The 122,857-nt window shown below is 33.3% G+C and overlaps 6 protein-coding genes and 1 pseudogene across 7 annotated transcripts; 5 read left to right on the top strand and 2 right to left on the bottom strand.

Annotated features, from left to right (window-relative positions):
- Window positions 1–4,356: 4,356 nt before the first annotated feature.
- Window positions 4,357–39,563, bottom strand: Tmlh (Trimethyllysine hydroxylase). The gene is made up of 8 exons (XM_085958781.1): window positions 39,407–39,563; window positions 37,221–37,320; window positions 36,468–36,583; window positions 35,446–35,666; window positions 25,981–26,156; window positions 17,191–17,415; window positions 15,414–15,547; window positions 4,357–4,628 (listed from the first exon to the last, which is right to left on the bottom strand). Exons 1-8 carry the CDS (start codon window positions 39,438–39,440, stop codon window positions 4,492–4,494), a joined length of 1,143 nt encoding a protein of 380 aa, XP_085814907.1. The 5' UTR covers window positions 39,441–39,563; the 3' UTR covers window positions 4,357–4,491.
- Window positions 39,564–49,046: 9,483 nt separating this feature from the next.
- Window positions 49,047–57,602, top strand: LOC147064123 (carboxypeptidase Q-like). The gene is made up of 3 exons (XM_085958651.1): window positions 49,047–49,383; window positions 53,551–53,677; window positions 56,346–57,602. The coding sequence occupies exons 1-3, from the start codon at window positions 49,151–49,153 to the stop codon at window positions 57,441–57,443; spliced, it is 1,458 nt and encodes a 485-aa protein (XP_085814777.1). The 5' UTR covers window positions 49,047–49,150; the 3' UTR covers window positions 57,444–57,602.
- Window positions 57,603–60,501: 2,899 nt separating this feature from the next.
- Window positions 60,502–121,221, top strand: LOC147064124 (carboxypeptidase Q-like). 2 transcript variants are annotated; one of them, XM_085959041.1, is made up of 5 exons: window positions 60,502–60,584; window positions 111,281–111,604; window positions 114,312–114,438; window positions 117,956–119,040; window positions 121,116–121,221. In XM_085959041.1, the coding sequence occupies exons 2-5, from the start codon at window positions 111,384–111,386 to the stop codon at window positions 121,159–121,161; spliced, it is 1,479 nt and encodes a 492-aa protein (XP_085815167.1). In that variant the 5' UTR covers window positions 60,502–60,584; window positions 111,281–111,383; the 3' UTR covers window positions 121,162–121,221. The 2 variants fall into 2 exon arrangements, with proteins under 2 accessions (XP_085815167.1, XP_085815168.1); XM_085959042.1 differs by lacking the exons at window positions 60,502–60,584; window positions 121,116–121,221 and adding an exon at window positions 111,058–111,177 and having other exon boundaries at window positions 117,956–119,395.
- On the top strand, window positions 66,033–70,676 carry LOC147064125 (carboxypeptidase Q pseudogene; annotated as a pseudogene).
- LOC147064126 (uncharacterized) lies at window positions 75,524–75,838 on the bottom strand. Its single transcript, XM_085958660.1, has one exon. It carries the CDS (start codon window positions 75,836–75,838, stop codon window positions 75,524–75,526), a length of 315 nt encoding a protein of 104 aa, XP_085814786.1.
- Window positions 88,493–89,296, top strand: LOC147064127 (protein CFDP2-like). The gene has a single exon (XM_085958661.1). It carries the CDS (start codon window positions 88,493–88,495, stop codon window positions 89,294–89,296), a length of 804 nt encoding a protein of 267 aa, XP_085814787.1.
- Window positions 100,009–107,641, top strand: LOC147064128 (carboxypeptidase Q-like). Its single transcript, XM_085958662.1, is given in 4 exon segments — window positions 100,009–100,017; window positions 103,154–103,272; window positions 105,851–105,977; window positions 106,553–107,641. Coding segments are annotated over 4 exon segments (1,344 nt in total).
- Window positions 121,222–122,857: the final 1,636 nt, after the last annotated feature.

The following is a 122,857-nucleotide window of genomic DNA, read 5'->3' on the forward strand; positions in this document are numbered from 1 at the left end:
TAAAAGGGTCAATTTTTAAGCTTTATGAGCCAATTTATAAGTATTTATTTTGTGTTCATTTTAATTTTAATATAAACCAATTGAATAAATCATGAAAATATAGATATTATACTTCGGTAAATTGGGCATTTTATATTTTTGTCTATAACAACTTCTGATAGAAAACTTTTAAATAATGAATTGTGAATGAATAATGTATGTTCTTATTAGTCTGCAACTTAAACACGCGTTTTGAAAATCGTATTATTGATTTTGAAAAGCTATAGGTAGTATCCCACTATTAGCATGTCTATTTTATTAATAAAATCACTCGATCTGTCAGATATATTCACAGGATTATTCTACTCACTGTGATATATATAAAAAAAATCACTATGAACTGATTTGAACTACATACTGATTCCGAAGTTGTTCATGGACCACGGCCGGGTCAGTTTGATTTATATAAATACCGTGTGACCGTCGTCCAAGCGATACTTCTGAATACCGGGCAAGCCCTGATACCAACTCTCATAATTCATACAAACCTTCGTCATCATTCCATAAACACAAATGAAACCGTGAGAGTGACAATCCAAAACTTCCGTTTACCAGTGCGTGAGTGCGTGAACACCGAACCGGCTCCAGCGCATGCCAGCCCTCTCAACATTACAGGACAGTGTCTGGCATCCTGTGTAACCCCCCCCCCTACATCCGTAATCCACCAGTATCTTCAAATTAGAGTCCACTGCAAAAGCGCCACCAAACAATAATTGTGTACTGATTAATAATATTACATTATTTTACTTTTTTTATCTATCCCTGATATCGCAGTGACAAAAATAGTAGTGCAAAAATAATAGTAGGTACCTATGCAGAATAAAAATATGTTTAACAATCCCGACTTTTTGGATTATTGGATAATCAGGATACAAAGATTAACATTGGTTTACGGAAAATAGGACATGGAGTAGAGATGAAAAATAAATAAATTTTAATTCTAGGATTTCAATCATTATTTATTCTCTCATAGACTCAAATAATTTATTTCATATGTCGATATATTACAATAATTACGTTCGAGATAGTTAAAATTCTTAGAATAATATACTTTCAAGTTAATCGGTTGGCTGCTCACTATATTATTTCTAATTTATATTATCGAAGGTCCTGAGTCGGAGTCCTGAGAGGAATGGAGACATTTTAGGTTAAATGAGGTTAGTTTGCTTATAATACAATCTCCAAAACTACATTAGCAAGGTTATTTGGTGACGAAATTTAAACTAGGTATTTTTTTTAGGGTTTTTAATGAAAAATATACGATGAAACCAATTTAATTTGTTTTTCTTACAGCTCTCATGTAATGTTGCAATTTTTCAATTTATTCTTTAACTTAGCAATTTTATTATGATTAGACTTTTTTTATTGGTTATAATACTCGTATATTTTCTCAGAAGTGTTTTCAAAATTATGTATGTTTAATATTATTATATGTTATAAACACCTACATTATTGGCTTAGTTTGTAGAGCGAGTCGTGGGTCGCGGATTCGAACCCGCGGCTGTTCAAAAAATACACGTTATTTTTTTTATATGTATTTGGTCTATTCACTAGTGTAATGATCCAATTGGTTGGGAAAATGGAGAACAGCAACAATAATTACTCCAATTAGCCCATAATATTATGCACTACCTCGAACCGAACATAGTAAAAAAAATATTGTAAATGTCTCGAATCAAAAATCCGTAATGTCTGAAATACGTGATAAATAATACGTTCCTTTGTTATAATAATATTATTATATGGCAAAAACTTTCTAAATTTTTATTTGATTCACGATTTACTAATATGAATAATATGTAACCACCTATTGAGTAGTGGCTATTCATGTATTAGATTAAACCAAAATGGCGATCGTCATTTATCATCCTAACTCTGAAGATATTTCGTCTCCTGATAATATAAAAATTCTTATCTCCCAAAATAAGTAATAACAGAGTGGAGCGCTGCTGCCGGTGACAGCTCTTCGAATGATTTTAAAAGATAGATAGATTGGAAAATGGGAGATTCCGCGCAAACTCATTTTTGGAAACTTTTTCAAACAAAAAATACCCTTTCGATAATATTGCTTCATTTTTATCGCGGTGATTCAGTTTTTTTTTCAATGAATTTATCATGAATATTACAATTTTAATTCAATTATGACTTGACATTTATAAAAAAAACTTTGTAGTATATAGATATTCGTTATTCAATAACCTTATTGAATATATTATTGCCTATCATTACTTTGCCATATTTATAAATACGAAGATTGTGACACGTTCGTCGTTCTAATATGTAGAGCGTAGATCGCTCTTGTAACACCATTGAGATTGAATGAAGATGAAAGATAGGTCAGTAAATAAATAATTTATTGACTAGATATATGTTTATGTTGAGACGAGCAAAATTTAATTAGTTTATGTTGCAAACCGATTGGAAAATAGGTGTTTTATTTTTATGAAGTAATATTTTGTCAATTAGTCATAAAACGTGATCTATTTTGATATGTACTTATTTAGTTGGTTTAAATTGTGTGAAAGTCATAAATGAGGAATTTACTATGTATATCAGGTTTAGTCTAAATATACTGTATATTTTATAGAAACGGAAAATTATTAAATAGTATTATTGTAAACGGCATCGGGTTAAAATTGAGAATAAAGCCTCGTATTCACTAGGGGACAAAATGTCTTTTAACACGACGCGCAACATTGAATGAGTCTACGTAACTTTGCAACGTTGCACTGTTTCCCAATGTTGAACGCAACATAGTGCAGCATTTCTACGTGACGCAGGACAATATGTTGCATGCCTTTGTTTCGCGAGTGAGCGCACAGGGGCCTTATGTTGTAACTTGCAAATTGAAGTCGCCCGGTCGACATGACGTCATATGACATCACTGTGACGTACTACCAGAGTGAGTCAAAAGCATTCGAGAAATTAACGCTACTCTAATACTGGCGTTATTCATTGTCCCCATACACAAATAGGTGTTTCAGCATAATAATATATATGGTGAGCCGTGTGCTTGGGCGTTTCGCTTCGATGCGTGTATTGAGGTTACGTCACAATTACGTCATGTCGTCGGCTGACTTCATGTCACAAGTTATAACAAAGCATCGCTGTAGGATTGGTTTCCCGAATAGACCAAATGTTCAGGAGACGAAAAACAAATTTTATAATCCTATATTTAAATACATGGAGATATTTAAATTATTATTTTTACAGCATATGAATGATGTATTCATTACCATTAAAAAGTAATTTAAAGAAAAGGATAGTTCTCGTCGAATTAGATACAAAAAAACATTCTGCATTAAGGGGTGGATTTCGACAAAAACGGATATTTGGGAAACCAATCCTATAGTGACGATAGGGCACCAGGCCGCGTGTCACTCCGTGTTAGTCCCGCGTCAGATATTGGCGAGAGTAGACGGATGTGAAACGCGTCGCTCAACATAGCAGCAGTGTGGGAATAATATGTACGCAGCACTGACCAACACAACCTTCTCGGGCGACATTTATGGTGTGTACAAGCAAAATGTTCCGCGACATTATGTACGTACGCGACATAGATGTTGGGCGTCATGTCCCACGACATGTTGCTCCATTTGACCATTAGTGAATACGAGACTTTGGTAGCAGATATCCATCGGTATAGTATTATTCCAAAATAGTGTTTTATCAATACGTGCATTATGTATTCTTATTCTATCGAAAAATATTCGTTTGTCTATTTACCCCATTATTTTAGCATTTTATTAAAAACAAAGAATAGACCTTGTGATAAAATTTGTATCAATCATAAAAAGTATAATATACCATGACAGAACCTGTTGCAATTTCTTAAAGTTGCGATTCAATTACAAACTCTATATTTTAACAGAATTTTTTTCCGGATATATTAAATTTGACTATAATAATATTATAGTATTACTTTAATAACAATAATAAATTGAATAATGATATAACTTGCGTGGTGATACAATAAAATTTTGAAAAATGACCGACATCTGATGCACCAAATATGGCTATATTTTCAATTTTGCATAACAACGTTTGCAATAATAAATACTCTTTAACGATATTAACATTTTCCATGAGATCACGTAATTTTATATTCTATGATGAAGAAAATTAGGAGTTACAAGTCATATACGTCTTTTAAGAGCTCGCAAAGATTCCCAACAAATTTTTACCTTCATACAGCACCTGGGCCCATAAATAGGCATTAATTTTATTCCTTTTATGATTATATATACAGGAATATTATGTAGGTATACCTACGTATCTATAAGTTAAATAATATACTCATGTATTTTTATGGTAATACGTAAAAGCAAATACGGACTTTTTAGTTCACTTGATGTAGTTATTTATTATAATATAGTACGAACATAAAATTTAGTTATTATATACAATAGTATGAACGTTATTGTGTTATTTTGAAATTTGATAAATTCTTGACTATGGTATTATGCCATGCACTCGAGCCGCACTTAGCCAATCTCCGCGGCTAACGTATGCTCCACCAAGGACACGTTTTCCGGAGAATCCTGCTCTTCCATGAAGCACTCTCCAGTTGTCAAAGAATAGAACTCTCCCTGAAAATTATATAAAAATAAATAAAAACAAGTTTTCAAATCACTTTCATTATAAAGATACGAAAACGACAAACCACAAAAAGTTTATAAGCTAATAGCCAAATGCAGAGACATTGACGTTAATAATTTACCACTATTTTTTAAGATCATCTTAATTCAGACTAACTTAATGTTGGTTATCTCTTCATTAAGCCATAAATTGGTGACATTAAGCGTTGCTTAAAGCCACTTTAGCATCTATGTAAGTTTGACTATACATGTGGTACAGAGATACTAGAAAACAAATCTAACCAACAACAAAACTGGACATCTTCATCAGAGCGCGGTTTCCTGAATAGATTCCTGGCTTCCTTTTATAATTCCACTTTTCTATTCAAAGTGGTTGCTTTCTAATTCAATCATATAAGCATACGTCATCAGTAACTTTACTGTATAAATAGTAATTGTGGTTTTGACCTTTCTCTTCTCTTGTGTCCTATTGGATTACTCTCTACGATAGTTCGTTGCAATTTTAATATGATTCACATGACTTTTTCCATTCTTTATTGATTAAACAGTGCTTTAGTCTTCATACATACCCTAAAGCTTAGCCTTTTTTCTTTCCAATAAGTGACATCGATCTTAATTGGCTCTCTTTGAGCCAATCACGGATGTAACAATTGTCTTTAGAAAATATTTAGCGCGTTAAGTTTGCTCGGTTGATATCCAGATTTCCGAAGGGTAGTTAAATGATCACACGCTTTACAAAAGTCTTGAAAGTTTGCTTTAAGTTTGTCGAGATAATACGCGGGAGATATTTTAGTAGACCAAACTAGCACGTGACTTTCTATTTTATTTCCACTATTATATTATTAGGTATCATGGTATCCAAAAAAATATGGATACCGGAATTTGTATTATTTTATTTAAACAATAATAACGTAAGTGCTAAAAACAACGTTGTTAAATAAAGTTAAGTAAAAAAACATATTATTCTTTAAATTAAAATTCCAAAATACTTAAATAAAGAGAGATTTGTGTACATTTTAAATTTAATCTACTAATTTCGAGAATAACACATTTTTTACGAATTTCATCACCGTCGATTTATCATGACTACATTTAAAAAACCTCAATTATTGAAGGTTAGTAAAATAGATAGCATTATGTACATGATAATATCTAATTTTAATTAAATAAATCATCCTAAGTAAATATTGAAATCACGGTATTAAATTTATCATATGGGATGGCCAAACGGTTGAATGCGCGGTGCGACATCTTTTTTGGGAAAACCCCTAAAATGTTTTCAAAGTAACCAAGTATAAGCAATAAATTTGAAGGACTGTAAATATAAAAAGGACGCATCGTTTTATTCAAAAGAACCTTTTCCGTAATCAGATCTTTCCAATACGCAAATAAAATATATGTAATGTACTACCCTTATTCTAACAAAACCATACTTCTCCGTGATAAAACTGCACCCGAGAGGAAAGCTATAACTTTTTCAGTCGACATTGTTTTCGATCGTTGTTTATTTATTTATTTAATGAATTGATTACTACTTAATTTATTTATTTTAAGATGAATATTGATTGCATCGTATCATCACAAATGAAATAAAAAATAATCTTAATATTTGTTATCCATACTTTTGTACTGTTTGAATCTCGTAGACCCATAAAAATAGAGAGCTCAAGTTAATAAATGCCTTTTAAATGTAGTATTGGCGCCGTATGCTACTAATTTCTTGGAATTATATTATACGAATACATAATTCTAACATTTTGTAATCATAAATCTGAAAATGTAAAGAAGCTTATAGTTTTTGGAGGTCTTCAAGAAAGGCGAATATGAATAAGAGCTTCGACAAGCTGGAGTGATCAAGAGAAGGAGATTACTAAGTTCCGACTTCACTTTTCCAACTTAAAAAAGCAGAGGTACGTAAGGTATGCCATGTCTTCATCGCCTAATAGTTGATAGCTTATCAAAATTAATTGTCATCATAATATTATATTTTATGGTATACTCAAGATATAAAATACCCTATAGTACTATTTTTTTAATCGTACTATAGGGGTCGTGGGTTCCAGGTTCAAATCATGGGTCTGGCAAGTACACATATTGTTTTTCAATTCGTGTATGAGTCAGAGTATGGACCTAATATGTTAAGCAAGTGGCTGACATCCATTTCTCGTAAATACCCAATCTGTAAATACAAACCTCCACTCTGTGGAGGCCCATATGATCTTATTAGGATCGGACATGGTCGAAAAAAAAGTAATATGAAACACATAAAATAAACGACATTAATTATACAGAAAGTATCTGGAAGGTGTTGCAAAGATATTTATTTTGAAATTATAAAGAAATACTTTAATATGTCTCTTATTCCTTATCTTATTTTGAATACAAAATAATGATGATAATTTAATTAGTGCTTTGTCTCGTACTTCTAATTTTCAACAATGAATCATTGTTCGCTCAAACAAAATAACTTGATTAAACCATTAAAAGGCGTTAAATTTAAGCTGTAAGCTCTTTTAGGGCGTATATAATTTAAGTTCCGTAGAACTTAGCAGCTGCAGAAGGCATTTTACACTTTACCAAAGCTTTCGGTTTGACACAGTGCGCGAGTTAAGTGGGAGCTTTCAAGAAAAAAATATCCTTTGGACTTTTCGAGAAAACTTATTCGCCTTTTTTAGCGTCTAAGTGAAAAAGTGCAGACGCGGTTTACGTACCAAAGTAGATTATCTGGTATTTCCCAACGAATACTTTTCACATTATGGGCTATAATTGCGTTTTAAAAAAGATACATTTTGGGGTTATTTTTAAGCTTCATTGTTTGAGTTCCTTTACTTTTTACTGAGTAGTATAAGCTATATATATTTTTAAATGCATATTATAGTATACATTTGACCGTAGAAAGGAAAAAGGACGTAATCCACACAAACAAAATTTTACAGGAGGCACAAAAACGTGTTATGGTTTTCGGTCAAAGTTAAAATACAAAATAAACATAACCCTGAAGTCCATGATAATTAATAATTTGTTTTTTATATTTATAATCTGATATTAATTATTGGGTTAATTAAAGAAAAATTCACAAAAATGATGGTTAAGTCGTTTTTTTCCACTTCGTGTCCTTATCAAAAATACAGGTAAATTTAGATAATAAATCAATTTTTGCAGGTTACATTCTTTGAACACAAGGTGTATTTAGTCGTGTACAACATTATTATCAAATAATACATATTTTGAAAAATATGAGGGTTACATCCTTTTTTCCTTTCTGCAGTTCATATGAAATATTGGAGTATACGACAGAGTATAATTCTACCTAAGGCCGAGACATATTGATAAAACATGGCAAAGCTTACTAAAGACACATAAACTACCCACATTAATAATTGGTGAGACAAATAAGAAAGTAGCGTTTGTCTTGTAATAATTTGAAAACAATATTACAATGAATACTTTTACGAATATTTTATCGAAATAATACCCATATTTAATAATAATCAATAATACATAAGTTACAAATTCATAAAATAGGTTTATCGACTAGTAGTACTTTTAAAAAGAATATCTCCGTCTCTCCTATACTCTATGGAAAGGAAAAAATAAAACATAATACGTTTTCCACTTCTGCGTCATACAATAGAGGCAAACACACGTCATATTATCTTGATCATATAAACCAGTGTTTTCCGAAGTAGGTGTTATCACCCCCTAGAGGGCTGCAGTTGCCTTGGAAGCAATTGGGAGGCGTTGAATGGAAATTAGGGGGCGGTTGAAGTAAAAGGAAAACAGAAAAAGAACAAAAAAAACTGTTCGTACATGTTTCCCGTATTGTGTAACATACAGTTAAATTCATAATGTCACTCAAAATGCATACAATTTAAAATGAAAATAACTGCATTATGAGCAGTACAAAAGATTTTTAATTGAATCTCCTTCATCATATTTAGTGAAACGTTACTTCATGTGGTTATAAATCTATTTACTAAACGGATTCCAAATAATTAATTGCAGTGACTTCAGAATGCTCCTGACATAAATAGACTGAACATTGATATAGTAGTAGCGCACTAAGTTCATCCGTCTCATTAGAATTTATTTTAATGTTATTCTTAATTTCATTTAATCTTAATTTCCTGTTCTTAATGTGAATGCTATCGTTGCTTTTAATAAATATTTTTATAATTTAAGAATCCAGGCATGTTTTTTATAACATATTTCTACACATAACGTAAGACTGCATCTTTTTAGTTGGTTGTTTAAACTTTAATATTCTTTCTTCTTCTTCTTTTGACCATAACCGATCCTGATAGGATCGTATGCGCCTCCATAGAGTAGAGGTTGTATCATCTGATTTATTTTCACGAGAAATGGATGTTAGCCACTTACTCAACCTATTAGGTCCATACTCTGACTCCAAAGACAAATTGAAAAACAATGTGTGTATTTTCCAGACCCAGGATTCGAACCTGAGAGCCGCTCGGCCATCGTAGCTTTTCATATTACAGGCAATAAATACATAATATTTATGTAAATCTATCATTTCAATATAATGTATTTTGTTTTCACCAGGAAATCCATTGCATGAAATACATTTTATAAACAATGACATTGAGTAATTTAACTCGATATAAAGGGCGATAGATGAAAGCATATAGATATCTAGTGTGCATTGAGAAGTTCTTTTTCTGTACCCTGCAAAGTTATAAATCGAAATCGTAGGATTTAAAAATCTAAAATTCTTGATTTCGGGATCAAAATTTATATAATTTCTGTAAAGAGACGTGTTTTATTAAAGTTCAAAACGACAACTTAAAACAACAAATTCAGTAAACTTCCACATGAAAAAACACGAAAAGTATTTAATATTCCTATGCAAATTATTTAAAAATAACATTAACTTTGTCAAAATTGAAAATTTTAGTCGACAGCTTCTTCTGTATAAAACGCGAATATTTTTCTTCAAGACTAATTTACATTAAGTAGGTGTGTGCAAAAATTGAAAAAAAAATATTGTCAAATTCCATAAGTATATATCTTTCTCCAGTAATAATAATAATTCTACGATATATGACCTACACGCTGCATATCTCACATGGAGGGTAGCGCGGTACATGGCGATTAGGGATTCCAACCCCGGAATCCCGAGCTATTTTTGATACCTATGAATCCCGGGATTGATAAAAATAATCCCAAAACTTTCGGGATTGATTATTTTATCAATTTTTATGGAAAATAAAATAAAACCGAAAATACAACAGAAAAAATACTTTTAATAACAAATAACTACATTAGAAATAAACTGAGTTTGAATGAAGTTTGATTTATACCCATGTGTAGGTAAGTTGCCGGTTCATTTTATTTTTTCACATAAACTAATAAAAATGAGAAAGATTGGAAAAAACAATGCTTCGCACTATTAACAAAGTAATTCCACCATCATCCCATACGTTTTACGTCAGTTTCATATTTGGCTGACTAATTAGATTTATGAAGCGGAAAGGCCATAAGTACACCATGATTTGCTTTACTATTTTAAATCTCGCTAGCCCATTCATGAAGTCTTTACTAACAGAAACAGCAATCTCATATTAAATTCACATTATTATTTAAATTACAATATTATGTACTCCATTATACTTATGTATTTCCAAGATTGGACGTATACAATATTATCAATAAATGTCTTAAATAGTATAAATTATACTAGATTTATTTTTTACCGATTTTATCATTGTTATTTGTAAATATAAAATTTTTATATTAACAATGGAAAAAAATGCCAATCCCGGGACCAGTACCGGGATCCTGGGATCAGAATTTTGGCTCGGGATTGGATTCCCTAGTGGCGATGGAGCGAGGGACTAAGTGCGACCTTGTTTTTAGCCTGCACTGCTATGCAAAATGTTGATAGAGGAATTGCATGAATTTGTATTTTTTTTACTAGCATTCACTGTATATGTATAATATTGTCATCGCGTTCCGTATATTTTGACTCGTCAAATATGTTTCTGATAAGATAAGCCAGATTCTATTACGAATATATTATATATATCACTGTGCATAATCTAAACATGCCGACAAATGAAAAATGTTGATTTTCATTATTTTTACCAAGTTTTTCTTAGCTCGTATTCTTGTTTTTCCGGTGGTTGTTTATCCAGTACAAATCTTGCAATCGATTTTTAACTAACTTCCCGACTAGTTAGACATTTTAAACTTTTAGAATATATGAGAACACGATGCCAATGCATTTTTAATACTTTTAGCCATCTTTAAGTAGAATTGAATTAATTTTCAGTTAATTCTGTTTTGTATGAAAAGTTATTTCGGAAGAAATCCGTAAAAAGTAAAACACTATCATTGGTTGCTAAGGGAGTGGTCCTATCAACTAAATTATTAATATATACGTGCGTTACTATGGAAATCAATATGAAATGTCAAAATGACATTTCAGTATTCTATACTATTTATTCAGTACCTATTTCTATCAAGTACAAAAAAAGTATTTATTAATACATAGAATTGTCAAGTTTATATGATTCAACAGAAAATTTAAAAACGTGATATATAAAAAGTTCTTTTTATCTTGTAATTATTTACCACTAATTATCATTTCTTGAGTATTTACCACTTTTATGAGTAATAATAATTGCTTAATAAGGAGTCTGTCACTGACAAATAATATAATACATTTTAAGATAACGGAATTAGCATAATTATGATGACTATAAGAGAATATGTTTGTATTCCTAACAATTCACCAAGGACTATTATTAATTGTTCATAGAAGTTGTAGTACAAATATAAATGCTCCCATTCCTTATTCCGGGTTAATTAAACAAACTTTCCAGAAGCTCCAATTAAACATCTGTACAACTATTCCAGGTGATCTCACTTAACTTATCTAATACCTTCTTCGATTGCATTTCAAGTCCTGGAAACTCATTCTCGTTTTGGTACGCCGTCATATAAATTTATTTCCCGCTGAAGTATGCTTTCAAACCAAACTACGTTGGTACTGGGTACAGTAGGATTATAGGGTTATACTAAAAGTAAATTAAGATGCGTAATTTATAATATGAACGATGATGGAGTAGTGGTATAAATAAACACCACCTATAAAATTCATGAGTCACGTATTCGATTCTTGCATCTCGCAAAAATTACACCTTGTTTTTTCATTGGATTCAATTTGTACATGGTTGAGGTCAACAATAATGTTTCATGAAAAACATAGTTAAGAAACCTTTTCGGAAGACGGCTATATATGGGATTACAGAACAACTTAAAAATATTATATACCTGATAGAACCTGTTTGAGTTACGTTTTATTAGGTATGTTCAATTTGCTACCTATTGAATGAAAATTAATATTCTCTGCGTAGGTATAATTGACCATATAAAAATTATTAGTCTTGCGGTTGACGATTTATTTTTATTTACAACGTTTTTATTAGCTCGTATTCTTGTTTGTCCGGTGGTTGTTTGTCCAGTACAAATCTTGCAATCTATTTTTAACTAACTTCCCGACTAGCTAGACATTGACACATGAAACTTTTAGAATATATCAGAACACGATGCCAATGCATTATTTTTTGATGCTTTCAGGCATCTTTAAGCAGAATTGAATTCATTTTTCAGTTAATTCTGTTTTGTATGGAAAGTTATTTCAGAAAAATCCGTAAAAATTAAAAGACTATTATTGGTTGCTAAGGTGGTGGTCCTAGCAACTAAATTATTAATATATACGTGCGTTACTATGGAAATCAAAATGAAATGTCAAAATGACATTTCAGTATTCTATATTTGTTTGTTTGTTTATTATTTACTTCATATCAAGTACAAGTTTGATCATATTGAGCGTAATAATTTAACAGAAAATTTAAAAACGTTGTATTTAAAAAGTTCTTTTTATCTTGTAATTATTATTACTTACATAAAAAATATTATTTGCAGTTTTATCTGATAGGTCATCTAAATACTGATTTATTTTATGTGATCCTGTCGATCAATTTTCAAAGGACACGTAAATATAATCATTATCACATTCACAATAATATTATTTAAACTTCGTCTCCAAAGAATAGAAATGTTACTACAATGTCTTTTCATCACGCATTTTAGATTCACTTTCATATTTTATTTATATATTATTTTAATAATATACAAAAAGTTTTCTTCACAATATTTGGTACTCACATATCGATAGGTTATATTCTTTTTAACACTACAACAGGTCATGAGGCCCAATGACAGTAGTGTAGTAATATAAGTGTACCAGTAATAAACACCCAGGATTTTATAAACTCACATATCATCATCAGGATCAAACCCGGAGCCCCCGGATGAGAAGCCAATCGCTCACAAGAAAACAATACCTCATATGCCACATGATACTATTTGTACATGAGATGAAAAAAATCCAAATATATAATATCTTTATCGTAATGTTACGTAAATCCATCTTATCCATGGGAAATACTGCTTTTTTTATGACGTCTTTAGTGAGTAATTGTAACACGGGAGCATTGTATCTAGACTATCGATTAAAATTCATGATGTGTTTTTTAAACGGCACAATTACTGTTTAAAGTTCGCAAATGCTCTACCGAATCTACAAAATTGATGGGTTCTCAATTATAATTATATGTATTACATATATTATAGTGATACCTCCACGCTTCTACGTGTATGGAGGACCCCTTTAGGGTAAAGTACGAGTGAAGATATGGATGCCACATTCATGTTTCATATAGTCCGCTAAGCCAAATATCCGGCTATCGCCGCTCGATAAATAAAATGCTCTGTATTTATTAACTAAAAAAATGTAAAAAAATACTAGATGATTGAGATAAAGGTTGGTCACGCAGGATTAATATTTATAGTCGTAATTCGAATATTTCAAAAACCATACTTAATATTGTTCCTTTTGAGCCCAATTCCACGAATTCATATAACACGGCTACCTAGCTGAACTTATAGCCAAAAAAACCCATGGCGGGTAAAAGACGAAGGTGCCCGCCGCGGGCGAGAGTGATAGAGAGGGGTTAGCGTTTAGGGGTAGATTGAGAGGGACAGCGATTAGGCTGAAAAGGGGACATAGCCGGTGGTGCGAGGGGCCAGGTCAGTAAGCCGAAGCCTTTCGATCCGTGATGGACACGGTGTCCCCGCGCACCACTCCTAGTGATATAATTTTCGCTGAATTGTAAAATAACTTCAGAGTTCGCGTGCTACGTACGTTGTAGGTAGAATTCGCTAGTGTTACAAACCAAGTGATTCATAGATCCTTAAATTTTAATTGCCGCAGCCCACGGCGCCCATCATTAACAAATTTAGGGCTGCTGCAAAATTATTCATGTGTATTGATATTGTGTATCTGTGTGTATAGCGAGTAACCTTTTTTGTGAACCTAAACTGTTAAAAATAAAACTTTCTGCTAAGATTTGTGCTACGAACAACGTGTGTTTCATTTTAAATGTCCACCATCATCAACTGTCAATCCTGCATCTTTACCCAACTGTCAAGACCTAACCTTACACTGAGCGTGCTCTACCACTACCAAACCCAGCTTCGATTGACCGCCCTGAACAATTTACATCACTGAGCTAGTCAAAGGGGAAGCTGGTTGTGTGACTCACACGTATCGACCGACGGCGCGGTCGATACCGAACACGATACCGAAGGGCGTCTTTAACGTCAGGTCGACCAGAGAGTTGAGCGCGGAGGTCGGATCGGGCTGTGCGGCCCCGACTCTCCTCCCTACCCGGACTTCCGGGGTGTCAATAGTATAATGACGATCCTGACCAACAAAAAAACTTGTAATGAATTCATTACAATCATCGGTTTATGATTCCATCAAATTTATCACGTATTTTTCGTATTCAACTATTAATCTTAATAGTGAAATACAAAAAATGAAGAATTTTTATATTATTAATAGTGACTATAGAGAGTTTTTTTCATCTCGTGTTTTGTGGCATACGAGGTATTGTTTTCTCATGAGCGCAATCCTTTACGTTATTAGATAAATGTTTAACATTTTACGTCCAGTTTTCTATGTTTTTATTTATATTTATAAAAACGAAAATTGAACGAAATAATACCTTCTCACACACCTACCCTATATTATTTTACAGCAGAAGAGTATAGTGGACATAGTTTTTTTGTGTATATTAACACAAATTTGGTAAACAAATTAACATAATATAATAAGGCTTGTGATTTCTCGACAATTAAGAAATATTTCAATCACAAGCATTTAAAATATGTCATTTCATTTTAATTGGATTTTTTAAATTATGTTTATTAAGTATCAATTTTTCATGGAAAGACATTGTATTAATTAAAATTAAAATATAAAATCTGCAGATTTTCGGTAACGGGTTCCATCTACTTCAATGAGATAATGTTGATGATGTCCCATATAAGTCGTCAAAAACGGTCTTCATGATTTTTAAATTATATTAAACATGCACTACATAATTATTATTATTTAACTCAAATTCGAATAAATCTGTAGTATTTTATTTGTTTTCATTAACTTGCGATTGTGCAGTTGTGGTGGACATTTCTCGATTACCATTTCTCAAAAAATGTAAATTTAAAAATTTCCCCAAAAAATAAATCTCGAGAAAAGAAAATCAAATTCTCTCATGATATTTCTAGAAAACATGATAATCACAATCTCTACAAACGACATCACTCACTTATCATTATTCGCATAAATATTGATATTTATTCACGCAGTCTTACAATCTAAGCAGTAATCGAATTACGAATTACCTGGTGCTAATTTGAACCACCATTGTCGCTTTTGTTGTGCGTATTGTCTTGATAGACCTCTCAGAGCGGAGTACATCGCCTGTGCTTCGTCTGCTGATGACGAACTATGAGGACTTCTGTCGTACACATTGTACCTAGAAAACCAACACTATTTAGAATGATATAATAATTACAATAGTCCGGTTACAATACTATTAAACGTAGTCACGTTAAGGTTTGTATTCCTAGGATACCTGTGGGTCTATTCTGTACTCATCGATCGCTAAAGTGATAAATATTATCAAACTTTGGGTAGATTTGTATCAAAGTATTAGCACTTATTGTAACAATTACAATACGTTTGTTGTAATAAGTGCTATATTCTTACAGCAGCAAGAGAGGAGAGAACCAACGTATTGTTATTGTTACAATAAGTGCTAATACTTTGATACAAACCTACCCTGAGTTTGATAATATCTATCACTTTATCACTTTAGCGATCGATAAGTATAGAATAGACCCACCGGTCCGGTATTTTTATCATAAAATCAATATAAAATATAAGATAAAGATAAAGAAAGGTGGTACCCTGGTATTTTCAAGCGTTCATTATATTATTATAGTTTGAAGGGGGTCGGAAATGATTTAGGATTCCGTAGAAGGTGTTCTATAGACGCTTTGTGTTTCATCACGATTTTCAGTAAAGTTATGATTGGTTACAAAAATGAAGATTATTATATAGATATCTACTTAATTTGTTAGAAATACAGTATTTGCAATAATATTTACTAATGTTATGAAGATATTGTGTAATAAATTTAATAATCTATAATTCCATAATTAGTTATCTATCGATTACAACATTATTTAGAAAATAAAATAATTTAATTATGTGCATAATATCCCGTTTTATCGTGCATAGATTTATCGCGTCCATAACAAGAAATCATGCGAGTTGCAAGATTGCATGCATGAAACAAAAAAGTTCGGAAGCTTCTGAATTTATATGTTGTTCAATGTCTACGCCTGCACAGTAGAACGATAGTGGCGAACCTGCCGGTAAAAAAATTAAATATACGTACCTCACACTCATTTTGAGGTTGATCGATTTTCACAACCTGTCAAATAGTACTATAAAATGACAACATCGCGTCTCGGTTACTCTTAAAAAATCAGATTGTCGAGATAGTCAGCACTATTATGTGTAAACAGTTATATCGCGATAGTTTAAAATACACACTGTTGCAGTACACACAGTAAATCCATGCACGTGTACAGGCGCTATATGTAAATCAAATTACTAATTAAGACAAGTGATAATGGTAGACAATAAAAGTAGTACATAATTAATTAAACTTTTTTTACTGGTTTTTTTTGAGTAATTTGAAACTAATGATTGTAAAGTTTAAAAAAAGGTAAACCTACCTAATTGTATATGTAAAGTGCCGGTCACTGAATGGTATATAAAGTGATTGATATTACAACATATCCGTTATTTATTTCAATATATTTTATACCATCAAGAATGCTTTAGTCGTTACTGAATATTCTACTAAACGTACAAGATGATCCTTATATTTATTAAATAATAATAATGGAATTTGTATTATATAATATAATATGTCGTGTTTTATATCACCTAGCTAAAAAACTAACTCTTGTCAACTGTGAACAACTGCTTTTGTCTACTATGAAAATTTAACGGTAATGAAATAAAAGCTTGACAGAAAAAAACAAAATTGAAAATACATAACAAGCAATTAATTAATTTATATATTATATATTATAGTTACGATACCTTATCTGTTGAATCTCTTTAGTAATCGGATCAATGTTAATAACTGGAGCAGAGTATGTGTGATGCCAACCATTCTCAAGGTACTCAGCCGCTTGATGGACAGTCGTCAGGGTTTTAAAGCCTTTGGGGTCGCTCTTCTCGAACTCCAGGGCGCCGTAGAAGCCATCCAGCAGAACTGTTTCACCGCCAGATCCACTGTGTTCCAGACAGTGGAACACCTGTAAGCTAATATAAAACACAGTATTGAATTAAGTTAATAGGCCACGATGCCTAACTCATCGAGTATTAATAGAGCCCGAGACTACAGGTATGAGAAGCCGATGCATTAAGCTTCTGACTACGAGGGTAATCGTATATAGACTGTATTATAGTATACATATATGTAACATATTATCAGTGGCTGAGGTAAATAATGAATAATCGAAGAGAATTGAGCACACTTTAGAGACTAAAAATAATAATAATAGGTAGGTACTATGATAAAATCATAAAAGCAATAGCCACACTAAAGAAATGGCTAGAGGAGGTAGTGATTATGATTGTTCACCTACTCCTACTGAGTAATACAAAAGGAGTCTTCATAATATACAATATAGCCGATATAGTATCACATCACCCGCAGATTCATGGCACAATAAGTACTTAGGATGTATATACGATATATAAGATATTTAGGATATTTCTTATTCCGAGAAACGTCACAAATTGTGTGCGGGATTTTATTGATGAATAAAATGATGTACTTACACGATAATGACATCGAATCTAAGGAAATTGACTAAGTTTCATATAAAATTGAATGATTTATTTAGATTATTTATTTTTAAAATACGAGTACCTAATTTATTAAATAATAATTTTATATTTTACGAAGAAAAAAACAAAACAATTACACAATTTATAATTATCTATTTCTTTCATTCAACGAATAATTCACAAGATTTAAGAATGTACCATTCTAATTATTGAACATACATAATTTTGAAAAACACTTTCTGAGAAAACATGTTATAACCAATAGAAAAAAATTTTTTTTTGAAAAAAGTAAGCCATCTCGGCAGGGAATCGAACCCTGCATCTCCCGGGTTTACGCCCCATCCGCGCATTACCTCTATGCTACGCGGTGACATGTATATAAATTACGGTGTATTACATATACGGTGACATAATGCGCGGATGGGGCGTGAACCCGGGAGATGCAGGGTTAGATTCCCTGCCGGTGTGGCTTACTTTTTTCAAAAAAAGACTTTTTCTATTGGTTATAACATATTTTCCCAGAAAGTGTTTTTCAAAATTATGTATGTTCAATTACACAATCGTTTATATCGGCTAACTAGGCAATAGTGAACTGTGTTGATCCGTTATAAATAGTGCATCAATATCCATACCACACCTTCATATTTGTCAATAATCAGTATGCATAATTCAAAAACACATAAAAGCATGGTAATTTGTATAAAAACATTTCAGATATATTTATATATACGATAATAAACAGTTTATATACAACTTTTAGATAGTCGTTATTCACTGTTTATTTGTTTACGGATATTATATAATATATTGGTTTGGACTAGGCACTGTGGTCACTAATAGCTATTAATGAGTCTACTCTGCTTTAATGATGGCAATAATTTATAGGCAATACGTAATATGTACCTACGCAGCAGGCGTTAGCAGTGAGGCGTTTTGATTTGTGATTTTGTTGACAACTCGACGCTAGATTGAGCTTTACAATATAATACGTTTATTTTCTTATGTGTAACACATGACGCTCTGGGGCGATGTTGTTAATGAAATTCACAATGTTATATAATATTACACAAGCAAGGTTAATTCACCAAATTCCGATATCATTTGCAATGAATTAAAACCAGATACACGCAGGTCTGAAGTTTATTAAGATAATTCTATCTCAAACTATAAAATAAATACATCAGAAGGAATGGATCAAATAACAGAAGCAATATTAAAACTTTTAGGGAACAATGCGTAGTTATTATTACAAAATATCTGCAATATTATGGGGAAGCGGTAAAAAAATTTAAATAAATCAGAGTGTTCATCTTATTGTACAAAACAGGATCTAAAAATAAATGCAACAGTCAGGGAACTCAGAAATAATGGGAACTAAAATATCTAACGCGTAAGGCGACAGCAGGTAACCGACTCGAGTAAGGAAGAAATCGGGTTAAACTTACACACGTGTCAAGAATCCGCTGTACGTCGAATACTGAAAACTGCTCTCGCTTTATGCATTTACGCTTATTTAATGTTGGTGTATTACACACACTTATTGCACGTGCATAATGCGTGCTTCATTTTCGTAGGACACTGACACATTCAAAAACCCTGCATCAATATGCGGCGTATTGAATATTGCGTATCGGTATTCTATTTATTATCTGTTCTGTGGCGACAGTATATATTGAACCTTAACTCATTTAGTGCTAACACCGTGACTGGCGCGTTTGAAGTACTTGGCCATTAGATATAATAAACGTGTTATTTAAATGTGGTAATTAATTAAAAGGTCAGCAGTGATTGTATTAAGTTAAACTAAGGAACGAGTGGACAAAACATCGAGAGCGTCGACAGCTTCAAGTACCTGGGGGTACACATCACGGGAGATGGCATTTTGCAGAAAGAGCTCGCTATCCGGATTGGAATGGCTGGAGCAACATTCAACTCGATGCAAAATAATGTCTGGGACTCACGATTGTACTCGGTCAAAACCAAATGCCGCCTATTCGACGCTTGCATTCTGGCAGTGCTTTTTTACGGTAGCGAATCATGGCACCTTACGAAGGCTCAAAGCAACCGTATACTGATGTTTGCGACGAATACTGGGTGTGCGGTGGTATGACATTAGGAGCAACGAGGAGATAAGAGAACGCACCAAGCAGCCTCTCATCACGCTGAAAGTGAAGAGGCGACGTTGGACCTGGCTCGGCCACGTGCTGCGGATGCCAGAAGAGAACTTTAACCTGGCTTGCCTGTTCTTCAAGCCGACCGGATTCCGGCGACCTGGAAGGCCGCTAAATACAATATGCAGAGTGTATACGGCGGAACTACGGGATGCTGGTTTGACCTGGAACGAAGCAAGAAGACTGGCGAGCGACATCTAAACAAACATCTAAAAATGTCTGGTTTGTCGTGGAAAATTACAATGCAACAATGGCGCCGTGAACTGAAAAAGTTTGGTAAAAAGTCCCATGTCCAACTTAATAGCTATTTTTACTTTCATGGTATAATGTATAAAAAATGACAAACGATCTTGATTGATTGAACTGCGATTGAGTTACCGCAGCATTGTCTTTTCTTTCATTTTTTTCCTTTCTCGATTAGCCCATAAAATTCTTTTTGTGCTCATCTAAACAATAAAATAATAATATATACCTACCCGTGACAGACTCTCCGTCTAAAGACCGATAAACTACTACTGCTTGACATGACACATTCCATGTACGTATATATTTTTCATATAAATCGCTCATTTAAACAAATAATTAATTTTACATTTCAAATAATTTTCTTAATATTATATGAAAAATAAAAACAAACATTTTCCCTAAATCAACGAATATAAGCAAACGTTACTAACTTGCATTAAATTTGAACTTATAAAACATTTAAATATATTCTCGTTCTGTAATTAATTACTTATCCCATGTCCTACTCGGAGGTATAATATGTAATTCAGTTGAAAGGGGTTAGCACTGTAGCGCCGCAGCCTTCGGTAAGAAGTGTGCGTTGTTCAGAAGCGGCCTCCAACGTCTTTTTATTAATCTTATAATATATAAATAATACACATTGAGAAATTAACATTCTTACATAAATTTGAAAAACTTCTGAAACATTTACATAGTACCTATTAGGAAAAAAAATAGAAAAAGGGAGATTGATTCAGACTCGAATTTATATCTGTAATTTTCCGAGCGAGTGCGCTAACCTTTAAATTAAACTATCAATCCATCTAAGATCCAACTGAAGTATTTAAATAACTACATTTTATCTGAGGTAGGTACTTTGAATTCTGCAAATCGAAGGTTATCGGCTTTTGACATCCGGCGCCAGCCATGTTTATTATCGACGTTTTTGAACTTGCGAATAACGAACTTATTATTTTTTATTCTATACCAGTGCTCCGCAACCTTTTCTCACCCACGGCACACTAAAGGTCTTCCCAGAATTCCGCGGCACACCACACGTAAAACAATTTATACACCAAAACATGAACTCCGGGCCATAATCTTCGGCAACCCCCCCCTAGCTATCGCTAAAGTTAACGACAGTGTGATACTTTAAAATAGCGTTTTTCAAATGGTGTTCGAGGTAAAATTAATCGTATTGATTCTATGTTTAGCGATTTTTGTATTTATTTATACATCCACTTGAATTATGGTTAGTTGTCGGGTTAACAATATTATCTGTCGAGTATTGAAACAATAATAATAAATTGTATCCCACAATCGTATGTGTTAAAATATTAATGCCAGCGAAGTAAAACAGCTCCGCAGGCGACTTTTTTGCTGTTAGAGCAAATTTGTAATCTGTGTTTATCTCACATATCTGCTTGACCTGCCACGCCGCCCCCCCTGTGCTTGGGCCCTCAGGCTAGAACCCCCCACCTTGTAGGGTATATGCACCAAAATAACATTTAATATACATAATGCACAACGAAGAACCAAATGTATGTATTTGTATCATCAATAAAATAAGTAATTAATATGATACCCGAGCTTGTTTCAATGAACATAAAAGTTTTTAGCCTTACTTACTTTGTCTGGTAGCCTTGTCGGAAATACGAGGATATTCTTTATTAATATGCTAATTATATCTAATGGCCATCTAATTGGTAACGCATCAGTTGCGTTGGACTCACTGAATTTAAGTATGTATTGTATATTATACAAAATTATTTGTGTTTTTTTTTTGGAAGCAATGCTCAGCGGCACACCTAGCATCGTCTCGCGGCACACCCGTTGCGGAGCACTGTTCTATACGAACGTATACAAAATTTAATTGATTACACACACATCTATATTTTTTTCCGAACCGAAAAAAACGTTCCTATTATATCGACAAATGGAAGTATTATTTGTCATCATACATTTAAGGAAAATAAAACTGTGCTGTTTATTTAACTAATCGAGCAGTAAACTATGTCGAAACGAATATAATATTTTCTTCAATAATGAGAAAATGAATGAATGTATAAAAGATTGAATAATAACTAATAACGTTTGTTTATTATTATTACCATGTTTTTATAAGCTCGTATTCTTGTTTGTCCAATACAAATTTTTCCTTATTTGTCTAAGATTTGTATTGGACGATTGAAGATTTTTAACTAACTTCCCGACTAGCGAGACATTTTAAACTTTTAGAATATATCAGAACACGACGACAATGCATTCTGTTAATATTTTTAGCCATCTTTATGCAGAATCGAATTGATTTTCAGTTGATTCTGTTTTGCATGGAAAGTTATTTTGGAAAAATTCGTAAAAAGTAAAACACTATTATTGGTTCCTAAGGGGTCCTAGTAACTAAATTATTAATATATACGTGCGTTACTATGGAAATCAATATGAAATGTCAAAATGACATTTCAGTATTCTATTTTTATTCAGTATTTCTATCAAGTACAAAAAAAAAGTATTTATTAATACATAGAATTGTAAAGTTTATAGGATTCAACAGAAAATTTTAAAACGTGGTATATAAAAAAGTCTTTTTATCTTAAAAAAAATGTTAATTCATAAAATATCATTTATTAAAACTAATCACATAAATTCGGGATTCCAGTGGTTTTAATACCGGTATCAATGTACACACAAATCAAACTGCATCATAGGATTGCGGCATTGTAACCCTTAGTTACGAAATAATAATCAAAATAACTAGGTTAGTCGATTACCTGATAATGAGTGTAATTTTCTCTTAAATCGGTAACCTAACAATCGGGTTACTACTATAGGTAGTAGCTATCTGAGTAATTCTAGCTGCGGCTCTGGGTTAGTATATACTTTACTGAGTTTACTTCGGAGTCCTTATTGTACGCTTTACTGGGGCAAAGTTACCTCTTTACTTTACACTGACTCAATATTACTTCAGATGTGTGTTTACCGTTGCACAGGGCACTGGGGTAAAGGTTTCAGTATGGACCACAGCTTGTGGCACACTTTGCTTAAATTTGCGACCCTACCTGAGCTAACTTCATTTACATTCATACATTATTATGCCGACGTATAAATAAAATGGCTAAGCCCTCCGCCCTCCGGCATACGACCGACTTATGGTAGGTGACGGCGACCGACACTTTTGTTGGTTTGAATGGATATTAGGTGTACATTAGACCAGGGGTTAATAAACTGCAGCTCACCGGCCACGTGCACTTATTCCGCAAACAAATGCAGATAGTTACTAATATAAAACTATCATCATTGAAAAACTTGTCAAAGTATAGCCAGAAACACTGAATGCTTCCATTAGCATTTATTATAAAAAAAAAATATTTTAAATAAATGCATTCGCCGAATGACTAAAAATCATCTACTAAAATCATCTACTAAAACTAGTATATATTGGACCTTGTCGAACACCCTTGCTAATAGGAAACCTTCAATACAGCGTAAGAAGATTTGCACTGGCTGTTGTATTACTGTATATTATGCTATTCAGAATGTTTATATAACGCCTAGAGATTCCTTAGTTGTAGGCAAGGCGTCGATAATTGAGGTTTTTGATAGAATCGAATGCTTTTTCATAATCAATTTTTATAACCAGGTAGAGTGGTAATCTATATTGATGCCGTTCTATAACTTCCCTTAAAGCCTGTATATGATCCATTGTGCTGTAGCATCTTCTGAATCCGGCTTGCTCCCTCAATTGGCTCTCTTCTAGCACAATTTCTAGGTGATTGGAGAGTATTTTTGTGAAAGCTTTGTACAGAATTGTCCGATAATTTTTCAGATCCTCTGGGTCTCCCTTTTTATTGAGAATGATGAACGAGGCATTTTTACATGCTTCTTTGATATTCTATTCTTACAAACAGGCTGTGGTTTTACCGGCTCTCTTGACTGTGTCAATAATTGTTAATCCAAATTTTAATGGAGCTTTTGCACTTGTCATACCTGTTATCGCATGCTCTACCTAGTAGTAGTAATCTCAGGGAGGCAGGCTTTGTCGTCTTCCTTCATTTGGGGATCTGAACTCGTCGAATTTCTGTCAGTTTTATCATTATAGAGGGCGTTGTAGAATTTTATCACTCTATTATTTTATAGTCTACATAATATTATATGATAATATATATTAATAAAAAATAAAAATATATTAGTTATAAAAAACTTGTATGGCGATAGACGCGTAGTGATGAAATGGTAAGCAAAAAATTTCACTATCATGAAATGTAATTTATTTGGTTTGCACGTGTCTACTGTCATACATAAGATTAGCTTTGTAAAATGGATTCTGTTTTGAAATATATTAAATGTGTTTCAATCCATTGTATATTTATTTTGATAGGCCGAAATTCCCGTAAATATTACGAAAAGCTCATAAACCGTATTCTAACGAAACGTTATGATCATATAAGTGGAAGTGAATTATGGGATAAACCTCAGAACTCGCAAAAGATATTATTTCCTTAAAAAAAAGTCATGCGTAAGCCTTCTTTTATATTACATAGCATAGGAGGAACGACTAGCGAAAAATGACAGAGCTAAATCCCCTACACTTTGATTAAATTTTATACAAGTCTTTTGAATTGTTTGGTAACACATAAATAGGGAAACGCTCATGAAAATTCGGTTTTATTAACTTAAATTAACTTAACTAAAGAGGAAGATGAGTAGGTTTTTTTTAATCATGTCATTCTAATTGCTGCTTTGTAATTCAAGTGTATGTGAACGAACACGATAGTAAATATCCCATAACGTAATTATTATATGCAATATCTCTTCTTCTTCTTTCACGGCGCTAGATCCTGTGGTGGGATTTGGCCTCCTCTACAACCGCTCTCCACTCACTCTAGTCTCTCGCAACACTTCTCCAGTTACCTGGTCTTCTTATATGAAGCCAGTCCACTTCTACGGCGTCAGCCCATCTCCTTCTTGTACGGCCTCCGGGTCTCTTCCGTTGGGGTAGCCACTTCGTCATGATCCTTGGCGCTCTAACTTCAGGCATTCTCTGCACATGTCCCGCCTATCGTAGTCTTTGGGACTTACAATATCTTATGATTGTTTGCTGTTCAATTAGCTCTTTCCACTCGTGGTTCATTTTTATTCTGTAGTTCCCATTTTCCAACGAGGGTCCAAAGATTTTTCGGAGGATTTTGCGCTCAAAGACAGCTAATTTATTTTCCTCGTTTTGAGTTAAGCACCAAGTCAGCCATAAGTGACCACTGGCCTTATAATTGTTTTATATATGCAATATATTGTTTAATAATAGATTCAATATTTTTATGTCTAAAAAAATATTATCACGTTACAAAATTAATAAAGAAATTATTTATAAGATATAGTAAATCGCGACCATTACCTTGCACTAAATTGCCATGTCGGCATCGGTAGTTTTTATTGATAAAAAAATTATTCAATTTGAATGCTTATCAGCATTTTTGCGAACCGACGTAATGTTTTCAGTAAATTTTCCTTTCTACGGTTTGTGTTTTGGCATAACTTTTTCGTCAATACTAATAATTATTAAGTCAATAAAGTAATCTTTTGTTGATATATTTCCTTGACCTAGGTTAAGTCGACTGATTGCCATTCAATAAACACTTACCCTGCTGCCTCCGTGAAGTAAGTATTATCAGTATGAGGTGCAAGTGGAATCGTCGTGTATGCTGTGTCAGCTCTCGCTTGATTGGCAGTGAAAGACCAGAAGTCTCCAAAAAGAGTGCGCTGGATTGGAGCTAGTCTTTTTATAACCAATTCCGTATCTTCGACATTTGCTCCAACCTGAAAAATGTTAAAAATAAATTTTCAAGTCCATAGACGCATAACGATAGTAATTAGTTGTATATTACAATAAAACTATACAAAGGGTAGTGTGTAAATCACCATGAAAGCATTATCGTACTATTTGATATAATAATATTTAATTTTGTTAAGTAATTTTAATGTTTCGCTGATATCTATAAATATAGCCTTCCTAGAAAACATGAGGCCTGCGGCAATCGGTATTTTCGGTTTGCATAGTAAAGAATAATGTTTTCGCGTGAAGAAATAGTTTTTTTTGTATGCTTATATAGTATTTATACCACTCAGCATTACGAGTGTGACAGATTTCGATATTCATCAGGAAACTTCCTCAATCATGACCATGATCAACAGTGTCTTCCACGAAACTACGACTATTTTCTATACACACCTCATAATTCATTCACTTACTATAACTGATTATGTTTATATTAACTCGTACAATATAAGTAATATCTTGTCAGTATTATTATTTTTAAATCGACAGTTATTGTAATTTGAATATATTATATAAGTTTTAAATAGGTATTAAGATAACAATATAATTTAAATTCAATTCCCATTAAGCTTAGTAGGTACCACTTATATTAATAAACTAATCTAAGAATATTATATATTACTAGCTGACCCGGCAAACGTTGTTCTGCCATATAAATTATTTCTAGTGAATATTTTGGTTGTTAAATATAAAATAACGAATGTATCGTAAGTGTGTGGGGATGGGATATATGGCAGAAAGAGGAATAGAGCGCTGTAGACGATGACCGCCGATAAAAACAAAAAAACATCAACCATTAATTTTCTCAATTCAAAATGAGTAATGATGTTCATAATGAATGAATTACCTGTGACAGGATCTCGTTGTTTAATGTTTATGTAATATCCGTCTTGTCCCTTCCAGAAAATTAGCGGATATTGGAGAGCGTCGTATGAACGGTGTGTGTCAGCGATGAACTCCAGATTATTGTTTCTTCTTCGAATCACGATTTCTTGCGTCGATGTGCGGTCGCCAACCATGATTCCAGCAATGTCGTCAACAACAGGCGCATTGAATTGAAGCACGTGCTCTCCAGCTGGTGTTTTATCAGGATTGATGACAATAGCGTGATTGTCACTTTGCAATTCGTGCATGTGTGCTTTGAAGAATTTCAATAATTCATTGTACTCATTCAACAGGGCGTCCAGTTCGCCGACGATGCGCCTGGCATTGGGCGAATTGAGGCTATTGTAGCCGCAACATGCATCCACATGATTGATGTCCTCACCGCCCATAAAGTAGATTTGTAAAAATTTATGTGGTTCGTTTGGCATTGGCAGCAATGAGCCTACTTTGTGGTATACTTGGCCTTTGATTTTGAACGTAGAATGGAATTGTTGACCATTTGTCGCAGTATTGTGAACTATTTCTGTTGCTCCGAACGAAGTCTTTTGGAAGCATGAATTGAATGTGCGAATGGACTTCAGGAACAGGTTTGAATCTGGAACCGTGCCGATGAGCAAGCCGTTCAATGGTTCTGGTGGTATCTCAATTTCTGGTAGTTGCACTTTTCCTGATGCGCAACACATTTCGGCTGACTCATGTTTGAATTTGAGCGCATGACAATGGGGACATTCTTTGTCCATTGCACCAATCAGTACTTTTGGATGAGCGGAATATTCAATATCTGGCTCGTACTCGAATGCGAGACGAAGGAACAAAGCGGATGTAAATGTTTTATGTACTTGTTGGCGTTGTCGGTCATTTGCTCTGCGTGTGTTAACTACGAACCGGCGCGCTTGGCTCCGTTCCAATTGTCGTTGTTGATTTCGTTCAGCTCGTGCCTCTTGTGATTGGGATGCACGCAATTGCGACATGCTTACACGCACGTTTTTGTTATCTTGTTGGATTTGTTCGTCTGTTCTTTCTGCTCTACTATTTCGCATGTTTGTTGCTTTATTCGTTAGACGGCCCAAATGGCCCCCCTTGCGTCTTGATGGCATTGTGCACTGTAATACACGCACGTAAAAATAGATAAATTAAAATAAATCGTACAAAATTTTGCACGCACTGCGTTGTGACATGCCGAATGAAATGTCAAAATGACGCGACGCTTCTCTTGAATTCTTCTCGGACGTAGCGCTATCTGTCATTCAACAACATAAATAATTTCGTTCTGTTTGAAATACGAACGACGGTTAAATTTGTTCATACAAAAATAATAAAATCGCGATTAAAAAATGGGAGGGTGGGGGTAGGAGGATGAAAATTTGGGGTTATAGGTATTTTTTAATGCAAAATAATAAAACAAATACAAAAAGAAATTTTCAAAAAAATAAAAGAAAAAAAAATCTGGATAGAGATACCCTAATCACCTAGCGGTATGAAATATACTTGTTGACCTATTCTCATACTTAACAAATATACATAAAAAAATCATAAAAATCGATTGAGCCATTTCGGAGGAGTTCGACCACAAACATCGTGACACGAGATTTTTATATATATAGAGATATTGGAATGATAAGACTCCATAAGTAATTTTAAACGGCGTAACTATAAAAAGATTGATATTAATAATACATACATTGAATTTAAGGTAACATAAATTAATTATACTCGAATTATATCATAATATGTATATTATGACACCAAAGTTTTCCCATAGCACTTTCGAGGTGTAGAAATTTAAAGCCAATCAGCCTTGTGAAAATTCCATTTGTAGGGAAAGTTCGTTTTTCCCGCTGCCAAAGTATCCCCAGCGTTTATTAACAAAGGGCTGTTTGTTCTAGAATTTAACATTCACGTACTGGCTATCTGATATTTCATACAAACTCGGTACGGTTTGGGGGTTAACATGTTATTTGGGTGTTAAACACTTCATTCCTGATTCTCTTTTGGTAAACAAACAATTCAACCCTTTTATAACGAAAAGCACAATGGTATTATTAATACGTGAAATTAATTTACGTCCATGATTTAAAAATAACCATTTCTTGTTGACAGATGTGATTACGTAGAGACGGTTAACGTGACTCGAACATCTACTACGAACCGAATCAGAGAGTCCATAACCCCGTAAACTTATGGCACAGCCGCTCTGATGCCAGCGACTCTGAATCACCATGCAGATTTGCATACTGCAGGTAAAGATCGGAACAAGAGACGTGAGCAGTGACATCCCAAGGGGGTAGGCAGCTCGAAGGAAGAACACGAACGAATACGAATATTATAACTTTTGAGAGCAGTGACAGATTTCCGTGAAGCAAACGATGCAGTCGAATCATTGAAAACTGCCGATATCTTTTTTTTATTATTATGCTACGAACACCGCTAAAATACATATTATTACAATTACTCAAACAGTTATTACAATACAAATTTACAGGAGAGAAGAAAAAAACAAAAACAATTTACACATGTAGGCCACACTCAATCAGAAACACTTGGACACACTGCAACGCCTTGATATTCGGCCGAGCTAAAAATATCGCAAGATCCATTGGCAATTGGTAGACCCTGAATAAGCCGCTGTCTCTGGGTATCATACAGAGGACATTGCCAAATAACGTGATTAACATCTTCAATCTCACTTCCGCACTAGCACCTAGGGTCATTTATTGTACCCAAGCGAGCCAGGGATGAGGCAAGATTATAATGGTCCGCAATACAGCGATTAATTATGATAAAAGTTTTTTCCTTATTTAGCATTTTATTGGTATACTTACCATGGTTTGGTATCAGAACTGTAATATCTTTGAAAGTACTTTTTTTCCTTTTGTAAGACCAACTATTCCTATTTTTGTATTTTACTACCCAGTCACGATTTAATTATAAGGTTATCTTTGATTTTTATTTAAAAAAAAATTTTCTCTTTAATATTTTTAGATAATATATAAATTAAAATACTTTAAAATGTAAAGTATCAAAAAAATGTCTCTAATTTTAATGCAAGCTCCCATTTTTCCGCTATGTGCCTCTAGTAGGTGGAGTATTCACCTTAAACATTAATTGATAACAGATAGAATACAGCGAAACGTAAAAGATAATGGATCTCGCGAGGCCATGATATCATGGACATAATCAATTAATAAAACGTCTGAACGTCCGCTTCTAAGCTGGATATTATAATAAATGATCGTACACAGAGTGAAAGTTGGTAAGGAAATATTTATTTACTAAATTCATAAAAAAAGAAAGACGTAAAATTTTCAACCTAAAAATAAGTCAGAAACTCTTTTCCATATTTTTTTAAGAACCCAAACCTTTTTACAAAAAAAATTAACCACCTACCATAGACTACCATAAGAATCCATTTTTAAATCCAATGAAATAGTATTGAAAGGTCATATATTATTTAATGTCATTAATATATTATATTTTAAGTTATTTAAATAGCGCATTATTCTCGTGATAGAGATTTTATTTTGTTCACTAAGGGGTTAAAACCGTGGAGACAAAATGACTAGAGTCTCTCTCGAGTTATATCAAATACCGCTAAGTACGGACGAAATCCCTATTTATTGTATTAAGCCCGGCCTTACGCTATTATTTGAAAATAAACAGCATTACTTGAGAAAAAAATAAATACAATCACATAATTACAACTAAGTTTATTATACACATGCTGTGCGAAATAAATAATTTGCTCGTATTTCGCCACTATTAATCTTCATAAAAAAGAAACTTGCTATTTTAACAGATAATCGACATAAATGTCTAAAAATATAATATGGCTGTTTGAACAGAGTGGAGTCTACATTAATGATTATATTGGATATTATTACTGATGAATAGTTGGCTATTTTATATTCCATTACCTTCGTTCTCCGTATCAAACAACATCTGGTTTATACCAGATACGATAGATTCGAGCCCAGGCATTCAACTCAACCATAAAATAGGTAGGTACTAACTGTATTTGCTATACGATTATATTTTGAACCTAAAAATCACGCAAAAAGAAGAAAATAATAATTTAATTTAGGTACTTGTCTTACCTAGTAAAATTTTCAAGTGTACAAAATATTTTTTCTGTAAAATACTACATTGGCAGATAATGTTACAATATTTTTAATAATAAATATTTTTAGTTTTTCTGGACTGGCGACAGAACATTGAAGTTTTACTTTATTGTTAACTATATGGTATGTTCACTAGATGCCGACACTGTATGTGTTCGAAATCGTAAAATTTATTAAAATAATATTTTATCAGGAGTTTTTGTCATTATTTAGTTAAGTTTTAAGAATTGTAATTTATCTGTTTAATATTCAGTATCAAACATACATTCAGTAAAAGGAAACCTCTGCCTTGCTAACCTTTTGGTTTTGTTTACTCAGTTTTTTTCTATTGCAATATACATTTTTATACGAATAGATTGGTGGAAGACTGGTGAAAAAAGTATCAAATTTTAAAAATGCTGGTTACACATAATTGGATTTCTAAAATTTGCGTAACATCAATACTCTTTCGCTAGCATGTGACGCCAATAATGTAATAATAATGGTATCATTTCAAAATTGGTCCCCAATGGAAGAGGATTTTGGGAATCGTTAGAAGTTAATAACGCCGTTCGAGATTTGGTCCACAAATGATAATTTTATTATTGACTGATACATAAGATTGTTGTTTTAATATAATAAAACCCCATTTTTTGTAGTACTTGTTCCAATTTTAATCAATAAATTAGGACCGGTTTCGTCCGCCTCAGAGGGACATTTTCAACAAAATGTCCCTTGAAAATGTCCCTCTGAGGCGGACGAAACCGGCCCTAGTTTATTGATTAAAAGTAGAATAAGTTCTACAAAAAAAAATTGTGTTTTATTATATTAAAACAACAATACAATGCAGTTCGTGCAATGCGGCCCGAAACACATTTATTATCAGGAATTTCGTATATCTTGAGATTAGTTTCGACTTTGACGCACAGATAGTGACACCCGAAGAGGATTCTCATTATGGTCTACATCAGATCTGGTATAAGAGTGTTGCTATTGCACACGATTAATTTAAAAAAAAACACGCATGATTTTTAAAATCTCAAAAATCTTTTGTAAAAAAGGGGGGGTTTCATGATTTTTTTCGTCACACCAGTAGTGATGCGGCCCGCGTTACTTTACAAATATATGTATTTGGCTCGAAGAAAAAAAAGGTTTAGTATCATTGTGTTATATTATATGACCTAGTATATAACCTTGCTGTATTTTGAATTTGGGAACCATAATAATTTTGTTTCTGATAAAATTGTAAATTAAAGTGACATAAAACGGTGAAAACTATAAATAGATTTTTTTCTGCAGAAAAACATATTTTTAATAGTTAGGTATGTAAACCAATCTTTCGGGAGAATAAAAAAAAATGTTTTTATGGCTTTATTTTGAGAGCCGTGCTGCCAAATGAGTGAGTGAATGAAAAAATATGTAATCTTATTTATTTATATAATTATTTAAGAAAACAAAACATTGTGGACATAAAAAATCAAAAGTCGGGACCTTCACAATATGAGATTTACATTATAACAAATATTACCCTCACAAGAGAGTAGGAAAATTTTTTTTAAAAAAACATAAACAATTTTATACAGTAAAATAAAATTTCAAAAACAAAATACACAGCATATCACTAAAATGTCTATGTATTTGGGGAGCGCATTAACTAGTCTTGCACCCCTCGCTAATGGTACCTGATAGGCTTGCCTCAATAAAACAATTGAGAACAGTGACCTAGAATAGGTCATGGCTGCGCTATGTAAGTCGTAGGTAATTAACAGGCGCATATAAATTTAAATTATTTAGGACGCCAGGATTGGAAAAATCATCCTGCGTGATAGCAGGCAAAAATATTTCCTACCAGATTCAAGAGAGTGAAAAGTGAGCATGCCTTGTAGAAAGGCAGCCAGAAAGTAATCGTTTGATGAATTATTGAAAGGAAAATAATTATATATCTTAAAATGAAGACGCTCCAAAATAATCTTGTAAGAAACTTTATAAGGACTCCAGATAATAGACTAATTCAAGAATACTACCCACTAACGCAGGGGGGGGCAAACTGCGGCCTGCGGGCCGCATGTGGCCCGCCGGGTATTTTTTTGCGGCCCGCCATCATTAATTGTACTTATGATTACGAATAACTTTTTTATAATCTTTTAAAAAATATTGACAATAGATTACAATTTGAAGAATTTTTTCTGTTTCGTAAAAATGTATTATCTCAGTACGTCTTTCTTGCGTCTCGTCTCACACTATGTAACCACTATTTTCTACGTTGAATATCGTGACACATTTAAATACTGTTACTCTGCGTTGCAAGGAAAAAAATATAATGCCTAAGATAAGGTAAAAAGTTTGAATGGATTTCAATTACAACTCAAGTTATTCCTTCGACAAATATGAAATAACAACGCGGACCACTTTCCAACTTTGAAGTTGCTGAATATACCAGAATATAAATTTGAAGAATATGGTAAAATTATTAAAGCCCTGAATGACGATTTTTCACAAAGATTTGGTGACTTCCGAAAAATTGAGACAAGTTTAGCAATAGTACGCGATCCATTTTCAATAGATATTGATAGTGTACCGATAGAGCTACAACTTGAGATTATTGATCTGCAGTGTGACACTGATTTAAGAGAATTGCATTGTCGTGAAGAAATCTCCAAATTTTACAATGCCCTTAATTCAGACAAATTCGACCAACTTGAAGATTATGCAAGAAAAATGTTCGTTATTTTTGGATCAACCTATATATATGAACAAACATTTTCGATCATGAACCTCAATAAAAATTCTTTACGGTGAAATATCCCCGATGTCCATTTACAAGCAGTTTTGTGAAAATCAACTACAAAATTAACACCTGAATTTAAAAAATGTACACCACTTCATTCTTCTCAATATTTTTTTTGTAATGTTTATAATTCGTGATAATAAATAGTGTATATCTAAAAATGGTATTTTGCTTGCGGCCCGCAGCTCATTTCGAATTCTTGAATTTGGCCCTCCATCCAAAAAGTTTGCCCCCCCCTGCACTAACGAAACATAGAGTATAAGTAATGACATTTGGACTTGAATGGTTTGGCGTGTTGCATGTTGAATCCTAGAAACTTACAATATGACTATAAAACTGGTACACTAATAGTATTTTAAACTACTAGAAAAAGACTAAGGATTAACTCCATTAAAAATACTATGTATCTTGCTAGTTTATTTTTAATACCTCTATGGTTGCTAGGTACAAAACTAAAGGTTCACTCGGAGTCAGGACTTAATAAAACTTTGTAATATTTTCTTCTTATGAAAAGTATGATATATTAATAATATTTAACAATAAATATTAATAATATCAATACGTACTATCGACCGAAGGTACTTGATGGAATTTGAATTTGAATTCCAATGGATTGAGTTTTATAATATTCCATTTGAGTCGTTTTTTGCGACCCGGGTTTCGACTTTCGGCATCTTTAGGCACTGTGTACACTCACCAAAAGGCAAATACACACTGACAACGAATACTAATTTTTTTTAAATAGAATTATTAATAACCATATCTTTGTTTTTTCGTACAAGGTGGTTGTTAGTAATTTTGAACAATCACAAATACCCAGACTTGAAAAAAACACATAAATATTGTGTGTCCTGACCGGGAATCGAACCCAGGAACTCTCATGTGTAAGGCAAGCGCCTTAGCACTGCTCCACGAGAGCCGCCTACAACGAATACTATTAACTCTAACTTATATAACAAATTAATACAATCAAGTAAGTAAAAACTTTATCACCAGTGTATTATTATTGATAAGGTAGGAGGTTTTTTAGAAACACTTCAACTATTCAGAATTTGTTTGTTATATTTTTTATTGTGATCCTTGACTTAATAAGTAGATGATAAAGTTTTTACAAACACATATTTTTTCTTACTCAAACTAGGTCGACGATTTCGACATCGCAAGATAGACATCTATCTTTTTCTTCTGCATTATGGTTTTATCATTAAGCGTCGTACCTTAATCCCGATCTAGCTACGTATCTAAATTAATCTGATATTTTGTATTCCAAACTGTGGTCTGTCTTTAGGTACGCAATGTGATAAAATTATTTTAATTGGATACGTAGACGAGAGCTTTTATAAAAGCTGGATTGTCAATATTATGTGTAAAAAATATGTTTAATATACATTTATATTGCATGTGGTTACATGGTAACAATATTTTTTTGTCGATAGTAAACAACATTCCGATAAACATAATAATATTATACAGCATGCAAAAATTAAACAATTTACTTACATCGTCTACAAAAGCGACGCCATATGTAACGAGTGATTTAAGAAATTCTTTCAGAGTTTTATCGCACTTAAGAAAATCGTCTCGATTTACGGCAGTGACATTTTTTTCTACTTCTTTCCCACCCCACAGAATTATATTTGATACATTTCGATTCTTCTGCACATCAGGGCAATAGTCACATAGAAATTTTCCGGAATATTGTGATATATGGTTGTCGTTCCCTAAAAAAATAACACACATCAATATGTAGGTATAATAATATAAAGATGACCTGAGATATTTTAATCAAAGCTGTTCAATAAAAACATACCTTCAGTGAAGATGAAGCTTTGAAATTAATATATGAATTACTATTTCGTATATAGTATGTAAGGTGACAGAATTTTAAAACTACAATTTACTGTTTTCTTTTATTTTGTTAACTGTCAATTCATGGTGGAACTGCATTGTATTGTTGTTTTTATTTAATAAAACGCAATTTTTTTTTTTTCATGTATTATTGGACGGATAATTATTATGTATCTATTGTTATATTATTTCTATCGCTTTGAATTTTGTTTAATAAATATTGTTTAAAAAATGTATTCAGTTGAAAATGTCCCACTGAGGCGGACGAAACCGGTCCTAATATATTAATTAAAGTGGAATAAGTACTATAAAAAAAAATTGCGTTTTATTCAATAAAAACAACAATACAATTTACTGTATTTTACTAAAAAATATATTCATTTTAAATAACCCAAAGAAAAATATTCTTTTTGTTAAGTATATCGAATCGATATTCCGACTATAGTGAAAGTCGATTTGATATAAATAAAAAAATCTAATTAATTATAGTACACATTAAAGTACAATATAGTACACAATAATATAAAATATGTATAAGTACATTAAAAGCATTTGTAATTGAAATTAGATTTCTAACTAACGCAGATTTTAAATCGGATTTTTTGAAACTATAATGTAAACTTTGATTTTAAATAAAACTATTTAGCTAATATAACAAAGTAATATACCCTTACATTTAATTTCTAGTTTTCCATTTGTTATATGTACGTCTTTCGGGTAAGAGTCTTCAGGGATGTCCAGCAAATGTATATTCCTCTGATATGTAACCGTATTATAACACGTATTGCATCTGGAGAAGGCGTCGAATATTATACATATACTACCTACATAACGATTTTTCATCATAATAATATAAGTTAGTTAGCTTTTTTGAAACATACTTTCGGATTTTCGTCTAATTGCACCAATGACATTATTAATGGACGACGCACTCAGTACAGTAGCTAGCAAGTAAATTCGCCCATGGTGACATTCGCACGTGCATAGGTAGACGTCACGCAATATCCATTATGCGATATCATGCATCGGGAATTTATAGCAATATCACCTTTATTGTAACGGCGTTAGAACAGTGTTTCTAGTATCAATCTTCGTTTGAGCGAACCTGTACGAACCGAACCATTCGGCAGACCCGACAAAAAGTTTCGGGAATTTATAGCAATATCACCTTTATTGTAATGGCATTAGAACAGATTATGCCATTCGGTAGACCCGACAAAAAAAGTGAGTGTCATTTTTTTTTCCAGATGCTTCGTTCATATTAATGTCATTGAATTGCACTATGTCAATTGAGTTAATTATTTTAGACAATTTACAATTTGAATCTTCAATATTAATTACAAACCTAATATTTATATTATTAATTTTAATATTATATTAAAATAACAATACATCATTATTAATAATCATGGATTTTATACCCTTACCTACAATTGTCCCGTAACCAAAAAAAGCAATAATTCACCCTGCCATACCCAAAGATCTCTATAGAAACATTGTTCCCAATGACTGCAAATTTGACAGCTTCTAAAAAAAGAAAAAACAGGTGAACTCACATGATACAGTCATTTGGGGTAACATTGCAATTCAATGTAACATTGGACAAAACCTAAGCAACTGGATTTTATTTTTTTTTCCGGTGGCCGGCATTAAGAGACATTAAATACAATTGATTGAAAAAGCACACCCAATCTACTTTCTTTCTATGGATTTCACAACAAACCAAACTATCCTGTCAAATTATTTTAAAACAACCGTTATTGTAGGAAGAGCAGTATTCCGTATTTTTTCTTAGAATTATTAATAACCATGCCCTTGCTTTTTCGTGCAAGGTGTTGTTAGTAATTTTGAACAATTATAAACACCCAGTCTTTGAGAAAAACACATAAATGTTTTCATCATGACCGGGAATCGAACCCAGAACTCTCGGGTGGAAGGGCCAGTGCCTTACCCACTGCACCACGTACACCACCTAGTATTCTGTATTAGAAAGGTCATTTTAAATTCATCATCACTCTTGTTATTGGTACATTCGCATAAACCAATCAGTAAGTATGGGTAATAGATACTAAGTTGTGACATTTTGATGTTTTCTATTAGATTAGAGTTTTTACATCAAAAAAGTACATTCCAATGTTACCCAGATCGCGTATTCAGCTAAAAATCAGGGAATTTGGTCATCGAAAATACTAAAGTCCAAAGTTACCCGATTATTCATTTAACATTGGATCACCCATAAAACAGCGTTTTAGTTATGTTTTTCTATATTTTGAAAGATTTTGATATCAAAATTAAATTAATTTAGCGAACTTATAAGAACACCTAATATAATAATAGAAGTAGCTGACTATTTCCAAAAATCAATCAATCGCTAAAAACACCTAAAAGTTGTCTAATGTTACCCGAATTGACTAATTGAATAGAAATAATCTTTAAATTCAACGATTTAAAAGAGTACATGGGTACAGGGGTTGAATATAATATATATATTTTTTTGAAGTTATACTTCTTTAGGCACGTTTTGGGAAACAGTACAGAGTGTATTTTTGGCGTGGGACGAAGTTGCGCGCGCAAATGTAACGCATTAATTTGGCGTAGGACGGAAATTTTGCCCACCTATGCAACATAATTTATTATGCGCGGCGACGTTCGGGTGTTCTAAGTGCTGGAGGGTTGTAATTTTCAGCTGTGATATTGAGGGCTGTGGCTATGCTGTAAATTTACAATATTTAGATACTTCATACACAAAAATACATGTTTTTACAGTTTAGGATAATATTTGTCGTATATCTCATGTCAATTTATTTATTAGCGGTTTATAATAACTGAAGACAATAATAATTATTATGTTTCATCACAAAAGACAATATCACGTTTCAGTTAAACCATTAAATAGAGCATAAGCTATGTTTTACTTTTAATTTGTAATAAATTATTATTGTTAACGAAAATAGTTGTACAGTCATCTGTTTAAGCAAAGATGGTCGAAATAGCGGTTTGCTAAATTTTTCAAACACAGGTTTTGAGATTTTTTTCTTCCAAAGTAGGTAAGTACCTACATTCTGCAATAATATTTTGTTTTGTTACGCTAAAGAAGTATAACTTCTAACGCGCGTACATAAGTACACACACCGATTTTTTTTAATTACATCTAATATCTACTTACTATATTATGCGTTAAGAATGTGCTATGATAGTTTCCAATCTGTAGAATTCATTGCCTTTTTTTACATTTTGCCGGTAAAAACAATATCATAAAAGGTATGTATAGTAAGAAAGATAAACACTGAATAAACTTGTGGTTTTATTCTATTTTAAAAAAAATTGTGGCATTATACCTTGTTATCAATTAATAATATTGTCTTAAATTACAAAGCAAAAACTATCAGCAATATGGCACATAAATTATTTAACAATTCCACAAATTTAATAAGTAATAAATATTTTGTGAAAATACGCAATGTGAATATGCGCTGCGATGGCGTGAGTCTTGGACTCATAATTCGTGTCTGACAAATTGACGTGTTGTTTTTTCAATGTGCGAATAGACCCAAAGATTTCTCGTAAAGAAACATTAAGGAGCTAATTTAAAGTAATATATATTATCACTTACGGGAACTGCAGTCAATTGTACTAAGTCCGTTCATGTTGACTGAAGCACTTTCAGTATATTGTATTATAAATTTCACACAACATATGTTTTATAGTATTTTAAAGATAAGGTGTTAGACCATAGGTCATTCCTCGCCATCATATCTTTAACTAATGACAATTATATTTATTGTTTATGTATCAAGTATTATAATTATAAATTATAAAATATTATTTCACTGTACCAGCTATACTACACATTTTCAAGTTTTCCATCATACCAAACCAAAGTTATAAAATAAAAATATATTACATATTAATCGAGTTAGCATTTACTTGGTAGAATTCCATTTCACAAAATAATAATAAAAATGATAAAGATTACGGTATAACGGTTTCCAAGTAAGTATGTATTATCCTTGAATAGTCACAGGGTGAGGGAGAAAGATCAGTTTTATACGTAAGCTTAGACAAGTCTAAGTCTAAAATAAACTATTTAGTATCTTTAGAATGATCTTCAAATGTATTAATCTTGCCCATTTTTTGAATAATAAAATGCCTAATTACTGTCAAATTTGGGATCACAGAGATTATCAATATAATTTTTATCGTAAATATTTCACTATAATAATGTCAACATAAATTATACTGATGGTTTTATAAATGCGTTTAAAAATTAATAAATGTAAAAAATCTTAACACCACTGCACATTTATGTACTGAAATATGACTATATTCTAAAACATTAGAGCGAGAGGCTTAAAAGAATACTATTTTATGTAATAAAAATACTTAATGCAGTCATCAAATGTTTAAAATAAATATAAAGGATAATAAGGCTTCAAAATTATATAAATAGATTATCTACAACGTTTAAGAAAAGTCCAAGATCATACTTTGAAAATAGAATAAAAGCTCCATTTTGACCCACGCTGAGCACGACTGCCCTTAAAAGACTTCCCAAATGTGTCAATCAAAGATCATACTTTGTTTTGTAGTCAAAACAAAGTAACGGAAGTGATGGTCAGCATTTCCTCAATCATAACCTAGATCATTAGTGTATTATTATGATTTGTTTAATTGCGTCTCTTGTAATGTATGGACTGCATTTGTATAAATAGAAAGAAACTCGTTACTTATCTCGAGACAATCATTCGGCTCACTACTCATCACGAGTCCGGTCACTCGATACAGTCAATCGTCATTCCACTAGAGTCCAGTCTCTCGCTTATATTAACATCTCGGTACATAGCTAGTCAATTCATTAATATAATCAATCTCATCAGTACATCCGTACCCGCGATTATAATACTACTATGTCATCTTTATCATTGTATTTATGTATCGATAAAATAATCTCTATCCTCGAAACTCCAAAACATATTTTGTATTACTAAATTCTAAGTCGATACCATTGTATAGCCCATATTTTTCCCCGCTATATTTTTCGTTCTTCCCCCAGACCTTCGATTAAGGGTCATGAGCTCTGCGTTAATACATAATAATATGCGAGTAGTACTACATATGACGAGGATAAAAGGCCGGTTGGCCTTGGTGCCTCACATTATACCTATATATTATATCGTCTCTGTTCTGGCAGAACACATTAACTGGATAATACTAGTTTTGAGTAATTTGACTTTGAAGTTGTTAAAATGTTTGAAATGGTCTATCATGTGAGTTTATTAAGTAATCGTAAAAAGGATGACTTTAAAATAAAGACTGTTTATTTATTAAGAGGGTTTCCAGACGGCAAAGTTTGAAATAAGGAACATTTTGGTATAACTAACTCAATATGTCATTTTTTCGAATTAGTGTCTTCTGCCAGAATAGTGACAATATAATATAATAGAATCAAACTATTTTTGCAGTCTTGAGAATGGCGTTACAATCAAAATAGTTATCGAATTAAAAAAAACACCCGTAGAATTAAATATATTTTGAAAAAATATATTATAATATAATGAATAAAATATTAACTAGAGTTATCGATTTTTATTTGCCATAGATATCCACAAAAAACAACATTTATATAGTCCTAACCCGACACCCACAGAATAAGAGTTTAACTTTTACCATAAAGATGAGCTTAATTCTGAATACTTTCTGAATATGCAATTTACTTTTCTTAGATTACTTTAAGAACCGTCCAGTTAGCCACTACACAGAGAATGAGAAAAACATCCTGAATCCAAAAACGCTGTCGATATTCCGGTCATTACCGTAAAGTAGAAAAGTTATGCTCGTGGTTAGAGTTGGGTTTCGGGAATTTCCCGACGGGAATTCTCGAGAAATTTTCGAGATTTTCCATCCCGAATCTCGAAAATTGAAATTTTAACATTTCGGGAAATCCCAGATCTCGAGAATTGTCAAATATTAATTGATTTTCTATATGGAAAACGTGGACAGAAAGCACAAAACTTTCAAAGACTGATCGAGGCATTTAATACAATTAAGCCAACGTTGACTCAAAATGAGCGCAATTTTTGCGACATCAGGGGATTTTGTGCCTAAAAAGCGAATGCGATTGACAGTCTGTGTTTTTTGGAATGCTATTTTAATAAATAATGTTTTGAATTATTTTTGTTTTCCTAATTCTATTTTGTTTGTCTTCTTATATAAATAAAAAAATCATATTTTTTGGAATTTGTCTGTTTTTACACTGATTTTAGGATTTTTACAGGTTTTTTTTAAATTTCCCGATATCTTGAGAATTCTCGAGAATTCTTTTCTGAAAATCCCGAATCTCGAGAATTCAAAATTTTATCATTTCGGGAAATCCCGAATCTCGAGATTGAGATTTTCTCTGGAAATACCCAACTCTACTCGTGGTCAGCTATTATACAATCTGACTAAATTCTCACCTGGTTATTTAACAATATTATTATATTATATATATATACATGGATTTGGATCCAAAGCATAGACGTTTGCTCTTGGTGAATGGTAACTGACAAGAACACATGCTAATATTTTTTTCATAGTTAGAGAATGTTGGATATCTTTAAAATGAAGTCATTGACAAGGGTCTTTGGAACCGTATGCGATGAAGATGGCAAGCGAGGAAGAAGGTACAGCCACGAACTATATATTATCATACCCTCTTATTTAGCGTGAAAATCGGGTGACTTTGTCGAGCTGGCCATGCCTTAGTGATAGAATATACCAAATCACCCAAGAGGCTCCTCTTTAATAAATCAAAAGAGGGGAAGGAAACCGCATCCCCGAGACGGGAGTAAAGCACGTTTGTTGGGTACAAAGGAGAGTAGTGACGTTTTTTGAGAAATGGCCAAAACCCACACTGGAATGTCGTGCTGATTTTAAATGAATGATATTATTTAACACATTGGGATTTTTTACTGATATATTGAGTGCATTATACGAATAGTGCCAGAAATTTTCTGTGATGTGTCTTGTCTAATTCCGTGGTCAAAAGGAGAAGTGGTATATGTCACAAAAGAGTTATTTTACAGGAGAATTATTTTAAACTTAAAACGTGAATATCAAAGCAGATATTTATATTTTTAATGGAATTTTTATTTTATACATGTTATAAAAAATAATGTTTATGTAATCTGGATATTTTTTGCATTTTTTTTAGTAATTTGTCTAAAAATTGACATATACCTATTCTCCTGAATGAAATTCCAGCACTTAGCTGACATAATACTATTATTATCAAGTTTTTTTCATAATTTGGTATGGACTAGGACTTAACTAAATGTGGAAGAGATAGTTTATAAGAAGATAATTATGTGTTATTAAAGTTTTAAATTATTCGTGAAATAACATTTCAATATCTTAAGTAAAACAAACAAATAAGATTATTACATCTTACAGTTACAGTTTTTATATGACTAAAAATAATATTTATATTTTACTGTTTTGCAAATTTGAAATATTCAGAAGAAATATAAAATTGAGCACTATAAAGTACTTACATATCCACTACATAATATCCATCTGTTTTACCTTAATTTTAATGTAACATTAAATCTTATTAATCTAGTGGCTTTTTTTCAAAATCTGGATCGAATATAACTAATTTTTCTAAATACATTTTCCGTATTCTTAATTGTTTTGAAATAAATCATGCCAACATCTTTTCTGTATTGAAACCATTTCATTAGCTGAATGGGAACTATTTTATCTCACATTTTAAATATTTACAGGAGCAGTTTTTGAAACATCCTATTTAAGTTATTTATTATTTATATAGACACATTTATACATCATTATTTTCATCAACAGTCCTACTAAAATATGATGTACCTATAGTTACATTTATTTATACAAGTGATAAGTAAGTAAGCAGGTTGTTTCAAAGAACTCCCTTCCAACTTATCACAAAATGTGAGTTAATAGTTCTGCATTCAAACCATGAATGTTTTTGTCCTTTCGTATCAACTTTGCAGTTTTGGAATAGTACCCTCAATAAATCAGAAAATTCATTAAATTGATCTTGATTCATAACATAAACATGGATATTTTTCCCCGCTGATCTAATTAGTTGACACCATTCTCGTGGGTGTTATATCAGTATGCCTTCTTGGTTGTTTCGTTCATTTCTTTTTTTCTCTCTATTATTGAGTGGACACTGTTACACTCCATGTGACTGTGCCCAGGTACCTATCAAAAATCTGTGGTCAATTGATTTGACTTTTGGTTATTGAGACATAAAATATAAAAACATGGAAGTCACATGGCTATTCCTGTTTTGTCCCCCGTAAGTGTCAGAAAAAAATATCAGTAAATACAAATTTAATGTAGAGGTATAATACTGTTTAAAAAATGAAACAAACAGGTGCAATTTACCCACCATGTAACTCCATGAATGCCTATAATAACAATCGTAGATGGTTAATTTGAATGTACAAAGTATGCGTTTATAGAAGGCAACATTAAATGCTAACATCAGGGTTGGTAGGCACAGCCGGAGATCTAGTAAAGAAAACCTTTTGGTTGGATCCAAGTTGGCTTCCTCTTTATCTAACTTTTTTGTATCATAAGCAACTTGAGCGGATTCTTGATATTTTTAATTCTGATAAAAAATTAAGATCTTCATTTTTACTTTTTTGTATAATAATCATTGCAATAACTTACTATTGCAAACGTCAATAACATGTCAACGTAAAGTAGAATGCACGCTTATTACGATACGTTTTATGTGTTGAAATATCACTCACAAAAAAACATTGACGTCACAAAGAAAGAGAATAGGTCCAAGTTTATATAATTTCATTGTACCAGAGTTTTTTTTGACAAAAGTGCATCAGACTGGCATTTTTATGCTTTCTCTATAGGCACTGTCCAACCTATTTGGGTATATGTCGCTGATTCAAGCAGCACTGCAGTATTAATTTACGCCACAGCGAATTGGGAGTAGAGGTATAAGTCACATAACACTGTTTTCTTAACATCTTTCTGTATATTTCTGTACATATACCATATTAAAATATCGAAAACGGGTATAAGCAATTTTTTTCATGACTTGTGATTGTTCTCCTGCATAGAATGATTGAAATTTTAGACATCTGCATACTTAACACATTTTCGGATTTTTGATGACATATACCATTTCTCCTGCTTGCCACGGAATTAATAAATTAAATTTATAATTCACTTTCCCATAGTATAGCGTGGCATACGTTTACCATTGGGTACCTATGTATTAGTTCTAATATTACCTACATTAAACGACAAATCTCATCGCGTCTCGCTTACTCTTAAAGAATAACGAAAAGAATGAAGAAAAAGAAGTAAACAGTTATTATCGCGATAGTTAAAAATACACATCATTGATGCAAGCATATCCATGCACGTGTACAGGTGCCATTATGTACAGATTTACTTTCGCATGCAGTCAAAAATTCAATGTAACATCGCGTACCTCACGTTTACCATCACGCATAGATTTTTTCCGTGCCATATTAAATAATTAACAAATTATTTCTAATTAGGCATTTATCTATGTACATGATATATTATTATACGATCACCAGAATGTCATACGATCACCAGAATGTCAAACGATCATACCATAAATTAAATCGGAGGATTTTAATATCAGCTTTATTTATTCGGTCAAAGTTCACCTACAAAAGAAAATGTTATCAGTAACGATATAATAATTATTCTACAATAAAAATATATCTGTCGTCTTCGGTCAAATTTAAGAAATGTGCAATATTTGTCATTTTGCACTAAGCATATAATATATTGTCGTCACCAAGATACGAGTATGTACTGTACATAGATATAATTCTATTTTTATTTACAACGTTTTTCTTAGCTCATATTCTTAATTGTTCGGTGGTTCTTTGTCCCGTATAAATCTTACAATCGATATTTAATTAACTTCCCGACTAACTAGACATTTGAAACTTTTAGAATATATCAGAACACGATGCCAATGCAATTTTTAATACTTCTAGCCATATTTAAGTAGAATTGAATTAATTTTCAGTTAATTCTGTTTTGTATGAAAAGTTATTTCGACACCATTAATGGTTGCTAGTCTGGGGTCCTTGCAACTAAATTATTAATATATTCGTGCATTACTATGGAAATCAATATGACATTTCAGTAATATTTCTATCAAGTACAAATTTTTTTGATCGTTTAAGCTAGGCAAGTCAAGTTTATATGATTCAACAGAAAATTTAAAAACGTTGTATATAAAAAGTTCTTTTTAACTATTTTGTAATTATGTACCTACAGTTTTACTAAATTTTGTAAGCTCTTTAGTTTGATAAATTAAATGTATTTAAATATGTACCTGCTCTGTTGGTAGTTTGATGATTTCTTTTATAAAATTTAACTTTACAATATTTCTTTTCTCAGTTTACAAAGAGAAATTTAGATTATTAACTCTTTTATTGATTTACGTTTATCATTAGTTAAGTAAGTATAGACTACCGAATATATTACAATGTATTTGTTTTATACAATATAATATTTTGCATATAAATAATAAGTACATATATATTATTAAACGCAAAATAATCATTCAAAATCATGGTTGTGTTACAAAATATTATTCTACAATTTAGTATTGTACAATACTATTTTTTCGAAAAACATAGACTAGGTGCTATAAATTTAATATACGCCAGATACTATATTTTTTATGGAATCAATGTTCAAAAAGGTTCCTGTACTATAGTTTTTTTAGTAACACTATGATTTGTATACTTGTAGACCGGTGGCGAAGGGTGGATGTAGGCTGTGGAAATCCGATATAAATTGTGTACAATTTTGTCAGTCACAGTTTTTTTGTTTATATTGAATTAAGAGCGGAAATTGCAAATGGTGATGGTTAGTTTTTAAAATCCATATTATCCCTACTGATAAAATATGTTCTTCTATCTATAAAATATTGTTTGTCTATTATATATATGGCTTAGTTACGCATGGCTTAAATTCACCAACACCTCTGTAATTTTTGTATTTTTCGTTCAATGAAATCAAAGTGTGACTGACAAAGTTTCGTGTGCACTATTTATTATGTCGGATCTCAGCAACCTACCTCCACTATTAATAAAATTCGCCACTGCTGTATACTACAATCAATATAGAAAAAGATGGCAACACCATAAATATACAACTCTATTATGTATAGAATAAAGTAGATACCTAAATATTTTCTTAATGACAATGGGCTATACTTAATACGGCTGTGACGTGACCCTAGTTATTCCCAGTTTGACTTGTAAGTATAGTTAATTTGGTCGAGCCTAGGTGACAAAATACTTTTCTCTCGCTTTATGACGCCGAAATTTCACAAACTCATTCCATTTATTGTACATTGTATTCTGAGTGTGATATTGATATATTATAATATCGATCTGAGCTTATCATTTTTTTTTAATTACTACAAGACGATATATGAATAAAGGCAAACACGGTTTCCGTAATTACATTCTTTCTTATCATTACTAGACTGTTTGGGTATGATTAAAACGATAAATTATATTGAGTTTGTAAAGCGAAAATGGCATAATGGCATAATGGACATTTTGGTGGTAATATTAATTTATTTAAGTAGTTAGATTGGTAGCGAGACATGACACCTTACCAAGGCTCAGAGTAACTATATATTATTGAGTTTCGAGAAAGGCTGATACTGGATGTAAGGTGTAACAAGGAGATAAGAGAGCGGATCAAGCAGTCTCTCATCACACTAAGAGTAAAGACGTGACGTTTGACGCAGCTCAGCCAAATTCTACGGATACCTTAAAGAGAATTTCAACCTGGCTTGCTTGTTCTTAAAATCAACTGGATTTCGTTGTCCTAGAAGGCCGCAACATAGCATCCACGGTGAGTTTACGGTAGATACGTAGATAGATATAATATATAGATAGTAGCTACGGGATGCTGGTATGGCCTGGGAAGATACAAGACGACTGACAAGCAACAGAGATTCTTGGATGCGCCGTGTGGGGTCCATATGCTCCAACTAAGGGTCAGACATGGTCGAAGAAGAAGAGATTATTTAAAACAAGGTTGAGAAAAATGTAGCCTTATAAAAGAATCCTAATTTTACAGAACAAAACCCTTTATTTTTAATTACATATTTTTGAAAAGATATAATTTTGAAAAACCTCAGAAATTTACCTATAAGTATTTAAAAGAAATATAATTAGAAAAATTAGAACGGGGATTGTACTCACTATAACTAACTACGCTTATTTGATGTATGAAAAGCACTCACGCAGCAGTGAAAAAAGAATATTGATTAAGAAAATAAAACTATTTTCTTTATTTATTGGTCTATGTTCAATTCTGTCACATTTTAAATTGTACGACAATTTGAAATTAGTTACTACATACCTAATAGTCACATTTTGACAAAATAATGTAAATTTTGAATCTAATTTAAGTTTCATGAATACTGCCATAATATTATGTAATAGCTAACTGACCTTCCAACAACCAAACATTCCCCATGCCTGACTTATAATATTGTCACCTTCAGCATCCCAAATTCCATGAGACATTTTTTCTTAGGAAAAATTATGAAAAATATATAACGACTCTTTCGGCTATGCCAGTAAAACATGAAAACAGATTAACCAAATGAATATCAATGCTGCAAGTTGTCCCCCAGAAACAATACTGAAACCATGGTTACCAACTATTCTGGCAAAGATGCAGCAGCAAATTTCGCAATATTTGTTTTAAAACTGAATATTGCTTTCTCAAAAAGTTCAATTACTAATAATTTATTTACTGTTTAATGTACCTATTTAATAATAGTAATTTTTATTTTGTGTTAGCGGTCCACGAAATATTTGTCCATTTTCCACCGGTCTGCACGTGTAAAAAGGTTGAGAAACAATGTATTGTAAATTTATTAGCGGAGTCGCTTAAAAATATTTTTCTTACTTTTAATAAATAATTGCAAAACGAAATGTAATTTTTGTCTAACCTCTATATACTAATATTAGCAATTTATTAACGTAAATATTTAAGTATATTTTAATTTAATATCAATAAGTTATTTAGCAATTCACTATTAAATTATACCTAATTGAAATTATTATAACTGTGTACTTATTAAAATAGTAGTAAATGTGCTGTCCGCTAAAATATTACTTTGCCCGTTTTATTAATAAGTAATACAGTTGTCATATTTTTTTTACATTTTAAGTGTTCTCTTTATCGATAATAAGTCAGTCCAACTATAACGCGGAGAGTGCGTTTCACTAACAAAAGTTATACTTAATATTGTTATCTAAATAATAGTGTTTTTGACGTTTATAAAATGTTTTTAATTGTGAATCCTGCAGCAGTGTTATGCGCTGTGATTGTGACAATAAATTTAAGCTGTCCACTCTCTCGTGCACAACCGATCAATAATAATATTATTACAGTCGAAGCGGAAGGATGTCATTTAACGCAGGATGTCATCGATGACATCGCCAGTTATGCCAACGTGACGAACAGAATAATTGAACACTTTACTAAAGGAACCCAAAAAGGAAAAACATGGAAGAAGTGAGAAAAATTATATACCCTTCGAATATTATAATATAATATGACACATCTTTAGATATACTCACAATAATTACGCAGCAATTTTTTTTGTTTTTACTAACCCTATTAGGTATATTCGGGTTGGCTTCATAATATTTTTTTTCTTGATCGAATTAGTGACCCTATCACTTAATCATGTCAATATTCATTAATATAACATAATACATATCTATAATTTTAAATATCTCAGAAACATACCTTTTAGAAAACAATAATTATACCGAGCGGGACTTCAATCTACAGCCATCACATTCTAGTCAATATTATTATGTTAACAATCAATCAACCATTGCAGTACTAATCACTCTGAAATATCCTAAAAACAATACGTATGATTTGACGTTTCAAATTCCGTTAATATTTAACAAGGTATTAACAATACTATCTTTTGAACTTTTTTACTCAATTTCTCGTAAAAAATAATATTACGAAACCTCTCCGTGAGGCGGTCAAGATCCACCCCGCATTGTAAAGCGAATAATTAATAATAATATCTAGACAGGTTTAATTTTAACTATTTTTTTTTTTTGAATCTCCTTGATTTCAATGTTTTTGTTTAATCGATTACTATGGAAATACAAACAACACTGCTGTGACAAACAAAATAGTATTTCTCGTATAGGTAAATCATTCTTCTAATCACACTAATCAAAAATTTTGTATGTACTTATACTAATTAAAAATAACATATCATAATAGATTTTTTTTAAGAATTTACACCTAAAAGAGAAAATAGGACATCTTTTGACTCACCAACATTTTACGTGAATGAAAACTGCCGTTTTTTGTTTTCAATGTTTTGCAATTTGTTCAATGCGATTGCTTGAATTAAAATAAATATATTATAATAATAAAATTAAGCACTGTTTAATGGACAAAATGCTATCAACTACTCACAAGTAAAATCACTGGCGCTAATTAATTGATAACAATGCTTCAATTTTGGTAGTTATAAGTTATAAAATTCTAATATTATGAACAGATAGTATGACTAATAATTAGGTATGTCAAGAATTAAGTCACATATGCATGTCTGAGATAGACCTTCACCATCTTTATTGACTAAAATATGAGTGGTCTTGAACAAGGCGATTTGCTTGAATGTTTTATTTTCAATATTATTCTTGAAAAGATCCTCCGTGATGCAAAAAAGCCAATGTTTGACAATAATAGGTACTGATTTTATTTTACGTTACTAGAATCAGTTAAGAAGGTTTCTTTTAAAACATTTACTGCAAACAAGGAACTCTGAATAAATGAAGAAATCAAAATACATGCCATCTTTACACAAATACAATGCTATAGTACAGGGGTGGCAAACCTATAGCACGCGTTTGATAAGAAAAAAATTCCTTTAATAATAATAAATGACAGATCGCATTGTATAAAAAATAGCAGGCAAGAATAAGCATTACGTTTAATGTAAATATATAATTGCATAGGTCGGTCCTTAGACTTCATGCGTCACATATAATATTATCACACTAACCTCATCAGGCAGCGGAGGATACCGCACCGCGAACCTCTAATTTTGATGCTTGAGACCACTGTAGCGAGATAATGCATCATCTTATCGGAGCAATTCTCGCGTCAATTTGTGCGATAAGAACCAAACTAATTAATACATTAACAAAAAAATCATTTCTACCCACTAAAAATGACTGCACTAAATAAGAAACAAAAACTTGTTGAAGCTAGTAGTAGCAGGTAGTAATTTTGGCAGACAGTTTCAAAATTATTATTGGTGGACCGAAATGTACGGTGTAATTGAAAAAAATGATAAAGCTATAATACGTGTACTAGGTTCTAAGAGTGGTATCTAGAACACCATCATGCTTTAATAGGATTTTTAAAAACTATTTTTTCCTCATGAAAAACTGCTCGGCACGTCAGACAGTTGAAAAATAATATTTGGGAAATTTTGGCACGCGTACATAAAAAGGTTCGCCAACCCTGCTATAGTATAACGTCGAAGTTGACTATTATTCCCTACAAATATATAAATGCAATACAAAGTTAATAATTCTATTTGGAATTTATATATTTGAACACACTTTTATTTTTTTAATTGATAATGAAAATTATAACTGTCTTTTTTTAAAATAATACATATCGGTAGCAACAAAGTAGATAGGTACTTCTACATAATTATATTCAGATTAAACATAATATAATTATAACAAGGGTCAAAGATTATATACACAAACATTACAAAAATTTGTCGACTATATTAACAACAAAAAACGATAAAAATATTAAGTACATTTAAGATTAGGCTCTGTCCAGATGGCGCGATTTTACTTGCGCCTAAAAACTCGCGGGCATTCCAGGTACCTACATCATTGAGCCGTCTACATGTACTCGGCGCGTGTTATCTGTCGCGCACTCTCCAAACTCTCGACAACGCGACGTCTTTAAGGCCATTCCGAAATGAATTGCGACCACTTCGAACTCGAAACGACAGTTATATGGCCATTTCAAAATAAATTACGTCACCTAATTTGTACAACGCCAAGAATATTATAATTAGTGCAGGATCCCATAGACTTTTCGTGTACTTAATATGCGGAACGCATTCTGACAATTGGAATAGGTTCTAGGGATCACAAAGATATATAATGTCAATGTTGCCAGGCGATATTAGTGGTATTTTTTTTATTGAGGTTTTAATTTTTTTCTTATACACTGTTTCTGGATTAACCATAATACTAAAACTAATGTCATAAGCATAGATATAGTAAAGAAGCCAATCTGTGTAATTCTATACAAAAATGTAACTAAATAAAATAATTTAAGCCAAGGAAAATCCTACGAATCGATAATTTTGAACACATTGCACTACTCGCTATTTTTATTTTTTCAAATGGGACGAACCATTCTACGACCATGCCGACGGCATGGTACAATTATTGCATTTTCAATCAATCCCTGATTCGGTCTTGGTTTTATTGAAGAACTCAGAACAATTTTTGATGAGTTATAAGAAAAAAAAAATTAAAACCTCAATAAAAAAAAATGACCACTAATATCGCCTGGCAACATCGACATTATATTATATCGTTGTGACCCCTAGAACCCATTCCAATTGTCAGAATGCGTTCCGCATACTATGTATACGAAACGTCTATGGGATCCTGCACTAAATATCTTGCTAGTATATCACGATATATTAAATCTCAGAAGCCGTGTGTCACGACAGAGTTGTGCTGGTTTTTATGCCAATCAAAAAAAAAATGTATTACGTCACCCACTGACAAATAAATCGCAGTATATGGGCGCAACACATATTTTTTTGTTACTTGCCCGTAAAGCGCGGTGAAACACGCGCCATCTGGACAAGGTCTTGCAAGTTCTTATTTTATTTTAAATTAAATGAAGGGCGGTTACAGATTCAAGACATTTTACATTATTATTACAAAATTTACAAAATATACACATAATTCAAATGGCAATATCACCGTTAATTTTTTTGTTCCATACGTATATGTATCAGAATTATTAGTCGTTACGGCTTGTTGGTAATTATTTATCAAACAATTGATAAAAAATACTCAGTGTTAAAATAATAACTAAAGCAAAAGCTTTTAATAAATACCTATCACTAGAATATTGTTACTTATTTTTACCCAAGCATAATTGAACGTAGTTGTGCAGAATGTAGCCAGTCCACAATAATATCGAGCTGAGATAATGGCACTTTAGTAACAACATGATTATTAAAAATGTATGTGAAATGTCAAATTGTAAATAGTATTTTATTTCAAGAATATTTTTTTTGCGGCTTGGCTATTTTCAGTAAAATGTAGAGAAAAACTTCTCGCATCTGATCTATATCATATCTCTTTTTTTATTTTTTGTGGACTGGCTACTTTCTGCATTACTATGTCCAATTAATTATAAAGATATGAGGAACCTTTTTATGTTAGAAAGCCAAATTAAGTTACGTAGGTATAATAATAAGACCAAATTAAAGAAACTTCAATTAGAAGCAGAATATAATATACATTAAATAGTACTTTTTAAATACATATTTGAAATATTATCAATACAATTGAATGTACACCTATTACATATGTGATTGCATATTTTAGCGTAATAAAATTGAATATTTTTATTGGTTTTTTTTAGCTTGGCAGACTTTGTGGACAAGTTCGGAAGCCGCCTCAGTGGTTCTCAAATACTGGAAGACTCAATCGACTACATGGTTGCGATGACAAAAGACAGCGGGCTGGATGTACATACCGAAGATGTTGAGGTATTATTATAATAAGTACCCATATTAAGGGTAAACCAAGTTCTGGTATGAATTTATTTTTTGCACGCAATAAAGACATTGTTTCACGAGCTATATGACATGTGGGCCCATCCTGTTGGAACCACATATTTTCCGAATCGAAATCTTCCAATTCCAGCCATAAAAGTCAGTTAGGTATCATTTGCCTATAGCGGACGTTATAGACCGAAACGGATGCTCTTCCGTCGTTTTCGAAGAAGCACAGCCTGACTTCACCTTAAGGCTATTATACTTCAGCTGAGGCATGGTCTAAAAAGATCGTGACTATGTGACGCGCGGATTATGCAAATAACGCGTGCCGAAAAAAATCATATTTTGTCATAAAAATTCAACTTGCGTCCATTTAATGTTATGTTTATTGTTATATTAGTAATAATAATAATATATTCATTGACATTTTTTCTTTTTCGAGTACATGAGTAAGTTTTTTACTCATCTTTACACGATATTCCTCCGACGCCAGCACAAAACAAATTGACGTGCTCACACCTAGACTACCGCTCTCTGATTGTCGACAAGTAAGAAATTTCGTCCCACCTATTGTTGAAAATTATTTGCCGTTTCACTTATGTATGCTCTTAGGCCCAAAAATCACATGAAACAGTAACTTTCGCAGCATATAACGGACTCTCTTGAATTACTTGTGACTGAGATTAAAATGTGCCTCATTACTGAAGATGATTTTCCTTGACAAATCATTATTGGTTACCTGCTCTTTCAAGACCCAATCACATATTATATTAACACGTACCTATGCCGAATATCCTTTTGAATTCCATAAGTACATAGTATGTTCTTTCTGGGTTGTCTTAAGTCTTTCAAGACAGATCTCTTCTAACTAAGTACTGATTCTGTGCTCGTCTTTTTTATAACTATAAGTAGGGTGGAAATTACTCAAATATTTTTTTTTTTTTTTTAAATAATTGACATGATTAATTGATATTTTCTGTACAGTTCTTCAGATTAAAAAACCAATCAACACGACGTTATGATTTTGAGTGACCAGCTTTATTAATATATTATTCAATAATGTCACATTTACTTTAGGTATTTGAAATTAATATTTTAAATCGCTGAACAACTTAATTATGTAGTGATAGGTAAGGGTTTGCGGAGGGTGTTGATTTATACTTTTACACTTATTGAAAACACTGATTCAGGGACATTACGTAAGTATATTTCGCTTGACAGGAAACAATTAATTATTAATAACATTTGTAATCGTAAGCTTTGGCGCGAAAAAGGTAGCGAATCGTATTTAGAGGCGACGTAAGGGTTCTACAAGGGTAGGTAGCCGACTGACCTAGACATGCGTCGTTCTCGAACGAACGAATCTTTTAAAACTAATCTTTAGCCAGCGAACAAATCGGTCCCGTGTCACCTGGCGCTTTTGTCGTTCGAGGCGAACGAGATTCGCGAGAGTGCACGCGCAGTATAGGAAGAAACGTGGGTGCGAAGGATACGCTGCCCGGCGAACGGAATATGTCGTTCGGGGCGAACGAGATTCGCGAGAGTGCGCGCGCAGTATAGGAAGAAACGTGGGTGCGAAGGATACGCTGCCCGGCGAACGGAATATGTCGTTCGGGGCGAACGAGATTCGCGAGAGTGCGCGCGCAGTATAGGAAGAAACGTGGGTGCGAAGGATACGCTGCCCGGCGAACGGATTATGTCGTTCGGGGCGAACGAGATTCGCGAGAGTGCGCGCGCAGTATAGGAAGAAACGTGGGTGCGAAGGATACGCTGCCCGGCGAACGGAATATGTCGTTCGGGGCGAACGAGATTCGCGAGAGTGCGCGCGCAGTATAGGAAGAAACGTGGGTGCGAAGGATACGCTGCCCGGCGAACGGATTATGTCGTTCGGGGCGAACGAGATTCGCGAGAGTGCGCGCGCAGTATTGGAAGAAACGTTTGGGGTGGCGACGAGATTCCGTAATTCGTACGCGCTAGTACTATACATTTTATTACAGCTACAAAAGACACAATTGACCTAATCTGTCCGAACAAATCACTATCCGTAATTAACCTATTCGGTCGGAGTCCTCATTAAGTGACTCATTTCCCATAGCTAGACTGACCGTACCCACTTCTTGACCCTCAGTCCGCCCAGAACCAGATAACGGTAACTTTGTGTTTCTTTGTTAAGCTGTGCGTGCATCTTGGTCTAGCTTCTACTCGTTTACAGTTACAATAAATATGATTATATTCCAAACTCTATCGATTGGAGTATTTTTGATGGGGAATTTAGGCATTAGGGTATTTGGTAACAGTAGGTACAATATAAAATTGACATTATTATTTTTTTAAATTTTGAATATCAATGAAATAAGCGATAAATCAAGTTAACATTCTAATAAATAAAATTATTTTCCAATTGATACAGTTATTTATAAAATAATTTGAAATCATTGAACTTCATTTAGTCATGTAACTTTTTATTGTCCATTTCGAAAAAAAATATCGCCCAAATAATTTCTGTCTGTATGATTAGTCTTTTTAATGGGACTGTTGGCCACTGTTTCTTTTAAAGAACTTTTAAGTAGGTATCTACTTAATAGCCCAAAAACTAAGAATATACTTATCACTTAGACGGGAGATGATAATAATAAATAACTGTCAATTTTTCTTTCAGGTTCCTCACTGGGTCAGAGGTAAAGAAACGGCAACCATGCTCAAACCAAGAGCGCAAAATCTTCCTCTTCTCGGACTTGGATATAGCGTGCCAACTCCTCCCGGAGGAATAACAGCAGAAGTGATTGTAGTCCAGTCATTTGACGATCTTAAACTTCTGTTACCCAGCAAAGTTCAAGGGAAAATAGTTGTCTATGCGCAAACATTCAAAAGCTATGGAGAAACCGTAAAATACAGGAGTAAAGGAGCTTCTGAAGCGTCTAAGCTTGGAGCCGTTGCAGCTCTTGTGAAATCCATAACTCCGTTTTCTTTACGGACACCGCACACTGGGATGCAGTCATATTCTGCTAACGTCACCCAAATACCAGTCGCTGCCATAACTGTTGAGGATGCCGATATGCTTTTGCGAATTCAACAGAGAGGTCAAAAAATCGAAATCAAACTAGTAATGTCAGCGACGATCGAGAAGAAAATTTCAAGGAACACTATCGCAGATTTAAAAGGTTCTTCAATGACCGACAAAATTGTCGTTGTTTCTGGTCACATTGATAGTTGGGATGTAGGTGATGGAGCCATGGATGACGGTGGAGGCCTTTTTATATCATACATGGCACCGGTTGTCCTAAAAGAACTGGGTCTCCGGCCAAAGAGAACATTGCGTGCTATCTTTTGGACTGCTGAAGAACTAGGACTTATTGGATCAGAGGCTTATACCAAAGTTCACAAAGAAGATGATTACAATTTGAATTTCGTCATGGAATCAGACGGTGGAACATTTGCACCTCTTGGGTTAACATATATAGGAAGCAAACAAGGAGAATGTATGATGAGAGAAATACTGAAGTTGTTCTCTGCTATTAACGCAACTCAGCTGGAAATAGGAAATCCTGAACCAGACATTGGCTTCTGGACTAGAAAGGGAATTCCCGGAGGTGGACTTTTGAACGACAATGGAAAATATTTCTGGTATCACCACTCAGAAGCTGACACTATGAACGTTATTGATCCTGATGCACTTGACCTTGATGCTGCGTTTTGGACTGCATTCTCCTATATTGTTGCCGATATGGCAAACGATATTCCACGAGAAAATATTTAATGCATTCATTTATTTGGGTCCTCATAATATTAATTACATACATTATTATTTGTCAATAAAAAAATATTTTATGAATACGAAAGATGCAATTTATTACATTTTACTTATTATTTACTTAAGTTTATTGTTTTTTTAAATTTTAAACTAAACTTACAATTTAAAAAACATAAAATATGCTACTTATTATTTATTACATTATATTTTATAGTAATTTCTATCATTCAAATGTAGTATATAATAAGTTCTCTCGAATGCCGCAGAAAGATTTTAAAATATTTCATTTTAATTATATTAATTTCTAAATAACTACATAATTATAATACCTGCATTAATTATATATTATATTGCCATCTAAAATTTTCCTATCAATTTTTTTTTATAATATCCACGTAAAAACTGTAACAAAGATTAGAACTTCATTATAACAATGCGTAACAAAAAATAATATAAATATTGTTTTACTTTTAATCAATCATCGTCTTCTTAATAACTGTAGCTTTATTTAATGTTAAATTCACTAATTTAATTTTTAAAATGAAATATTTTTTTTTTTTAAATACAGCTGTATTATTTTGAAAATTGATTTTATAGTCAAATGCTAATCTGAACATGCTAGCTATACTATGCTGGCACTATGTAAGTGGGTCGCTTGGTGCCAATGCAAGATGATGATGATCATTATAATAACACATTCAACTCCAAAGATAAAAATATAATTTAATTGTGTTATGGACTTTTTGAATAAAAATAAAAGAAATGAATTGCAGAACACTGTCTAGGCAGATTTATGGTACCTATGCGCTGTTTACGGAAATTAGAAGGTAGAACCAATTCAATTCTTATTTTTCCTACCTACTATTTTAACAACAATTCTGATAAGATGAGATTTTTCGATATGACGCCAGTTCTTGCCACTAGATGCAGCAGTTGGACGGCAAATATTTTATATCAATACCAAATATTATGTAAAGTACACCTAAAAATTAAGAAAAATATTTAAATTAGGTCCTCCTCGCTTGATGCAATTATTCAAAAATAAACGAATAAAATGCATTTTAATTTTTCGTAAAAATCGATGTTTTTTAGATTGAAAAAAAAAACATTAAAACTATAATTAATTGACAAAAGAGACACGAGGGTTCGAAGAAAGTTTATTAAACAACATTAAATCGATTAATTTGTTTCAAAAAACTGCTTGGAACAATAAATAAAGAGTATAACCCCAATTTTAGCCGTTTTTTCTAATTTGTCACTTGCTCTTTGAAATAAAAAAATATATTTTATTTTTCCCATTGTATTTAGATAGATATTGATCGATTAAAATATGTTTAAAGCTTTAATTTGATAATAAATTTCTATGCCTCTCACCCCCTTAAGGGCGGACATGCTCAGCGTAGGTCCAAATGGAGCTTTTATTGCATTTTCAAAGCATGATCATGGACATTCATTAAATGTTGTAGATAATCTATTTACATAATTTTGAAGCCTTGTTATCCTTTATATTTATTTTAAACATTTGATGACTGCATAAAGTATTTTTATTACATAAAATAGTATTCTTTTAAACCTCTCGCTCTAATGTTTTAGAATATAGTCATATTTCAGTACATGCATGTGTAGTGGTGTTAATATTTTTACATTTATTAATTATTCGTCGACATTATTATAGTGAAATATTTACGATAAAAAATTATATTGATAATCTCTGTGATCCCAAATTTGACAAGAATTAGGCATTTTATTATTCAAAAAATGGGCAAGATTAACATATTTGAAGATAATAATTCTAAAGATACTAATTATAATCTATGTCTTTGACCATTCAAGTGTGATAAACATCTTACGAATAATGATTACTTTATAATAATTATTGACCTAAAAATAAGGTAGTGTTTTTTTGAAATACGCCATTTCTTTTGGCATTCCCCAGTGGTTAAGCTACAACATACGGTCGTAGCCATCAATTGACAAACTATAATTTAAGTAGGGAGCAAAATGATGTTAACGCGCGTGTTTAAACATCTACCGTTTAAAAAAAAATCGGTTAGGTACAATACTTTATGCAGTCATCAAATGTTTAAAATAAATATAAAGGATAATAAGGCTTCTAAATTATATAAATAGATTATCTACAACGTTTAAGATCATGCTTTGAAAATGCAATAAAAGCTCTATTTTGACCTACGCTGAGCATGTCCCCCCTTAACAAATGTCAGAATCGTCTATTTGTACCAAAGACATTGCACGGTGCCCACCGTCTAATCTCTTAGATTTATACAAAGATTTACAACTTTTGTTTATTTTTAAATATTAATGGGTTGATAGTCATCGTACCATAAATTATTTTTACTTTAATGGTGTGAACTATCGGTTTCGATATATCCAAAATTTCAGACGTTTCATATTCTATACACAAGGCGGCTGTCGGCGTCTAAAGTGATAAATATTATCACTTTATCATATTTATGTATTGAGACAGTTCATTGTTACAATAAGTTAACTTGTCTAAATTGTCAAAACTGTTAATCTCGCTCTAAAAGTTAACACAACCAAGAGATGACCTGTTAAAACATAGCAATTATTGACAGCTTAGGTTTAGATGGTTAACTTATTGTAACAATTAGCCGCCTCAATACATACGTATAATACAGTCGATAGCCGTCTTGTGTATGGAATATCGTCGCTGATTGAAAAATTCTCAATACAAAGGTGCATAAACGAACTTGGAACATGAGTAGGTGTTGAGTACTAATCCGTTTATCAGCGCGCTAAAAAATAAAAAAGAAAAAAGCTGACAAGATAACGCACCATATTCACTTTTTTAAAACGTTATTCACTAACTAAAATTTAAAGAAATTTAGTTTAAATAACAGCTAAATATTATATGGTTAGATTATATAATGGTATCTACCTAGCCTTGTTGTGTTGAGTTAAATATCAATCGTGCCAACATAGTTACTAACTGCAAAAGAGTTGCAGAGGGGACATGAATAATAATATGACAATATTTTATTTTTACTTCACCGTAGTTTGTGACAACCACTCTACGTAGGTAGTTATCAGAGTGCCTTTTTAGTGTTAAATAAATCAAATAAAGTGCTTTGCGAAAATTATTTGAATTAAGAACGCATACAATATACAGTAGGTGTTAAGATTTAAGGGGAGTTATATTATACTAGTGTGGATTTACAGGAGTCATCTAGCGTCGAAATTCAAAGATAAAGTTGAATATTTTTTGATAATTTAAGTATATTTTAAATTAAGGTGATGTCTTAACCTACTAGAGGTACTTAGCGGAAAAATACGAAGCTGCAATTTGATACATTTTTTTGATAATTTACAATTTCAACTGTATGATATAAATAAAAAGGATTTCAAGTTATACACATTTATATTTTTATAAAAATCGATGGTTTTTGTAAAAGATATAAAAAATAATAAAACTATGAATTAGTCAAAAATCTATAAGTCAAAACATAGAAAATTTAAAAAACTAAATTTTAATAATAAATATGACGATAAAATTATGTAATAATAAGATGGAGTCTTGCAACAAATTAACATTTTATTACATTTTTTTACAATTGTTTAAGTTTATCTTTGACTTAAAATAAAAAATATTTTTCTTTAAATGTTTTCAGATAGGTACATATTTTGAAATTGTAAATTATCAAAAAAAATGTCTCAAATTGTAAGCTTCGTATTTTTCCGCTAGGTGCCTATGGTAGGTAAAGACATCGCCTTAATGCATACGTATGTATTTTAAAACATTAAAAACAAAAATATATATAGTTTATTTCGTACCTACGTTCATATTTAGCTCTATAATTTATTTGTAAGGTTACTACATGGCCCCCACTAGGGGGGGGCAAGACATGGCTCTAGCTTGGGGACCTGGGCATAGGGGGGGGCGTGGCAGGTCGACCAGTTAAGTGAGATTAACACACACCCCAATTTACTTGAAAAATATAATTTTGTGTGTAAAGTGGATTTATTTAAAAACACCAAAAATCCCTAGAAAATACACGGCATACCCTTTGTTCTACACGGAACCCGGAGTTCCGCGGAATACCTACTACTGCAGAACATTATCACACGGCCCTTCACTTTAATGATATGTTAGAGGGGCCGCTTCAGGATGTGGGGGGCATGGGTTACTAGTACTGATTTCTGAATATTTCTTTAATTTTGAGATAATCTGGATTTTTTTACCCTATCTGGCATATTTTTGTGACAACTACTTTGGAGCACTGGTCTTTTTTACTAATAACATTTTTAAATTACTAATAAGTGCAATATTACATAATAAAATTAGTGAATTATATTTATCTGTAGTAAGATGGCAAATACATGATAATGTCCGTTTTTTTGTCAAATCGAGTTATGTACCTTCAGACTCGTCTCAGTGAGATCTACAAGATATCAAAGTATGATAATATGTCTATGTTTTATAGGATATCCATTGTTTGAATTTCTTTCGAAGATTTAAATTGCTCCCCTGAACAATTATTTAGAAAACAAAAATATCGTGTTTTGCCATCTTACTACAGGGATATAATTAATAATAATATACATGTACCTACCAGACATAATAATTCTAGGTGTAAAACGTGATAATGATAATAATTACACCGTATTATGCAATTCCTGTTATCTTTTAATGTATAATTTATTATTATAGTCAGAAAAAATATTACATGATATCATATAATGCAATTCATGTTGTTCTTTTAATGTATAGTAGGTAGATGCGTAATATTTACAAAAGGTAGCTGCATTTCCATTGGCGGAATTTGAAATACCCTAGTTAACGTAGTTGCTAACATTAATCCGCATGATTCATAGACGGATCGGTAATTATAGAATTCAAATTAAAATTCAAATAAAAATACAGGGTAATGTGAGTAAATAATACAATAAGTAATAAATTAAGAAATAAAAGTACATCGAAGCACATAGAGTGAACTAGGTTGATACACCCTATCTTATAAACTTATAAAACAACGTCTACCTAAATTCACCCTCACGTATATAGAATATAATAATATCAATATCGAAGCGACTTGATTAGACATAGTTATTGCCCTCCCAATTGAAGAAGATCACTTACTCGGACAGTGAAAAATGTGAATTCGAATCGCACTCAGTTCAACTATTTTTCTAAGATGGGTAGGTTTTTGATGTTTTTTTATTATTATTTATCTTCATAATAAGAATATATACATTTTAAATCATCCGTACATTCAATATTGAAAAAAACTACATTAAGCTTAGTTTATTTTAAATTATAGTTTATTATTTTCGTTATCAAAATATTATACCTACAGCATTAACCGATTAGTCCACGAATGAAATCACAATGTTCCAATCGGAAACCGTTATTTAAAAATATCAATAATATTAAAGCGATGCATAGACTGTGGCAAAATGTCCGCTTCTAAATCCATGGGATCGAATCCTGCATCTGAGAAATTCACATATCGTTTTTTCAATATGTGTGCTTAAATTCAGGGCATGTAGGTATATAGTGTACTGATTCCCAATGTTTTTATTAGTGGGACTCTTTGAGCCATGTCTTGCTGCTACAAAAATTTGCCTTCCAAATAATAATATTTACGTATAAACGTGTAACGATATATATCCAAGCTATATTTTGAAAATGGTTTAGTATTTAAAAATATGTCGCATGAAACCTTGTTCTTCTATTATAAAATGGTTTGAAGTTTAACTCTTTTAGCAAGCTTTTACGAATTCTCAAGGTACTCCTGGTTAGGGATTGCAATACCGGTATTTCAAAACCGGTATTGCAGTATTTTTCGATACCGAAATACCGGTTTTAAAAACCAGACAATACCGATTCATTCGGTAAGTGGAAAGATATGTAAAAAGACTGTATTATTTTTGTCTGGTTACGTCGATAGTTTGTATTATCAGCCCTAGTGGCGAATACTTCATGATTGAATAATAATTATACTCTATAATGGACTTGTCTGTGCGTAATTTTTTTACGTTTATCTACTAAATAGTAGCTTATAAAATAATGAAAAAACATAATTTTGTGGCAACAATGAGCAACATTGTATTGTACTTATTATGGGATAAAAGTAAAGAAATTGCAAATTATCAGTAGGACACAAGATACAATATACAAGTCGAAGAACAACTTTATAATATAAAGTTATTGAAAGATCATTCGAAGAAGAAAGTACCAATAGTTCAACTACTAGGTATTTGTAAACATCGGTATCTCTGTCGTATCTTACGTTCACATAGTTTTAAAGGTTTAAATAATTAAATATAGGTACCCTTTAAGATAATTTTCCAATAAAATATTAATAGTTTAAAGAATTTTTTATTTTTTTCATATTAGGTACATTTCACGAATACCGGTATTGCAATTCCTACTCCTGATAAAGCGGAGGTGAGCAATTTGTTAATAATTATTTTTTATCTGCACACGATTATTTAAATTTATTTCACGTCTACTATGGCATTAAAATTTGATATAATACGCATTTTGTTTAATTTATAATTTTATGGCTTAATACGTCCAATGGCTAGCGTTTCTACCCAGCTTCGCTTAGGAGTTTTCCTTGCCACGTGTGTACTTTTAATGTTACCTACACGTCATTACTTTATAAATAAAACAAAATAATGAACGTATTCTTAGTTCTCTTGTTCAGGATATCAAGACTTTATAGGTTATGTTCGTGTGTTTGCTTTTTTAGATTATATTCTTTTTCCCAAAGATAATCTTTCAACCTATGGCGAAGACAGATATTTTTTGGCGAAGAAAAGGCAACTCAAGATTTGAAGCCGCTTGAAACTATAAACAAATCGCTTGGAGTCAATGAGATTATGGAAACAAGTACATTCTTGATAAACACCACCAGGTAAGGGTTCTTTCCTTATGATAATGACAATAAAATGAATTTCCCGACTCGTTTTCTTCTGGGTATGCTATCAATGCAATCCCTGTCTACCCGAAGAGTGATTGTTCTTTTAAAGCATTTCTTTTTACTTCTTCGTGGGTTCATTTACAATCCGCATATACTGGCAAATATTAATTTTCATGTTCCCACCAATATCACTCGCAGCTCCACGGTCTTCAAGATACCTCGTCGCAGGACAGATGTTATGTTTCATGATGCTGTGTATCGTGCAATTAGCTTATTTGATGGCACCATAAAGGTTGATTTGTTTTTTATTAATTATATAATGTTTGTAGACGTTTTAAATAGGATAAATTTATAATTGTATATATTATCATATTTCTTTAATATTTACACATGCTGTCTTTTCCACTTTCTTGTCATATTAGTTGTTATTTGTAATTAAGATATTTTTATATATTTGTATGTATTATGTATTATGGCGCATTGGCCAAAAGCTGTAATGCCGTAATACTCTTTTTTTTATAAATAAATAAATAAAAATAAAAAATAAGTAAGTTTCCGTTAATCGGCCTGCTCTAAATTCATGTTGTAAATGACTCACCTTTTGGAGAAATCAGGCTATGCATGATTATTTCAATAATTTATGTCGGTACAGAAATAACAGATACCTACCAGCGTGTAATTCTCCACTGATGACTATAGGTAGGGTCAGGTTTACACTTCAAGGAGCTCTGGGACAAAAAGTATAGCCGTTTCAAAAAAAAACTTTTTTTAAAGATGGTGCTACACTTTTCTTTATGGATTTTTAGATTTATTTAAGGCTACGGGTTTCCTGGGCTACAACACTTTTTATCATATGTTAAATCCGGACCTGTGTATAGGTACTACTTTTATAAATTATAGTAGGTAACATTAAATTTGACATAATATTACTTATTTTATTACAACGTTTTTCTTAGCTCGTATTCTTATTTGTCCAGTGGTTGTTTATCCGGTACAAATCTTGCAATCGATTTTTTACTAACTTCCCGACTAGCTAGAGATTTCAAACTTTTAGAATATATCAGAACACGATTCCAATGCATTTTTTAATACTTTTAGCCATATCTAAGTAGAATTGAATTCATTTTCAGTTACTTCTGTTTTGTATGAAAAGTTATTTCGACACCATTGTTGGTTACTAGGGCTCTGGGGTCCTATCAACTAAATTAATAATATATACGTGCGTTACTATGGAAATCAATATGACATGTCAAGTACAAATTTTTTTGATCGTTTAAGCTAGTCAAGTCAAGTTTATATGGTTCAACAGAAAATTTAAAAACGTTGTATATAAAAATCTTATCTTATCTTATAATTATTTATCAATCATTTCGTCTCTATTTATCAATGCATTTTTATATTATTATTTTATCCTCGTTGATACGTCCCGTGGTTCACTGGTTGGACACCCCTGTGATATTCAATCATTCTATTGCCTAGTACTTTGTTCTATGGCTATCCATGATTTCGTAAAATGCAATAAAAATATGTTATAGAAATAATCAAATTGTGATAACCATATTTTATGGGTATAGTATTATAAAAAGAATATTAGAGTGAAAACAGGCGGAACTATTTTCGAGTTTAGACTCGCTTGTATATCGCAATTTAATTTATAAATAATTTTAAACGGCGCATGCACATTTTTGAAATGTTATTAAGTGTAAATCTTACAGTGCTGTACACTGTATTTGTGTCAATAAACTATATATTTGCTGATATACAAACGATCGACAGTAATATTATTAATAATGAGACAGAGGGATGTCACTTGCCGCAGAATGTCATCGATGACATCGCCAGTTACGCCAACGTGACAAACAGAATAATCGATTACTTCACTAAAGGACCGCTAAAAAGAAAAACATGGAACAAGTAAGTAAAACAATTAAATTGAATCATTTCTCATGCTCATGTTAAATTAACTTAAGCGTGATATTTTAAATAAAATCACTACATACGAGTACATTGCTATATAATAAATTTATTCATGATATAAACTGTATATTCGCCTATTCTGCTTAATAAAATAATCATAGTATTTTTCTTTTGTTCTGTTATATTTTCTTTTCCATGTACGATCCTAAGATGATCATATGGACCCTAGCTAGAGCATAGAGGTTCATATTAACAGAATTTTGTTTTTATGAGAAATTGATGTTAACCACTTGTAACGCAATGTGTAATATGTGAATTTGCCGAACTCAGGTTTCGAACCTGGGACCCACAACATTATAAGTCGACGCATAAGCCTCTCGGCCAATTTATATAAATTTATAAACGACTAAATCAATATTGATAAAATTTAGACTAGGTTGTAGAATTAAGATAACAATAATTATTCAAAAGTCATTTAAAAGTCCCGAATTTACAAGATAATATGTGGTTAAATAGTAGTGGTAGAATGGTGAAGTGGGTGCAAGTAGAGTTGGGTATTTCCCGAGAAAATCTCAATCTCGAGATTCGGGATTTCCCGAAATGATGAAATTTTGAATTCTCGAGATTCGGGATTTTCGGAAAAGAATTCTCGAGATATCGGGAAATTAAAAAAAAACCAGTAAAAATCCTAAAATCAGTGTAAAAACAGACAAATTTTGAGACACAAAATTCCCTGATGTTCCAAAAATTGCGCTCATTTTGAGTCGACGTTGGCTTAATTGTGTTAAATGCCCCGATCAGTCTTTGAACGTTTTGTGTTTTCTGTCTACTTTTTTCATATAGAAAATCGTTTTTTCAATGATATTTGATAATAAAGAAATCCAGAATCCCGAGAAAAGATTCTCGAGATCCGGGATTTCCCGAAATGTTAAAAATTTCAATTCTCGAGATTCGGGATGGAAAATCTCGAAAAAATCTCGAGAATTCCCGTGGGGAAATTCCCGAAACCCAACTCTAGGTGCGAGTAGAGGAGGCGCGCTTATATCAGTATATTTTTTCATTCCGTAACATTTCACTGGCTATCCTTGTTTTAAAAAATATGTTACCATTTTCTTACGTTAATTTTACTAAGTGGAGGTTATATTATTGTCAGACTCCTTTACGAAGATCGTTTTTGGCAATAATTCTTTCAAAAAATTGAGTGTCAATAAAAAAAATTATATTTATCCGTTTCTCTATAAAATATTCAGCAAAATTTAGATTAAAAATAACAAATAAATCAAGTTGCAATAAAAGTGCAATCAATGAAAATTGAACGAGAAAATAACGCGTTAAATATAAAATAAGTACATATTTATCGGAATGCGCATTAACCAGTCGCGCAGGCCTCATTCTACCAAAGACACGCTTTTAACATAATGCAAAATTATTTTGAATCTGACATTATGTACCCCCGATCACATCAATATACGATAGAAAACATACTCTTGCATATACTGGAGAACATAATGTAATCGTTGGTAGGTAGGTAGACCAAACATAAACTTAGTTTTCGTTCAATTTTTATGGTGATTATGCTTTAGCCATATAATCCATCAGCTGGCTTTAAAATGTGTTTTAGAAATATATTTTGTACACTACGGAGATGGTGTATGTAATATGTACCTGCTCTAGTTTTCACACATAGAAGCAAACTCAACTATTGATCAATTGTATAAGTATAAAATAAAGTTCTTTCAGAACTTCGGGTGATCCAACTTTATTGTTATTTTTCAGCTTGGCAGACTTTGTGGACAAATTTGGAAGTCGCCTGACTGGTTCTCAAATATTGGAAGACTCAATCGACTACATGGTTGCGATGACAAAATCCAACGGATTAGATGTACACACCGAAGATGTTGAGGTAACATTATAGAAACAATTATAAATAATATGCTAAAAATCTTCATGGCTTCCATAGTCATATTCCTTCTAGGTTCTAGGCACTATGATCTCTAACTTGAGAGTTCCATCTTTTGGAGAATATTGGCTAGTATATTATATCCCTACGAACTAAAAAAATTCAATGAGTGTCAGGAAAGCTGTCAGGAGTTCCGCTAGAATTAGAAAAAAAGGTTTAACATGACATATTTTTTTTACAATTATGTGTTTTGAAAGTTAATCTTGGTTAGATATCTCTTCTAAATATTACTTTACAATATCTTGTGCACATGTCTGATGTATATTATATGTCTAGCTAGTTACAAAATGGTCATAATAACAGTTGAATATTAAAAAAAAAGATGTCAAGCTATAATATGTACATACTTTCAATTAGTATCGATAATATTTTAATAATAAAAATATTAAATACACTCAAACAATAATAATAATATCTATGAGTTTTGAAAGAATTTGATCAAACAACATTTTAATAATAAATAATAACAAGATAAAAATAACTTTTTATATACAACGTTTTTAAATTTTCTGTTGAATCATACAAACTGGACTAGACTAGCTTAAACGATCAAAAAAAAATTGTACTTGATAGAAATAATACTGAAATGTCATATTAATTTCCATGGTAATGCACGTATATATTAATATTAATAATTTAGTTGCTAAAACCTACTTAGCAACCAATAATTGTTTTACTTTTTACGGATTTCTTCCAAAATAACTTTTCATACAAAACAAAATTAACTGACAATGAAATCAATTCTACTTAAATATGGCTAAAAGTAGTTAAAAATGCATTGGCATTGTGTGCTGATATATTCTAAAAGTTTCAAATGTCTAGCTAGTCGGGAAGTTAGTTAAAAATCGATTGCAAGATTCGTACCCGACAAACAACCACCGGACAAATAAGAATGCGAGCTAAGAAAAACGTTGTAATAAAATAAACTAATATTACTCAGATTTTTAACGATCGGATTTTTTAAATTGCAAGTTTATTTATACTAGCTACTACACTTACGATTTAGTACTAGTAGGTATCTATTCATCAGTATTTTTGCCATATTTTTTTAACCCTGGTAGCTACGGATAGAGAATTCCTTGTAGGTATTAATTTCACCTCAAAATCCAGTAAAGAACTAAAGCAAAAGTAGTGTAGATTGGTGGTGGAGAATAATAAATACATCTTTGTCGATTTTCGTTTCAGGTTCCTCACTGGGTCAGAGGAGAAGAAGCGGCAACTATGATCAAACCAAGAGCGAAAGATCTTCCTCTTCTTGGACTCGGATACAGCGTGCCAACTCCTCCTGGAGGAATAACAGCAGAAGTGATCGTAGTACAGTCATTTGATGAACTTAAACTTCTTTCACCCAGCAAAGTCCAAGGGAAAATAGTTGTCTATGCGCAAACATTTAAAAGCTATGAAGAAACCGTAAAATACAGGAGGAAAGGAGCTTCTAAAGCGTCTAAACTTGGAGCCGTTGCAGCTCTTGTGAAATCCATAACTCCGTTTTCTTTACGGACACCGCACACTGGGATGCAGACATATTCTGCTAACGTCACCCAAATACCAGTCGCTGCCATTACTGCTGAAGATGCCGATATGCTTTTGCGAATTCAACAGAGAGGTCAAAAAATCGAAGTCAAACTAATAATGTCAGCGATGATCGAGAAGAAAATTTCAAGGAATACTATCGCAGATTTCAAAGGTTCTTCAATGGCCGAGAAAATTGTCATTGTTTCTGGTCATATTGATAGTTGGGATGTAGGTGATGGAGCCATGGATGACGGTGGAGGCATTTTTATATCATACATGGCACCGGTTGTCCTAAAAGAACTGAGTCTCCGGCCAAAGAGAACACTGCGTGCTATCTTTTGGACTGCTGAAGAACTAGGACTTCTCGGATCAGAAGCTTATACCAAAGTTCATAAAGAAGATGATGACAATCTGAATTTCGTTATGGAATCAGACGCTGGAACATTTGCTCCTCTTGGATTAACATATGCAGGAAGTAAACAAGGAGAATGTATGATGAGAGAAATATTGAAGTTGTTCTCTGCGATTAACGCAACTCAACTGGAAATAGGAAATCCTGAACCAGACATTGGCTTCTGGACTAGAAAGGGAATTCCCGGAGGTGGACTCTTGAACGACAATGGAAAGTATTTCTGGTATCACCACTCAGAAGCTGACACTATGAACGTTATCGATCCTGATGTACTTGACCTTGATGCTGCGTTTTGGACTGCATTCTCCTATATTGTTGCCGATATGGCATACGATATTCCACGATAAAATATTTAATGCATTCATTTATTTGGAACCTCATAATATTAATTATCTTTTGGACTGCGGAAGAACTAGGATTCATCGGTTTAAACGCTTACACCCAAGCCCATGAAGCAGATGATGACAATCAAAATTTTGTTATGGAATCAGACGATGGCACATTCACTCCTCTTGGGTTAACATAATATATAGGAAATAAACAAAGAATTATAAATTCATATTTTTACTTACTGTTGTGCTAGTACATAATATGTATTAACTTTTATATTCAATAAAATTGTGACAATTGTTAATTTGAATATATTTTATTTAAATTACTCGTTACCGCAGTTCTAACTTTTTCGTAAATTAAATATCGATTGTTTTATTTTATCGTATTGTTCATATTAGGTATTGTTAAAGTCTTTAATAAATTTAATACCGTTGAGTAGAAAGCTGATATGTGCCAAAAATCAAAAGTGTGGGAAATTAAGAGAAACGTTTTATTTGTTAAAAACATTTATTCATTTTTTTCAGTTAACTTATAATGCAGCTCCGATATTACGCTTCATATGTTACAATACTTAAAAAAAATAATGAAAATTGAAATTTAAAATGGTGTACAACACGAGACACTGTCATTTGTTGATCGATCATAAAATGTTTTCTATACGTCTGGAGCCTTAGCCCTTTTGCAATTTAACGCATGAGTGTAGGTACTTGACAATCATTCCACGTAAAATATGTTTTTTTGTATTTTTGGTACTTTGCACCTTTCTACTCAACGGTATTCAATTGTGGAGAGACGAAATCTATCCGATAACTTATAAATACTACAAATATCAAAAAAAAAGATTTTTTGCCTTTATAGTTTGTAATATGGTGATAATATATTGATAAAAATGCAACGTAAATCGAATGTATTCTTAATGTATAATTTTAAGGGGTCCTACTACATTCCTACCATTCCTACATAACTGCGATTTTATTTATACCAATAAATCTTATACATGATTATATTCCGATAATGTATAAAAATTATATATATATACATAGATATCTCTTCTCGGTCTAAGTTGATCTTACGCGAAGGTACGCCAGGTGTTTGTTGATCATTTTCAATTTGTTGATTTACCCTGATTTGTTGGTCCATTGCCAAAGATGACATACAAAATTGATCCATTTGGAGCAACAAACGTATCGATCTATTAATAGAAGCCACGCCCATTTTCCCCTCCCATATACATTTTACTCTTATAGCTTCTGTTGATCCAATTTGTATGAACCAATCAGATCAGTTCGGCATTGGTTTGAATACATGTGACGCATTTGTTTACTCCTAAAATATTCGTTCAAGGACATTTTGTAATGATTTTCACTCTAATGAAATCAATACAACCGCGCAACTAATAAATAGATATTTGCGATTGAAATTTTCAAGAGAATCTTTGCTGAGATTTATTCTATCAGGGGTCATCCATATATGATGTCACGCTCTAATTGATTATAATGTGATGATTTCTGACGAATGGGGCGGGGGAGGACATAATAAAAACAGGTTGGTAAAGGTTGTAACGATAGGCGGGAGGGGGTGCTAAAATAGCTAAAATAATGTGACGTCGTATATGGACGGCCCCTTAAAAGTTTACTTGATAATTTTGTTAAAATAATTGTAGTACTTACATAATTAATAGGGTATACAAATGTGAGTTGAAACCAGAAGCGAAGGATGGAGGTAGGCTGTTAAAATCCGCCATAATTAGTGCACACATTTTTTTTAACTAATAATTTTTCTAAATATAAATAGGTTTAACTGATGTGAGTTGACACCAGTAGCAAAAGGTGGATGTAGGCTGTTAAAATCCGCCATAAATAGTGTACACCGGTAGCGATGGGTCGAAGTAGACTGTTAAAATCCACCATAAAGAGTGCACACTAAATTTTGTTAAATTACTTGTTCTAAATATAAATAGGGTAGACTGATATGGGTTGACACCAGAAGCGAAGGGTGGAGGTAGGCTGTTAAAATCTACCATTAATAGTCCACATTACATTCTGTTAGCCCATTCGCTGCGTCCTACGCAACTGGTGCGTTGCCCAGCATGTGGCATCAGATATAATTAGAATGTTATTTAAATCTGGTAATTAAATATTAATTGAAAAGTCCACAGCGAATAATTCTCCGCTGCCGCAACTAATTTGGTTTCAATCGTTTCCAATCCAAAACATTACGAATATGTGGAGGATTTATCAGTACAACACCCATTCACGTAGTACAAGCGGAAGTCAGTGTTCCTCCAATAAATGTCAGGAGATGGGAACTGGCTACAAAGACAAGGAAGTGGAAATCTATAATGGATAACTCCTATACGAACTCATTGAATCAATACATACTATGAGAAACAAAAACTCCCACTACCGGTAGAAATCCGTCAAGCTACAGAAAGTAGAAACGTTTTAAAAACAAAATGCCTAGGTATGTATTCGCTGAGTAAGCCAGCTGTACCTACGACCTCAGCTCTGTTATAGAATTGGATGTCAAAGGAATAGACAAACCAAAACGGAGCAAGGCATCCGCTAAATCAAAAGAGTTCGTCGAAAAAACGCTGATAGAAAGGTACGTAAGATGGATCCACCTCGATACAGATTGGTCCGAAAACGAGAATAGTGCAAAAGCAGCTCTAGTGATACCAGAAGTAGATATAAACAACAGCGGGAAGCTAAGCCCAGCAATACCGATAATGACTGCGGAGCTGATCGCGATAAACGAGGCAATAAAATATGCAGTAATCGATGGTTTCTCTGGGCAATCCGCTGTCATATTAACAGACTCCAAAAGCGCTTTACAACACCTTACCGCAGTTTCTCGCTCACATAACTGTAAAAGCATGACATACCACATCCTTGACCAGATTGAGGCCATAAAGAAAATGTCTTAAAGCATGTAGATAGATTTTCTCCACAGGGCATCACTAGAAAAGTGGAAATAGATTAAACCCATTCTACCATCGCCACGACAGTTGCCCTGGGTGTAGAGTCTCCTTTGAAGAGAAATGAGCTTAAGTTGATACTTTTTAAGTACAGGACACATAATGGGTAAAAGATTTGATGTCCTTATGGGAAAAAGCGATTCGCAGCTCTGCGAATATGAATGTGATGTTTTAGAGGACATTATACATGTAGTAGTACAGTGCCCGAAATATGAACTTCACAGAGTACAACTGTAAATTTTGGATATCTGTGAGAATGTCGACGAATTGAAAGGTACCCTGGCGAAGGGTAGGGCGGAAGAGCTTTGCAGTATTGTAAAGTTCTTTAACAGAATTCGAGTGAGGGCCTGACCGGCGGATCCTCTTCTTGATGAAAAGAGGCGTGTACGACAGCGAGGCGAAGTCAAAGCCTCGGTAAAATCATAATAAAAAAATATGAAGATAATGTTGGTTAGTTTTTAAAATTCAATTAAACCCTACCTAATCCAAACCATAGTATTTGGTAGTCAAAAAATATTTGCTTATCCATAAAACATATAAAATGAGATAATTAAACCATACATCATTTTAGATACTTACCTATTTTATAGATAGAAGAATATTTTTTATCGATTATGGTTTGATTTAGCCATGGTTTAATGAATTGAACTTGATTAAAATGAACTAACCAACACCAACTGCTCCTAATATATATTCTGAATTCAACGAAAACAAACAAGTATGACTGAAAAAGTGTTCAATATTTTTGTCGGATCGCCCATACGCCATACTTAGCACAGAGGCCGTAACTGGCGTATTTAGATATTTTCATGTTTTTATGTATTTAGATTCTGCAGAGTTTTTATATACGATCGGTGAATAAATCCAAGCCGTAACTGCTATAGTTACAGGAAATATCAAGGAATTAAATAGCCGTATTTGTTAATGGAGAATTTACACGACCGTTTGTGGAGTTTCATGCATGCTGTAGCATCACTCTATATACTGTTCAATAAGTTTATGTAGCGTCTGGAAATTTCTTGGTTGCTGAGGTCCTCTATAATAGAAGATTTTTATATTGAATCAAATGCCTTTTCATAATCAATGAAACCAAGGTATAGTGGCAGTCTGTGTTCTTGATACCATTCTATAACTTCTTTGACGACTCGGATGTGGTCCATCGTGCTATGGCCTCTTCTGAACCCAGCTTGCTCTCTCGGTTGATTCTCATCTAGAGCAGTTTCTAGGCGATTGGAGAGTATTTTTGTAAAGACTGTAAGAATTGGCAATAAGCTGGTTGACCGATAATTTTTCAGGTTTTCCTGATTTCTCTTTTTATTGAGGATGATGATCGAGGCACTGTTTTACGCCTCTGGGACATTTTCTTCGCGCAGGCAGGTTGTGAACAGCCGTGCTAGCATTCGTTCATGGTCTGTCCGGCTCTCTTGAGAATGTTGATCGTAAGCCCATCTTCTCTTGAAGCTTTTCCATTTTTCATGCCTCTTATTGCATGCTCTACCTCGTAGGTAGTGACTTCAAGAAGACAGTTTTCATCATCATTGTTCCTCAGATGGTTTGAACTAGTCGCATTTTTTCTATTTTCGTCATTATAGAGCGAACTGTAGAATTCCACCACTATAAACTATCCTAGTTTCGCAAAACAGTAGTGCCGTCCTCCGCTTTTATTGCTGTGATTTGCCTTCTCCCTATCCCTAACCGTTGTTTGTTTTTGTTCAGACTTCTCCCTGCTTCCACAGTAGCCCGTATCAGCGTCATATTAAATCTACAGAGGTCTTTACGTATGTTTTTACGGAGAGTTTTGCATTTTGGGATTGTTTGATACTTGAATATGACTCTTTGTTACCCTTCGCTGTTTCATTAGATTTGACGTATTGGTTGAAAGCTTGTTTGTGGGTGCGGGCTCTGATGCGACTTTTTCTGGTTATTTTGCAGATTTTATTTTATGCGCGTTATGCTTTCTGCATTCGAGAGGGTGATAGGATCATTTTCAGCCTGGAAAGATGAAAGTCTATTTGTCAGTTCAGTCTGAAATTCGGCTTCAGCAGTTAGGATCTTTCGAGATCAGTGTTAAATCTTATCTTGCATCCTCACCATGCGATGGTCACTGCCTGTACTGAATCTGTTGAGTACAGTGCAGTCTTGAAAAATATCCTTTTTGTTGGTGAGAATGTAATCAATTTCACTGGTTCCTCCTGCTGGGCTCCTCCACGTCCATTTGCGAGGAGGCTTCTTTTTAAAGAAGGAGTTCATGACATGCAGGTTATTTCTCTCGGCAAACTCGACCAGAATGTCACCCCTTGTATCCCTCTGGCCGTATCCAAAGCGCCCAACAGCTATATCGTCGCGATGGTAGGAGCTGATCCGCGCATTAAAATCACCCATTATCCTTACCTCATTACCTTATGCCACACCTCTAGTGCATTCACTTGTAGTTTCTTTATAGCAGAGCACATGTCCACTGTGTAAATTGATGATAGCTTCATCTTTACGTCCGCTGAGTTTTTGCTGAAGTTCCTCAAGTTTGGCGTTGCTGGATAGTGTTCTGGCGTTATACGTGGCTATGGTTATCGGTAGGCAGCTGTTACCGTTGCTCCGGGGATTATTAGTACCCTCTGCCTTCTTTTGCTGATTGCTGCCATGATCAGTGCCAGGTTAGCCTCCGGAGAATAAGGGCCGAGATTTATTGTTGCTGATTTTCATCGGGAGGTTTTCGGACATAGCACACCACGCTGTCCAGACGGGTTGGTGTGCGGTTTTCTTTCTGCGTTTCCATTCCATAGCCAAAGGTCTCTCGTTTTTAGGCGCCAGAGATTCAACTTTTACCCTTCTCTGTCAGCTACGGATTGATTGCATTGTCTTGCCACATTGCCCGGGTGACGCCGCGGGGAAGCCAAAAATTGGATTTGTCGGTTCGTGAATTGGCAGCAACTCAACATTTCATAGAAGTAGGCTTATTGGCATCAGCATAGTTTATTGAGGCCAGAACTCGACCGTTTGTCACACCGGCAAGGTGATACCATTTAACCTAAACTATTCACCGCTACTCTTGAGGACTTATTTAGGAAACTTGATTGGGAGGAAAAAGGTGTTCCAATTAATGGGGAGCACCTCAGTCACCTGCGCTTTGCAGATGATATTGTAATACCTTCACAAGACCCGAAAGACTTCCAAGGTAGAATGCAAGAACTCGCGGATGTCAGTCAAACGGTTGGCCTAAAGTTACATAAACGTCTCAAAGACAAAAGTGATGAGGAACTGTTTTTCGGACCCTACGAATATCTGTACTAATGGCACCAAACTCGAGCAAGTCAGAAGCTACGTATATCTTGGACAGCAGGTGTCCATAGACGGAAGCGTGCACGATGAAATTGCTCGAAGAAAAAAGCTGGGATGGAGTGCTTTCGGACGTCTGAATAGTATCTTCAAGAGTGACCTACCGTTGTATCTTAAGTGTAGGGTGTTCGACCAATGTGTGCCACCCGTGCTCACGTATGGCTGCGAGACGTGGACCCTCAAAACGAGAAATGTTCAAAGGCTAAGAGGCACAAAACGGCCACAGAGTCGCCCTAAAAGCCGCTGGATTGACGAACTGGTAAATTTTGGTGGAAATACGTGGTAGCGAACGACAAAGGATCCAGAGAGTTGGAAAAAGCTTGGGGAGGCCTTCATCAGGCAGTGAATTGACCCCGGCTGATGCTGATGATGAAATAGCCGTATTCATAAAGTTTGAGAAAAAAAATCAATAAATATTGAGCGATTCGGTTGTAACTATCATTTACTTAAGGATATTAGCCGTATTTGACATAGATACGGCTAATAACCCTTAGTTTTTTGTACTTACGCCCGAAACGGTGTAGTATCGCTGTTGTTACGGCCATGATACCTTATTAATAATACTGTGTGTTGATACTGTTGATCGTTATTCCGCGATGGTTATTAGTAGCCGTATTCGATATTTGATAGTTCCAGTATAAGATTAGTGATTTTTTAACCGTGCATTTGGTGTGTTTTTGAAGATATTGCAGTCATAATAATATTATGAGTCAGGAATACTATTCCAGGTGTTAAAAATCATCATATTGTCATCCTTTTCCAGGTATGTATTTCAAAGCAGACTACTTGTGCTGTGAACCATTTTCATATTTGTTTTTCTCCAATATTTCCTTATCAGCACAGAGATAGAAAAAATAATCTAGAGCTCCATAATTCTTCATTTTTTAAATCCAGCAATTGCATTTCAAGCTTTGTCAACATTATTTAACTTTGTAACAGTTAATGTCAACATTAAAAGAGAAAAATAATTCTGTTACCGTAGCATTGATAGTTTCTTTTAACAAAGATTAACGTCACTTTGCTGTTTCTGAATTCATAAAACATGTTGGGAAAAGCTTCCCTCATATTTAAAATTGTTGTTTTTAAATAGCATATGTCAATATCAGAATTATTTTCTTGAGGATGTTTCAGCAGGCTAATCTTGCAGCGAAATCTTGAGCAAAAAGGGATAATTTGTTTTCGAATAAAATTACTTCTTCCTACATCAAAAATGTGTGTTTCCTTCCCTCCGCAGTTTACGATTAAGCTGATTTAGGTGACACGTAACGTTTACCACGAAATATTTTTTTTAGATCAACTGATTGTTCTTTATTTCTAGATATTTAACACCCTTCTAAAGGTGATATGCTTTAATTTCTGTTAATAAGGAAGCGAATCGTTTTAAAACGATAAACAATGTACCATATTAAACTGCAGAAGATCTGCGTACTCACTTTCTATTTCAACTAAAAAATCTTTAAATTGGCGATGATTAAGAGCTAAATTTGCAAATTTTTTCTGGAAATGTGTGCGCACAAAGCGCTTTTTGACAAATGATGCAATGGTAAGCAACTCGTGATTATTTTTTTCTCTCAAAATAATAACAAACCTTTATCCTACGCCGGCCATACATTTCGCTCTATCTGTTCAAATTGACACTATTTTATCAAGTGGAATACGATATTTTTCCATGCACTCAATTACAGCATTTTCAATATCCTCTCCACGTGTTTGACCCTTGAGTAGCGATAATCTTTAAAGTTCTTCTTTAAGACCTGTAGATAAAATTAATGGTTCAAATTTATGCTGTAACATTTATGTAACAAGACTCGTCAACTGCTATTAATAAAGCTGAAACTTATTTAAGATCTTCGACTTGCTGATTGGTTATATTCGAACAGTTTTTGACATTCTATCTATCACTTTTTCAGTCCGTTTCAGACATTTGTGGCAGCACCACACTCAAGGGGCCAAAGAGCCACATGCGGCTCACGAGCCGCGGTTTTCCGACCACTGGTCTACTCTATTTCTATATTTAGTACAATTATTTAAACAAAATTTTTATGTGCACTATTTAGTATTTATAGTAGATTTTAACAGGCTGCCTCCACTCTGCGCTACTGGTGTCAACCCACATTAGTCTACCCTATTTCTATTTAGAATAATTAAGTTAACAAAATTCAATATTCACTATTTATGGCGTATTTTAACAGCCTACCTCCACCCTTTGCTAATGGCGTCAACCCATATCAGTCTACTCTATTTATATTTAGAACAATTAGGTTAACAAAACTTAGTATGCACTATTTATGGCGTATTTTAACAGCCTACCTCCATTCTTTGCTACTGGTGTCAACCCACATCAGTCTACCGTATTTATATTTAGAAAAATTAGTAACAGTTATTAGTTCAACAAAAATTAATTTGTCCTATTTATGTCGGATTTTTACAGCCTATCTCCACCCTTAGCTACTGGTGTCAACCCACATCAGTCTACCGTATTCATATTAAGAGCAATTATTGGCTTAACAAAATTTAATGTGCGCTATTTATGGTGAATATTAACAGCCTACCACCACTCTTCGCTACTGGTGTCAACCCATATAAGTCTACATATTTACATTTAGAACAATTAGTTAAACAGAATTTAGTGTGCACTGTTTATGGTGGATTTTGACAGCCTACCTCCACCCATCGCTATTGGTGTGCACTATTAATGGTGGATTTTTACAGCCTACCTCCAACCTTCAATACACTACAACTAACAATTTGTTTAGGAAAAATTAATCTGCCCTATTAATGGCGGATAATAACAGCCTACCTCCACCCTTCGCTACTGGCGTTAACCCATATCAGTCGACCCTTTTTATATTTATAACAATTAGTTTAACAGAATTTAGTGTGCACTGTTTATGGTAGATTTTGACAGCCTACCTACGCCCATCGCTACTGGTGTGCACTATTTATGGTAGATTTTAACAGCCTACCTCCAACCTTCGCTACACTACAACTAATAATTAGTTTAGAAAAAATTAATGTGCGCTATTTATGGCGGATATTAACAGCCTACATCCACCCTTCGCTAATGGTGTCAACCCATATCAGTCTACCGTATTCATATTTAGAAAGGTTATTAGTTTAACAGAATTTAGTGTGCACTGTTTGTGGTGGATTTTGACAGCCTACCTCCACTCATCGCTACTGGTGTGCACTATTTATGGTGGATTTTAACAGCCTACCTCCAACCTTCGCTACACTACAACTAACAATTTGTTTAGGAAAAATTAATATGCGTTATTAATGGCGGATATTAACAGCCTACCTCCACCCTTCGCTACTGGCGTTAACCCATATCAGTTGACCCTATTTATATTTAGAACAATTAGTTTAACAGAATTTAGTGTGCACTGTTTATGGTGGATTTTGACAGCCTACCTCCACCCATCGCTACTGGTGTGCACTATTAATGGTGAATTTTAACAGCCTACCTCCAACCTTCACTACACTACAACTAACAATTTGTTTAGGAAAAATTAATATGCGCTATTTATGGCGGATATTAACAGCCTACCTCCACCCTTCGCTACTGGTGTCAACACATATCAGTCGACCCTATTTATATTTAGAACAATTAGTTTAACGGAATTTAGTGTGCACTGTTTGTGGTGGATTTTGACAGCCTACCTCCACCCATCGCTACTAGTGTGCACTATTTATGGTGGATTTTAACAGCCTGATTCCAACCTTCGCTACACTACAACTAACAATTTGTTTAGGAAAAATAAATATGCGCTATTTATGGCGGATATTAACGGCCTACCTCCACCCTTCGCTACTGTCCACCCATATCAATCCACCCTATTCACATTTAAAACAAATTGTTTAACAGAATTTAGTGTGCACTATTTATGGTGGATCAAAATTTGCGCATATTGATTCATGAGATACACACCTACAAATTAACACATCGGCATTTATTGCAATATCAACTAAAGATTAGTCACGTATGTATTTTTTTTCAAATCGCCTTCCACTACTTAACAATTAGGTAGGTACCATCAATTTCTGATTAGCAAAGTTCATATTATTATTACTGCATTCCTTCAGTCGTCGCAATCAAAGTGTCTAGTTACCAATGTATTTTGTTGTTGTCTACCTACTACAGACACATTCCATTCTGGATCATCTTTAGTTTGGTTTTGTGAGAATATAAATGGAGCCACAAAATGGCAACCTTCCTACCAGATACATAATAAATATATTCATTTCTGGATCATCTTTAGTTTGGTTTTGTGAGAATATAAATAGAGCCACAAAACGGTAACCTTCTTACCAGATACATTATAAATATATTCATTTCTGGATCATCTTAAGTTTGGTTTTGTGAGAATATAAATGGAGCCACAAAATGGCAACCTTCCTACTAGATACATAATATATATTAACTTCTGGACCAACTTTAGTTCAGCTTTGAGAATATAAATAGAGCAACAAAATGGCAACCTTTGTTAGAAAAATGGCCGTTTCTAGAACAATTTGAGCATATTTTTATGACGAGTACATCGACTGGAGTTAGTGCCAAACTGGCAACCTAGGAAACTATTGAAGTCGTTGAACGAGAAGTTGTTTGTTGATCGTGTAAGAAGTTAGAGGAGGTGTTGATCCACCTTTAAAGCCATTTATCTTCGTTGGAATAGAATACGTCTGCGCGAATTGACAACATCGCTTCAATAGTTTCCTAGGTTGCCAGTTTGGCACTAACTCCAGTCGATGTACTCGTCATAAAAATATGCTCAAATTGTTCTAGAAACGGCCATTTTTCTAACAAAGGTTGCCATTTTGTTGCTCTATTTATATTCTCAAAGCTGAACTAAAGTTGGTCCAGAAGTTAATATATATTATGTATCTAGTAGGAAGGTTGCCATTTTGTGGCTCCATTTATATTCTCACAAAACCAAACTAAATATGATCCAGAAATGAATATATTTATAATGTATCTGGTAAGAAGGTTACCATTTTGTGGCTCTATTTATATTCTCACAAAACCAAACTAAAGATGATCCAGAAATGAATATATTTATTATGTATCTGGTAGGAAGGTTGCCATTTTGTGGCTCCATTTATATTCTCACAAAACCAAACTAAAGATGATCCAGAATGGAATGTGTCTGTAGTAGGTAGACAACAACAAAATACATTGGTAACTAGACACTTTGATTGCGACGACTGAAGGAATGCAGTAATAATAATATGAACTTTGCTAATCAGAAATTGATGGTACCTACCTAATTGTTAAGTAGTGGAAGGCGATTTGAAAAAAATACATGCGTGACTAATCTTTAGTTGATATTGCAATAAATGCCGATGTGTTAATTTGTAGGTGTGTATCTCATGAATCAATATGCGCAAATTATGATCCACCATAAATAGTGCACACTAAATTCTGTTAAACAAATTGTTTTAAATGTGAATAAGGTAGATTGATATGGGTGGACAGTAGCGAAGGGTGGAGGTAGGCTGTTAATATCCGCCATAAATAGCGCATATTAATGTTTCCTAAACAAAATGTTAGTTATAGTGTAGCGAAGGTTGAAGGTAGGCTGTTAAAATCCACCATAAATAGTGCACACCAGTAGCGATGGGTGAAGGTAGGCTGTCAAAATCCACCATAAACAGTGCACACTAAATTCTGTTAAAGAAATTGTTCTAAATATAAATAGGGTCGACTGATATGGGTTGACGCCAGTAGCGAGGAGTGGAGGTAGGCTGTTAATATCTGCCATAAATAGCGCACATTAATTTTTACTAAACTAATTGTTAGTTGTAGTGTAGCGATGGTTGGAGATAGGCTGTTAAAACCCACCATAAATAGTGCACACCAGTAGCGATGGGTGGAGGAAGGCTGTCAAAATCCACCACAAACATTGCACACTAAATTCTCTTAAGCTAATTGTTCTAAATATAAATAGGGTCGACTGATACGGGTTGACACCAGTAGCGAGGAGTGGAGATAGGTTGTTAATATCCACCATAAATAGCGCAAAATAAGTTTTGTTAAACCATTTGTCCTAAATATGAATACGGTAGACTGATATGGGTTGACACCATTAGCGAAGGGTGGAGGTAGGCTGTTAATACCCGCCATAAATAGCGCACATTATTTTTCCTAAACCAATTGTTAGTTGTAGTGTAGCGAAGGTTGAAGGTAGGCTGCTAAAATCCACCATAAATAGTGCACACCAGTAGCGATGGGTGGAGGTAGGCTGTCAAAATCCATCATAAATAGCACACATTAAATGTTTTTAAATCAACATTTGCTCTAAATATGAATACGGTAAACTGACATGGGTTGACACCATTAGCGAAAGGTGGAGGTAGGCTGATAAAATACACCATAAATATTGCACACCAATAGCAATGGGTGGAGGTAGGCTGTCAAAATCCACCATAAACAGTACACTAAATTCTGTTAAACTAATTGTTCTAAATGTAAATAGGGTAGACTTATATGGGTTGACACCAGTAGCGAAGAGTGGAGGTAGACTGTTGATATCCGCCATAAATAGCGCACATTAATTCTTCTTAAACTAATTGTTAGTTGTAGTGTAGCGAAGGTTGGATGTAGGCTGTAAAAATCCACCACAAATAGTGCACACCAATAGCAATGGGTGGAGGCAGGCTGTTAAAATCCGACATAAATAGTGGACACTAAGCTTTGCCAGCCATACGAAAGACTTTGTTTCCATTAATTGTCAGATAGTGATAGTTAGTTTTAAAAAAAATAATTAAACCCTGCGTAAACCAAGCCAAATAATATTTGATTGTAGTTTAATTTGTAAACCTTAAACAGACTACAATATTCGACGAGGCGGGTGATAGCCAAAAACGCAGTCCAAGTGTCACTTCAGCATTCCTAATCTATTTAAAAATACTCCCTCGCATTCGGACTAAAACTCCGTATATTGGACTTCCGCACTTTTGCAACAATCTTTTTGCTATAGCTCAAAGCAAAAATGACTTAAAATGGACATCCACTCTTTCAGGTCTAATGTATAAATTGGTCTACCGTAGTTTAAGAAGTATGTATTTCGAAAACTATGTGACATTGGACTCCCAAAATTTCAGCATTAAAAGAACGTGAATACACATTTAAATCTGCAATTTACCTAAAAACTATAAAAATTTTACTTCCGCACTTTCAACACTAATATTGAAAAAAAAATATTATTTATCACATGGTTATTGACTGATTTTTGTTTTGCGTATTTCAGGTTTTCATTTTAGACAAAGCCTAATTCTGAAAAATGTTTTTTTTTAAATTTATATAGGTATCGCTTAAACTTTATAGTGGTTTTGTAAGCGGACATCAAAATCTATTCATAGCTAGCTCAATTGATACTAATATAGTAAAGGATAACCCGGTCAATGATTTCGGGCTCATTGCAGAGGCCATTATCATGCATTATCTACAACGAGCCCTAAACGTCGAGGAAAGAAGGAAGAAGTACACACGGTGGAAACCCAAAAATCTATTACGATAAAAAACAACCATGAAAGTCTCAAAAATTAATGATGAGAATAATTTACAGTTTATCAATTATTAGAACCTTCTTAACTGTATCCATTTCTCGAATAACAATTAATTATAATTATTTACACTATTTCCAAAATACTTTTAAATTATGTCTATATATTAAACCCAAAAGCATTTTATTTGTACAAGTTTAAAGCCAAAACCCTTATGTATAGCATTTTTTATTAGCTAGGATCATTATTTTCCTCAATCCATAGTTCAAAGCCATTCACAGCGTGCGGGTGGGTGACTTAGTATAGTCAGACATAGGTATTTACTTATAAATATTATCAATTCAAAATACCAATATAGTATACACAAGGAATTGTAAATATAATGTAATTACTATTTATTTACAATATAATATATTAGTGTTTTAATTTCGGTTAACCTACAATATTCATGTCGAATAATTATACGTTATTGTACCTACTTATGATGATGAAATTATATTTTTTAATCAATATAGAATACACACAAGGTTTTTTATTATAGAAATAACATTATTTTGAAAAATCTTAGAAACATACACGTTAGAAAAAACGGCAAGAAATCTGCAATTCGGTCGGGAAATCCACGTCAGTTATCACAGTTATCACGGTGAACTCCCGTACACGCGTTTTATAATTAGAATAATATACTTAGGCAGGTAGGTACATGATTATTATTCTAACTCGAAATATGACGCCGTATCAAGGCGCTGAAACATCCTCGCCGAACTTCAAAACCAATGATAATGATTTAATGATACTTTGAGCAATAATGAAAAATAATGAGGTGAGTAATTTTATTCATTAATTAAATTAAATACTTATTGTTATTTATTTTAAACAATATCTAAAACACGCTTATTCACCAGACTGTCAATGAAACACACGATCCCTCCACTTAAGAAGTATATACCTAGCAGTGGCGAAGGTTAGAGGTAGGCTGTTAAGATCCGCCATAAATGGTGCAGACTAAACTTTGTCAGTCATACGTATTTGTATTCATTGATTAAAATACGACTAAAATTTACAGATAGTGTTGGTTAAGTTGTTTTTAAAGTTCAATTATACCCTGCGAAAACCAAGCCATAATAGAGAATAGTCAAAAAATACTCGTCTATCTATAAAATATCTAAAATCATGCAATTGAAATCATAAATAACTTTTAATATTTAATGATAGAATAATATTTTTTTCTATTATAGGTTGGTTTAGGCGGAGCTTAATAAATTTAAAAAAATGAATCAACAATATCTGTTATATGTATTCTTAATCCAACGAAAACAAATAAGTATGAATGAAAAAATGTGCATAATTTTTTCGTATCACCCAAAGTATACTAAAGCTTTTATTTTGTTAACAGTCAATGCATGGTAAAACTGCATTGTATTGTTGTTTTTAAAAAAAATTGTAGTACTTATTCCACTTTAATAAATAAATTTGGACCGGTTAATATCCGCCATAAATAGGACATATTAATTTTTGATAAACCATTTGTTCTAAATATGAATACGGTAGACTGATTTAGGTTGACACCAGTAGCGAAGAATGGAGGTAGGCTGTTAAAATACGCCATAATTAGTGCATACTAAGTTTTGTTAACCTAATTGTTCTAAATATAAATAGGGTAGACTGATATGGGTTGACGCCAGTAGCGAAGGGTAGAGGTAGGCTGTTAAAATACGCCATAAATAGTGCATATTGAATTTTGTTAACCTAATTGTTCTAAATAGAAATAGGGTAGACTGATGTGGGCTGACACCAGTAGCGAAGGGTGGCGGTAGGCTGTAAAAATACGCCATAAATAGTGCATATTGAATTTTGTTAACCTAATTGTTTTAAATATAAATAGGGTAGACTGATATGGGTTGACGCCAGTAGCGAAGGGTAGAGGTAGGCTGTTAAAATACGCCATAAATAGTGCATATTGAATTTTGTTAACCTAATTGTTCTAAATAGACATAGGGTAGACTGATGTGGGCTGACACCAGTAGCGAAGGGTGGCGGTAGGCTGTAAAAATACGCCATAAATAGTGCATATTGAATTTTGTTAACCTAATTGTTTTAAATAGAAATAGGGTAGACTGATGTGGGTTGACACCAGTAGCGATGAGTAGAGGTAGCCTGTTAAAATCCACCATAAATAGTGCACATACAATTTTGTTAAAATAACTGTACTAAATATAAATATAAGGTAGACCAGTGGTCGGCAAACCGCGGCTCGCGAGCTGCATGTGGGTCTTTGGCCCCTTGAGTGTGGTGCTGCCTTAAATTTCCACGTACGGACTGAAACAGTGAGAGATAGAATGTCATAATCTCTTCGAATATAACCAACCAGCAAATCAAAGATCTTAAATAAGTTTCAGCTTTATTAATAGCAGTTGACGAGTCTTGTTACATAAAGGATACAGCACAAATTTGAACCATAATTTTATCTACAGATCTTAAAGAAGAACTTTAAAGATTATTGCCACTCAAGGATCAAATACGTGGAGAGGATATTGAAAATGCTGTAATTGAGTGCATGGAAAAATATCATATTCCACTTGATAAAATTGTGTCAATTTGAACAGATATAGCGAAATGGCCGGCGTAGAAAAAAGGTTTGTTATTATTTTGAAAGAAAAAAATAATCACGAGTTGCTTACCATTGCATCATTCGTCAAGAAGCGCTTTGTGCGCACACATTTCCAGAAGAAATTTGCAAAGTTAGCTCTTAATCATCGCCAATTTCAAGATTTTTTAGTTGAAATGGAGAGTGAGTACGCAGATCTTCTGCTGCATAATATGGTACACTGTTTATTGTTTTAAAACGATTCACTACCTTATTAACAGAAATTAAAGCATTTCTCCTTTAGAAGGGTGTTCAATATCTAGAAATAACGGACAATCAGTTGATCCAAAAAAATTATTTCGTGGTAGACGTTACGTCTCAACTAAATCAGCTTAATCGTAAACTGCAGGGTGAAGGAAACACACATTTTTTGATGTAGGAAGTAGTTATTTCATTCGAAAACAAATTATCCCTTTTTGCTCAAGATTTCGAAAGAGAATCTTCGATTCACTTTCTAAGCCTGCTAAAACATCGCCAAGAAAATAATTCTGATATTGACATAACATGCTATTTAAAAACAACAATTTTAAATATGAGAGAAGCTTTTCTCAACAGGTTTCAGGAATTCAGAAACAGCAAAATGACGAGAGTCTTTGTTAAAAGAACCTATCAATGCTACGATAACAGAATTATTTTTCTCTCTCTTTAATGTTGACATTAGAAAGTTTGAAATGCAATTGCTGGATTTAAAAAAATGAAGAATTATGAAGCTCTAAATTTGAACGTCTCTGTGGTGATATGGAAATATTGGAGAAAAACAAATATGAAAATGGTTCACAGCACAAGTAGTCTGCTTTGAAATACATACCTGGAAAAGGAAGACAATATGATGATTTTTAATACCTGGAATAGTATTCCTGACTCACAATATTATTATGACTGCAATATCCTCAAAAACACACCAAATGCACGGTTATAAAATCACTAATCTTATACTGGAACTGTCAAATATCGAATACGGCTACTAATAACCGTCGCGGAATAACGATCAACAGTATAGATACACAGTATTATTACTAAGGTATTATGGCCGTAACAACAGCGATACTACGCCGTTTCGGGTTTTCGGGTTTCGGGTTTCGGGTTTTCGTTTTACTACGAAAAAATAAGGGATATTAGCCGTATCTATGTCAGATACGGCTAATATCCTTTAGTAAATGATAGTTACAACCGAATCGCTTAATCTTTATTGAGTTTTTTCTCAAACTTTGTAAATACGGCTATTTCATCATCATCATCAGCCGGGGTCAATCCACTGCTGGATGGAGGCCTCCCTAAGCTTCTTTCAACTCTCTCGGTCCTGTGTCGTTTGCTGCCACGTATTTCCGCCGAACTTTACCAGTTCATTAATCCAGCGGCTTTTAGGGCGACCCTGTGGCCGGTTCGTGCCCCTTGGGTACCACTGGATGACGCTATTTGTCCAGCGGCCGTTCTTTCGGCGAGCAATGTGCCCCGTCCATCTCCATTTCAGCTCCAATGCAGTCAATCCATAGCTGACAGAGAAGGGCGAAAGGCGATCTCTGGCGCCTAAAAACGAGAAACCTTTGGCTATGGAATGGAAACCCCGACAGAAAACCGCACACCAACCCGTTCGGACAGCGTGGTGTGTTATGTCCGAAAACCCCCCGATGAAAACCAACAACAATAAATCTCGGCCCTTATTCTCCGGATACCAACCTGACACTGATCACGGCAGCAATCAGCAAAGGAAGGCAGAGGGTGCTAATAATCCCCGGAGCAACGGCAACGGCTGCCTACCGATGACCATAGCCACGCATAACGCCAGAACACTATCCAGCAACGCCAAACTTGAGGAACTTCAGCAAGAACTCAGCGGAATCCACTGGGACGTCGTCGGCCTCAGCGAAGTCCGACGTAAAGATGAAGCTATCATCAACTTACACAGCGGACATGTGCTCTGCTATAAAGGAACTACAAGTGGACGCACTAGCGGTGTCGGATTTATTATTCATAAAGCATGGAAAAACCGCATAGTGGAATTCGACTGTTTATCTAATAGGGTGGCAAGTCTGATCATCCAAATCAATAGCAGATACCAACTTCGTCTAATACAAGTGTATGCTCCTACACAAGGCTACCCCGATGAAGATGTGGAGGACCTTTACGAAGGCATAGATAAATTAAAAAACAAGCGTAATTGCCACTATAACATCATAATGGGTGACTTTAATGCGCGGATCGGCTCCTACTATCGCGACGATATAGCTGTCGGGCGCTTTGGATGCGGCCAGAGGGACACAAAGGACGACATGCTGGTCGAGTTTACCGAAAGAAATAACCTGCATGTCATGAACTCCTTCTTCAAAAAGAAGCCTCCTCGTAAATGGACGTAAAGGAGCCCAGCAGGAGGAACCAGTGACATTGATTACATTCTCACCAATAAAAAGGATATTTTTCAAGACTGCACCGTACTCAACAGATTCAATACAGGCAGTGACCATCGCATGGTGAGATGCAAGATAAGATTTAACACTGATCTCGAAAGATCCAAACTGCTGAAGAAGCCCAAGGGTATTATACACTTGAGAAGCTAAGCCGAATTTGAGACTGAACTGACAAATAGACTTACATCTTTCCAGGCTTAAAATGATCCTATCTCCCTCTCGAATGCAGAAAACATAACGCGCATAATACTAAAATCTTCAAAACAACCAGACAAAGTCGCATCAGAGCCCGCACCCTCAAATAAGCTTTCAACCGATACGTCAAATCTAATGAAACAGCGAAGGGTAACAAAGAGTCATATTCAAGTATCAAACGATCCCGAATACTCTACTCTTTGCAAAACTCTCCGTAAAAACATACGTGAAGACCTCCGTAGATTTAATATGACGCTGATACAGGCTACTGTGAAAGCAGGGAGAAGTCTGAACAAAAACAAACAACGGTTAGGGATAGGGAGAAGACAAATCACAGCACTAAAAGTGGAGAACGGGACTACTGTTTTGCGAAACTGGGATAGTTTATTGAACAGAGTGGTGGAATTCTACAGTTCGCTCTATAATGACGAAAATGGAAAAAATTCGACTAGTTCAAACCATCTGAGGAACGATGATGACAAAAACTGTCTTCTTGAAGTCACTTCCTACGAGGTAGAGCATGCAATAAGAGGCATGAAAAATGGAAAAGCTCCAGGAGAAGATGGGCTTACGATCAACATTCTCAAGAGAGCCGGACAGACCGTGAACGAAGTGCTAGCACGACTGTTCACAACCTGCCTGCGCAAAAAAAATGTCCCAGAGGCGTGGAAAAGTGCCTCGATCATCATCCTCTATAAAAAGAGAGATCAGGAAGACCTGAAAATTTATCAGTTAATCAGCTTATTGCCAATTCTGTACAAAGTTTTTACAAAAATACCCTCCAACCGCCTAGAAACTGCTCTAGATGAGAATCAACCGAGAGAGCAAGCTGGGTTCAGAAGAGGCTATAGCTCAATGGACCACATCCAAGTCGTCTAAGAAGTTATAGAACGGTATCAAGAATACAGACTGCCACTATACCTTGGTTTCATTGATTATGAGAAGGCATTTGATTCAATAAAAAAATCTTCTATTATAGACGCTCTTAGCAACCAAGGAACTTACAGACGCTACATAAACATATTTTATCACTATAAACAGTGATGAAATAGCATGCGTGAAACTCCACAAACGGTCATGTCATGTTAATTATCCATTAACAAATACGGCTATTTAATTCCTTGATATTTCCTGTAACTATAGCTGTTACGGCTTGGATTTATTTACCGATCGTATACAAAAACTCTGCAGAATCCAAATACATAAAAACATGAAAATACCTAAATACGTCAGTTACGGCATCTGTGCTAAGTACGGCGTATGGGCGATCCGACAAAAATATTGCACACTTTTTCAGTCATACTTGTTTATTTTCGTTGAATTCAGAATACATATTAGGAGCAGTTGGTGTTGGTTAGTTCACTTTAATCACGTTCAATTCATTAAACCATGGCTAAATCAAACCATAATCGATAAAAAATATTTTTCTATTTATAAAATAGATAAGTATCTAAAATGATGTATGGTTTAATTATCTCATTTTATATGTTTTATGGATAAGCGAATATTTTTTTACTATTACCTACTATGGCTTGGATTAGGTAGGGTTTAATTGAATTTTAAAAACTAACCAACACTATCTACACATTTTTTTATTATGATTCTACCGAGGTTTTGACTTCGACTCGCTGTCATATCGCCTCTTTTCATCAAGAAGAGGATCCACCAGTCAGGCCCTCACTCGAATTCTGTTAAAGAACTTTACAATACTGCAAAGCTCTTCCGCCCTACCCTTCGCCAGGGTACCTTTCAATTCGTCGACATTCTCAAAGATATCCACAATTCACAGTTGTACTCTTTGTCGTTCATATTTCGGGCACTGTACTACTATAATATATGTACAATGTCCTCTAAAACATCACATTCATATTCGCGCAGAGCTGCGAATCGCTTCTTTCCATGATGACATCAAATCTTTTACCCATTTTGTGTCCTGCTCTTAATAAGTATCAGCTTAAGCTCATTTCTCTTCAAACGAGACTCTACACTCAGGGCAACTGTTGTGGGGATGGTAGAATGGGCTTACTCTATTTCCACTTTTCTAGTGATGCCCTAGAAAATCTATCTACTTGCTTTTTAAGACATTTTCATTTCATTTTCATTTCATTAAGAAAGACATTTTCTTTATGGCCTCATTCCAGTCTAGGTATTCTGGTACCGACATCGTGGTGATGACATCCTTGATTGGCCACGTTCCTTTGCCAGATCATTCGCTCTTTCATTACCCTCAATACCCATGTGCGATAAGATCCATTGAAGGCATTGGTATTCGCCTCTATGTTTATTGGCCTCAATCTGGTCAAGGATGTGGTATGCTATGCTTTTACAGTTATGTGAGCGAGTAGCTGCGGTAAGGTGTTGTAAAGCACTTTTGGAGTCTGTTAATATGACAGCGGGTTGCGCAGAGAAACCACCGATTAATGCATATTTTATTGCCTCGCTTATCGCGATCAGCTCCGCAGTCATTATCGGTATTGCTGAGGTTAGCTTCCCGCTGTTGTTTATACCTACTTCTGGTATCACGAGAGCTGCTCCTGCACTATTCTCATTTATGAACCCATCTGTATAGAGGTGGATCCATCTTACGTACCTCTCTATCAGCGTTTTTTCGATGAACTCTTTTGATTTAGCGGATGACTTGCTCCATTTTGGTTTGTCGATTCCTTTGATATCCAATTCTATAACAGAGCTGAGGTCGTACGTACAGCTGGCTTACTCAGCGAATACATACTTAGGCATTTTGTTTTTAAAACGTTTCTACTTTCTGTAGCTTGACGGATTTCTACCAGTAGTGGGAGTTTTTGTTTCTCATAGTATGTATTGATTCAATGAGTTCGTATAGGAGTTTCACCTTTGCCAATATGGAGTTATCCATTATAGATTTCCACTTCCATGTCTTTGTAGCCAGTGCCCATTTCCTGACATTTATTGGAGGAACACTGACTTTCGCTTTTACTACGTGAATGGTTGTTGTTCTGATAAATCCTCCACATATTCTTAATGTTTTAGACTGGAAACGATATAGTCTCACCGAATTAGTTGCGCCAGCGGATAACTTTTCGCTGCAGACCTTTTAATTAATATTTAATTACCGCATTTAAATAACATGCTAATTATATCTGATGGCCACCTGATGGGCAACGCACCAGTTGCGTTGGACGCAGCGAATGGGATAACAAAATGTAATGTGGACTATTAATGGTAGATTTCAACAGCCTACCTCAACCCTTTGCTACTGGTGTCAACCCACATCAGTCTACCCTATTTATATTTAAAACAATTATTAGTTAACCAAATTTAGTGTGCAAAATTTATGCCGGATTTTAACAGCCTACCTCCACCCTTCGGCACTGGTGTCAACCCAGATTAGTCTACACTATTCATAAGTTTAGTTTAACAAAATTTAGTGTGCACTATTTATGGGGTATTTTAACAGCCTACTTCCACTCTTCGCTACTGGTGTCAATCCACATCAGTCTACCCTATTTATATTTAGAACAATTATTAGTTAACAAAATTTAGTGTGCACTATTTGTGGCTAATTTTAACAGCCCACTTCCACCATTCGCTACTGGTGTCAACCTACATCAGTCTACTTTATTTATATTTGGAACAATTATTAGTTAATATAATAATATGTCCTACTTAAGTCGGATTTTTACAGCCTTTCTCCACCCTTCGCTACTGGTGTCAACCCACATCAGCCTTTCCTATTTATATTTAGAACAATTACTAGTTAACAAAATTTAGTGTGCACTATTTGTGGCTAATTTTAACAGCCTACTTCCACCATTCGCCACTGGTGTCAACCTACATCAGTCTACTTTATTTATATTTAGAACAATTATTAGTTAATATAATATGTCCCACTTAAGTCGGATTTTTACAGCCTACCTCCACCCTTCGCTACTGGTGTCAACCCACATCAGCCTTTCCTATTTATATTTAGAACAATTACTAGTTAACAAAATTTAGTGTGCACTATTTGTGGCTAATTTTAACAGCCTACTTCCACCATTCGCCACTGGTGTCAACCTACATCAGTCTACTTTATTTATATTTAGAACAATTATTAGTTAATATAATATGTCCCACTTAAGTCGGATTTTTACAGCCTACCTCCACCCTTCGCTACTGGTGTCAACCCACATCAGCCTTTCCTATTTATATTTAGAACAATTACTATTTAACAAAATATAATGTGCACAATTTATGGCGGATTTTAACAGCCTACATCCACCCTTCGCTACTGGTGTCAACCCAGATCAGCCTTTCTTATTTATATTTAGAACAATTACTAGTTAACAAAATTTAGTGTGCACTATTTATGGCGGATTTTAATAGCCTACATCCACCCTTCGCTACTGGTGTCAACTCACATCAGTTTACCCTATTTATATTTAGAACAATTATTAGTTAACAAAATTTAGTGTGCACTATTTATGGCGGATTTTAACAGCCTACCTTCACCCTTCGCTACTGGTGTCAACCCAAATCAGTTAACCCTAATTATATTTGGAACAATTACTAGTTAACAAAATTTAGTGTGCACTATTTGTGGCTAATTTTAACAACCTACTTCCACCATTCGCTACTGATGTCAACCTACATCAGTCTACTTTATTTATATTTAGAACAATTATTAGTTAATATAATAATATGTCCTACTCATGTAGGATTTTTACAGCCTACCTCCACCCTTCGCTACTGGTGTCAACTCACATCAGTCTTTCCTATTTATATTTAGAACAATTACTAGTTAACAAAAGTTAGTGTGCACTATTTATGGCGGATTTTAACAGCCTACATCCACCCTTCGCTACTGGTGTCAACTCACATCAGTTTACCCCATTTATATTTGGAACAATTACTAGTTTACAAAATTTAGTGTGCACTATTTGTGGCTAATTTTAACAGCCTACTTCCACCATTCGCTACTGATGTCAACCTACATCAGTCTACTTTATTTATATTTAGATCAATTATTAGTCAATATAATAATATTATGTCCTACTCATGTAGGATTTTTACAGCCTACCCCCACCCTTCGCTACTGGTGTCAAGCCACATCAGCCTTTCCTATTTATATTTAGAACAATTACTAGTTAACAAAAGTTAGTGTGCACTATTTATGGCGGATTTTAACAGCCTACATCCACCCTTCGCTACTGGTGTCAACTCACATCAGTTAACCCTATTTATATTTAGAACAATTATTAGTTAACAAAGTTTTGAGTGCACTATTTATGGCTGATTTTAACAGCCTACCTTCACCCTTCGTTACTGGTGTCAACTCAAATCAGTCTACTCTATTTATATTTAAAACAAGTAATTTAACAAAATTATAGTGTGCAATCTTTATGGGGGATTTTAACAGCCTACCTCGACCCATTGCTACCGGTGTGCACTATTTATGGTGGATTTTAACAGCCTACCTCCACTCTTCGCTACTGGTGTCAATCCACATCAGTCTACTCTATTTATATTTGGAACAATTATTAGTTAACAAAATTTAGTGTGCACTATTTGTGGCTAATTTTAACAGCCTACTTCCACCATTCGCTACTGGTGTCAACCTACATCAGTCTACATTATTTATATTTAGAACAATTATTAGTTAATATAATAATATGTCCTACTTAAGTCGGATTTTTACAGCCTACCTCCACCTTTCGCTACTGGTGTCAACCTACATCAGCCTTTCCTATTTATATTTAGAACAATTACTAGTTAACAAAATTTAGTGTAGACTATTTATGGAGGATTTTAACAGCCTACCTCCACCCTTCACTTCTGGTGTCAACTCACATTTTGTATACCCTATTTATTATGTAAGTACTACAATTATTTTTACAAAATTATCAAGTAATCGGTATATTTTTTAAACTTTTAAGGGGCCGTCCATATACGACGTCACGTGATTTTAGCTATTTTAGCACCCCTTCCCTATTGTCACAACCTTTACCATCCTGTCTTTATTATGTCCTCCCCGCCCTCTTCGTCAGAAATCATCACATTTTAATAAATTAGACCCCTCCTAGAGCGTGACGTCATATATGGATGACCCCTAATAGAATAAATCTCAGCGAAGATTCTCTTGAAGATTGCAATCGCAAATATCTATTTATTAGTTGTGCGGTTGTATTGATTTCATTAGAGTGCAAATCATTAAAAATGTCCTTGAACGAATAATTTAGGAGTAAACAAATGCGTCACATGCATTCAAACCAATGCCGAACAAGAAGCCCTCTGATTGGTTCATTCAAATTGGATCAACAGAAGCTAAAAGAGTAAAATGTATATGGGAGGGTAAAATGGGCGTGGCTTCTATTAATAGATCGATACTTTTGTTGCTCCAAATGGATCAATTTCGTATGTCATCTTTGGCAATGGAGCAACAAATCAGGGTAGATCAACAAATAAAAAATGTTCAACAAATACCTGGCGCACCGTCGCGTAAGATCAACTTAGATCGAGAAGAGATATCTATATATATATATATACCAGTGACGAAGAGTGGATTTTGCGAATAGAATTAAAAAAATCAATAGTGTTAGTAAATTTTCGAAATTCAACTAAATCATAGATAATAGATGTGAAATTTAAATTTTATTTTTAAAAATTTCTCATTTATTTTGTTAACTGACAATTCGTGGTAGAACTGCATTGTATTGTTGTTTAATTTAGAAAAACGCTTTTTTTGTAGTAATTATTCCACTTTTAATCATTCAGTTGAAAATGTCCCTCGAGGTGGACGAAACAGGTCCTAATTTATTGATTAAAAGTGGAATAAGTACTGCAAAAAATGCGTTTTTCTAAATTAAACAATAAAAATATCTCAAATTAAATATGATTTAGCGACGTAGAAAAAATATTTTTAAAATGGATTTATTTTGAAATATTTTCTTGAAAGCTGAATGAAAAACCTACAACACTGGTGCATTTTTTTGATCTGTTATGACAATTTTCCGATATAAGTTACGATAGTCTATACAAGAACACGATATATTAAATTTATGGGCGGTTTATTACAGCCTTTCAACGCTCGTCTATTAGTGGTAAATATACGATGCAGCGCATTTATAGTTAAATATGTTAATCTATCTGAAGGCCAATTCTTGAATGAAGCAGTATTACCGGTTGCACAACCTAAGCGCAAACCTACTACAACGAAGTATATCAAAAGTCGACCGGTGGTGTCGAGTACAGTATGCAATTTAACTATACACGCTTTGCCGCTAGAGGCGTTAGTAACTCTCCATTTGACTTTGACATATTATTAAACGTCAAAAATTTGTACGTAGTGAGCAGGCTGTTATTCTATTTTTTCTATCTTATACACAACTATTACCGCTGAAAGTATTAGTTTGTGTTTAAACTCTCACTTAAATATTTATTGTGATTTTGTAATACAGAAACACACATGTTTGTTTGAAATTCCGTGTTGTAATATTGTTATATTGGAGACGTAACTAGCTTGTTTAAAGATTAATTGGCTACGTACTTCAACAATTCACAAACGGTTCGTTTTGGCATGTTTACTTTCTATCTTACTCTAACTCATAGATATAAGGTATAAGCATGCTGAATGCTTTCTCACTCGCACGAATGCATTTCGTTCGAAGCTTTATACACACAATATCTCCTGTAAAACTAAAAATTTTACGTGATTCATTAATGCTTCATTAAAGCGGTGTTTTCAACTGCTTTATTCAAGAATTGGACTCCAGGGATCACGCATTACTCCTCAAAATGACATCAGCCAAGAAATTAGTGGAAGAATAATTAATTATTTATATAGAAAATAAATCCTACTGCAGTTCGAAAAACCCTATATTAGCATGTGTCGGAATGCTGGGCTTTATCCTTCTACAAAGCAGAAGGGAAAAAGAGGGTCGAAAGGCTTACATAGAACTACGATGGTTGAATTATTGTGTAGAACAAGACGGCATGGTTACGGTAGACAAAAAATAATGGATACGTTTTCTGGAAGTCTCCAACACCTCAATTGGGTTTTAGTGCCAATTATGATGTTTATTTCATTATTTAGTATCAATAGATACATTTTTTAACTCCAATTATAAATGGTCAGATGAATATTCCATTGTTAAAAGAATATCAAGACATTTCTTTAACAAATTCATAATTTTATAAAAGCTGCAATGTACAAAATAACAATTAATCTCATCTTTATTTACTCTACGTAAGTCTCCTCCTCACGAAGATGCTCCATAACAGTTTTTTTACGAGAAAAGGGTGTTAGCCATGTCTTGGTCTACCGATTAGGACTAAACGCACATTTTTTTTTTTCTAGATGCCTTTATGGATGCCTCGCATTTACTATCGAGGTTTCTTAAGGACTTTGGCACGCAAACTACTCTACTTGATGCTAGTCAAATGACAATTGTGCCGGCTGAGAGAATATGCCTTATTGAAAACTGTTCTTCTACCCGCATCGGGTATTGTTAATTTGAATTCGGCCAGGGCCTATGAAACCGCCTTGCAAAAACCCTGGAAAATTCTTAGTAGCGCAAGGCGGAGGTGATTCTGATGAATATTTTGTCGTATTCATTGGGAACTGAGGACTGCGATTTGTAGTCGAGTTTTTTCCCGTGGTAAAAGAAATGTCGCATAGGACTGATATTCTAAGTATATACTTATCCTATCTTATATGATTGCAGTCACTGGATCTGAAAGGCATGAATCATCTTTACATGTCACTATTTATTATTTTTATTCTTTTTATTACAGGACTAAACGCACATTGAAAATTACATGTATTTGTCCCAGAACAAGGCTTCGAACTCAGGACCCACGACATTATTGTTCGACACGTTGCCGCTCGGCTATCGTGGGTATTAGGTTTAATTATTTTTATATTAAATTTGAAATATATCTTAATCTTGATTCCTTATTCCTTGATTCCTTATGATAAACTTATTATAAAATAGAATTCATACTCATGGCCCCCATAAGGGGGGGGCTGACAGGGCTGTAGCCTGGGGGCTCGGGCTTAGGCGGGGCCCGGCGTGATGGGTCAACCAGATAAATGAGATTAACGCAAATTAAAATTTTTCTCTTGTATTAAAAAAAATTGCCTGCGGCGCTGTTTTACTTTGAGTGTATAAAACTTTAAAAATGTGGTAATGCAATACAACTTCTGATTATTGTTTGTCAATACTCCACAACTCCATAATTCAAGTAGGTACCTACCTAAATAGATGTTTACAAAAATGCTAAATAATTTTACCTCGAACACCATGCTTGTATAGTGTCACATTGCCTTTAACCTCAGCGATAGGTAAGGGGGGCCGCCAAAGACTCTCGCCCGGGGGCCCGGTTTAGAATGTAGGGCCATGATCATACTTATTGATGAATAAATATTCAATTCATTTGATTGTCTCGCTTGCCATCGAGCACATCAATTATATACACAAGACTGCTTTCGGCCTTTACGGCAGCTAAATAGGGTAGGAAAGTATCGAAATATTAACACTTATTGTAACAATTACAATAAGTTAGCCGTCTGAACTGTCAAAATTGTCTATCTTTTTCTAAAATTTATCACAGCCAACTAACTTATTGCAATTGTTACAATAAGTGCTAATACTTGGATAATTTCCTACCCTAGATAGCGGCCGAAAGCAATCTTGTGTATAGAATAGATGCGCAGAATGCGTAGCTCTGACACCTACCTGGAGCTAGCTTCACTGCGATTTTATTGTTACAATGCTAACTGCAGGCTTTCAATTTCATTACTACCTTAAAACCAACCGATTTCGACAAAAGAGAAATTAATAAACACAAATGTTAGAACGAATAAAATTTTCCACATGTATCCAAAACTTAAAACATTAATATATTATATCTCAATGTCACATATTTGAATTTGTTTATATCTTGAAATGTTGTGTGCATAACTTACATTCTTTATTTAGGTGGATCTAATAAAAATATTATTACAAGTAAGTAATTAAGTTTATTCGACATAGGAGACATTATTTCTTCATTGGATCAGTGTCGACTAAAGAAATAGATCGATGTGTAGAGATAGAGGATAAAAAATGATTGTCCGTCCGCAAAAATATTATATAGCTTATCTAATATTATTACAAAAATGAGATTGGTTTTCTTATACATTTAAGGAGCCCTCTTGAATGATAATAGTACTCTAAAATATAACACGGAGAACGTAACGTACTAAGAAATTTTAACGTTTAAGAGATAGGTACAGAGTCTATTGACATTTAAAAAATATTATAAAGTATGAATTCAACAGTATTGTATACCTTAATAATTCTAATATAAGGCTGTATTTTCGTTTATTCACAACCGATCGACAATAATATTATCGAGGCAGAGGGATGTCACTTGCCGCAGAATGTCATCGATGACATCGCCAGTTACTACAACGTGACGAACAGAATAATCGAACACTTTACCAAAGGACCTCAAAAAGGAAAAACATGGAAGGGGTACGTAAAAAATCAAAATTATAAACTAAATAATTACTGCTACTCGAATTTATCATGCTTGGTATCGATATCAACTTCAATTTCGATATATTTTATTATGGAGGTTGTACCTAGGGATTCCAATCCCGGGATCCCGGGATCCCGAGCTATTTTGATATCTATGAACCCCGGGATAGATAAACATAATCCCGAAACTTGATTGGGATTGATTTTTTTATGGAAAATAAAATAAAAAAGAAAATATAGCAGAAAATATACTTTTAATAACAAATAACTACATTAGAAATAAACTGAGTTTGAATGAAGTTTGATTTATAACCATGTGTAAATTGCCGATTGATTTTATTTTTTCACATAAATTAAAAGAAAGATTGAAAAAAAAACAATCCTTAGCACTATTAACAAAGTAATTCCACCAGGATCTCATACGTTTTACGGCAGTTTCATATTTGGCTGACTCATTAGATTTATGAAGCGGAAAGGCCATAAATACTTCACTATTTTAAATCTCGCTAACCCATTCATTAAGTTTTTACTATCAGAAATAGCAATCTCATTAAATTCACATTATTATTTATATTAAAATATTATTTACTCCACTAAACATATGTATTTCCAAGATTGAACGTATACAATATTAACAATAAATGTCTTAAATAGTATAAATAAATTATACTAGATTTATTTTTGACCGATGTTATCAATTTTATTTGTAAATATACAAATTTTATATTAACAATGAAAAAAAATGCCAATCCCGGGATTGTCAAATTGTAATTCCAAAATCCCAGGATCAGAATTTGGGCTCGGGATTGGATTCCCTAGTTGTACCTAATCAATAAATAATCAGAAAACTTAAATCTCGAAAAAAGCATATTTTGAAATTTGGAGAATTCTCATTATTCAAGAAATCATGAACGATAGATAATAAATTTGATTATCTACGTGCATAAGTATTGTTAGCAATTCTCCTAATCGATTATTAATCTGCTTTCTATCTATAAAACTATCAATTTAAGAAGTGAATTTACTAATGCGATAAAAAATAAATTAAACATCTACATTAGGACTAAACGCACATTTTTTTTTTCTAGATGCCTTTATGGATGCCTCGCATTTACTATCGAGGTTTCTTAAGGACTTTGGCACGCAAACTACTCTACTTGATGCTAGTCAAATGACAATTGTGCCGGCTGAGAGAATATGCCTTATTGAAAACTGTTCTTCTACCCGCATCGGGTATTGTTAATTTGAATTCGGCCAGGGCCTATGAAACCGCCTTGCAAAAACCCTGGAAAATTCTTAGTAGCGCAAGGCGGAGGTGATTCTGATGAATATTTTGTCGTATTCATTGGGAACTGAGGACTGCGATTTGTAGTCGAGTTTTTTCCCGTGGTAAAAGAAATGTCGCATAGGACTGATATTCTAAGTATATACTTATCCTATCTTATATGATTGCAGTCACTGGATCTGAAAGGCATGAATCATCTTTACATGTCACTATTTATTATTTTTATTCTTTTTATTACAGGACTAAACGCACATTGAAAATTACATGTATTTGTCCCAGAACAAGGCTTCGAACTCAGGACCCACGACATTATTGTTCGACACGTTGCCGCTCGGCTATCGTGGGTATTAGGTTTAATTATTTTTATATTAAATTTGAAATATATCTTAATCTTGATTCCTTATTCCTTGATTCCTTATGATAAACTTATTATAAAATAGAATTCATACTCATGGCCCCCATAAGGGGGGGGCTGACAGGGCTGTAGCCTGGGGGCTCGGGCTTAGGCGGGGCCCGGCGTGATGGGTCAACCAGATAAATGAGATTAACGCAAATTAAAATTTTTCTCTTGTATTAAAAAAAATTGCCTGCGGCGCTGTTTTACTTTGAGTGTATAAAACTTTAAAAATGTGGTAATGCAATACAACTTCTGATTATTGTTTGTCAATACTCCACAACTCCATAATTCAAGTAGGTACCTACCTAAATAGATGTTTACAAAAATGCTAAATAATTTTACCTCGAACACCATGCTTGTATAGTGTCACATTGCCTTTAACCTCAGCGATAGGTAAGGGGGGCCGCCAAAGACTCTCGCCCGGGGGCCCGGTTTAGAATGTAGGGCCATGATCATACTTATTGATGAATAAATATTCAATTCATTTGATTGTCTCGCTTGCCATCGAGCACATCAATTATATACACAAGACTGCTTTCGGCCTTTACGGCAGCTAAATAGGGTAGGAAAGTATCGAAATATTAACACTTATTGTAACAATTACAATAAGTTAGCCGTCTGAACTGTCAAAATTGTCTATCTTTTTCTAAAATTTATCACAGCCAACTAACTTATTGCAATTGTTACAATAAGTGCTAATACTTGGATAATTTCCTACCCTAGATAGCGGCCGAAAGCAATCTTGTGTATAGAATATATGCGCAGAATGCGTAGCTCTGACACCTACCTGGAGCTAGCTTCACTGCGATTTTATTGTTACAATGCTAACTGCAGGCTTTCAATTTCATTACTACCTTAAAACCAACCGATTTCGACAAAAGAGAAATTAATAAACACAAATGTTAGAACGAATAAAATTTTCCACATGTATCCAAAACTTAAAACATTAATATATTATATCTCAATGTCACATATTTGAATTTGTTTATATCTTGAAATGTTGTGTGCATAACTTACATTCTTTATTTAGGTGGATCTAATAAAAATATTATTACAAGTAAGTAATTAAGTTTATTCGACATAGGAGACATTATTTCTTCATTGGATCAGTGTCGACTAAAGAAATAGATCGATGTGTAGAGATAGAGGATAAAAAATGATTGTCCGTCCGCAAAAATATTATATAGCTTATCTAATATTATTACAAAAATGAGATTGGTTTTCTTATACATTTAAGGAGCCCTCTTGAATGATAATAGTACTCTAAAATATAACACGGAGAACGTAACGTACTAAGAAATTTTAACGTTTAAGAGATAGGTACAGAGTCTATTGACATTTAAAAAATATTATAAAGTATGAATTCAACAGTATTGTATACCTTAATAATTCTAATATAAGGCTGTATTTTCGTTTATTCACAACCGATCGACAATAATATTATCGAGGCAGAGGGATGTCACTTGCCGCAGAATGTCATCGATGACATCGCCAGTTACTACAACGTGACGAACAGAATAATCGAACACTTTACCAAAGGACCTCAAAAAGGAAAAACATGGAAGGGGTACGTAAAAAATCAAAATTATAAACTAAATAATTACTGCTACTCGAATTTATCATGCTTGGTATCGATATCAACTTCAATTTCGATATATTTTATTATGGAGGTTGTACCTAGGGATTCCAATCCCGGGATCCCGGGATCCCGAGCTATTTTGATATCTATGAACCCCGGGATAGATAAACATAATCCCGAAACTTGATTGGGATTGATTTTTTTATGGAAAATAAAATAAAAAAGAAAATATAGCAGAAAATATACTTTTAATAACAAATAACTACATTAGAAATAAACTGAGTTTGAATGAAGTTTGATTTATACCCATGTGTAAGTTGCCGATTGATTTTATTTTTTCACATAAATTAAAAAAAAGATTGAAAAAAAAACAATCCTTAGCACTATTAACAAAGTAATTCCACCAGGATCTCATACGTTTTACGGCAGTTTCATATTTGGCTGACTCATTAGATTTATGAAGCGGAAAGGCCATAAATACTTCACTATTTTAAATCTCGCTAACCCATTCATTAAGTTTTTACTATCAGAAATAGCAATCTCATTAAATTCACATTATTATTTATATTAAAATATTATTTACTCCACTAAACATATGTATTTCCAAGATTGAACGTATACAATATTAACAATAAATGTCTTAAATAGTATAAATAAATTATACTAGATTTATTTTTGACCGATTTTATCAATTTTATTTGTAAATATACAAATTTTATATTAACAATGAAAAAAAATGCCAATCCCGGGATTGTCAAATTGTAATCCCGAAATCCCAGGATCAGAATTTGGGCTCGGGATTGGATTCCCTAGTTGTACCTAATCAATAAATAATCAGAAAACTTAAATCTCGAAAAAAGCATATTTTGAAATTTGGAGAATTCTCATTATTCAAGAAATCATGAACGATAGATAATAAATTTGATTATCTACGTGCATAAGTATTGTTAGCAATTCTCCTAATCGATTATTAATCTGCTTTCTATCTATAAAACTATCAATTTAAGAAGTGAATTTACTAATGCGATAAAAAATAAATTAAACCATTTTAATATTGTGTTATGAAGGCCGCGATTGTCAATTTTTTTTTAGATAATATTGTAGGTTCATATCAAATTGCAGAATACATGATATTATGATTGATTATTAAATATTTATCAAGTCATAAGTCTGAAATGTACCATACTTACTTTTATCCTATATTGTTTAAGATAAAAAAACACCGTATCAAAGAATCATCTTTCCTATCAACTACAATAAACAAACATGTCATTCTTGCAACTAATCAATTTGTTTTCATAATTCAAGTGCAAATCAAATAAAGTTATTTACAATAAACCTGTGTTTGTTATTATTTGTACATATATATTTTTTCCAATTGTTTATTTACAGAATGTCTTCTTCTAGGATCTTTCTAAACTTACTATCGTCTTTGTAAATCTATATCACTTTATTTTATAAACATAATTTAATCTGCCATCGACACCTGTCGTATATGTAGGAAAGTATGAAATATAAGTAAAAGTTTTTAAAAAAACAATATGCAATAGCGCGACATCTATATTTAACAAACTTGTCTAATTAATGGCCGTGAATAGTGATATTTTTTGTATGAACTTTATGTCACGTGATCTTAGGATGTCTGGAGTAGTCTCTACAAAACGATAGGCGCTAATGCGTAGCCTAAAATCTTTGCATATTATAATATGCTATTAAAATAATTATTAATTAGAAAATTTAAAAAAAATCTATGGCATTCAAACACGTACTTATAAATAAATATAGATTATTTTTTAAATAAAAAATAATTTGATTAATCTAATGATTTTTGATGTGTATAAACGTTTAGGAAAATAAATAATTGAAACTCATCACTCAATTTTATATCGCCAGTGAGTTATTGAAATTTCATATAATTAGTGTGTACCTATTCATCAGTTGTAATATCGTATTATCTTCTTATCAAATCTTGTGAATCACTCGTTGAATAAATGAAATGATTTCCATAATATTCAATTGCCTTGAATCCGTGGTTATAATTATTATATTCAAGACATGTCCCCGACGTGCACCCCTCCATATCAATATTATATAATATATAAGTAAAATTAATACCTACATGCGCATCTATTCTATACACAAGGCTGCTATCGGCGGCTATCGAGGAGAATTTGTCATATTTATGTATTGAGGTATTATAATTGTTACAATAAGTTAGCCGTCTAAGCTGTCAAAACTGTCTATCTCGCTCTAAAAGTTAACATGGCCAAGAGAAGTGCTGCTAAAACATAGCTCCTTTTCACAGTTCAGGCAGTGAACTTATTGTAACAATAATTAACCGCCCTAATACATAAATATGATAAACTACCCTACATAGCCGCCGATAGCCGCCATGTGTATAGAATAGACGCGCATGAATTGTTTTAATTTGCTTTTTATGACATAACACCATTATATTATTTTTTCATCAACAAGTAAAACTCTACAAATGTACCTGCTTTCTTTTTTATTTATGGGTCGAGAGACCTTCCTTTAGTGGGCTAAATAGTATTGTTATTTTTTCCAGCTTAGCTGACTTTGTGGACAAGTTCGGAAGCCGCCTCAGTGGTTCTCAAATATTGGAAGACTCAATCGACTACATGGTTGCGATGACAAAAGCCAACGGGCTGGATGTGCACACTGAAGATGTTGAGGCTATTATAGTAATTAATAACACAAATTTCAAAAATCACAATGACTTCTATAATCATCTACATTCTAAATACACTTTCTTGAGAGGTTTTCTTCATTATTGTTGATCGATAATTTCCTTCCATATTTTTCGAGATCTGCTGATATTTTAATTGGCGGCTACTTAGAACTTTTGCTTGACTCAATTATTAAGACACAGCCATTTGTAATATTACGTATAAATTTTGAATGTTAATGAACAGAACTATTCTTCTTGGAAGGTCATAAGATCAAAACATTATACTTTTATTATATTTTTATTTTGAAAAATTAACTAACAACGCTTTCGTCCATTATGATATTTCCACTGACAACAAATTGTTCAAATTGTCATTATGTATTCTAATAGTTTATAAATAAATATAAATGTATTTATTTAAATAAGTATATTACCAATAATTATGCAATACTGGCATACGTTGTTTTTTGCTATTTAGATAATAAATATTTTTTCCATGTTACATTTTATTAATTAGTGAATGTGGATAAGGGTGGTGGTCTTCAAATAAATGTTTTATTTAACATATTTTCATTTCAGATTCCTCACTGGGTCAGAGGAGAAGAAAAGGCAACATTGCTCGAACCAAGAGAGCAAGATTTTCCTCTTCTTGGACTCGGATACAGCGTGTCAACTCCTCCTGGAGGAATAACAGCAGAAGTGATTGTAGTTCAGTCATTTGACGAACTTAAACTTCTGTCACACAGCAAAGTCCAAGGGAAAATAGTTGTATATGACCAAACTTTTAAAAACTACGAAGAAACCGTAAATTACAGGGAAAATGGGGCTTCTGAAGCATCTAAACTTGGAGCCGTTGCAGCTCTTGTGAGATCTATAACTCCTTTTTCCTTACGAACATCGCACAATGGAATGCAGTCATATGCTGCCAATGTAACTAAAATACCAGTCGCTGCTATTACTGCTGAGGACGCCGATATGCTTTGGCGAATTCAGGAGAGAGGTCAAAAAATTTAAATTAAACTAGTCATGTCTGCGACGATAGAGAAAAAAAATTCTAGGAACACTATCGTAAATTTGAAAGGTTCTACAATGGAAGAGAAAATTGTCGTTGTTTCTGGTCATATTGACAGTTGGGATGTAGGATATGGAGCCATGGATGACGGTGGAGGGCTTTTTATATCATACATGGCACCGCTTGTCCTAAAAGAGCTAGATCTTTGGCTGAAGAGAACATTACGTGCTATCTTTTGTACTGCTGAAGAATTGGGACTTGTCGGTGCAGAGGCTTATACCAAAGCTCATGAAGCAGATGATGACAATCTGAATTTCGTTATGGAATCAGACGCTGGAACATTTGCTCCTCTTGGATTAACATATGCGGGAAGTAAACAAGGAGAATATATGATGAGAGAAATATTGAAATTATTCTCTGGGATTAACGCCACTCAACTAGTTGTAGGAGAACCTGGAACTGACATAAGCTATTGGATTGACAAGGGAATTCCTGGAGGTGGGCTCTTGAACGACAATGGAAAGTATTTCTGGTATCACCACTCAGAAGCTGACACTATGAGCGTTATTGATCCTGATTTACTTGACCTGGATGCTGCGTTTTGGACTGCATTCTCGTACATTGTCGCCGATATGGCAAATGATATTTCACGATAAAATATTTTATACATTCATTTATTCTTGTGTTTGTGCTTATTGTATCCACTGTTTTTTTAAGAACATTGTGATTAATAATTATGGTTAATTACATTATTAAAAATTTTCCTCACCCTTCTATCTTATAACAAATACATCGAAGATAATGGAGTATGGAATTTTCCTAAGTTTTAAGGGTTTTACTACCAAATATTTTATTAAATTAAAAATTCATTATCTCCTATCGTTCCAATATTTTTGTTTTTTTCTTACTACTGTTGAAGTCATAATATAATGGCATGAGGCTCGATTGGGCCCAATGCGACCAATCGCTTTAAGTCCGGGATTAAATATTAGTACCTAGATAATAATATCCAAGTGTAATGCAATAAAAGGACTCTACACATATTTACTCAAATTATATACCATTTTATATCCTAAGAAGATCATTTTTGGACCTCCACCGAGTGGAGGTTGTATTAACAGGTTTGTGTTTTTTACGAGAAATTGATGTTAGCCACTTACTCAATCTAAATATTAGAACCATACTCAGCATAGTCCAAACAATTCAAACCAGGGACCCTCGATATTATAAGCTAATGCGGTAACCGCCTGGCCATCGTGGGCACTCAATTAGTAAAATATTCATAATTATTCAAGTTACTTAAGTTAAGACAGTCTTATCAAGATGTCATAGCTAGTATAAGTATGAATGGTCGACACAGGTGAATAAAGGAACAGTTACCATCATTATTTGACGATGACTTCCTCACCTAATCATTAGTTTCCATTTGTTTTAATGTATGTCATCTTGATTCAATTTATTCTGAAATAGTTGTCATTTCAACCGAATTCAATATATATATATTCAAATGGTAGTGATTTTATTTGTGCGGTGATCACATGCGACCATCACACTTAATGCTTTGAACTAATGCATCTACCTGGTATGCGATCCAGTGGCGGCTGGTCTAACATAATACAAGTGCACAGCACCGCTTGCATTCTTTTGAAATATCGCCCAACATCGAGGATCATTTTTCTTCATAATTTTTCAATACTATCACTCACTTATTGTAGTGAAAACTATAGCCAATATCTCTTGCGATATAATATTTAGTTTATGTAAAATTAATATGAAGCCATTTAAAACATCGGAAACCGTGTATATCATTAATTTCGTCATGAGTGTCGCCGTCCAAAAACATGACATAATTTTGGTCTGAGAACAAAGAAATTATAATATGAATTTATTATTATTTGCTTTGCAAGCATAGATATGGCAATCTCGTATGTAAAGTGCATGTAAAAACTAAAAACAATTCATTATTTTTTTATTTTAAAATATGTAAGAAATACAATAAAATGTCGGTATGTAGGTATATTGAAGTATTTTGAGTCGTGTTTAGTCATTACAGTGTTGCCAACCGTACTATAATTATAGTATCTGTACTATAATTTTGGTCCGCGTACGATGTACGATATAAAACAGGTATAGTACGCCCAAAATACTATAATTTTGAATATCGGAAAAAACATGTAAAAAGTACTTACTAAAATTTCGATATTTCCGTTCGATAAATTGGTGCAAAGTATTATAATTTTGCAATATAAGAAAATTTGAAGAACTTGGAAAAAAAATAGCCCCAAAAACGTAAAAAAATCCCTTGACTTTGGTTTAAAATGAAATTTCTTGAATTCTTCGGTAAGCAGTTTTGGTCGAAAGAGGTACCTAAATAAAAAGGGGTTTCGGAGTTTCTCAAATTCTCCATTATTTTTTTTTCTGAGAAACAAAAAACCCATCCATTTTCAACAGATGACAACGCGTACTATACTTTTTCCCTAAATACTATAATTTTGGAGGCTCTGTACTATAATTCCACTTTGAAAAGATGGCAACACTGAGCCAAATTTAAATCAGTTTACTCTTCAATCTAGTGAAGGGAAGTCAGTATAGAACTAAAAATAATTTTGTTGCTGTATTTCTGGAAAATTAATATATCACTATCGTATGTGTCAACTAAATTCAATCTGTCAGTTATTTATAATAATGATATTGTTATGGTTTTGAAACTCTGTTATTTTATAACTTTGTTTCAACACCATTATAATGGAGTTATACCACGTAAATGAGATTTCAATTAATTAATTAATAATTAATCAGTACCTAATGTTATTGTTATTTTACAAAGTGCAGTTTTATAATGATATTGATCACTATTTATACCAGTGGTTTTCAAACTTTATGTTACTGCGCCTCCCTTTAAAAAAAATCTAATCTTGGCGACTCTCCCTCTTTATTTCATTAAATAATACAGACACCTTTTTAACTATCATCATATATCAAAAATTATCATTTAAGTACCTATATCAATCACCATATAGGTATTACATCAAATTGCAACGCATAACCACAAATTTAAAATATTTAATAGCCTCAAAACAAAGCAGCGGCTCAGGCGACTTTTTTTTACTATTAATAAAATAACGTGAAAAGTGCATTAGCAAACTAACCAAGAACTCAGTAAATAGATTTTTGTTTGCTTCAATGTATCTGGCGCACAAATCATTTAAAAGTGGAAACATGGCGAACTTATTTTTTTTTGTAATTTTGATTTCCAAAGCTCCAATATTTTATGAATGCCTTCACTTCGTCTTTTTAAATCAGTGAATGCATTAGTGGTCCTTGCATTGATTTATTCACTCATTTTTTTTTTAATTTCAACCAAATAGACAAGTTTAACAACAAAATTATCGTTCCTCAACAAATTTGGCTCAAATTTCAACATTACCATTTTATTTCATTTTTTCACGAGGTAGCCAGCACGCTTCACAATATACTAGTGTGGTATTATAAAATCAGTCTCCATATTTTCAGACAGGTTTGCAAACAACCTTTTATAGGACTGTTTTATGTAGTTTATATCTAGCGGCCGTTTTATAAAATAACCATTTGCAAACTGCAAACCTGTGGCTACATTAATTGTGTGAAACTTTTCGCGCCTCCCTTCGCAACATTCCGCGCCTCCCAGTTTGGAAATCGCTGATTTATAGGTACGTTAAAGAAAAATTTCAAAAGGCAATAATTATTATAATATATTTTATATATTCGATTAACATGGCTTCCATTTATATTTAATAACCATTTTAAGGGATTCTGGTTAGAAATTCTCAAAATTGTTCAAATCACAGGTTTCAGAATTTGGTTTCGGTTTCAATTCCAGCTTAGGTTTTGAACAGCCAAATGAAAAATTTCCTTCAGGATCAATTACTTAAAACCTAGTACCTAGATAATATTTAGCAAATAATATGTATCTTAAATGCATTCACTACACGTCATTGGTATCAATATGCAATTTTAAAATATCGGTATTGCAAATCATTATGTAATAAGTTAAGAGTGGTATTTGGCCGCCTTGAAACCAGACGGACAAAGTGTATTGATTCAAACATGGCATCGCTATCTCGTGTATATAACCGATAGCATTTCATTTTTAGTTGTCTCACTAATCACTTGTAGGAAGAATATGTATAAAAGGTTTAACGTAAAGATAAAGGTGATTGTCGTCCATCTGTGAAAATATTACATAGCTTATCTTATTAATATTATTAGGTATTAATACAAATAAGATAAGTTATATTTTTTCTTTTATATTTAAGGAGACCTCTTAAATGATAAGAGTTATTTTAAAACATATCGTAGAGAGTGTATTATTAAAACATTTTAGTGTTTAAAAAAAGAGTGTTTATTGACATTTTTAAAATGTTATCAAGAAGTGTGAATCCAACAGTGTTGTTTACTGTACTTGTGACAATAAACTGTATATTCGCTTGTCCGCAACCGATCGACAGTAATATTATTGAGGCGGAAGGATGTCACTTGCCGCAGAATATCATCGATGACATCGCCAGTTACGCCAATGTGACGAACAGAATAATCGATCACTTCACTAAAGGACCACTAAAAGGAAAAACATGGAACAAGTAAGTAAAATAATCAAAACTCTTCAGATATTATTACACACTACTGCTCGAATATTTCATGTTTGCTCAACAAAGTTCTAGTTTTGTTGATAATTCTCCCACAACATTCAATTGAGTCTTTGCTTAGTATCAATTAACTTAAACAATAGTGCAAACCTATGCACTTATACCTAGATATTTAGGGCCGGATATACGCTTAAAGATGCCCTGGACTAATCCACTTTTATGGCATATACAACCAGTGGCGCGTTTAGTGATTTTGAGGCCCAGTACGATAATAAATTAATGAACAATGTTATGTCCATGAAATCTTAATTTGTCACAGATTTTAACATTATTGAATGATATTATTAAGCAAATAGAATTATTAATTCGTGAGAAATACGTAACTTTTATAGATTTAGGTATTATTTTATAACTGGTTTGATCAGTTTGGAGGCCTTTGTTTAATTTTTGTGATGCATCGGTTGCATCATTTGCGTGAAAGATAATCGTCGATGTATACAACTATTTAAAATGGCAATTTTAATATTTATTATATATATAATTTAAACATTTTTAATAGTGTTCTTTACGTTAAACTTTACGTAGATGCATACAAATGAGCAGTATTTAGCCTATAATGTATTTGGGAATCTCATGCATACGACCCTTTAGACTATAGGCCCCGTTTACTGTATAGTAAATTCGGTCCTGACTCTCCATGTACATGAAAAAAAAATGTGAATACTCCAATATCAGTGACATTAATTATTAAAACTTTATTATTTACTGGCTTTTAAACCATAACTAGACAAAATAAACCTAAGTTATTGATTGTCGTTTATTATCATATAGTCATGTAACACATCGGTTTAAAAGTCATGTTATGTAACATATGCATACATGGCATAAGTATTACTGCTATCCATACAAAGAAAAAAAATATGAGATGTGGTACCAACTTTCATCCAGTTCAATAGTTAATATTCATATAGTATAATAATATGTTTTCTACCTTGGGGATATATTTTTAATCAGAGATATATCTTGCTGATCTCCGTAATTATAGTACCCATATTTTATTACTGCGTTATATAATACATAAGTACCTGGATATCCTGTCTTTTTATCATAAATTATCAATATACAGTTATATAATACATTTCTAAGAGTATATAGGTAACAATTAGATATTTCAAATTTTAATAGGTTTCCGATAGATGACAATAATTGTTGCTGTGGATGGGTAGCGTATTGTTCAAACATGCTGTAGATACGGAGTATAAAAATAATAATTAAACTACTAGATATATTTATTGTGCAATCATAGGTGTGGAAAATTTTACTTAATAACTCATTTTTTTCTAAATATTCTATATGCATATAAATATTTATATATAGATAGGTTTTTGTCAGGGAACACAGAATGACTGGGAACTGAAATACATAACGGGTATGGAGTAACAGGCAACCAATCTATAGTGAGGGAAGAATATGGGATATACTTAAACACGTCATTCTAAGCTTGTTCTTCGTTCTGACAACTGCTCTCGGTTTTTTATGCACTGACGCTCATTCAATATTGGTGTATTGAAGGCTGCAACACACACTATTGCACGTCTATAGAATGTATGTTTCATTTTCGTAGAACACTCACACATTCAAAACCCTGTTTAAAAATGTAGTGTATCGAGGTATAGCCTATCTGCGGGTCTATTCTATACAAAAGGCGACTATCGACCGCTAACGTGCTAACGTGATAATGTGTTAGTATTTGTTACATACATTTTATATTGAAATATTATAATTGTAATTGTATTGTAATCAGTTAATCAGTCGAAACTGTCTCTCTCTCGCTCTCTCTCTATCGCTCATGCTCTAAATTTTAGCACAGGCAGGGGGCATGCCATTAAAATATATCATTTATTGCAACAATTAATACCGGCTAATTATAATTATTACAATACGTGTTAATAATTTGATACAAACATACCCTAGTTAGCGGTTTTAGCGGACAAAAGCAGCTTTTTGTATAGAATAGACCCGCTGAATTCTATTTATTAATCTGTTCCGTAGGTGGACATATTATTATTATGTTTATTCGTCTGGACTACACTAAATCTTTTTTCATAATAATATATTAACATCTTGTTTTGTACATATTACCTATATGTACCTACATTATCTTTATTTATTACATGACTGTGCACATTGGTCAGATTAAAAGTATAATTAATAATAATTATGATCTTATTAGGTAGGTACATTTCAAAAGATAATGTAGACAGATTTATAATCGGTACATAATATTTCAGATTCATATCAGATTTTACGACAGAATACATAATATGATTAGATTAAGCTCACATACTTTTGATTAATTATTTAACATTAAAAACACCATACCCAGGGTTTTCCCTATCAGCCAAAATAAACAAATGTCATTGTTGAGGCTAATAGATTTGTTTTCAAAATTCAAGTGCTTGAAATCAAATAAGTTATCTAAAAAAATCTTTATTTTTGCTCTTGCATACTTACACATTTTCCAGTTATTTAATTAATAGTGTACTGACTGTATCTACACTTTCTTTAATCTCTATGACGTATTATTATCTTTTTTCTTATATTATATTATAACACTAGATATTCTAGATCCACAAGTAAATCTCTCTAAATATGTATATGAAATTTCAGATTTCTATTTTTGTATTGTTATTTTTTCCAGCTTGGCAGACTTTGTGGACAAGTTTGGAAGCCGTCTCAGTGGTTCTCAAATATTGGAAGACTCGATCGACTACATGGTTGCGATGACAAAAGCTAACGGGCTGGAGGTACACACCGAAGATGTTGAGGTAATAATTAATAACAAAAAATATCATTTTCATAATCATCTTCTTCCTGGGTACACTTTTTACAACGTTTTTCTTAGCTCGTATTCTTATTTGTCCGGTAGTTCTTTGTCCGGTACAAATCTTGCAACCGATTTTTAACTAACTTTCTGACTAGCTAGACATTTGAAACTTTTAAAATATATCAGAACACGATGCCAATCAAAGAGATTGGCAAGAGACAAGTAGAATTGAATTCATTTTCAGTTAATTCTATTTTGTATGTAAAGTTATTTCGACACCATTATTGGTTGCTAGGTAGGAGTCTGGGGTCCTAGCAACTAAAATATTATTATACACGTGCGTTACTATGGAAATCAATATGACATGTCAAGTACAAATTTTTTTGATCGTTTAAGCTAGTCAAGTCAAGTTTTTATGGTTCAACAGAATTTAAAAACGTTGTATATAAAAGTTCTTTTTATCTTGTAATTATTTGAAATGTTTTCTTGTTTTTGTTCTTGTTGATCATCAATTTTTCTTCGATATGTTTGAAGTTGTGCTGTATGTTAAGTAGCGGCTACTTGGAACCGGAGCTGGAAGTGAAGCCGGAACCGAATTCAAACCTAAGAACTAATATTTACCTATTTTAGAACACCTTAAACATTGTGGGGCTACGGCGGTCCCATTGTTCCATTTTTTCCCCCATCATTTACTTATGCTAGAGTAAGTTATTCCAAAAAAAATAGTAGTTAGGTACATTCCGACATAATATTTTGAAAATGTTTATTACCAATATGGCTGAATGGCTACAAACCGTGGTATCGTTACGCACTGTTAATAAGGATATCTTGGAAAACATAGTAAAGACTTTTAGAGATTTTAAGATATCCTTACTTTGTTGGAGTAAGTAGGTAAATTATATGATGACTTTTTAAGAAACCTAAACTGAACTTCTATGTTTTTTGACTTAATGGAACCGATCCCCATTCAATTGCCGATAAATTGTTCGATAACCGAACCAATTTAATTTTTTGGGGTGCTTTGCTTGGAACTCTAGCAGCGACACGCCCATGTATATGTATGCATAATTATTAATGTTAATATAATGGATTTTCTATAAGTTCTGATAATAATTTTTACTAGCTGAGCCAGCTGGCGGTCGCCAGTCTGTCTCGCTAGGTCTTGCAGACGGCTTGGCAGTGTTGGATTTTAATATAATTGTGAAGTATGCATAGATGGCGCCATAGTTTTCCCTTCGGGATGGGTTTTTTATTCACGTCAGACAGTTTGATATTTCGCTGATTTGTCATTTTTACGATTTGCAAATCGTCACTACCAATATAAATTTGGACTCATATGCGTAGTCTATTCGTATTCGTAACACCGCCTTACGCTGCCATGCCTAGCAGAACAGCTGGCAATCGCCGATTGCTACCACTGACATTTTAATTTTAATACAATATATTATGACGTGATTATCATAAATAGCGATCCAATATAACGTTAATCTCCTTCCGGTCCCATTGAGATAATAGAAGAAAGTTAGGAATGTAAAAAATAAATTTAAACATTATTTTGTTTCATTGTCTATAAAAAAGAAATGCTTGCAGCCATAGAATAATATTGTAAAATCAAAATTTGAATTAAAAATTAACCTTAAACAATATAGTTTCCCGGTGCGGGACATTCATATCGAGACAAATGTTGATAAATAATGAAGAAATACATATTATATCTGAGAGGAATAGAACAACTCTGATAAGAATAGGAATTTATAAGACCTAAAGATGTGGAATCAGCTTAAAGAGGTCTTCATCCAGCAGTGGATTGATACAGGTTGATGACGATATAAATGGGTAAGTATATAAAATCACAAATTTAAAAAAATATAGCAATTTATATGACCAAGTAGAGTATAATAAGGTTGGGATAAACTTCATCCAGCAGTGGATTGATCTTGGTTGATGATGATAATGACGATATTACGAATGGGTAAATATAATTGCAACAACTAAATAAAAGGATATGTTAATTACTTAAGGCGTAAAAACGGAATAACTTGACTTTGCCGATAGGATTTTTTGTCTAAAAAAAGGAGACGTTAATTGCGCTTCGTGTAAAAACGGAATTTATTTGAAAAAAGATCTCATTAATCACTTTTTCCAAAATCTACTGATATTTTATGGAATCTACTGATTTTTTTTTCAAAATCTACTGAAATTTAAAATTTTGACTTGGCAACACTGCATGATCAAATTTTGAAATATTATTCTTTGCGTTCAAATGACGATACGTGCGCGCCCGCAGTGAAATGAAATAAACATTTTTAATGGGAATAAATGTTATTGTTTATTTGAATAATTATAGTTATCTATAGGTACTTGCTATAAATGTGAGTTATTAAATAGTGATGTGCATCTTTAAAATCATTATAAGACGTAAATAATCTCAGCTACAAATTCGTAATTATGCGATGACGGATGGTAGTTTTTAAATGTGATTTTTTTGTGACTGTGTAGAGTTTTATAAAATTGTGCTCGCTTCGAATTATAGCCACTCGAATGCATCCGATAAGTAAATATGTGGTGAGTAAATTGAAATAATGTAGTTTAGTATACATAACGTGATAAATACGTAGTGTCAAAAGACTATCTTTCCGTCAGAGGTGTAGAAACTTAACTTAAAACAAAGAACTTAATTAATAAAATTTTTAATAAATCAGTTCTAATATGTTTATCGGTTAATCTTATTATGATTAGTTTGTGAAAATTGATTGTATATATCGGTTAAAATGCATTTCAAATTTAAAGCAGCCATCTTTGGTGAGTTGGTTTGAGTGTTACAAACATTGTGAAAAAATAAATTCCCGACATAATCAGTTGTCATTAAAGTCGCGTGTCGCTGGAAAATATCGGGAAATGAACAAAAATCACCGAAATCGAATGGAATTTAATCATGGGGCTGTCAACTATGGAGAACCCATTTTAAACAATCCGAGAACCGATTATTTTTTTTAACCCATCGGACATGACGAATAATGCACACAATCGCTCGCCAAACCCCGGGAAAGCTGTAGGATAATAATATATTATAGGAGATTAATGTTGATATAAGGTCATTCTAAAGAATTTACGAACACCGGTTTCGTCCATTAGGATATTTTCAACAGATAACAAATAGTTTAAGCTCCCGTTATTTATTCTAGCAGGTAACACAAAATAAGAAGAATGGGTTATCTTCTAGGTCTGGCTCTTAGAAGATATAATTCTCGAGTGAGTCATATGGATAAATATGAGATAAACTTAAACAAGTGTTAAAGAATAATATACTTCTGTATCATAATATGCATTAAACTTGGTCATGTAAAAAAAACGCGCATTTAATATTGGTAAAATTATAATGTCATTTTAAGCGCTATTTTTGCCACTTGTCATTTGCGTCTTGATATCTATGAGCTTACTTAAAAACTAAGGCTGTCTATAAGAGTGATATAGATTATATTATAGAGTACATAATAAATATATTATATGATTTTCAGATTCCTCACTGGGTCAGAGGAGAAGAAAAAGCAACATTGCTCAAACCAAGAGCACAAAATCTTCCTCTTCTTGGACTCGGATACAGCGTGCCAACTCCTGCTGGGGGAATAACAGCAGAAGTAATTGTAGTTCAGTCGTTTGATGAACTTAAAACTTTGTCACCCAACAAAATCCAAGGGAAAATAGTTGTCTACGCTCAAACTTTCAAAAGCTATGGAGAAACCGTAAAATATAGGAGCAAAGGGGCTTCTGAAGCATCTAAACTTGGAGCAGTTGCTGCTCTTGTGAAATCCATAACTCCGTTTTCCTTACGGACGCCGCACACTGGATATCAGTCATATTCACCTAATGTAACTCAAATACCAGTCGCTGCCATTACTGCTGAAGATGCCGATATGCTTTGGCGAATTCAGAAGAGAGGTCAAAAAATAGAAGTCAAACTATTCATGTCTGCGACGGTTGAGAAGAAAATCTCAAGAAATACTATCGCAGACTTAAAAGGCTCTTCAATGGATAAGAAAATTGTCGTTGTTTCTGGTCACATTGATAGTTGGGATGTAGGAGATGGAGCCATGGATGACGGTGGAGGCGTTTTTATATCATACATGGCACCGGTCGTCCTAAAACAGCTGGGTCTTCGACCGAAGAGAACGTTACGTGCTATCTTTTGGACTGCTGAGGAATTAGGACTTATCGGTTCAGAAGCTTACACCAAAGCTCATGAAGCAGATAATGACAATCTTAATTTCGTTATGGAATCAGACTATGGAACATTTACTCCTCTTGGATTAACATATGCAGGAAGTAAACAAGGAGAATGCATGATGAGAGAAATATTGAAGTTGTTCTCTGGAATAAACGCCACTCAACTGGCTTTAGGAAATCCTGGACCGGACATTGGTTTCTGGACTGACAAAGGAATTCCCGGAGGTGGACTCTTGAACGATAATGGAAGATATTTCTGGTATCACCACACAGAAGCTGACACCATCAGCGTTATTGATCCTGATGTACTTGATCTTGATGCTGCGTTTTGGACTGCATTCTCCTATATTGTAGCCGATATGGCAAATGACATTCCACGGTAAAATATTTAATACATTCATTTTACTTAGCTTATTGCTTGTGCTCGTATTTATTATAATATATTGTTGACCAAAAAATTTACGACAATTTCAAAAAATTACAATTCATGATATTTTAATTATTTACCACCTCAGGTTTATCTTATCTTAAGGACCAATTTAATGGTTTTGGGGAAATTGAGATTGAATTTCGAATCCCGATATTTTAAGATGTGATTGTACATTTATATATATGCTAGACTAGTTAACAAAGGCTTGACCTCATGGAACTATATTAATTTATAAAATGCATAACGTAGAAATGCGATGATATTACCTATTGATAAAAATGGCAAATAAATTACATGTATAATTAATATTGTTTTTGTAGTTCCTACACTAGTTATATAATATTTGTAATTAAATTTTAAAATACACTATTATACTATTCCAGTTGTTGTCCAGTACATAAATTTACAACTACTATACCTAATAGTCGAATTGAATGATCGCCCCTCTATTGAAATAATTTTGTCATAATATTGGAGGTACTTAACAAGCGTACAAATGATTATGCATTCATCAAAATGCACAAGTGAATAATTATTCCTACCAGATTGTTGGACTAACACCGTGGGTCCCAGGTTCGAATCCTGGGTCTGGCAAGTACACATATTGTTTTTCAATTTGTGTGTGAGTCAGGGTATGGACCTAATAGGTTGAGCAAAAGTGGCTGACATCCATTTCTCGTAAAAACAAAATCTGTTAATACAAACCTCTACTCTGTCGATGCCCATATGATCCTATTAGGATTGGACATGGTTGGAATGAACGAATGAATTTAGAAAATAGTTGTGCTCAAGTCATGAAATTATTCGCCATCATCACCGACTAGATGTTGTAATCGAAAAATCTCGTCTTGAGAATCCTCGAGAAATAATTAGAAATTAATTTCTTTAATTTGGAGAACTCTCATTTATCGAGAAATCATGAGTGAGATTCTCGAGAATTCAAGAAAATGTCACTAGGCTAAGCTGCCGATCGCAACTAGAATTTTGAAAAATAATGGAAAATTTTATTTCTCGTTTAAAAAATGAAGGACGTCGATGTGAATGGGATTTATTAAATTTCTCGGGTAAAAAAATGGCTGAATACCTAATTTCATAATAATGTCGAGTCTCGAGAATTCTCCAGAAATCAAAACACCAATATCAATTTCTCGAGAAAACAAATATTCTTGATTTCAAAATTCGCATGGCTTTTCAAGTATCTGCAAGTGAAATATATTTGTCAAATATCGTGGGATTCCTCCTTTTTAAGAAGTACCTATATTTGATATTCAAGGTGCTTTGTGAAGATTAGTTCTCATTGCGCCAGCATTCGAAATTAAGATTTATTACGAACATTGCGAACCGGAGTGGTCGATCATTTTCCAAGAATATTAACATAAATATTCACCTAATTTTATGTATATCTTATAAAAATAACTGTGTTCAGAATCTGTAGGTGCTGTAATCCAGGGCTCGAAATGGACCGGAACGCACCGGAGCGCCGTTCCTGTTCGTGAAATCAGTAAAATTATCGCTCCGTCTCGTGGAATAAATAATTTGACCGTCTGAGCTGGATAGGCCATATAATAGAAAATCTAACACACTTATTTTTATGAAAAAAAACACATAAACTTTGATAACTTTACTATATAAAAATCTTCAGAAAAATGTCGAGCGCTCCGGTTCGTAAATTTTTCCATTTCGAGCGCTGGTTAAATCTTTTGTAATGGCCTACCTAGCTTGGACAGTCGAATTCATTTCGGGCCCTGCATTGTAGTTTGTGACAATTATGATATATAAGTCGACACAGGTGCAATGACCAAAAGAACAACTATTCTCATCTATGACGATGACTTCTTTACAATAAGCTAATCATTCGTTTATATTCAAATCAGCTCATTCTGAATATTATTAGCAACCATACTTATAAAATAAATGAGCAAATATGTTTCTTAGATTGGAAATTTTCTTTCTCGATAAGCAGGTGTATTATGTAAGATTTACTTTTGGAAAATGTTTTTTTTATTTATTTTTTTCTTTTGTAGAAATAATTCTAAATGGATTGGAGGACATGATCTTGAGGAATTGTAGGACAACCTTACTGTGTTTACAGAATAATTGAAAGGTCATACGTATTTTGAAAACAGGACGAAATAAAAAATCAAATCAAACATACATACATTCTTTATTTTAAAATATATTTACATCTAACAAAATATTTACAAAAAATAATATTATTATCTACTAGTAATTAAACTCATTCAATATAGTAGACATTCATATTTTGACTAATATAGCCAAATTATTTTAATGGAACATATTTTTTAAATGTCATTCAAAAATACTACACATTTTATACATACTTAAAATACCCAAAAATTTATTACAAACAAAAAATGGCTCACACTATTTTATGCCCAATAAAACAATAATTATTATGGTAACTGCATTTAAACACTCAGATATGAAAAAATACTTAATTAGTTATCTTTACAATAAACATCAATACAATAATTCTTCAGATAATAATAATGGGGATTTAAATAAACTGAATGATAAAATTTATATTGGTTCTTGTCTATTTAGTGGAAAGCCAGCAGCAAACAAATTTGGAAACAGCTGATATACTGGATTATTTGTTAGGTTAGATTTGGTTATCATTCTTATATTCATGAATTTTGCTGAAATTGGCTATGAAAATTTCTTCTGCTCCTGCCTGGCTTCCAGTAAACAGACTTGTACCCAATTATTTTTAACTTACTAGGTATGTATTGAGTGAAAAAAAAGAAACTAAACAAAAATATTACACATACATAGGTACTTAAATTTAAATAGACTACTTATATCATATTTAAAATTATTAGTACAATGTCTATCCACCAAGAATTTTTTAAAACATTAGCGACAAAGCCCACCAAAAGCAGCGGATCGGGGCGCTCGCTAGGAAGTAGGCCCATGAGGCGTGAATACAACCGGAATGACATGCCTTCCACCCGCGCATTACCCCTCACCCATCTAATATGCAGCGCAAGGAGCACAGATAATAATTATTATCAGCGCCTTTCATAACAAAGCAATAAAATTATTATTTTATTTGTCGGAGGCTTGTAATCCATATATGCCCGGCGCCCGTTCTCTAGATAACTTTGAGCTGATCGCACGGTCTAGCACCGGCGACGCATCTTTCAAATGTCTGCCTTATCAACTGTCGATGGCAGTTTATGCGACTACCATGGTTGTCACGGGTAACGGGGAATCAGGGTTCGATTCCGGAGAGGGAGCTGAGAAACGGCTACCACATCCATCGACAACGCGTCCAGCGGGTCTATTCTATACAAAATGCTGCTTTCGTCCGCTAAAACCGCTAACTAGGGTATGTTTGTATCAAATTAATAACACGTATTGTAACAATTACAATTAGTTGGTATTAATTATTGCAATAAATGCTATATTTTAACGGCATGCCCCCTGCCTGTGCTGAAATTTAGAGCATGAATGATAGAGAGAGAGCGAGAGAGAGACAGTTTCGACTGATTAACTGATCACAATACAATTACAATTATAATATTTCAATATAAAATGTATGTAATAAATACTACCACATTATCACATTAGCACGTTAGCGGTCGATAGTCGCCTTTTGTATAGAATAGACCCGCAGAAGCGGATAAATGAAAAAGCGCGCGCCCCATGTGCCTGTCACATTCAATGCTTTCAGGGCTTTGACGTATTTGAATATGTAGTAAATTCATTTTATTGTCGTGCTGCAAAGTCAAAACACGCTCGC

This window comes from Rhyacophila brunnea, unplaced genomic scaffold (assembly GCF_057557595.1).
Source record: "Rhyacophila brunnea isolate RB1 unplaced genomic scaffold, BYU_Rbru_1.0 scaffold_8, whole genome shotgun sequence".
Taxonomy (NCBI): Eukaryota; Metazoa; Arthropoda; class Insecta; order Trichoptera; family Rhyacophilidae; genus Rhyacophila; species Rhyacophila brunnea.

Coding starts and splice junctions, on each gene's coding strand:
- Tmlh (XM_085958781.1), bottom strand. CDS start 39,440: ATGAACGGACTTAGTACAATTGACTGCAGTTCCC. Junction 17,416..25,980: donor TACTTCACGGAGGCAGCAGG/GTAAGTGTTTAT, acceptor GTTTTATATTAG/CTTACAGGTGTTCCACTGTC. Junction 15,548..17,190: donor AAAGAGATTCAACAGATAAG/GTATCGTAACTA, acceptor TTGGTTTTCTAG/GTACAATGTGTACGACAGAA.
- LOC147064123 (XM_085958651.1), top strand. CDS start 49,151: ATGTTTTTAATTGTGAATCCTGCAGCAGTGTTATGCGCTGTGATTGTG. Junction 49,384..53,550: donor AAAGGAAAAACATGGAAGAA/GTGAGAAAAATT, acceptor GGTTTTTTTTAG/CTTGGCAGACTTTGTGGACA. Junction 53,678..56,345: donor TACATACCGAAGATGTTGAG/GTATTATTATAA, acceptor TTTTTCTTTCAG/GTTCCTCACTGGGTCAGAGG.
- LOC147064126 (XM_085958660.1), bottom strand. CDS start 75,838: ATGGGTGATTTTAATGCGCGGATCAGCTCCTACCATCGCGACGATATA.
- LOC147064127 (XM_085958661.1), top strand. CDS start 88,493: ATGGAATGGAAACCCCGACAGAAAACCGCACACCAACCCGTTCGGACA.
- LOC147064124 (XM_085959041.1), top strand. CDS start 111,384: ATGTTATCAAGAAGTGTGAATCCAACAGTGTTGTTTACTGTACTTGTG. Junction 114,439..117,955: donor TACACACCGAAGATGTTGAG/GTAATAATTAAT, acceptor TATGATTTTCAG/ATTCCTCACTGGGTCAGAGG. Junction 119,041..121,115: donor ATGGCAAATGACATTCCACG/GTAAAATATTTA, acceptor TTTCTTTTGTAG/AAATAATTCTAAATGGATTG.